The sequence below is a fragment of the Carassius carassius genome, chromosome 43 (assembly GCF_963082965.1).
Source record: "Carassius carassius chromosome 43, fCarCar2.1, whole genome shotgun sequence".
NCBI classification, from domain to species: domain Eukaryota; kingdom Metazoa; phylum Chordata; class Actinopteri; order Cypriniformes; family Cyprinidae; genus Carassius; species Carassius carassius.
The window spans coordinates 19,637,245-19,778,812 of NC_081797.1; the positions used below are offsets into that span (position 1 = coordinate 19,637,245).

The window sequence follows — 141,568 nt, forward strand, 5'->3', positions numbered from 1 at the left end:
TGTAGCCAATTATTTGGTGAAAGTGAAAGTTGTGACATTTGCCAAGTGTGGTAACCCAAATCAGAATTGGTGCTCTGCATTTAACCCATCCAAGTGCACACACACAGCAGAGAACACACACACACACACACAGTGAACACACACCTGGAGCAGCTATATGTCCAGCGCCCGGAGAGCAACTGGGGGTTCAGTGCCTTGCTCCAGGTCTCTAACCATTAAGCCACAGCTGCCCCACAGTTGTTGTTGTTGAGCCAGCTCTTTATATTTGAGAATGCATGCTGCTCCTTGTCAGTGTTTTTACAGCAGAGAGATGAACACAGTCGACGTGGAAGTGCTTGCTGACTAAAGTTTGTTCACTGAGGTAAATTAAATCCCTCAATCTTTAACCACTGAGTCTTTAAAATGATTCCAAAAGGATTCAAAAGAACAGAGATGCCTTATATGTTACCAGTATAACTGAGTTCAGATGACCATCACTCATGCTGGAGCTGTGATGGGATGCTCTGTGTCAGGTCAGATGTGCAGACATTAGAAGTAGACTGATTAGATGATAGATGACAGACAGTAGTCATTTTGACACATATGTTATACACTGAGGTAAGTTTGGTCTAGAAAAAGCTGGTCTACATAAGTGTGTTCCCCTTGTGCTGGTCACCAGCTGGATGATAGTGTTTTTGTCTCTTCAACACTTAAGCTTACGGTGACATATTCTACAAACGGTGTTTTGACAGTTGTTCATTGAACACTTTTCGTTTTTCATGATGATGCATCCACACCAATAGATGTCAGTAGAGACTAATATAAACAGCATTTCTTCTTGTAGCATTTCATTCCATGCTGTGTTGTGGTTACAAACAGGTGTATACAGGAAATTCACATACTGTGTACAATTTACATACTGCAGAAATGCTACAATTAATATGCTATTCCAAACATAGCCTTGAGGTTGTGTTATTTTTTCAGTTGTTTCAACAGGTATACAGATGAACAGGAGTTTTGAGTGAGGGCAAAATATTTTGCAGTGAGTTCATTTGGTCATGCAAAGTCATCATGACAGACAAGTGACTTGCTTCATACATCGCTACACTGACAATAGACAATGCGAAATTTTGCTGAAATTATGCTAATGTGAGTGCATCTTTAAAGGAAGAGTTCATCCAAAAATTAAAGTTTCCTGAAATTGTACTCCACCCTCAGGCCATCCAAGATGTAGATGAGTTTGTTTCTTCATCAGATTTGAAGAAATGTAGCATTGCATCACTTGCTCACCAATGCATCCTCTGCAGTGAATGGGTGACGTCAGAATGAGAGTCCAAACAGCTGATAAAAACATCCCAATAATACACAAATAAACCACAGCACTCCAGTCAATCAACATCCTGTGAAGCAAAAAGCTGCATGTTTGTAGGAAACAAATTTATCATTATGATGTTTTAACTTCAAACCATTGCTTCTGGCTAAAATACGAAGCTGTAATCCATAGTACTGCTTTCTTTAGTTAAAAGTAATCTAATCTGAATCAGGAGAGAAATATGCACAGATCAAGCACCATTTACAAGCCAAAACATCTCTAAACTACAGAGCCCTGCACATGACATGCAAGATCTCATGTGCTCATGATTTACTAATTTCTTACTAATTCGTTCCTTCAATGTACTAAATAAAGCACATGATTACTATTTTGTTTCTTCTATTTGATAAATTGTGCACGCAATTTAGAAATCGAGGGAACAGAATAGTAACTCGTGCACACGATTTAGCTAACTTTTTTTCGCTGCATGCCATGTGCGGGGCTCCATACTAAACAAATATGTTGGTGGATTTTAATGCGAGAAGACAACAGGAGATGGACTTTTTCACTGGAGGAAGCATTATTATGGATTATGGACTTGTATTTTAGTAGTGAGATTTTTCAGGACTTGACCCGGTCAGACCAGTGGTTCAAATTTTTACTTGCCTTGCAAAACAAATGTAATAAATGAGCTTGACACCAAACTTTTACATACCAATTAAACTTTCAATTCTCCAATTTCGATACTACAGCAAAACCTACTAGCTTAACAAATATAATGTTTAAATATTATTAAAGACAAGTGAACAGTCAGCAAATAAGAACAAATGTATAAATTACAAACAACAGCATAACTGAATATATAGCACAAAAATACAAATGAAACCATATAGGAAAAACATCAGACAGGCTGAATGAAAATGCAAATTCATTGTCTGCCAGCAGGTGGCGCTTATGGAGCAGCAGTAATGTTCCTTGGTTACCACTATAAACAAAACAGCGCTTAAAAACACTACTTTAAATACATTATGGAGAGGCATGATGAAAAGAAAATGTATTTTTTCGTAATTTTTCACATAAAAATTTGAAAAATTATTGCAATGCAGTTTGTGTGTGCCCCGAATAGCAATCAGTTGAAATAAAACAAAAACGTCCAGTCGACCTGTAGGTGCATTTGCACTACGTTAAATTAAATATAGATTAATAATTGTTAAAACTACAAAGTTACTCGCCAAAATTGGTATTTTTGACATACTTTTGCACATAGAACATAGCGTGCCAATACTGAATGTATTTATCTTTCACGACTTCTTTGAATGCTTTTAAATTGCTTTGAATTATTTTAATTAGCAAGGCTTAAAAACTTGTGCAAATGAAAAACTTAGTAACGACGCAGCAAATTCGTCAACTGTTCCCGGGCCATCGGACAGTCCTTATTGACGAGCCATTGGAAACACATTGATGATGGATTTGTTCCTTACAAAAACACAGCTTTTCTCTTCACAAATCATTAACTGATGGACTGGAGTGCTGTGGACTGCTTGTGTATTATTGTGATGTTTTTATCAGCTGTTTGGACTCTCATTATGACAGCACCCATTCACTGCAGAGGATCTATTAGTGAACAGGTGATGCAATGCTACATTTCTCCAAATCTCTGTAAGTCATTTATAAAGTATCACTGCAATTCCATTCATAACAGTGTTTCGTAATTTCCATGATGAATTCCTCGTACTCCCTCGTCCCCAAACGTGATTGACCGTGTTCTTTCTGGATGATGTGGGCTAGTTTTTGGCCGTCGTGGGAATCAAATAGCGTCAGGCCTCTCCCTCTTGCAAAAGCTCTTCACAGTGACTCATCTGTCCAGCTGCTGGATGGATCGAGAACAAAACGTGCTTATGTACCATCTGGAGATATCGCATACTCCTTCACAGACACCGCTTCAAATCACACACACCCACACACACACACACACACACACACACACACACACACACACACACACACACACACACACAGGCTTATTCCTCCCAAGTTATGCTTCCACTTTATATTTACCATGAGAGCAATATGTTGGGATCTACCCTTTAAATTAATAAAACATAATCTTTGATTACTGCATTAAAAAGGACAGTTTAGAAGGAAATACAAAAATGTTTTCTGTGTGAAAGACCCCTAAGTAGTTTTAGAATGTATCATAATTTAAGAAAATAAGCCATGAAGCAGGTTTGTTGTTGTTTAGTTTGTCAAATTACAGTCATGTGGTGTGCAGAAACATTATCTACCTTTTTCTTCCAGTAAACACAATTTAACAAGAGCAGTTTAATGGTTGTAGGGAATGTTTTTACATCTTTATGATCCTAAAGTGCATTTTTAATCTCAATAGAGAAGGAATGTGTTTTTACAGATTCTCAGTGATTGTTAAAGGTCACTGGATTTGCTTGCTGAACGAGCGGCCCCGTAAACAAGCATAAAGTTGGGGCTTCACCATGGAGGCATCGCTTGCCATTTGATTTCTTTTGTGACTCTTTCAAGCGTCCATTCCTCCCCCAAACGTCCCAACCACTCCTGCCCACCCCAGCCCCATGCACTCATTTTGTGTGCTGCTCAAACCCTGGTCATGTGACTTCTGTCCCAGCACAATCGAGGTGCCTCGCCATTGGTCGGCTGCTTTGAAAGAGCATCGGTTTCCTGGGTAACATAATGGTGGCTACACTTCAGATCGTCTCCTAATGTTTCACACGGACTCTCACGTACAGAATCAGGTGCCATCGACTGTCTCTCGCGCTCAGGCGAGTCTTGCCCTTTCTAAAGATAGCATTTCAGGTGAGTAACCTGTATTATTGGCATACAGGGCTTGGTTTTTTTTTTGGAGTTCATGCAAACTTGTGGGGTGTAAAAAAAAAGTTGGATTTGCAAGACAGTTTGAAAAAAAAATTTAGCTTGATTTTTAATTGTTCTGTTCCATTAATTTACTCATCTTGAGGTGTGCTTGTTCATGGTAATTAGTGCATTTTTGTGATACCATTGTAATGTGAGTCAGGTGCTCTTCAGGGAGAATAGGTGAATTGAAGAAATGTGCTGTAAAGCAATTGAATGTGCTTCTCTGAAGAGTTTTTGTGTTTATTGGAGCTTTGAATGAGAAATTATGGTAGTTTAGCGTTTTTACAAGGTTTTTTTCTCAGTTTTTTTAGTTCATGTTCAATTGTTGCCTCCAAAATTGATGAATTTCAATGCATTAGATACAGAATATCAAACCAAGTGGAATATGAAAATAAATTCTGCTAACACAATCTCACTACAATTTCCACAGTGATGTGAAAGACTCATTGGCAGTTACCACAAACACTTGATTGCAGTTGTTGCTGCAAAGTGTGGCACAACCAATTATTAGATTTAGGGGAAATTACCTTTTCACAAAGTGCCAGGCAGGTGTGTGTGTGTATATATAATTTTAAAGGAAGTGCATATATATACATTTTTAAAGGGTTAGTTCACCCAAACATGAAAATTAGCCCATAAATTACTCACCTTGAAGTAAGTGTATATGACTTTCTTCTTTCATGTGAATCCAGTCAAGAGTTATATTAAAAATTGTCTTTGATCTTTCAAGCTGTTTGATGTCACTCAGCAGAAGTTGCTCTGCATCGGTCCATCAGACGTTTAATAAAAAGCGCATCCAATAAAAAAGAAATGATTGTACATTGTACATGTACAGTATATTATAATCGCTCTTTTGTATATTGCGGAGGATGTAAGTGCTTGTTGAATGACAGTGTGTCATTAATAGTTGCTTGAACAGTCCTGAAATTCGTCTTGACCTGCTGCCCTCAGGAATGATTCCCTACTGTTATTTACACAAACCTGCTTTATTATCGTCGTCTCTGCACCACCTACCACGCTCCTGAAGCCTAACAAAGCCTCATTCATACTGAAGATCTGCTGGCTCTCATCCATTAACATCTGTAGGATGTTCTGCAATTGTTATGACATTTGGTTATCAGGCTCCACAAATGAATTAACAAGACTAATTCCTGTGAAATGGAACAAGAAGATCTTTCTGTGCGTCTGCGATGAAGGATGAAAGTGATGAATGTTTTGAAAGTGTCATTGTTCTCTGTGTTTGGATGTCTGTCAGACGGAGGTGCCGGGGGCCTTTGAAGGATGAGTTCACATGGCTGTTGTTTCTCGTGCCCCGTGACCCTCAGGTGGTTTTCTTCATACCCCTCCTCCTGTGCTTTTGAAAGCCTTTCTGACCGAGAGAAAAACACCCGTCCCACCCAGAACCGCCCCTCTGAATTTGTTCACTTCTCTCTTGAGATGAGATCTTGATATATTGTGTGCTGTCTTACGCAGATCTCCAGCTAGTTAGTTGTGTTATCATTGCTCTTAGGGGAGTTGACCTGGATCACATTTATTAGGGGTAGGCTACAGTTAGGTAATTTTGTCTCCTTTCTCACTCCCACTTTGTTTCCTGTTAGCAATCATTGTTTTTAGAAAAACAGTCATCAGCAATTAAATTAGCTGAGCAGAACAGAATCACAAAACTCCTGCCCATGTATTTCTTTCCAGAGAGAATGAATCAACATTTTCTCATTTTGAATAGACACTTTTTCTAGAAAATCATCAGAATTATAAATAATGTGTAACAGTTTTGTCAACTTTGCTTTGAGAAAATGACCTAAATAGTGGCATGTAAGATCACATTCAGATCTTTATTGCTTTTCTGAGTCTGCTTTCTTCTGGCTATTATAAACCTTTGTGTTTTTGGCACAAGCTAATCTTTTATTGAGCGCTGAATGTTTATTTAAAATCTTAGATGCTGCTGAATATATTTCGCTTCACCTGAAACTCAAGCTGTACTGAATTGTCTCGAGCCTAAGAAGAAAGAAGAAAACTTTCATTGTTGACAATGTGATTTGCGGCTGTGCTATATTGAGTTATGGGAGTTTAACAGCAAAATGAGCAGTGTAAGTTGCACTGCACACAAATCCCAGCAAACGACAAAGAGTTCTGTCATCACGTGTTGACCCTAATGACAGAGTCTGGCTATATTTAACTGCGCTGCCTATAAACAACAATCAAGCAGCGCTACCTTGTTTTGTTCCTTCTTTCACTTCATCCTGCACTTGATGGCAAAGCGGAGCATCTTATGGGCAGGCTTTGTGAGTAAATCAGTCTGTTTCAAACCTAGTCAACTCTACCCATACATGCATTTTCACTGGAGTGTCACTGGATTCTTTAAAGTGCACCTGCGCTTTGAAAACTTCTCCTGCACGAATCAGGAACTCTGTTTGGGGAGACTAATGAGTCGCATCTGTTCACTGTTCGTTTTATGTTGAAACAAGTTTAACTGCTGGGTGTCCTTTCTTTATGATTGAGTATTTATTCTTTTACAATACGCCGAATGGCTTTGTTTGCCAATGGAAATACAATGACTAGGTAAATGAGGTAAGGAAGCAGTCACGTTCCTATTCAGGCCAATCCCTTCAAGGTTCATTTGTGTTCCCTCATAAAGTAGGTCATGCGGTTATCAGGCATGCTTTCTGATGTCTATAAAAGTGGATGACTTTGAAGTTGTTGGGTTTTTTGCCTTTAAAGGTGCGTTTATTTTTCCCACTTTAAGTCTTACAGCAAAACTTTGGCTAATCTGTTTAAAATGATAAATTGTAAACTGGAAAATCACTGAATCAATTATGAAAACTCAACTATGGAGACAATAGTAGTTTAAATTCTGCTGTGAAGCAGCTCTCAAGGACAATAATGCCATTATTTAGCCAGTTCAGGTAGCACTCCACGATGACTTCATCATCAGCGATATTTAACTGCTGGTTATTTATCCTGAAGAGTTCAATTTAATTTGTCATTTGTATTTTCTTGCATTAGTAACAGCCCTCTACATGCTTGGTTACGGTTGCCAGAGTACAAGAGTTTAAATCCCCCAATCTGATCTTTTTTCTTAAATTTACACACTTTCTGCCCAGTGGTTTACTTGGTCTTCGCAACCTGCCTCTCTACATTACGAAAAAATCAAGGGGGGCTGAAAAGACCGTCAAATATGTCATAGTATATTGGTTCACAGCAGTTTAATGTTTCTGTTGCTTTCTGTGTCAGGAATGTTAATCAAACAACAAGAGTTGTAGCTTTAACACAGATTTATGAGATTTAATTTATATATTGTAGACTAAGCAGTGTTATTTTACATTTAATTATTCAAATTCTGTAGGCTTACCTGAATACTGTTAGACTTACCAGAAAAATATAAAGCACTGTTTATTTAATTTCTAAGTATGTTCTATTATATTTATATATGCTTGTAGTTTACTTATCTTCTATGTTGATTTACTCACCTACAAAATCACCCCCATCATTAGGCGCTTCTCCATTACAAATTTGCACAAAACTTTCGCGATATTTATTAAATGTCTATCAAAAAGTATTGCGAATTGACTGTGTTTTCATTAACTGATGTTATACGACTAGATATTAATTTTTACCTCTCGTAATAAGTCATGGCAATGGATTTTGGCTACACTAGCCATTATATTAAAGGGGTCATATGATGCGATTAAAATTTTTCCTTTGTCTTTGCCGTATTACAAGCTCTTGGTGCATGAAGAAGATCTGTACATTTGCAAGGACTAAAGTCTCAAATCCAAAGAGATATTCTTTATCAAATTTAAGAGTCAACAACACCCTCCTAAAGTGTCTACATCACAATGTGGTAAGATTTGCACAACGCCACCCAAATGTTCACACAAGAAAGAAGGCACAACTTTTATGCTCGCTGTTGCCCCCAGCCCCATGTTGTGGAGACGCTGTATGTTTCATGCGATACGCAACATGTAAAAAGACAGTATAAGTCATTAAAATCAGTAATTATGTCCCCACTGGATGCAACAAATGCCTAGTTTGTAATGGGTTTTTATTGTTTTTGTCCCGTCATGCTGGGACACGACACCACAGTATGGTGAGGGGCAGGGTTGCCAGGTTTTCTCAGCACAACCCGCCCAACTGCTACTCAAAACTACCCAAAACTAGCCCAGTCACTTTTCAGGGGTAGAACTTTTCCGGTAGAAACCACATTCTGGCGGGTAACATACACATTTATTGGTGGGGTTCCCCTGATAAAAGTCGCATTCCAGGGTTTAAATATCACATTATTGGGGTCGCTTCAACCACGGGCCGCCGACATGAAAAACAACCCGTGGCAACAGTGTTAAAGTAGCCCACTGGTGAGGGACATAACATTTCCATCACATGCATGACGTATTCAGCCAATCACAACACATTGGATAGCTGGCCAATCAGAGTACACCTCACTTTTCAGACTGATGAGCTTTGTAAAAACTCTGGTGGGGTTTCAGAGCCGCTACATGCTGCAGACATGTGCAGTGTAAATAGTCTAGGCATTAATGGCAGGAAAAGCCCCTAACACTTGAGAGCAGCCAAATATAAAGTGTTTCTTGGTGGTTATTGTACATTGAGGAATGATCATATGACTTTTTACGTATGCCATGTGACCTATTAATGGGATAAAAAAATAAATTAAAACATTTCCCTTGCAGTTTTGCTGATTATTCCTTTTCCGTATTGCCTGAAAAACCACCTCAAGCAAGCGTAAATTTATTTTTGCGATATATGTACGTTTTAGCGAAATTGACGCATTTCCATTAGGCTTATTTTCAATTCGCAATTTCAGTTTGCGCAATTTAAAGGTTAATGGAAATGCGCCTATATTTTACCTATCGCCTATTTTTGTTCATATTGCAATATATCGCAGAAAATCTAAAAATCCAATATCATGCTGCCTTATTACTGAGATTATAGAACATATTTTAACATCAAATTAAATTAAATTCAGTAATATAGCTACTAAAATCCATTTATGTTATGAAAGGCAAAAGGTGTTTCCATCATGCGAAACGACCGCTGCGGACGCAGCTAACTGACATTGCATTCTTAAGTTGCGTTGCGTAAAATAATAATAATTTACACCACATTAAAGACTTTATAAATTAAATAAAATGTATACAAACCTTTATTTTGCTTTATTTTGCTTCCTCTCCTGTAGAGGATGCAAAAAGCCTTGACTTTAACTCTGTAACTGCTGGGTTGTTTCGTCAGAGACCGGCTCTACTCAACGGTTAGGTCGAAAAAAAATGACCCAGTGTTCAAATTTAGCCAGCACCTGGGTAAAAATATAAAACAATAACCCATTATAATGATCCAATAGGCTCAACCCAGCATTTCTTAGTGTAGCTTGTAAATTTCTCCAATAATGCATCATACTATGGAAGTCAAGTAGCGAGTAATGCCATTGTTTGATAAACACCAGGGTGGTACTAAATCCACACCAGTAGGTGGCAATATAGAGTCCAATACCACTCATGTATTGTGTAGCATTTATACACACAAACACACAAATTGCTGTGCATTAAATTTACATTTTGAAAGTGGATTGTAACCTGATACTGAGAGAATGTAAACTTGCCCCGGGGGGGGGCTGTAAAGAGCGTGGGGGGATCTGAGGTCCCGCGGGGGAAGGGCTGAGATTTTCAGGTTTAGGGAGTCTCCCTCAGGAATGCTAGTGTCAGTGGAACGTAAAACAGACAAAAACAAGACTTGTAATCACCTCAATCCCCTACTGTTGGCCAGTCGGAGATCAAACCTGCCTCATTCACTCTTCACTAAATTACAGAAGGTATTATTTATGGCGTGAACTGAGCGTGTTGTTCATGGGCCGCTGCTGTTATGTAATAAATCATTGGTGCAGAAGGTGATTGTTTTGCGCTTGATGGCATTCGAAGTGAGAGGACGCATTAATAATTGACTGCTGGTTTTGCTGTGTGTACATGTTTGTGTGTGTTGTGTGGACCACAATCTGACAGAAATCAGGCCATTACTCACTCACTCATTATGTAGTCATCGTGATAGTGCTGTGTAGAGATATAGATAACAGATGTTCACATCTACTTTAATAGCTGTTGGTTGAATTTCACAACCATGTCTATATATAGGTTACATTGAAAAGACACACAACAGGACATTGTTTTTTTTTTATGAATAATGCATATTTATGTACTTGTTTGCTTACCTTTTGAAGTAAGTTTTTCTGAAAGTAAATCACATTTCCCAAATTTCCATTAACACAATGTACAAAACTGATTATACACTAAACTTTATATATGGTGCTTTCATCATGCTATATTTATATATCAGTATTTGGAACTGCCTTTAATTTTATGAATAACCAAATATGTAAATACAAACATACAGAAAATTATATATAAAAATTGTTTATTATTTTTTTATTAGATTTTTGATGATGTAAACAAGCATGTAATTGTTTGTTTGCCTCGTATTATTTTTTTGTATTCATTTTAAACAATATATTTGTATTTAAAAAATAAATCTTTACGCTTACTTTGGTTTTCTTTATGCACAATTTAATTAATTTTTCTTTTGTTTGTTTTTGTGTTGAAATATGACACAGGCATGTTTTCAATAGATTCACCCACATAACCATCATGCTTTGTGATGGAGCTGTTTGTCCATTTGAGTTTTTGCTGTGATGTTTGGTTTCTATGGGAAGCTGATGGTCCGGTTTCAGTGTTTCAACAACAGCACATCATTACCAACAGAAAAAAAGCATCACAGATGAGATCTCAGCTGATTCTCCTAGACACCAGTGAGATTAAATCCAGATCAAATGCAGATGTAAGTCTCTTTTTATTGCTTCTAAAGTATTTTAGTGGAAACATCCGAAACAAAACCGAGACATTCATGAAATTTCCCGATCTGTGGGCAATAAAACTTTCCTCCGAGCCCCTGAAAGAGACGCAGATCTGTTTGAAGGGCTGAACATGTGACTTCTGTCGCAAGCATCTGGTTACACACACACTCACACCAAACACACATCAAGATCAGTTCTTCAGAATCAGAACAATATTATCTCAACAAGAATACAAACATTTTGTATCTGTAAATGCATTTGTAAATTGTATTTAAAAACTCACGCATTTATTTATTTATTTTATTGTTTTTGCAATTTTTTTTGTGTGTGTTTTGAAGGGGCTTTGAATGCAATGCTAGTTAAATTCCATGAAAGCATGTCCAAGTCAACAAAAGTTCAGAAAACTTAATAGTTTAAGGCAACCAGCTTCAGGAGGTTTTTGAGTTTTCTCAACTTTTTATTTTTTACAGTATAGATAGATGGATAGATAGATAGATAGATAGATAGATGGATAGATAGATAGATAGATAGATAGATGGATAGATAGATAGATAGCTTTAAAATTGACATATTTTGTATAATTAATTAATTAATGGAGAATATTTATTTATTTGCATATTGACATTATTTTATGCTAGAAGTCAGATTATTAAATATGAAATCAAAATTTTCAACAATTATGTTAAAAAGGGAAAAAAATACAGTATATATATATAAAGTAACTAAGGAATGTTTCGAATGAAGTTTAGTTTACAACAAGATGTTTGATGTTTTAAACTGGTGTCCAGAAAAATCTGATGTTGTGATGATGATAAGACTCATATGATTGTATTTATTAAGTAGGTTGTGTTTATTTGCAAAAATATTTTGCGCAGATAATGTATTTTCAATAGTAAATCATATTTTTTTTTCTGTTAGAATTAGGTTTGTGTTAGCAAAGTTAACAATTCTAATTAGCTCTGTATAAAAACAATCTAAAACTGGTCTGGAACCCTTCTACATGGGTGTTGATGGTGAGGGACAGAAACTGCAGAAAACAAAACAAGACACTCCTCCTACCTGGAGATGTGGGCGGGGCCTCGCTATGTCATCAGACTTCAGAGAGAGAGAGAGAGAGAGAGAGAGAGAGAGAGCTGTTCACGCTTACACAGGACCCACACATCTGTGTCTCATTCACTGCAGAGCTGAGACCGTCTCGGAGGAACTACAGGGTGTTTCTGCTCTGTGTGGAGCTACAGTCGAAGTCTGGAGGAGCTGTGTGTTTAATGAGGTAAGACATGTTCTCTCGCAGCTGGAAATCAACCTGTTAGCGTCTGTTAGTGCGCGGGTCAAAGTCATTTTCATCTACAGGAAGACTTTACTGCTCACAGGGGGATCTTTAATCGCCGAGGAAACTCAGTGAAGGTTTAACCTTGTAGTTTGTTTAAACATCTCCCAAAATTTCTAGAAACAAACTCAGATTGGAGATATGAAATGAATGAGGATAGACTTGTTAGGTCTTTATAAGAAATACGAGTTTGTAATGAGATGTTTGTTTGCAGATTTGGTCTGAGCACAATTTGAGATTTCTTCTGGAAGTCTAGAAACATTTGAGATTGGGTAATTTTCTCTGAAGTAACACCTGAGCAGTTCACACACGCGCACACACACACACACACACACACAAAGGATTTCTTTCATCTCCATTTAATGTCATTTTGGTCTAGAGAAACCGCTGAGATAATTAAACATCTTCGTTTTGTTCTCAACTTCTTTAGGAGAAATAACCAAATTGACTAGAGTAAGCATATAAAGGAGCTATATAAGTGATTTTAAGGCATAAAACAAGAATCTGAAGAGAAATCGTAACGAGACTTTGGTGTTTTAGAACATCTGAGCTCAGTTTGAGGCACTGATGAGATTTCCTTTGAAACTCTGAGATTATTGAAGTCTTTTTCTCAGGAGCAAAATCTGAACAGTTAATTTGAGCAAAAATCTCCCTTTGCTCTCCATTTAATCTCATTTCGATCTAGAGAAACAGCTGAGAAATTCAACATCTCCTTTATGTTACAACTTCATTAAAAAGCAAGCATGTAGGCTAAAGCAGCCGTAAAAGGAATGAGAACATAGAAAATTCGAGTTTACAATGATACTTTTAATGGCAACATTTCTTGTCTTGTTAAATAATTGCGATTTCTTCTAAAACTCCAGAGGTGAAATGCACAGGTTTTTCCTCAGACTTAATTCTCCATTTAATCTCCATTTAGTCCCATTGCACTCCAGTTTTGATTATTTAAAGGTTTAAATATGTAACCTAGAGTTTTCCTTTTTGGTATTTCTTTAAGAATTTCTTAAGTCACTTTTGACTCCAAACATCTCTTGTGGAAAATGGGACATGGTCTGTATTTGTGGAGGTGCATGGAGCTTGGATTTGATTATGCACCCATGTGTTTAGATCACCATTAATCATGCTTCCTCAACAGGCTGCTTCCCGCTAAGTCCTTTCTGAAGTCGCTTTTTGCCTTTAATCTAACCAGATTCCCCTGTCAGTGTGTTTAACCACACTCGGCCTGCTAATGACCAGACTGCATGCTTGAAAGTCCAGCACGGCCACCAGATCTGGTCAGCATATTCCTAGGAGTTGTGTAATATCATTATCTTATTCCAAACATAACATTTCCCAAGCATTTATGACTCCAGGCGAATGGACACTTGTGGAATATGGGTCACGTGATGTTTATTGATGACTAATCAGAGTAAATCTGGTGGCGTGGAGTCAAAGACAGCACGGCATCTGGTGAAGCGCTTGGCTCAGCTCTGGTTAAAGTGAGCGGTCAGACAGCTCCGTTTAGCCTTCGTCCTGTTACTGATGAGAAACAGCAGGTCTGTCCATTACAGATGCAGACGCACTGCGGTGCATTGATCGAGAGAGAGAGACGGGACACGGGAAGGGTCTGTGTAGCCACTGTATAAGAGAGTGAGTGTCAGGGATGCTTAGTTTAGACTATAAGGGTACTTTTATAAGACAACAGAGTACCAAAAAATGGAAACTTCCCTTTGCGTTAGTCAAAAAAAGTGTTTCGTTCATTCAGATATGCGAAAACTGCTAAAAGCACTGTATTTTGCACAATTTCATTTTATGCACAATAATGATATCAATTTGAGCCCCCCCCCCCCCCCAAAACATTGTTGTCATGAACACGAATGGCCAAAATGCTCAAGGTTTTTTTTTTTTGTTGTTGTTTTAAAGTAAATTTTTGCGTATTGTAACCTTTTTATGCATAACGTGAAGATATGTCTCCTTCGTAACTTTTTTTTTTGTATGGATATTGAGCTATTAGAGTCATTTAAAGAGCTTAGAACATTAGATTTTAGAGTATTATAATTTGCTGAAAATATTTGAGTTTGTAATGGGAACAGACTTCCAAGCTAGTGTCTTGGAAAATCAAAGCATAGTTTAAGATACTGTTGAGAATGATATCTAATGAAATTATAGATGAGATACTGTACAGTTAAACAAAAGCTCACTTTGCGGTCCTTTTTATCTATCAAGACATCATGGTCTTTTACTGGAAAGTGATGCACAGAGTGAGTTGCAATGCCTCTTGTGCTGACCACTAAAGCTCCTCTGAGTTCTCTAGATCAAGCTTTCATTAGCGTTTGTGAACGCTCCTGTGCTTTAAGATGGACAGTTTCACCTTCTATGCAAATCCTTCCCTCGTCAGCATCTCTGTTTCTCTCTGTCGTTATCTCGGGATCTTTCTAGATCTCTGCGTCTCTGTAGCCTCTCATGACGTGTGAGCTTCTGCCTCTCACACCCCACTGACACTCAGGAAAGTGTAAAGATGTGTGTTCAAAAGTGTGAAGATTCCCGGATAACACGATAAAAAGCCTCTGATTTGCCGTCAAGGTCAGAGTTTCTAACATTTCCAAACATTACATTTTAGAAATGGCAGCAGAAACTTCAATATGGAAAGCTTTCTTAATGGAAGGAGGATGTTGGCATAATGTGTCGGACAAAGTTGCAGTCCTAGAAAGAATTAGCATGAGATTGAAATGCTTGTTAGATACGCATCATCTCCGCCGTACTCGATGGAGGAAGTGAAAGGTGTTTGTTTGACATTGACTCGTACGGCAGCTCCTGTCTGATGTGAGCCAGAAATGGAAAAAGCATAACAATCATAAACGGACTGCTTACCCAACACAAAACTCCCTCAAAGCAGCTATCATCTGGGAAAATCTGCAAGGACACGCAAGAATTTGGTCTTTTTTGAGTTGAAATGTGTGCAAGTCAAAGACATGGCATGGTTTTTTTTTGGATGGCTCTTTAAATTTATATTTATTTTAAAAAGACAATTTATACACCTCTTATGATGTTTTTTTCATATCAGTTCTGAATCAAAATTCATTTTGATAATTTTGGGAAGCATAAAAAAAATGGTACAAAGGTGGTACAAAACTTGTCTGCCAAAGTCATTTGGTGCAACCATCATGCAGAAACTAAAACAGAAAAACAGCAGACTATATAATAGGATCCCTGTACACATTCAGGTGTCAAATCTTAAAGTAGAAGATAGTTTTAACTTTGAATGACAAAGTAAGGTTAGTTCAGGTTGTAATTGTACAACCCCTCCCAATCAACTGAAAACCATAAAGTGATATTTATGAATTAATAATTTATGACATCCGTAAGAGTATTTTTTATTGTGTGTGTGTGTGTGTGTGTGTGTGTGTGTGTGTGTGTGTGTATATATATATATATATATATATATACACATGTATTACTTTTTTTGAAAGTCAATATTTAATGTGTACAATATTCAAGATGAGCGGAAAATATGTCATTAGATTAATTTGTAGGCTAAATTTAAATGATATAAAACTCAACTTAGAACACAAAAATTTGAGAAAGAACTTGTCGCATGCATTTTAAACTAGAATTTGAATAGATTTTATTGTACGTGTTGGATGTTAGATCTCTTCAGATCCAGCTGTCTGGTTCCTCGCTCCAGTCTGAAGCATTTTTAAATCTCACAAAGTGTCAATTTGCGAGACAAATGTTATTTTTAGCAAAGCACAGCCTTACTGTTTTTGCAGGCGGCGATGCTCCGGTTTTCTTCCTCATCTCAGCATCTGCTGTTAATTTTATTTCTGCACAATCACAGTTCAGGGAAAGGTTTAGTCTGTCTCATCCTGACACCCTTTACAGCTTTTCTCACAAAGCTCAGTTGTTTGATAATCTTTGATAATCTAAAAGAGCTTAGATTTCAATCCTCTGAGTTGTAACTTTGTTTCATCCTCGGTTCCCACGTCTTGACTGAAAAATCAATCTCCTGTGGTACTCTGATTCATGTGCATACTAATTGAAATGCTTGTCTGGCCCGGGACGCTGGCATAGACATGGTCTTTCTGCAAGATGCACCAAGGAGACTGGCAATCATGTGAAAACTCAGTGTTGACGCTTTCCATGTCCCAAGGCTGTCTAAGTAATTATTTAGCAAAGCTCACATAATGAGAGTGAGTTCGCTATGCTTTGGTGGCCTTTACCCATATAAATATCCTCCCTTTGAAACCACAAGCTGTTTGCCACTGTTGCTTAGAGCCGTTGCCTCAAAGTTCCCATCTGTGCCGCTACTTGACTGCATAAGTAGACCAGCCATTGACTGGCAGTTTAATGCGTTACCAACAATGCCACGACCTTCTTAAAGACTTCTGCACAAACGCACTGTATACCATGACTTTAACTCTAACTTAGGCCAAGTCTTGTATTGGATCTGTATTGAATTATTTATTCTAGGACTGGGTATTGAATTAAATTTCAGTTTAATTTGACTTAAAGTTTTTTAGCAGAATTTAAGAGCTGAGTAGATCTTTATTGAAAGTTATATTGTGCTGCGCAGTGACACAAATTTCACAATTCAGTTTGGTTTCAATAAGGTGATCTGTCTTCAATACCACTCATGTATTGTGTAGCATTTATACACACAAACACACAAATTGCTGTGCATTAAATTTACATTTTGAAAGTGGATTGTAACCTGATACTGAGAGAATGTAAACTTGCCCCGGGGGGGGCTGTAAAGAGCGTGGGGGGATCTGAGGTCCCGCGGGGGAAGGGCTGAGATTTTCAGGTTTAGGGAGTCTCCCTCAGGAATGCTAGTGTCAGTGGAACGTAAAACAGACAAAAACAAGACTTGTAATCACCTCAATCCCCTACTGTTGGCCAGTCGGGGATCAAACCTGCCTCATTCACTCTTCACTAAATTACAGAAGGTATTATTTATGGCGTGAACTGAGCGTGTTGTTCATGGGCCGCTGCTGTTATGTAATAAATCATTGGTGCAGAAGGTGATTGTTTTGCGCTTGATGGCATTCGAAGTGAGAGGACGCATTAATAATTGACTGCTGGTTTTGCTGTGTGTACATGTTTGTGTGTGTTGTGTGGACCACAATCTGACAGAAATCAGGCCATTACTCACTCACTCATTATGTAGTCATCGTGATAGTGCTGTGTAGAGATATAGATAACAGATGTTCACATCTACTTTAATAGCTGTTGGTTGAATTTCACAACCATGTCTATATATAGGTTACATTGAAAAGACACACAACAGGACATTGTTTTTTTTTTATGAATAATGCATATTTATGTACTTGTTTGCTTACCTTTTGAAGTAAGTTTTTCTGAAAGTAAATCACATTTCCCAAATTTCCATTAACACAATGTACAAAACTGATTATACACTAAACTTTATATATGGTGCTTTCATCATGCTATATTTATATATCAGTATTTGGAACTGCCTTTAATTTTATGAATAACCAAATATGTAAATACAAACATACAGAAAATTATATATAAAAATTGTTTATTATTTTTTTATTAGATTTTTGATGATGTAAACAAGCATGTAATTGTTTGTTTGCCTCGTATTATTTTTTTGTATTCATTTTAAACAATATATTTGTATTTAAAAAATAAATCTTTACGCTTACTTTGGTTTTCTTTATGCACAATTTAATTAATTTTTCTTTTGTTTGTTTTTGTGTTGAAATATGACACAGGCATGTTTTCAATAGATTCACCCACATAACCATCATGCTTTGTGATGGAGCTGTTTGTCCATTTGAGTTTTTGCTGTGATGTTTGGTTTCTATGGGAAGCTGATGGTCCGGTTTCAGTGTTTCAACAACAGCACATCATTACCAACAGAAAAAAAGCATCACAGATGAGATCTCAGCTGATTCTCCTAGACACCAGTGAGATTAAATCCAGATCAAATGCAGATGTAAGTCTCTTTTTATTGCTTCTAAAGTATTTTAGTGGAAACATCCGAAACAAAACCGAGACATTCATGAAATTTCCCGATCTGTGGGCAATAAAACTTTCCTCCGAGCCCCTGAAAGAGACGCAGATCTGTTTGAAGGGCTGAACATGTGACTTCTGTCGCAAGCATCTGGTTACACACACACTCACACCAAACACACATCAAGATCAGTTCTTCAGAATCAGAACAATATTATCTCAACAAGAATACAAACATTTTGTATCTGTAAATGCATTTGTAAATTGTATTTAAAAACTCACGCATTTATTTATTTATTTTATTGTTTTTGCAATTTTTTTTGTGTGTGTTTTGAAGGGGCTTTGAATGCAATGCTAGTTAAATTCCATGAAAGCATGTCCAAGTCAACAAAAGTTCAGAAAACTTAATAGTTTAAGGCAACCAGCTTCAGGAGGTTTTTGAGTTTTCTCAACTTTTTATTTTTTACAGTATAGATAGATGGATAGATAGATAGATAGATAGATAGATGGATAGATAGATAGATAGATGGATAGATAGATAGATAGATAGATAGATAGATAGATAGCTTTAAAATTGACATATTTTGTATAATTAATTAATTAATGTAGAATATTTATTTATTTGCATATTGACATTATTTTATGCTAGAAGTCAGATTATTAAATATGAAATCAAAATTTTCAACAATTATGTTAAAAAGGGAAAAAAATACAGTATATATATATAAAGTAACTAAGGAATGTTTCGAATGAAGTTCAGTTTACAACAAGATGTTTGATGTTTTAAACTGGTGTCCAGAAAAATCTGATGTTGTGATGATGATAAGACTCATATGATTGTATTTATTAAGTAGGTTGTGTTTATTTGCAAAAATATTTTGCGCAGATAATGTATTTTCAATAGTAAATCATATTTTTTTTTCTGTTAGAATTAGGTTTGTGTTAGCAAAGTTAACAATTCTAATTAGCTCTGTATAAAAACAATCTAAAACTGGTCTGGAACCCTTCTACATGGGTGTTGATGGTGAGGGACAGAAACTGCAGAAAACAAAACAAGACACTCCTCCTACCTGGAGATGTGGGCGGGGCCTCGCCATGTCATCAGACTTCAGAGAGAGAGAGAGAGAGAGAGAGCGAGCTGTTCACGCTTACACAGGACCCACACATCTGTGTCTCATTCACTGCAGAGCTGAGACCGTCTCGGAGGAACTACAGGGTGTTTCTGCTCTGTGTGGAGCTACAGTCGAAGTCTGGAGGAGCTGTGTGTTTAATGAGGTAAGACATGTTCTCTCGCAGCTGGAAATCAACCTGTTAGCGTCTGTTAGTGCGCGGGTCAAAGTCATTTTCATCTACAGGAAGACTTTACTGCTCACAGGGGGATCTTTAATCGCCGAGGAAACTCAGTGAAGGTTTAACCTTGTAGTTTGTTTAAACATCTCCCAAAATTTCTAGAAACAAACTCAGATTGGAGATATGAAATGAATGAGGATAGACTTGTTAGGTCTTTATAAGAAATACGAGTTTGTAATGAGATGTTTGTTTGCAGATTTGGTCTGAGCACAATTTGAGATTTCTTCTGGAAGTCTAGAAACATTTGAGATTGGGTAATTTTCTCTGAAGTAACACCTGAGCAGTTCACACACGCACACACACACACACACACACACACACACACACACACACACACACACACACAAAGGATTTCTTTCATCTCCATTTAATGTCATTTTGGTCTAGAGAAACCGCTGAGATAATTAAACATCTTCGTTTTGTTCTCAACTTCTTTAGGAGAAATAACCAAATTGACTAGAGTAAGCATATAAAGGAGCTATATAAGTGATTTTAATGCATAAAACAAGAATCTGAAGAGAAATCGTAACGAGACTTTGGTGTTTTAGAACATCTGAGCTCAGTTTGAGGCACTGATGAGATTTCCTTTGAAACTCTGAGATTATTGAAGTCTTTTTCTCAGGAGCAAAATCTGAACAGTTAATTTGAGCAAAAATCTCCCTTTGCTCTCCATTTAATCTCATTTCGATCTAGAGAAACAGCTGAGAAATTCAACATCTCCTTTATGTTACAACTTCATTAAAAAGCAAGCATGTAGGCTAAAGCAGCCGTAAAAGGAATGAGAACATAGAAAATTCGAGTTTACAATGATACTTTTAATGGCAACATTTCTTGTCTTGTTAAATAATTGCGATTTCTTCTAAAACTCCAGAGGTGAAATGCACAGGTTTTTCCTCAGACTTAATTCTCCATTTAATCTCCATTTAGTCCCATTGCACTCCAGTTTTGATTATTTAAAGGTTTAAATATGTAACCTAGAGTTTTCCTTTTTGGTATTTCTTTAAGAATTTCTTAAGTCACTTTTGACTCCAAACATCTCTTGTGGAAAATGGGACATGGTCTGTATTTGTGGAGGTGCATGGAGCTTGGATTTGATTATGCACCCATGTGTTTAGATCACCATTAATCATGCTTCCTCAACAGGCTGCTTCCCGCTAAGTCCTTTCTGAAGTCGCTTTTTGCCTTTAATCTAACCAGATTCCCCTGTCAGTGTGTTTAACCACACTCGGCCTGCTAATGACCAGACTGCATGCTTGAAAGTCCAGCACGGCCACCAGATCTGGTCAGCATATTCCTAGGAGTTGTGTAATATCATTATCTTATTCCAAACATAACATTTCCCAAGCATTTATGACTCCAGGCGAATGGACACTTGTGGAATATGGGTCACGTGATGTTTATTGATGACTAATCAGAGTAAATCTGGTGGCGTGGAGTCAAAGACAGCACGGCATCTGGTGAAGCGCTTGGCTCAGCTCTGGTTAAAGTGAGCGGTCAGACAGCTCCGTTTAGCCTTCGTCCTGTTACTGATGAGAAACAGCAGGTCTGTCCATTACAGATGCAGACGCACTGCGGTGCATTGATCGAGAGAGAGAGACGGGACACGGGAAGGGTCTGTGTAGCCACTGTATAAGAGAGTGAGTGTCAGGGATGCTTAGTTTAGACTATAAGGGTACTTTTATAAGACAACAGAGTACCAAAAAATGGAAACTTCCCTTTGCGTTAGTCAAAAAAAGTGTTGCGTTCATTCAGATATGCGAAAACTGCTAAAAGCACTGTATTTTGCACAATTTCATTTTATGCACAATAATGATATCAATTTGAGCCCCCCCCCCAAAACATTGTTGTCATGAACACGAATGGCCAAAATGCACAAGGTTTTTTTTTTTTGTTGCTGTCATTAGACCAAATGTTTCGTCAAGTTGTGGTTTGATCAAAACTGTTGCTGTAATATGTAATATAACTCCAAAAAATAATAGGAAAAAAAATTGCTGAATGAATGGAAAATTATTTTAAAGTAAATTTTTGCGTATTGTAACCTTTTTATGCATAACGTGAAGATATGTCTCCTTCGTAACTTTTTTTTTTGTATGGATATTGAGCTATTAGAGTCATTTAAAGAGCTTAGAACATTAGATTTTAGAGTATTATAATTTGCTGAAAATATTTGAGTTTGTAATGGGAACAGACTTCCAAGCTAGTGTCTTGGAAAATCAAAGCATAGTTTAAGATACTGTTGAGAATGATATCTAATGAAATTATAGATGAGATACTGTACAGTTAAACAAAAGCTCACTTTGCGGTCCTTTTTATCTATCAAGACATCATGGTCTTTTACTGGAAAGTGATGCACAGAGTGAGTTGCAATGCCTCTTGTGCTGACCACTAAAGCTCCTCTGAGTTCTCTAGATCAAGCTTTCATTAGCGTTTGTGAACGCTCCTGTGCTTTAAGATGGACAGTTTCACCTTCTATGCAAATCCTTCCCTCGTCAGCATCTCTGTTTCTCTCTGTCGTTATCTCGGGATCTTTCTAGATCTCTGCGTCTCTGTAGCCTCTCATGACGTGTGAGCTTCTGCCTCTCACACCCCACTGACACTCAGGAAAGTGTAAAGATGTGTGTTCAAAAGTGTGAAGATTCCCGGATAACACGATAAAAAGCCTCTGATTTGCCGTCAAGGTCAGAGTTTCTAACATTTCCAAACATTACATTTTAGAAATGGCAGCAGAAACTTCAATATGGAAAGCTTTCTTAATGGAAGGAGGATGTTGGCATAATGTGTCGGACAAAGTTGCAGTCCTAGAAAGAATTAGCATGAGATTGAAATGCTTGTTAGATACGCATCATCTCCGCCGTACTCGATGGAGGAAGTGAAAGGTGTTTGTTTGACATTGACTCGTACGGCAGCTCCTGTCTGATGTGAGCCAGAAATGGAAAAAGCATAACAATCATAAACCGACTGCTTACCCAACACAAAACTCCCTCAAAGCAGCTATCATCTGGGAAAATCTGCAAGGACACGCAAGAATTTGGTCTTTTTTGAGTTGAAATGTGTGCAAGTCAAAGACATGGCATGTTTTTTTTTGGATGGCTCTTTAAATTTATATTTATTTTAAAAAGACAATTTATACACCTCTTATGATGTTTTTTTCATATCAGTTCTGAATCAAAATTCATTTTGATAATTTTGGGAAGCATAAAAAAAATGGTACAAAGGTGGTACAAAACTTGTCTGCCAAAGTCATTTGGTGCAACCATCATGCAGAAACTAAAACAGAAAAACAGCAGACTATATAATAGGATCCCTGTACACATTCAGGTGTCAAATCTTAAAGTAGAAGATAGTTTTAACTTTGAATGACAAAGTAAGGTTAGTTCAGGTTGTAATTGTACAACCCCTCCCAATCAACTGAAAACCATAAAGTGATATTTATGAATTAATAATTTATGACATCCGTAAGAGTATTTTTTATTGTGTGTGTGTGTGTGTGTGTGTGTGTGTGTGTGTGTATATATATATATATATATATATATACACATGTATTACTTTTTTTGAAAGTCAATATTTAATGTGTACAATATTCAAGATGAGCGGAAAATATGTCATTAGATTAATTTGTAGGCTAAATTTAAATGATATAAAACTCAACTTAGAACACAAAAATTTGAGAAAGAACTTGTCGCATGCATTTTAAACTAGAATTTGAATAGATTTTATTGTACGTGTTGGATGTTAGATCTCTTCAGATCCAGCTGTCTGGTTCCTCGCTCCAGTCTGAAGCATTTTTAAATCTCACAAAGTGTCAATTTGCGAGACAAATGTTATTTTTAGCAAAGCACAGCCTTACTGTTTTTGCAGGCGGCGATGCTCCGGTTTTCTTCCTCATCTCAGCATCTGCTGTTAATTTTATTTCTGCACAATCACAGTTCAGGGAAAGGTTTAGTCTGTCTCATCCTGACACCCTTTACAGCTTTTCTCACAAAGCTCAGTTGTTTGATAATCTTTGATAATCTAAAAGAGCTTAGATTTCAATCCTCTGAGTTGTAACTTTGTTTCATCCTCGGTTCCCACGTCTTGACTGAAAAATCAATCTCCTGTGGTACTCTGATTCATGTGCATACTAATTGAAATGCTTGTCTGGCCCGGGACGCTGGCATAGACATGGTCTTTCTGCAAGATGCACCAAGGAGACTGGCAATCATGTGAAAACTCAGTGTTGACGCTTTCCATGTCCCAAGGCTGTCTAAGTAATTATTTAGCAAAGCTCACATAATGAGAGTGAGTTCGCTATGCTTTGGTGGCCTTTACCCATATAAATATCCTCCCTTTGAAACCACAAGCTGTTTGCCACTGTTGCTTAGAGACGTTGCCTCAAAGTTCCCATCTGTGCCGCTTCTGCCGGGGAAGTCGTGGCCTAATGGTTAGAGAGTCGGACTCCCAATCGAAAGATTGTGAGTTCGAGTCCCGGGCCGGCAGGAATTGTGGGTGGGGGGAGTGCATGTACAGTTCTCTCTCCACCTTCAATACCACGACTTAGGTGCCCTTGAGCAAGGCATCGAACCCCCAACTGCTCCCTGGGCGCCGCAGCATAAATGGCTGCCCACTGCTCCGGGTGTGTGCTCACAGTGTGTGTGTGTTCACTGCTCTGTGTGTGTGCATTTCGGATGGGTTAAATGCAGAGCACAAATTCTGAGTATGGGTCACCATACTTGGCTGAATGTCACTTCACTTCACTCACTACTTGACTGCATAAGTAGACCAGCCATTGACTGGCAGTTTAATGCGTTACCAACAATGCCACGACCTTCTTAAAGACTTCTGCACAAACGCACTGTATACCATGACTTTAACTCTAACTTAGGCCAAGTCTTGTATTGGATCTGTATTGAATTATTTATTCTAGGACTGGGTATTGAATTAAATTTCAGTTTAATTTGACTTAAAGTTTTTTAGCAGAATTTAAGAGCTGAGTAGATCTTTATTGAAAGTTATATTGTGCTGCGCAGTGACACAAATTTCACAATTCAGTTTGGTTTCAATAAGGTGATCTGTCACAACACATTAAAGTGACAAAATGGTATTTGTTTACATTCTGTTATAAAATTTATGATTTAAAATGATTGCTTCTGTATTGAAAGGTTTATACTAGAGCTGGGTATTGATGCAAATGTCAGGATTCACTTCGATTTTGATTTCAATTCACAAACTTTTGGTTTTATTTCAGTCTAATCTTAATTTGATTCGATATCGATTCATTTGGGTTCCGGAACCAATTAAGTATAAACTACAGAGGGAACCCTATCAGTTGGAACAGTACTACAATATTAAAGGTTAAAATTAACAGCCGATTTTTCTACTTTTAACTCTACTCCAGTTAGTTGGAGCTGATTACTTCATCACCTTATGATGTTTACTTTGCGTAGTAACTAGTAGTAAAGTTAAAGAGATGATCAGTTCACATGCCTTTTAAACCAAAGAGGCTACATTGATCTGCCACGCCACATTAAAAAGCACAAAAATAGTATTGATTCTCTTAATTTGTATAAAATATTGACAAAATGTATAAACTGAGAATTATTTTCATATGCAGTAAAAAGTAACAAGCTCAAAGTGTGAAGCTCATTGCAATTTATTGGATGGGAGGTACAGTACTCTACAAATGTTTAGTGAAGTTTGGTTTATGCATCTACTCAAAACAACACATACCATAAGATTTTTGCATTTAAGAATGATGGTTCATCAAAATAAGAATTGGTAAAAGAAAAAAAAATCTATATTTTCAGTCGCGCCCTATTTTACACATGATTACAAAAATTAATACATTTTACAATGGTGAATATGAATAGGATTTTTATTTCTGTATCCCAACTGTTGTTCTTTTGGTGACAGAAACTGGTGTCGCCTCATCCACTCTTTTGGTGGGATGAAAGCCTTCACGGTGGATTTTCAGCTTCATTACACTTGCTGGAATAGTGATCTGGGATAGAGCTGGCAGGGAGATGTCAAGAATGCACACACTTTTCAATGCTCCCACACCAGGAATGTGATGTTTTGTAACCCAAGCATTCCACTAACGCTCTAACTGCGAATCAACACTGAGGTTTCCCGCCACAGGGACTGTATGCGTCACCTTAAAATTGCACATTCCAGACCTTTTCCAAACATTCGCTGAAACTTGAAAGGGCCTAATACAGACCCCTGACCTTCACCGGTGGAGGAATGTGGAAAAGTGATGAACGATCATGTTCCGGTATTGGTAGGGGTTGAATTTAACACAGTTTTTGAACCAATCTTACTCATACAGAGTAGCATTTGTCACCATTTAAATGAGCATGGACATTTGGTTGTTTGAATGAATGTTCAGCCCTCTTTAAACCACCACAATAAATCAGTTAGTAAAGACTCCTTGCCAAATCAAGTTTTTCTGCTGTGTAATATTGTGAAAAATGCTTCATTGAATCATGCCCATTTAAACCACAATATTTTAAAATAAACTGGGTCAACTTTGAATTCATGTTGACTTCAAGACGTTTCTCTTCAAAAGGAGTTTGATGGTGGATGTACAGTTTGTGCACCTGCTTTTATTTTAATATAGCCATTCGCAGTAGGTGCACCTGTTCTGTCTTACATTTGAAAATAGGGCAATGCCTCAGGACTTCCTTTGTTGGCGATCTGTCTTTTACACCACAGGCTTTGAGATTCATAATTTTGATAAATTTGGAACAGAATTCAACATTATAAAAAGTGTGGAACGCGGTTTTAAATATTTAGTGCAGCAGACATTTGAGTATTAAATAACTCATGAACCTGAAGTCTCATGCTGTACGCAAGCAAATTTGGAGAACGGAGTCTGGCTGTAAAGATGATGCATACAGTACACGGGCTAAATTTGGCACGGCTGTTTAGTAATGTCAGAAAACAGATACTCCTTATTTCATTTCCTCAGTGGAAAAACACATTTAATTGGTTATGATGAGCAGCAAAGCTCCACACAAGAGAAAATGATGTTTCTCTCTTCTAGGGCTTGTTGTACACGGCTAATGTTATTTTCTCTGCAGATTCCCTTAAGGTCCACTTATACCTGGACGGTTTCTCTCATGAGAAATGAAAACCGCCCACCTGTCTAAAAGACTGGAATTACAACCCATGCATTATACTTAATGTCTAACAGATTCTTGCGGTTGCACTCAGAATTGGTTTTCCAGATTATGACTCAGGATTGGCCTTAATTTGTGATCTTTATTTGCAAATTTCATTTAGCAGCCCAAAATGCTACTTCCCATTGGAGGCTTGACAAAAATGCTTGCCCACACACTTGCAGTCTCTCTCGCTCGGTGTTTATCCCACTTGTTGAAGCCGAGATAGGGATTTCTAGGCAGCGAGTGGAGACAGCCTCTTTTGTTTTCCCAGGCTGCCTTTGTTTCGGTTAGCGGTGAAGCCTGGTCACTTTTGGTGCCCTCAACATTCCTCTGTCTAAAGGCAAAGGGTCCGCACTCATAGCATTCATGCGGTCGGAGAAGGATAAAGCTGTATTGATCTCGTGTTTTGAAAAATCTGAATTTGTGCATTGGAAAAGCAAAGATGGCAATAAACTTTTAGATAGTCTGAGCTTAATTCCGTTTGAACAACCTACAGTTAGATTAATGAACAGTATTTTTTTATGACATACGAATTCTTAAGAAGTTGAGTCATTCTCAACAAGGGCGCCTCAGGATGACTTCAATTATCTAAAATATGATAAAACAACAAAAAATAAAGATGGAGAAATTATGTACAGTACTTGTACAGTAAACACAAACAAACTAAAACATGGTGATGTAGAATATTGTTGTGGACAATGGGGGATTTGAACAATAAATAAATAAACAAATATATTTGGCACTGTCATAAGCCGGTGTTCTGTCGATTTGTCCTACCCTGTCAGATTTTCCTACCTCCCACTAAAACGGTGGGTAGTACAATTCGACAATGAAAAATGCTACCTGTATTAACATTTACACCTACCACAACCCTAAACCCACCCTTACAGTACTGCAAATACAGTAATTATGTGTTATATTCCTGGTTGTAGATAGAAGGGATACAGCTACAGGAAACCAACAATAAATATTCTTTTTTACTAATTAGATTGTTTTTATTAAAGTCTACACCTACCCCAACCCTAAACCAACCCTTACAGTAATGCAGATACATGAGATATCGTTGTTTAGCATGAGAAAAAGGATGCAATATTGATGTGTGCATGCGCAGTAAACCCGGGTAGGAAAATCTGACGGGTAGGATAAAATGTCAGGACTCCGGGTCTCCCTCCAAAGTTGCGAATTTAACTTATGCACAAAATTGGAATATTGCAGGTGAAGGTGGATGCTGCTGTTTGGGAATGCAGTCGTTTAACAGTTATGGGTGGCAATTATACAGAAATACTTTGTCAGACTTTGCTCAGGCATTTCCGAATGACCATAACAACATTTCAGATGTTGTGGAGTGAGATCTGTCCACTGATTAGTCAGGATTTACCGTCCCATAGCGCAAATCCTCTTTTTGATGCGCTTGGTATGTAAATGTATTTCTATGAAATGTATTTCTATTTCCCATTATTCACATTAACCCTTTTTTGCACGAGTCAAAATCACCTCAAACGAGCGTAAAAACTTTTTTGTGAATGAAGGCATTTTTATTATAAATTGTGTTTCCATCACTCGATTCTGATGCGATACTTCAAAATGCACATAAAAGCCGGGGCATGGGAACCCAGCTATAGACTCAGTCCAGTTTTTGCATTTGTTGCTGGCAACAAGGCCATTATGAAAGAGTATCTGCTCAGGTTATGGGTGGAAGCACTCAATTGTATGTGGATCCGGCTGTAATTCATGCATGAAAGCAGTGACCCATTCACTTTTAGGTGCATGCTTGTTCAAAGAAGGCTAATCAGTCAATCAGAGAGGAAATGTGTACAAAAATGTGAACCACCAGCTGACTCACCTGTGATGTTGTTTGTGGGGGGCATGTTCAGGACTTGCCTGGAGTTGTTTGATGGTTATTTTGATGCAAGAGTGAGCCTACTGTAAATGGATGGGAGGTACAGTTGTTATCAGCTCTTTTGTTATTTCTAGTTTGTTATTTCCCTTCACAGTGGATGAGATTGGATTGGTGTTTCCAAGTGAAATGGGACAACATACTAAGCTAATCCATGCTTTATCACTAATAATAATACAACACATTGTGAACCAAACACAGGGAGCTAGCTAAGTTCAAAAAACATGTGTACAAAGAAGTCCAAAGGATATGTGTCCAGTGCATGTGACTTAAACTTTATCTTCAGCATAGTACGCATATATACAGATTATTGTACTGCGCATACTCTTTAGGACAGCGCTCACATGTGCCTTGATTTTTTGTTTTGTTTTTGCACAAATTAGGCAGCACTGAAACTAAACAAATGAAACATTTTATCATGCGTGTATTGTGTGCATGTTATCAAATGAAGTATACTTTGATATACTGTACTCAACTATATGCATATGCTAAGTAGACTTGTGCCGGTATTCGGTAATGCGATATATTGCGGTGATTAAAATGCACGATATTGTTATCTTGGGCACTTCTAAATACCGTGAATAAATATACATTACAAATTATTCAGAATTTGGGATGCAGTTTAAGAATATTATTCCCATCAGCTGCTTAAAATGCACAACATCGCTGTATGCTGCTTCAAAGAGCGCATGTGCTCTGATGTAAACAAGCGCGCATGAGAAGCACATGGAGGAACACATGAGACACGAGCTGATAAAAGCACATTCATTCTCTGACAGCAGATGGCGCTAAATGCAGCCCATACCCTGTAAACACAGTAAATAAAGCAGCTGTTACTTTCTAAATCATATTTAAATAATTTTAAATAACCATTCAGTTTTGGGTTTTCCCTATGGTGTTTATTACAGAGCCAACTACTAAAATATTTAGACTTAATCTTCAAACATTAATTTTTATCTTCAAACATTCATTTTTTGTATTTTTTTTTTATCTGGACTACAAATGTCCTAGATATTGTTTGAAAGTGTTCTGATATTTTATTGTTCATTCACACTTGACATTATGGTTTCATTAGTTAACATAAACTGCCAATGAAAAAATTATTCTGAACATTCATTAATCTTAGGTATTCCAATATTTAATAACACATTGTTAAAATTGAAAGTTGCAACCGTGTTATTCAATGAGCTAACTTGAACTAAAACTTGTATTTTTTAACAAAGATTAATAACTTCTATAGTAAATGTAGCTATTGCTCATTGTTTAGCTGTGCGTTTATTGAATGAGCATTATGCGATGTCCAAACTGATTACACTATATTTTGTAAAATCATTTTCTATTTTTAAGTAAATTTTAAGTCAATTTTTAAATCATTTTCATTTTCAAGTTGTTAAATTGTTTGTTTTATTTGTGATTATTTTTCTTCATTTTTTTTTTTTACTTTTATGTAAAGCACTTTGAATTACCATTGTGTACGAAATGTGCTATAAATAAACTTGCCTTGCCTTGAATGTTAATGCATTAACTAAGGTTAGCTAATGAGGTCTTCTTGTAAAGTGATACTTATTGTTTTTATAGTTCTTTTTCACTTTAATGTATAAAACATTTAACTTTTATATATTTTTCTGTATTGCTTTATTGTTTTAAATGTTAAGTTATTTTTGTTTATAAGAAAAAGTTATTTAACCTGTTATACTGTATTATGACCACTTTTTTTAAAACAAAATTCCAATACCGTGATAATACCGTATACTGTGATTAAAAGTATTATCAATTAACCGCAACAGGAAAATTTGATACCGGCATATCCCTAATGCTAAGTAATCATGTCAAAACTGAAGTATAATCTAGGCATTACATTAAAGATCCATTTTAAATGGCTTGACGAGAAAAGTTTTCCTTTAAATGTTGATAAATTTCCTATTGAAACAACTTCACACATGGGCCTGTAAAAATGTATTAGTTTGTCCCCAAGGTTTCACAGTCAAAAATAATCTGATGAGACAGAACTGCAACAAATTTCTTAGATGCAACAATAAATGTGCCAGCATTAGAAAACGATTGTGTGAGGGGGTTAAGAAAAACACACGCAACTCTAAAAATGTGTACAAAGAAATGTATTGGTTATAATGTCTGCCGATAAATATTTGGACAAGGATGAAACGTTGTCGTGTTAATTGCGTTAATTAGTTTTTCCACAAGGTGGCAGCACTAGCGGCACAATTTTTTCAGTCGAAACAGTAACTGATGAGACTGAACAATAACAAACTACTTAGATGCAACAATAAATGCGCCAGCATTGGAGAACGATCGTGTGATGGCATTAAGAGTTAGATGCAACTCTTAAAAACTCAAACAAATACATTTATCTGTCATAATATCTGGAGAAAAATGGCACAAACACTGGACGAGGATAAAACTTTGTAGTGTGCATGTTTTGAGCACCAGTTTGCACATATTATCAAATTAAATCTATCTGTTCAGCTATGCATATGCTAAGCATTTGCATCAAAAATATATGTACTACATGCTTTATTGTAAAGACCCAATTAAATGGCTTGATAATCAGTTTTCCTTTCATTGTTGATATAATGTCCTAATTTAGCAACCCTGTATTCTTTGCTCGCACATGCACCTTGAATTGTTTTGTGTTAATTCATTTGTCCACAAGATGGTAGCACTGGTGCCACCATCGTTTCACATGTGAAAAAGAAACGAATGAAACAACAACAAACTACTAAAGATGCAATAACAATAAAAGCGCTCGCATTGACAAGTGATTGTGTAAAGGGGTAACGAGATATGTACAACTCTAATTTTAATGAGTACAAATAAATGTTTTTTTTGTTGTGACATCTGGAGAGAAATAGCGCAAAGACTAGCAAGGATGAATTTCTTGCGTGCATGTGTTGTGCACAATATCAAATTAAGTATACATTGAAAGACTATGCATTCAATTGTACAACATATGTTAAGCTTTTGTATCAAAACTTAAGTATACTTAAGGTTTTACAATGAAAACCCAATTAAAACCCCAATTATATGGTTTATCAAGCACAGTTCTCCTTTCATCGTCGACATATTTCCCTGACACAGGAATTTGGCCATTAGCCATTTAGTTTACATCACATCTATGAAATATTAGCTACTTGTTATTGCTAGTCAGTTACAGTTGGTGTTGAGGGAGTAACATACTCTAGAGAGCATTGTCGTGGGTCAAATGTTTGGAACATGCCCATGAGTGCCCATTTTCATGACATGGCCAGATTCCTGGTTTGACCCTTTATTTGTGTTATTTTACACATGAAACATCCTTAGCCAGAAATCTTGCTGATGCATTGCTGCTGTGGGGTAGAGATGCCATCCTAATAAATCACCATTTGATTCATAATGTGTAGAGACAGTAATAATTCTCTCCGGACACTCCACGACACAATCCCTCTGGTTTCTCAGCACCGCATTCATTTAGTGATCATCTGCTGAGGAAACATTAAATCAAAGCCACACTACAGCTGACGGAGAGCTCTGTCCCACCCTGCCCTTGGATTTTACAATGTTTTTATTTGTTAAAGCTGCCGAAAATTAGACCTGTTAGGCCATGTGTTTGTGGCAGAGTAGGACAAATGTGTTCTCACTAAGGTATTTTTTAAGAAAGAGCTGTTGTTGTGTCTATATGGGGGCTGAAGATGACATGCACCATGGGAAATGTACACCTCAACAGCTGCAGCAGAAACAGTGTCTGTACTGCATGTGATGGGGAACAATGGCCTATTGTATGGGTTAGTATTGTATTGAACATGTGTAAGTTTGCTATGGCAAGTGATCTGTAAAATGTCTCAGACTGACATTTGACAAGATATGCCATTGCTTACTCTTTAAAAAATGTTGGGCTAAATACAACCCAGCTCTGGGTAAAATACGAACAAACCCAGCAATTGGGTTGTTTTCAACTAACAGTTGGGTTAAATGTTTAACCCAACCGCTGGGTCAAAATATCCCAAGTGCTGGATTTGTCCATATTTTACCAAGCGCTGGGTTGTATTTAGCCCAACATTTTTTTAGAGTGATGCCAAAATGTTTGCTAATAGAAATGTATTCGATTTAGCCCATATTGTGAAGACAAAACAAAAACTATCATTAATGAGCTTTACACACATTAGGAGTTTTTTTTCATCTTCTGAATTGTAATCATCCAAATAATATCTGGATGATTACTAGGCTAGGCGTTTGTTAGTTTTGCTAAGGAGTTATGTCTTGATAGGCAGTTGTAAGTTGTACATTGCTAAGGTTGTTGTTCTTGTTATTAGTGTTGCTATGTGGTTTTGAGTTTCAGTTAATGTGGCTGATAGGGTGTTCTGGATAGTTGCTAGGTGGTTGCTGGGATGTTTCGTCTTCGTCTAACTAGTATTAGTTTTTTGTGATATTGACACTGGTGACAAGAACTGATGTCAAGCATTTTTATATCATAAAAACTTTTATTTAAAGCAAAAGCAACTATATCAAGATATATATTGTTAGCGTGAAATAAAATCACTCATCCTGATTTAAAGGGACTGTAAGTAGGAATTACTCCCATCTAGTGGTGAAATTGTATTTTGCATTCAAACTAATTTTGCTCTCCAGCGCCTCGCTTTTTCAAATGCGTGTTGCATCTACGGTAGGTGATATGTACCAAAAAGCTTTGACAGGATGTCTTCTAATAGCACTTAGTTTTGGCGACGATGTTTTCTTCTCCTGTGGCGCGGCATATGTATGGTCCATAATAAGAATGCAATCCAGACTTTTAAACTTGCCGGTGCAGTTTCAAGCGCCTCTCACTGCTCTGCACCTGCGTTTCTGGCTCTGACCGAAAACGCGTTGTGGAAACGCGTTGGCTTAGTACTTTTTGTCCCTCTCTGCTATTATAGTTTTGCAAGATGGCGGAACTACATGGGAGGGCGGGAGAGGGGGAGGGAGGGGGGGGGGGGGGGAGGGAGGACTGCTGGAGCAGAGAAGCAGAACGCCTGTTCAGTGTTTCAGGTCAGTTTCATCTGTAAAGATGCTTTTTTGTCTTTGTTTTTTTTATTTAATTAATCAAGCAGCAGCACGTTGCTCATCAGTCATCACTCAAAATACTATATAAAGGACATCATTATTATCTTTTGCAATGTTACAGTAGTAATTTAGCTGAAAAAAAAATTCAGATTTTTTTTATAGGTTTAGGGGGAGCTACGACAGACAACAACACAACCCTTACGAAAATTAACATTTTAATATTTAACTATAAATCCAGAGAAAATGGTTACTATTGTTTAACTGTGATAACCAAAAATGTAAAATTATTTTACAAATGTATTTATTTAAAAATAAATACAAATCCATTTGCAAAAAACAAAACAAAACAAGGTTATTGTATAGGCTAATAAAAGCATGTTTAACTTTTGTAAGGGAAAAACATGACTCGTGTACAGTATTAGGATTTTTCTATAAAGATATTGTAGTATTGTAGAGTATTGTATTGTAAAGTATAGTTTTGTTCAATCTTGAGTATTAAAGTCATGAGAGAGATGGATAACAGGGCAAAATAAAGAGACTGAAGAGAAAAATGGAAGTGAAGGTGCAGTTCAGGAGAGAACTTTAAATTATTTTGCATGTCCCCAAATTAAAGATTTAAACCTTTTTTATGTCAGGTCCATACAAAAAATAGTTTTGTCCATGAATTTGTTTGTATGAGTTTGAATTTTTTTTTCCCAGTCTGCCCCTCCTGTTAATTAATGGCAAAGACATGGTTTCATTTACTACACATAAGCCTACTGAAGCTCGCAGTGTTTTCAACCTCTGCCATCTCAATATACTGTAGGAGTACACGAGCACATAAACAATTTCTAGAACTGCTCTGTGTCACTTCATGTGCATTTTACTTATTTTGAGAAAACTATCATCATATACAGAGACAGCTATTTCAAAAAAACACCAATGTTTCAGGAGTTTATTACACAGAATACGTCACATGCTTATTAGATAACTGTATTTAAGTTGATGTATATGCTTTTATTTATTATTCTTTAATTTTCACAAATTTAGAAAAGTAATCAAAAAGTACTCAAAAGTAATTAGTTACATTACTTTAATAAAGTAATTGAAAAAGTTACACTACTATTACATTTTAAACAGGATAACTTGTAATCTGTAACCTATTACATTTCCAAAGTAACCTTCCCAACACTGCTGACGACACAGACGTTGGCGGGACTCACAACGGTGTGCTAAGCGAATACGTTTTGTGAAGCGCTTCGTGTTTTCGTTTCACCACTGAATGGGATCCTCATCTGGTGGAATACATGGCTCCAGCAAGAACTGTTCCCACTCGTCTCGGCTGGACTCTCTGTAATCATCGCTGGAGAACTGGCTCAGCCTTTTCGGACGAGTGGGCATTGCATCTTCTTCATCGTGGCGACTGCATCCGCACCCCTCGCATCAAGGAAAATGTTCTGATAATGTTCAAAAAAGGTTTTTTTTCTTACTTCTCTCATGTTTTCATCGAGAAACCTGAGATGTTTGTGCCGAGGGTCTAGGGCAGACGCGAGAAGAGGAGTTTTCATTGTATTCTCCAAGTTAGCGGTGTTTATTCGTTGCTTGAGAGATGCCGCAACAATGTTCTTGAATTTGGTCACTTTCTGTGATTCTCCACTGCATATTTGAAGTACTAGAAGACCGCAGTTCTTTTAGGGGGCGTTCACATATCGCGTCTTTTGCATGCTCAAGTTCGTTATTTCCAATGTAGGCGCGCGGTATGCGCGCTCATAATGGAAGCGACGCGGTCGCGATGCGCACGCGGTGTGACGCGGTCCCGTTTTTTCCAGGCGCGTCCGAACAGCATCGTTAAAAACATCTCAACTTTCAGAATGCCGCGAGCGCACCGCAGGTCATGTGACAAGAACTAAACATTCAGCTTCATCCTTTCCCTTAACAACGTTGAAAGCTCATCCAAGATGAAGGAACAGCTGATCATAGCTGTATATGGATTGCCATTTTGAAATAAATTTAGTAGCAGAGCTACTGAAAGCGATTTTTTTTGTGCTGCAAATCCATTTATCCTTTGCTGAAATTTCCGCGTCTTCATGGAGAGAACGCGTCGCCTCAGGAGCGCTTCTGCCCGAGCGCTTTGGAAAGAAGAAGAAAGCGCCGCGCATAGCCTTTTCCACACCTTATTAGGCGCGATATGTGAATGGCCCCTTAATCATTCATTAATTATTTTTTGCTTGCATACACCTTCAAATATGCCGTGGAGAATCACAAAAAGTGACCAAATTAGGTTTTATTGTGAACTATTTTTTTTTTTTTTTTGCGAAATTCGAATATCATTTTTATTTATCGAATAATTAGAGCAGAACGAATATTCGAATGTTCGACTATCCGTGCACATCCCTAGAACGATAATAGAGCGCACAGCATTGGTTTCAATAAGAACAGCTGGCTAAAAGCATCTGATAATACTGTTAAGAGAGCGCACCATGCCTGCACAGTGTGCTTGCTCCTCAGGACGTTTTTCTCAACAGCCCGCAAAACATAAAGAGGATGATGAGAGAGAGGAATGGGATAATTCCAGTAATCATAGCTTTTGGAGGACGCACTCAGAAGGGAGGAGACAGGGAAGTTACAGATGTGTCTGACTCTGGGGTGGGTCTGCATATCTGAAGCAGTGGGTCTGGACATGTGCAACTGATTGTATGTGAGAGATGGAAGTTAACGGATATCAACGGATCCATTATCCAACTTATAAAGGAAACGAATGCTATTGTGGCATTATTCCTATGAAAATGCATTCCTTAAATGACTCTGGCGTGTTCTTGGTTCTTGCTCCTTTGACTTAAATTTTCTTCATTTTCTTTTACGCACGACTTTAAGGCCTGAAGATAGGACATCCATCACTGGGTTTTTGGCAGCTGCTAAATGGTCCGCTTAGTAGCTTAGTGCTGCGATTAAATGTTTTCATTAGTTAATGCGGTAGACTTTACCATAGAATTTCCTCACAAAGGGTGTAATATACAGCAGTCAAAGTGCACAGAACCAACGTGTTTCATTGATATTAATCTCACAAACAGCGGTTCATTGAGTATCTGCATGGCTGAAACGTACGGATATTACATCTTACCTTAGCAGTGCCATCTGTTCCTGCTGGAGTCAGACACACACGCAAGAACATGCCGTCTCTGAACAACTACATTCTGCCTGTCTGTTCCCCTAAGCATTCATCTGCCAAGATGCCTTTGAAGAGAGCCAGCAGTGCATTTAATTGGCACAGAGCATTGAGTCCATCAACCGTTCTGCTAATAATAACTCTTGAAATTTGCTTTCCCACTGGTGCTGATGTTCAGTCACAATTTCATGTCTCATGGCTGGAAATCCTGCAGGGTTTGAGCAATCAGGTAAAAACAACTCCAGTACAATATGGCAGTTTTCTTCATGGATGTATTTTGGACCTTATATGATGTGTTCAGATGGGCAGTTTGATCATTTTTTTTCTACTCAAGTTCTCAAATCAACTCCATAGGTGAATTTAACTAAGTACTTGAGTACATAGGGGAGGGTGAACCAACACTAGGGTAAGGCTAATAGCAGCCAAATCTATAAACATCATAAATCTGTCTTTTTATGCAAGAACCAGACACAGGGATCATGTAGGCAAAAAAAAAGTTTAATGGGAATGAGTTTTTATTTAATGTGATTACAATTTAATTAAAACATTAGAAATCAATAATTATATAATGTTTCCTTCCGACGTTTATTCAAACTGTGAATATATTATGTACAGAAATCACATTATCACTATTTTTGATCTATCGCACTCTTCAAAAGCACAACCACCGTTATAATCACTGAAGCTGTTTACACTGAAATGAATCCCTTACTTACATTGTATGTGCATCTGCGCTTTGTTTATGATGAGAGAATTCCTGGAATTCAGTCATCGAACGTGTGTGCATTCAACAAAGCTGATGAGTTTCAGCGGTGACTCATCAGAACACCTCTGATTGGCCACTGCATTCCTAAACTCAGCAGAATTGTGTGTGATTGGTTAAAATGCGCAACACTATAAAAACACCTAAAATTAAATATGGCCGAACATGAGCAAATCTTAATTTAATGCACAGTCAACACTTTCTATTTATTTACACATTTTCTTTGCAACGGACATAATAGATTTAATTTGTTTGTGCAGGGGCACAATTTTAGTGGCATTTTTACCCCAAGACACAGTGGCCAAGCCTTACACACACACCGCCTATTCTTAAGTATAGGGCTGTGCGATATGGACAAAAAAAAAAAAAGATCGCGATTTCTTTTATCAATTTACCGATTTCAATTTTAATCACGATTTTGACACACATAGACCTGCTTTACAGTCATAAATGAATTCAATATGAATTTGAAACCTATTTCCAAAAGAAAACCAATGAGAGCTTTATCAAAAAAGTTTTAAGTTTTAACATATCTCTAGAACCGACATAAGTCAAAATAAAAAAAACTTTATTTTATGACGATTTCGATTAATCCCACAGCCCTACTTGAGTATTTAAAGTTGGGACTGGGGATTCCTGCGAAATGTTTGGTTAACAATTGTCTGTCATGGATGTCTTCAGCCACTATATTGCATCTTGTAGACTTGTATGATCACATTTAGAATCAGACATGTTAGTATAACTGAAAATGATGGTGAGTTTTTGATTGTTCTCAGACATATTTGCATTAACTTGTCACCACTGCTGCTTTTTCTTTTCAGAATCCAGACGTTACCATGCATTGCTGATGTGAGCTGATCTGTGTTCAGTGTCTCTGATGGAGCTGAAAGTTTGGGTGGATGGAGTTGTACGAGTGGTTTGCGGCTTGTCAGAAGAGACATCATGTCAGGATGTAGTCATTGCACTCGCCCAAGCCATTGGTAAGAACCTCTGAGAAGGAACTTTAGGGGGTGAGGTTAAACAAGGGTTTTTCAAATCCGATCCTGGAGGGACACCACTTTGCAGAGTATAAAGTGCCCCTATTATGCAATTTTTAAGGTTTCTAATAAGAGTCTCCAAATATAGGTTTGCATGCAAGATTAAAGAACACGTTTGTTTTATCAAAATATGCATTTAATTTCACATAATTCTCCAATGATTCTCAAATGATTCATTTGAAGCAGTTCTAAGATTCAGTCGTTCTAAACCTCTTCTTTCTGTGAGCCAGCTCTTCTCTGATTGGTCAGATGGCCCTGTCTGTTGTGATTGGTCTACTGTGTACACCGCGTGAACGCTCAAAATGCTCAAAATAAAATATAAACATCTATTATTTTTCATACAGATTGCGATTCAGTTGGTTCAAATAAACTGGGTTCTGAGCCATTTTTCAAGTGAATCTCGCAATAAACTCCCCAAGATTAGAGAAGCAGTCATTATTTAAATTATGAGATCGAGGTTGGGTCAAGTTTTTTTTTGTGGCCGGCCAGCGTAGAACATAGGCACACATTATGACTTGTAGTCATCACAGAAATGGGATTCGAATTACTAATGACTCATTTACGCTTTTTGGAGTTGATTCTTTCTTTTGTGAGACTAAGTTGATTTCCCTTTTAACTTTGCAGATCGTTTGCTTTCACATACAGCTACATTACACACTGCATGAAAGGCAGTATTCAAAATGGCATAATACTTAATTCTAAACCTAAATAAAAACCAAGCAGTCTTATGTTCTTCACAGTTACTAATAAATTACAGGTACGTAAGCTTGATAAGGGTTCAAAGTTAAACTCTGCAAGGCAGTGGCCCTCAAACCTCAGACTTTAGGAACCTTGGGTTAGATGTTTAAAGAGCTGGGCTAGTAACCAGTAGGTTGTAGTTTAGAGGCCCACAAAGTGGTGGTCCATGATCCCTTGCCATAATGGCCTTCAGTAAGACACTTGAAGTAACCCTAGGACAGTTCCCCTAGATCCAAGGGGATTGTCCATGTAATAAGAATACAAATAATGTTCAACACATTTTTGACTTTAACTACCCCTGTGTTCTCTTCAGGCCAGACGGGTCGTTATGTTCTCATTCAGAAACTGAGGGACACCGAGCGCCAATTACTGGCCAATGAGCGCCCACTGGAGTCCCTGGCCAAACTGGGCCAACACAGCAGCGAGGTGCAGTTCTTCCTGCGGCGGACCGGTCCCAGTAGCAGTGAAGAGCAAAGTCTGCACAACCACACCCTCCCTCACTCCAAGCCGTCCACATCAGAACTCAAACGGGGTTTGCCGAAGAAATCTTTTACCTTCAACTTGGGCCCCTCCAGTTCTCCCCATGTGAAAACTAAGGACTCTCGTAAAAAACCCTCTCCTGAACGGAGGGCGTTCCCAGATCCACACACCCAGTATCTTCAGGGGCCATCTAAAGAGGAGGTGCTCCAGCATGTTCTCCAGCAGCGGGAGCAGCTACGTGCCCTCGAGTCCCATTTGTTGGCTGTGGACAAGGAATGCAAGACTTGGGAAGAGTCGTCTGCTGAAGAGTCATCCCTGCAGGCAGAGATGGAAGTTTTGGAGAAGACCCTGTGGAGGAACCAGCAGGAGTTGGTGGACGAGGAGTTCTGGGAGGAGGAACTAAGGATAGAGACCGAAAGGGAGCGTGGGATGAAGCGGTGGATAGGAGAGCTACATGCTAAACTGGATGATTGCGGACAAAAGTTGCACGAATTCAGCACTCGCGCCATGCAGCTTGAGGAGGACATTCAGAGAGAAATGCTACAGGTGGACTTGCCCGCCCAGTCCGATTCAAAAGACTCTTTAGGGGCAGTTGAGGCAGATCTTCAAAGTCGACAAAAGCAAGGGGAGGAATTGAAGGCGGAGCTTTTAGAGCTTGAGAAGGCTTTGGGGAGGGCGGAGACTCTGCTGAAGGTAAGCAGAGAGGGCGTGGCCCTGGAGAGAGGCTTGTAGCTGTTGGCTGCAAATGCAGGAGGGTATTACGGTCCCCTCTGTGGAGGTGCATGATCAATGAACTAAAAAATTTGGAAGCAAACAAAGGAACCCATCTTTTAAAATTATTTCACACTCAGAACTGTGAATTCTGCCTTCTCTGTGCACAGAAACAAATATTTTTATTTGCAAAGATTTATTTTATTTCCTGTGCATTTTATGCCTTGAAAGGACAAAATAAAGATGTATACCCATTGACCGAGTTTCTTTTCCTGCTGGGCATGCATGAATTTCAAACGGTACATAATTATGCACCAGCCTTAGTTTATACGAGCATTTCAATATTTCAGATTTCCAGTGACTTAAATCAAAGACTTGCAAGTCTGTGAAATTGTTCTATACTATTTTATACCACAGTGCCACTCAAAAGTCTTCCTTTATGTGTTCTTCCAGCTAGCAAGGAAATCAACCATGACTAATCGGGTCTTACATAATCATAATCTACTCCGTTTAGACAAGTCATGCATGCAAATTAGGTTGATCTTCATTCTTCAGCAGAGCATTGTGAATTATCGTAGTTTTCAAATGGTGATTACTTGAGTCACATTCCTTGTGGTTACCATTGACTTGTCTTGTTAAAACAAATGAAACCTACAACCAGAAAAGTGTCAAAGGTACCCATATCATAGAACAAATCCTAAGATTACTGTAATCAGTGCCGCAGGGCAGACTTGCTGCCTTGGCTGTTGTTGTAGTTGTTAAAACATGACCACCTTGTGACGACTGATAGAATTACAACAAAGAAGAAAACAAAGATAAATAGTTGAAGAAGAAATAGTTGGTTATTTTGTATTCAGACAACACACACAATTCAAGGGCTTACAGGGAGTGTTTAAAGGTACTAATCACAGCATTGTGGCTAAAATGTATAAATAAAAATATATTCTAAAATGTATACAACAGTAAGTTGTCGGCCATATACTACAATATAAAAAATATGATAATGTTTAATCATTCGTATTCATAATATAAAAATAGTATTTTATTGTAGTAAGCAGGCTGTTTGTGAGTGTCTGTTCTCTCTGTGTGTAGGCTAAGCAGGAGGAAGTGGAGGAGTTGAATAAAGAGCTGAGACAGTGCAATTTACAACAGTTTATCAAGCAGGCTGGAGCCCTGCCGACTCATACTCAAGCCCACACAGACCTCAGTGAACACCCAGAACAACTGGACCTGACTCAACAACAGCACGACACACACAAATACAGTGGTATGGCCTACACACACACACACACACACACACACAAAATCTACTGCAGGTACATATACCTAACGGAGTAGAGAAAAATAAATTAATAATGGAATACTAGCATACTGTGTACTGCATACTAGTTTCATTTTGTGTAGTACCATAGTGTTTATGCACACATACGCACACATTTTCAGTACACTTCAAATAACCAAATTATTTACTACAGTTGTTATAATATGCATTATACAGAATGCACTCAGTGGAATACTGTATCCCATAATGCAATCTGCTAGACTTGACCCTCCATTTTTGATGTACAAAAATGAACTGCAAACATATGATCATGCAGGTTTACAATGGTAGACTTTAAAAAGCATGCTACCTTACTCTTACTATTTCTAGTATTACAGTATAACCTGCACAATATTAAAATACTAAAAATGAAACCATAATCACCTGATAACTGGATGATGCTTGAAACATTTAACGTTAAGAGATGAAGTGACATTGTAGCATACTACGGTTTTAAATGTTTATACTCTCATAACACACAATGTTTCACATGCTATTTTTAAGTAGTAGTCAGTACTCTGTATATACTGCCAGTATCCATACAATGATAGATTGTCGCATTTTTTTGTTTTTTTTTGTTTATGCATATTTATTTAGAAAACATCATCCAGTCGTCGTGAATTTGTTTACATTTCAATTTAGTGTCAAAGGGATAGTTCACCCAAAAATGAAAATTCTGTCATTAATTATTAATCCTCATGTTGTTCCAAACCCTTAATACCTACTACGTTTATAGTAGTAAAATATCTTAATGTGTGTTTGGAGATGAACGAAAGTGTCTTACAGGTTCGGAACGACACGAGTGTTCGTAATTAATGATATAATTGTAATTTTTGCGTGAACTATCCCTTTAATACTGTATGTCTTATGTAAAAAAAGAGATGCTAAACATCTCAGCTCATTTCTTACACTGGAAATAGAAAGTGCATTGCATTGTGGGATACAATATACCTTGTAGTGATTTCTGGTGTATACTGCATTTTATTTCATGCATACACATTGCATACTGAAAAATACTGTAAGCTTATTATATGGCTAGTACAGATATTTGTGTTTACATGAACTTATGTTGTTTCCCACAGATTCGCCCCCATGGCCCTCTGTCAAGCAGTTCCTGGGTCACCCGCGCAGCCTGCAGCGCCCCCTGGTGTCCGGCCTGAACCCTGAGGGTGTGTATGTGTGACAGATGCTTCCCCGCAGCCCTTTCTGGGTGAAGGTGCCTGCATGGGGGCCCTCTTCTGAACAACATGCCTGATTATTGTAGCACTTTAGCTGAAAGGCATTGCGTCAACTGATCTACGCAACTTAACCATATAGTTCAATTCAAAACTATATTTTCAGTCGCTGTATATTAGTGCTATTAATGTACAGTGTATGCTAATTTTGTCTGTAAATGTTGATGTTACATGAGGTCAGTATGTAGTGCCTTTCAAAAAGAAGTGTTACCACAAGCTGTGCTCTTCAACACTTTAGTTTAAGGGGTGTGGGCTGGTCACAAATCACATCTTGACAAGCTGCTAAAAACTTTTGTTGGAGTCGAGATATTCTCTTTTTCTTTTTCTTCTTTACGCTCTTCTGTCCCAGTTTGGTGTCCTTACTGTTTTGCTGATTGATAGTGCAGCTGTGTGTGTGTGTGTGTGTGTGTGTGTGTCATCAAAGGGATAGCCCCCCCCCCCCAAAAAAAAAACAACATTTCTGTTATGATTTTCTTGGTGTTCCTAACCTGTGTGACTCTTCAGTTCTTGAAATGTGAATTAAGACATTTTGAAGAATGTTCAATTTTTGTCAATCACTTACCCGTAAAAGCTTTGTTCATCTTCAGATCATGGTTTAAGATATTTTGGATGAAAACCGGGAGGCATTCTTTTCTTGACCGTGTAACTTACTTGGCAGTCAATGGGACAGTCTCAAGCCTCCCGGTTTTCATCCAAAATGTCTTCAATTGTGTTTGAAGATGGACGACATGGGGGTAAGTGATTAATGACAACATTTTCATTTTGGGGTGGAGTAACCCCAAATAAATTTTAAGAATATTGTTTTGAGGAACTGAGACCGAAACGTCTTTAAAACAATCTTAAGAAAAAAGATAAAAACGTTCTCAAATGTTCGAATAACCAATGTTTTATTTAGAAACTATCAGGATTTTAATTGAAAGAATGTGTTGTAATTCCAGCTGCTGTCTATCATATGCATTCGAATGGGGGGGAAAGCAGCAGCTTGAACATTCTGCTAAATATCTCCTTTTGTGTTTTACTAAATAAAGGCAGTCATATGGGTTAGGACATCATGAGAGTGAGTAAATGATGACAAATCTTCATTTCTGGGTGATCTATCCCTTCAACAGTGACGGGATGGCTTTGCTGTGTGATAGTACCGCTTCTCTTCTTAGATAACACCAATTTAGCTCAACCAATTACCAAACAAAGCTTCATTTTGTTCAGTCTGTGGTGTAAAAAGGTTGCATTAGCAATTAAAGAAAAACACTTCAGCAAAACACGGTCAGGTCAAAGTTTCCTAATAATTTTGGTTCCCAAATTTTGATCGGTTTATCTGATAGTCCACTGCATGAAGAATATTTGGGTATAATATCTTACACAGTCTATGTATAATATGCATCATAGTTCACTGTATTTTGCTATCATCACTAACAGAAATAAACTATAGTGTCTTACACTTACTAGTATAAAAATAAATAAAAATTATGTCTGGTGTCTGCTTAATTTTTGGTTTGACTGTACTTTCAGACAATTACAAAACTGGACTGAACTGGAAAGTTGGAGCAGTTGCTAACTACATTATGCTGACGGGAAATTTTCCCATGATTACATTTTCTTTGCATAAATAACATATAAATGACCAAGCCTCATATTTTACTAGATGTTTATCCAGTGATCGATTGCTCTTCTATTTCGAGACACACTCTAATTGTGAACCTGCAAAGTAAAACTGCTGGAACGTCTTTTTCTGTATTTGTTATTTCCAAAGAACAAATAGCATCAAATTGATGACTCCCACATGTTATCAATGCCTTATATATTCATTATACGACTGAGAGCTAAAGCTCAGGGTTCATACACCGTAGAGTGAGACGTTTGGTTCTGTTTTCTCTCGGCTGTGTGTGCATGGGAATGTGTCTGACGTAGTTTTGTTCTTATCATGCTTTTCTATGTGTCTTGCAGTCCTGACTTCACGAGAATCGTCTTGGCGGTAATAAAGCTGACGCACAGGGCTAAGGATTTATAATGACTTTCTGCTTCTATTCAACTGCCTATATAACCGTTTATGTTATATATTCACTGTATTTATGAATTATATATTCACTACTTTTTGGTACATTTCAAAATGTGTAAAATATGTGCATATTTTACCTCGAGAACTTTTACTTTTGTCTATGTATTTAAGTACAATAAAGACTGTGTCTCTGATGTCTCGTTCCTCTTTTGCTGTTTAATATTACTGATTCAGATTTGAAATGATACTTAAACTGGATTAATAATAATATAAATGTTAGGGCTACGATGAGTATTGATTTCACACACCTGCCGCATGCCAGGGTTAATACCTAATAATATCAAAATGAATCTCCTTCCGGATTAAAATGCAAATTTGAGTAAAAAAATAAATGAAATAAATAGTCAATTATCAGATTTTCATACTCGAGCTGACCTATAACCTCTACAAATAAGTTATATATATTATTAAACAAATATTTTAAAATTTAAATAAAATTTTATGCATTTAGCAGACGCTTTTATCCAAAGTGACTTACAGTGCATTCAGGCTATCAATTTTAACCTATCATGTGTTCCCAGGGAATCGAACCCACAACCTTGCGCTTAATAGTGCAATGCTCTACCAATTGAGCTACAGGAACACTTTATTATACTTATATAAGTATTAATTAATCTTAACATGCATATTAGTTCATATACTTCTATATTACGTTAAAGTTATTTAATATGTATAATATAATATATAATTTTTTTTATCTGCAAAAATGTGCATATTATAATTGTCATGTACATTTTATTTACTGGACTTTTATTAGAACACATTATTTATTCAAGTGACCAGAAATAAAGAAACTCAAACTGGCCTAAAGTCAATAAAAATACACGTTTGATCACACGATCTCTCTCTCTTCATATAACTCCCGTCATGTTTTTCTGAAAGTCTTCTTTAAACGTGTCTGAGATCTTTGATACAGTAGAAGCCCAGTGAATCAGGCAGAAGTGGTTGTCTGTTCAGATCTCATGATGAACTATAGCAGAGTGGATTATGAGGATCAGATCCAGTAAGTGGGCCAAAGCCACTAACAGCAGCTCTTCACACACACACGATGATCACGGTTTCCTAATATCCTCCATACATTACAAATCCAGAACTGATTTATAAGCTATTTAATATCTATTAAGAGGCAGGATTATACACTTCATGGAACTCAAAACCCAAAATGTAACTATAAACCACTTAAATCATCTGAGATTTACATTGTATGAAGTGTTGTTTGTTCGCCTTTTCAAAAAAAGAGCTTGGATTAAAGAAATTATCAACACTTATTTTGCACAATCACACCATATTTTGTTAATAAATGTATGTTTGTATTATGAAACATCAGATTTGTAACTGATTGTTTTGTTATAATGTATTACAATATAATGTATTCTGCCACATTAGGATTTGTTTTTTATTATCTACAGCGATATCGTTGACTTGATTGCAAATAAATGCACAGACACTATTTAACTGAACAGAGATGACATAACTGAATCCAATGATGAACTGCCTTTAACTCTCATTTTGCATTATTGACACACTGTTTTCCTAATGAATGTTGTTCAGTTGCTTTGACCCAATGTATTTTGTTTAAAGCGCTATATAAATAAAGGTGACTTGACATTGACATTAATATAATATGTAACATTTTCTTTTTTTAGATTTTATTTGATATATTATAATGTAATACGATATAGTGTGTACTGCCACATTAGGATTTAATTTTTTTATAAATGAAAACCATTTCTTTCTTTTTAATATTTTATAACCTTTAATATTTTGTCTCTAAAATCAAGTTTGTGCAAACATTGAGATTTATATAATATAAAGTATACTGTAACATCAGGGTTTATTTTAAATAATATAAAATAATATTGAAAACATAAACATTTATTAATTAATATTTTAAATGGAATATATATGTATATATATATATATTTTTTTTTTTTCTTTACCAAATGAAACATTTTAGATTGTTAATAATTTTATAATTTAGTGTTGCGCCATTTCACCCAAAATTGCACAACTATGTTTAATATTTTGTTGCTAAAAGTGCGTTTTATAGATTTATTTTCTATCTTTTTAGATTTTATATATTTCCTATTATATAATGTAAGGAATAGAGAAACAATTACAATCTATTTGATATATTTTATTCAATAAATATTTTCATACTATAATGCAATATAATACAATTGGGTGCCACATCATGAAATCACCAACACACTGAAAAAGTAAAACATCCACTAAAACACTTTTACTGTATATATATCTATGATACCTGTGATCAGATCAGAACGAACGTTGAATTATTACCATGATCAATTAAAGCGCAGCTAACAGGCCGAGGGCATTTCACGTGACGCGTCAATATGAGTCAGAGCTGTTTACACAGTCACCGTTTCTGGATTTGCATAACTGTACAAGTTCAAAAGTTCAGAGCTGCTGATTACGTGCACTTTAACGCTTCATTTCTTAGCACATGTTGCATGGGATTCGAACCCACAACCTCTGGGTTCGAAGCGCAGTGCTTTACCATCTGAGCTACAGGAACAAAAAAATTAAGGATGGGATGAGGCCCAGAAGAGTCCCTCTGGGGGCCGTGTCCGCCTCGGGACGCTCCGGTGAGACGCTGAGGACAGCCACTCATCCAAAAGCTGGTTAGCCGCTGTCACACGCACAGTGGAGTGGAAAACAGGCGCAATGTGCGTTAGTCAGTGGCTTACCTGCTCTCAGAAATCACAGGATCTGAAGAAGTCCGGGATGTACCTGTAAACATAAGAAAGTTCACTTCACAGCTCCTGCACCTGGTGTCTTCTTTATCATCATTTATTAATGTATGCTAATTATATGCTAATTATATGAAAATTATATGAGGTACAATACAAACCGATATCACCTATTTCTCGACCATGAGGCCTCGGTGAAACGGTTGAATGTGCTTTTAAATACAAATAAAGCTTTTATAAATCACATTTTGTTAATATAGGTCTCCATTTTTATTTTTTATTTATTTATCACTGATGGTGAAATATTAATGGTAATGTAATCACTGTATTCGTCTCAAATACAAGGAAAACAGAGCAGAAATGTTAAAGGATTAAATTATGAAAGCATGTCAGCTCATCTTGTTCAAATAAATGCAGTAATATTATTTTGACAGACAACTGAAGCAAAAAGCCACACTTACTCACCTCAACTTCCCAATAAACCCGTTAGTTACTGGGAGAAGAGAAAAATCTGACTGTCCTTAGTTGGTGTTAATTAAAGCACACGAGGCTAGAGCTGTTTTCGTCAAAGAAAATAATTTCTCAAGTATTATATTGAGGATAGTGCGCTCCAGCAGCACAAGTTCAGCTCACTTGCGCTATCTCTCCCAACCCTGTCCACTCCCCTGCAACTGCAACCTGACCTGCTTATGCAAATCAGTGCTTGATTGACATGGCAGTCGGCCAATAGCTGGCCGAGCTCCTCGCTGAAAGCCCGCCTATTAAATTGAACTATCGAATTACAGCGTCGCAGGGGCTTGACTGTGCGCGTCAACGGTTCGGTGGGTTTTTCGGAGTTATAGCGGGGAGCGGCGCGTTCGGTTTTGCACGTCGTACTTTAGGAATGAACCATTTTCGGCGCACTTATTTGCCGCTTTTCTGACGTGTTTCTAGACATTTACGCGTCATGCTTTGCACTTTGATTTTCGAAAGTGGAATCTGGTGTAAAAATTGCTCTGTTGATACAACTGGGCATTGTTTTGAAGTGTTTTAGAAAAAAAAGAGCTCCCCCCGCTCGTCCTGAAGGTGGTTGGGCTCTGTATAGTAAAGCCATGAAGCTAGTGTGGATGTGCACGTACGAAGCATGACCAGAGACAGAGAGAGAGAGAGAGAGAGAGAGAGAGAGAGAGAGAGAGAGAGAGAGAGAGAGAGAGAGAGAGAGAAGGCATTTTGAAAATTAGAATGGCTTTTTATTCATTATTTTTTATGTAAGCTATAACATAAGGTTGAGAATTTTGAATAAAAATATAAAGATATTTACAGTTATTGTGCAGTTTTCCAGTACAGGGAGGGCATGTGTGGCACTTTTCAAAATAAATGTTTAATTTAGATGTAATAAATATACATACATGAAAAAATATATAATAAATATAATTAGCTTTACAAATAATTAAAGAAAGTAGTAAAAAGCTGATTAGGGAATGGCGACTATGGAGCCCCTAAAGAGACATGAAGATGGGGGAAAATGAGACTTGACCTATCGCGCTATTTGTGCGTAGTTGGACGCTTGAACATTTTGAATTTATTCGCTTCATTTGCGCGTCAAGTTCACTTCACAACAGATGTGAATTCGCGTCATGGGAGGCCCTTCTGCCAGTTGAGTTCACACAGCATTGTGATTTTAACCACCATTTATTCAGATAATTTTCAAAATATTACTGTTATCGTGTCATGAAATTTAGTTTTAAAAGTATTTCAGGCGAGAATGTAGTGGTTTAAAACTCAGATCTGCTGTTTATTTATAAAGACAGCGCCTATTTAAAAATGCGCAAAATTTCGCCAAAGTTCTGATTTTTCAACTTGCACGATTTGCGCGAATCACGCGTTTCGTGCGTCAAAACCAGGAGGGAAGGAAGTCGACCGGAAGTTGAAGTCAGCCGCATGCCGCCATCTTGTAGCAGAACTTCACTTGCGTTAGCATGCCATTGACTCCCATTCATTTTGGCGTCACTTTGACAGCGAATAACTTTACATCTGAGGCGTTTAAAGACTCCATTTGTCCATTATTTATTTCTAAAGATACACGACAATGTATAAAGGGCTCCATTACCTTCTATGTTACATTATGGCCCCGTAGAAACAGTTTTTTATAAAAATAGGCTAACTATTGCGTCATAACCACTCGACTCTCTGTCGCACAGTAGAGAAATTACCGTACAGACAGGAGGAGAAGCTCGCAGGCAATCGGGGAGATGTCAAGAAAGAAGCCCATTTTAAAATACTATACAAAATAATTAATCAGAATACTTACTCCTGCTCACTCACGCCAAAGAACTCCCCGCTCAAGCTCGCCGTCTCTGCAAGATTAACGATGGCAGTTTGCACGCACAGCTACTAGAAGATTTACATCTGTCAGACAGGTTGCTGACTTCATCAAGCTTAGTTTGAGTCTGCGCGTCAGAAACGGAAGTGCTAAAAATCGCTAAAAATGGGCTTCACTTGTCTCAATTGAGTTCCAATGGGGTCGCTGTGTCCATTTCTTTTACTGTCTATGGTCAAAACGGCAGAAATGCTCAGTTCGCGCCGCAGGTTGTCTAATTGCATCTTTGCATTGACTTAACATGTAAATCACTCCCACTAAACGCTTCATTCACGTCTGGTGTGAAAGCACGATTACTGTTCTCTATTAAAGATCAGTGGACTAGAAGATAAAATTATTAGTGCTTCTGTGTTCACTAGCAAGACTTTTACATTCTCTTTTTACATTCAATTTTGCATTCCCCAATACCTTTGCATTCGCTCGCATGTGGAAGAAAAAAAATTACATTCGATCTCAAATTTTTTTTGTGTGAGTTTTTTTTTGCATGTATTGCGTTCTCTCAAGAAACTTTGCATTATTTTTTTTCTCTCATACCTTATTACTTTTATAACAAAGCTTGAGTGAATGTAACACTTGTCAAGGAATTAAAATTTGAGGGAACAACTGTTTCGAGAAAGAATGTGAAGGTTTTGTGCGAGAATGGAAAAGTTTTGTGAGTGAAAACAAAATTTATCCGAAGTATGCAAACTTTTGCTGGAGAATTCAATTGTTTTGTGAGAAAGCTTAAGTTTTATGAGTATATTTTTTCTTCCCATCTTATTTTCATCTCACCATGTCCCATTAGGGCCTGGACCAGTCAATGTTGTGAATTAGGTTCATTTAGATAATTTTTCATGCTTACACTGATAAATAAACAGTTTAATACTAAAATGAATGCATAATTTAATAGGGACAAAAACCCTTTCAGAATTTACCAGTCAATTTAGAAAATGGCGAAAAAAAATATATATAGTATAAATATATACAAATAAAAATAAAATTATAACCAAAATGTAAACAGAATACCTGAAGAATGGCGGAAGGACTGTGTTTGTGTCACTATGGTCTTCAACAGCTGAAAGTTTAGTTCATGAATATTAATCTCGTATTTGCTTGGTAACCTTGCTCATTAATATTCATAAGCCCAAACCTTTACCCAAACAGGATTCATTCGTGAAATCTGTCCGTTGACTAGCGCCCACTGTCGGCCAATCGCAGACAGGGCGGAGCTCCCGTCATCTTATTAATATTCATGAGTATGATTCGTAGTTTTTCAGCCGGCCGCGTCAAAGACAAACGCCGTGTGGACTTCAAAACACAAATAATGTCTTACACAACCTTGCAGGGTAGGTACAAATACTCTAAATTATAACATCCCCGGTGATTTCAATAAATGAGACAATTACCGCCTTTAAAAGCTGTTTTGTACGGCCTGGTTATGAAATTGAACCAAAATAGCCGATGAGTTATATTTAGACTGAGGGCGAGAAGCACAGCTAGCTTGTTAGCTTTAGCCCTAGCTTTAGTGCAAATGCTCAGTGCTCAGTTTCACAAAATAAACTGACTTTCGGCTTTTTGCAATGACTATTTTTCACGTTTGCAATCCAGCTCGTTATAAACTCCCTGGAGTGTGTAGTTTAAATGCAGCATGTGAGTGTTTTTATCAGCTGGCTTGGTGTTAGCCGTTAGCATCAAGTCAATAACATTGTTTCGTATAAATAAAGCATTGAGAGTTATGCACATTGAGCCAAACCGTACAAAATTAAGACATTTATGAGGACATCTTAACGTGGCGTGCAAAAAAAATGCAGTTTGATGTAGCAGGTGTTTTGCTCTATTATTTATATGATGGTAAAGATAAAGCTTTGATTATTATGTGATTCTGGTGTGTTAATGCTGTCAGACATTGGTCTCACGTGGAGTGGATGTTGACAGTGTATGATGTTTTTGTGTCCCACAGGTGGTTCAGTGCTGAGATACATCTAGATCAGACCAGAGCGTGACCATGGATGAGGAGGACAGCCAGGATGAGATGATCAACAGGAACGTGTCCCACGGGAAAGGGAAGAGACCTGCCATGTCCATCATCTCTGACGACGGTTCGTAATCACAGGAAGTGTTGCATGCCCTGAATGATCTCTGTCCATCCTGGAAAGGATGATGCATGAGATAATAGTCAGAAATAATCTTGTTCTTATCAAACTATCAAGTTTTAGACATAAAATAAATACAAAATAAAGTTTGCATATGTTTTTGGATCATATTTGATACACAAGGCTTTTATGGCTCATATAATACAGTATCAATAATAATGTCAGAGTTAAGATTTCACAGCGAAAATATATAAATGCTGAACTTTAGTTTTTTTAAATGTTGTCTTTTTGATACTGATGAGTGGTCTTAGAAATCTGTGTATCAGTCAGATATGATCAATACATTGAATAAATACATATTTTTATTCTGTTTCCTGTTGTATTTTGAATGACTTCTCTTCCTGCACGTCACTGAACCTCAGAGGACGACTCGGCAGATGAGAGGGAATCAGAAGACGGAGAAACAGGCAGCGAGGAAGAGGATGATGACCAAGAGGAAGTCCTTGATGAAGAGGAGGAGGAGGAGGAGGAAGAGGATGAAAGTGAAGGTGAGATTTAACTTCAGCATGACTTCTTTATCGTTGTTAATGTAAGTTGATTAAATGAACGAATATCAAACCATCCTCAAAGAGACCTGGAGGGAAAACACTTGTTGTGTGTGTGCGTACCTGTGTACCTGTGTGTGCTCAGATGAGGACTCTGCTAAGGTGCTGGGAGGAGCTGTAGGGGGTGTTGCTGTGGATGCGGCGGGTCTGAGCTCAGACGAGGACTCGGAGAAATGCCCCGTCTGTCTGAACTCATTCCACGAGCAGCCCGTGGCCACGCCGGAGTCCTGCAACCACTACTTCTGTCTGGACTGCATCCTGGAGTGGTCAAACGTAAGACCGATTTAACCGATCACATCACTCCTGCGCTAACGTCTTGTCCATATTTGGTCACTGATTCTACACCGATATTCAGTATTATTCATAATATGCAGCTACAGGTAGCTGATGCAATAGTGTTCGAACATGTTGTATCGAAACAATACTATTATAGTTTAGATATTTGGATTTTTATTGTCGTAAAATTTGTGTATTTTAATTTTTTTTTAAAGTTGTATTTCAGTTTAAGGTAAATTTAGTGCTGTCAAACAATTAAACACATCCAAAATAAAAGTTTTGTGTGTGTGTGTACTGTATATATTTATTGTGAATATATAAATACACACACATGCATGTATAGATTTAAGAAAAATTTATATTTGTATATTAATAGGTATTTATATAAATATAAATATATACATGTAAATATTTTCAAAAACAATACTGTGTGTGTCTTTATTTTTATATACATAATAAATACACACAGCACACACATTATATCAACAAAAACGTTTATTTTGGATGCGATTGATCGTGATTAATCGTTTGAAAGCACTAGTTGGCTAGTGACTAGTTATTTTAGTATGTGAAGTTAAACTAAATGAATATGAGAAATGTGTCCTTGATAGGGCTGAAATCGACATTATCGACAATGTCGACAATAAAAAATTGTCGACAATAAAAAAATTGTTTAATTTGACCTAATTTAGAGCCTGCAATAATGCGGTTTGACCAGTAATTCAGCCCTCCTCGATGCAATTCAAGAGAAGAAGAGACACAGCGCTCAGCGCTGCTTCAGAGAAACGCACCCAAGCCGATTACCGAATGGCGTTTGGATATGAAAATATGATGCGCGTTTTCCTCTCAATAATGAAATAAACAACAACAACAAAAAAATCACAGCAGTGTGAAAGCACGACTTAAAATGCATCTTATTACACCAATGTAGATGTGTGCACGAGCTCAGTAAAGCATTTACGTCACGTCTATAGTATTTTATGCAATACCTTAAATCATGCAGCTTTATGGTATTAAAGATTATTATTAAATATTTGATTAATGTGATAGTTTGGTTTGCAGAGATCAAAGCTTAATATAGCTCAGGACTGTTCTGATTATCATAACCCAGTAAGGTATTTTAGGAGAGATTACTCTACAGTTAAAAGTTTTTGAATGGTAACGCTAAGATTTTTAATGTTTTTTTTTTTTCTTCTGCTCACCAAGCCTGCATATATTTGATCCAAAATACAGCAAAAGCAGTAATATTGTGCAATATTTTTACGATTTAAAATAACTGCTTTCTATTTGTATATTTTTTTTAAAATGTAATTTTATTCTTGTGATCAAAGCTGTATTTTCTCCAGTCTTCAGTGTAACATGATCCTTCAGAAATCCTTCTAATATGATGATTTGCTGCTCAAGAAACATTTATTATTATCAATATTTAAAACAGTTGAGTACATTTTTTTCAGGATTCTTAGATGAATATAAAGATCCAGAGATCAGAATTTATCTGAAATAAAAAGCTTTTGTAACATTATACGCAATACCATTCAAAAGCTTGGAGTCAATATCATTTTTTATTTTAATATTTTTTTGGGGGGGTTAATACTTCTATTTAGCAAGGATGCTTTAAATTGACAAAGACATTTATAATGTTACAAAAGATTTCTATTTCAGATAAATGCTGCTCTTCTGAACTTTCTATTCATCAAAGAAACCTGAAAAAAAATTATATTCAGCTGTTTTTAACATAATAATAACAATGATAATAATGAATGTTTTTTGGAGCAGCAAATCAGTATATTAGAATGATGTCTGAAGGATCATGTGACTGGAGGAATGATGGAAAAAATTCATCCTTGAAATCACAGGAATAAATTAAATTTTAAAATATATTCAAATAAAAATAAACAGTTAATTTAAATAGTAAAGAAATCTTTCAAAATGTTACTGTTTCTGCTGTACTTTGGATCAAATACATGCAGGCTTGATGAGCAGAAGATACTTCTTTAAAAACAATGTTACTGTTCAAAAATGTTTGACTGGTAGTGTATATTGTGAATAAAACAGTTTTTCCAAAAATAAAATATCACTTACCTTTATTTTGTTTCTTATCCATATTATATACTTACGAAAGGAGATGTTAGGCAGAATGATGTGTCCTTCAGGTAATTTTCATATAGTAATTGATGGGTTTCTCTGCCATCTCATTTTGTGTCTCAAATATTTATTTGTAAAAATTAATTGTATAATAATTGTACTTACATAATATTATTTTCTAAAGCTGAAGTGATTAGACTATCTTTTATTTATTTATGTAGAACAGTATTTTAACTAATTGCAAAAGCTGAATAATCAATCAAATTCTGTTGATTAATCAGTGAAATAATCGACGATTAGTCGATCCAATAATCGTTAGATTAATCGACTATCAAAAAAATCGTTTGTCGCAGCCCTAGTCCGTGGCAACTTGCTGAAAAAAAAACAAAGAAATAAGTGGTTTTTTTGTTGTTTTCTTTTATTTCAAGTGTTTTAGTTACACTGCACTGTCATGTTCTTTTTTTTCCCAGAATGCCAACTCTTGTCCTGTGGACCGGATAGTCTTCAATAACATTCTCCTGAGAAAGTGCTACGGTGGGAAAGTTCAGAAAACAGTGAGTCACATAAAGCATCATTTTAAAGGAGTTGAACACACAGGAACAACACAATACCAGAATTGAAAAAGAGTGGAAAAACTCAAGTTGTTTTTGTGATTGGTTGTGAAAACATGCCTTAGTTGACAATATGATTGTTGAAATGTATGAAATTACCTTTTTAAATCTACTATAAAAAGTGTTGCAATTACGATAAAATCATTTTATCAATTATAATAAAACATAATTTTTTTACATCACCTTCAATAAATTAATACGAACAAAACTGCACACACCTGATGCAGATGACATCCTGTAAGTCACACATTCAAGTCAGAAACAACACTGAAGTAGTCTAAACAAAACAAAAGTAATATTGTGAACAATGAACTCAAATAATTACGTCTGAATGTGAAGACATTTATATCTGAGAAACATCTGTCACTTCTACATTGTGTCAACAACTAAATTTCTAAGATGAGTAATTATTAGTAGTAGACCTTTCGCTACAGACTTGCTCTCTCGCTGATCTCTATAGCATATATATATAGATACTAGTTATATATATATACTAGTGATACTATTTAGTATTTTCACTATATATATAGCTTGAAGAACCCATTGAACGCACCTTACTATCAGCTTTGTGTTTGTGTAGATTGCGGTGAAGAAGCCTGTAAGACCTGGGGAGGAGCAGGAGGATGTGGACTTGGATCAGACCAGCTGTGAGATTTGCGGGGGTCGAGACCGTGAAGATCGTCTCCTGCTCTGCGATGGATGTGACGCTGGGTAAGAATCGAATCATTGATGTCCAGTCCTGCTCCTGGAGGGTCTTCCTAGAGTTCAGCGTCCAGTGAGTCTGAAAACACTGATTAGCTGCTTCGGCTGTGTTTAATTGGGTCTGGACTGAGGAGCCAAACTCTGCTGGAAAGATCAGCTACCTTGTGGGGTAGTTCATCAATGATTTCATAAGAATTAGACATTTAGCTCCTTTAAAATCAGACTGGACATGAAATGTGTGTGTATATATATATATATATTTCCGTTTAGACTATGAATAATATATGCAGCTAACATATTTGTTTTAATGCAAGCGCTAGCTAGCGCTAACGTTAGCATTAGGTCAGTAAAGTTGACTTATATCTGTTAAAAGAGGAGCTGTGTTGCTAAAAATGGTCATAATGGTCGAAATGCAACACTTTCGAACCATATTTAGTGTGTATGTGTACAAAGAAAGGTTTCCTATTGAGTAAAATGTTGCTTTGATTGGTTCTGCAATCATTTTTGTGTGTTTAAGCATTATATATGCATTATATACTCAAGTTTTTCAGCCTGGTTCTCATAAGAGTGCCTGGAGATTTGGTTTATGTCCTTACACTGCTCATAGTGTGACCCAATAAATATAATTATAAAAAAGTTAATTAATAGTGATGATGATATCATTGCACTTTATTTATTTATTAAAAAATTGTGTTAATACTGTTATATTGTAAAATAAAATGGAATATTAAATAAAAATAGAATTATTTTATTGTAAACCTTCAAATAAAATGCCAATATTTACTTTATGAATTTTCATAATTTTCAAACTTAAAATCAGCGAGCTTTTTATTTTTGGTGAGTTGCCGGTATGTAAGTGCTGCCGATTGAAGAGTGTCAGTGAATGAAATGTCACAGTTTTTTCTTTCTTCATTTATCACGTATGCGCTCCTGTGTACCGATATGTGCACCCCTGATTATGTATCATTTTGTGACTTTGTAATGGCAGGTATCACATGGAGTGCCTCACACCGCCGCTGGACGCTGTGCCTGTAGAGGAATGGTTCTGCCCAGAGTGCATCGCCAACAACCGCACATCAGGTCACCTTTCATTTCTCAAACCAGCCATTACATTAACCACTTATGTATTAGGGCTGTCAAATAATAATTTGAATTTCAAATATTTGTCGAATTAAAATTAAAAATCCACGCAATTGAATTTTAGGTGTGTATCAGACAGCTTTATCAGTGGCACTCATGATCTGTTGACGATGTAGGTGTCATTGCATTTGAACGTTTTTGTTAGCCTATCTGGTTGAGCATTCGAAATATTACGGAAAAACAACATCACTGTGGAGAAGTTCTATGGAAAAACAGAAACCAAGCCGATCACACAGAACACATAGGCTATTTATCATGTTTTCTATAGTGGCTTCTATCACCGTTGTACTCGCATTGTCTCGCACAAGACAGTCACATGTTTAGAAAGCCATGCAAAATTAAGTTCAACTTAAAAAAAAAATGTATGGCCTTTTTCCCCATCCCACTTAATCTCATGTTTTTAAATGAAAAACCGTACTCTTTGTGATTGGTTTTCGGTACTTATTATTAAACTATACATACATGCATCCAACTTAACTTGTATTTGGTTAATAAACATAATTTAAAACATGCAGGTTTTTTTTTTTTTTTTACAGAGATAGCTGTTATTTTATTGCTTTGAATAAACATGCATTAGTAATATTTTGCTCGGTGCGCCCTTGTGTCCTCATAAAAGAAGCCAAAAGCTTTTATATCCCTAACTGAAATTATGCCTTTTAAACCTCTAATATAATTTGAATATTGATCATATTTAAGTACACATTTCGAATTGAGTTTTTTCCTTCCATTTTGACAGCCCTGTTATGTATTGCTCTAATAACCATGTTTTTCCTGCTAATATCTTGTTTTAGGTTCTGAACAAATCAGTGAGGAGGAGAGCAGCTCTGTCCCCACCACCAGCCATCCCCGGTCCAGACCCACCCGTGCCATCGCACGCACCCAGCACAGCGAACGAGTTCGGGCCAACGTCAACAGACGGCGCATCACACAGGCACGCACTGCAGCGCAGGTTTGCATGATGCTTTGCTGTCTAACCACAAGTGTGTAACAGTGTCTTCACTGATGTCCTGCTGGGCTGAGATTGGTGTGTCACCGAGACGATGAATCCGCTCTAACCCATGTACAGGCGCTGGTCATATAATTAGAATATCATCAAAAAGTTGATTTATTTCACTAATTCCTTTCAAAAAGTGAAACTCATTATATTCATTCATTACACACAGACCGATATATTTCAAACATTTATTTCTTTTCATTTTAATGATTAGAATTGACAACTAAGGAAAATCCCAAATTCAGTATCTCAGAAAATTAGAATATTGTGAAAAGGTTCAATATTGAAGACACCTGGTGCCAGACTCTATTCAGCTAATTAACTCAAAACACCTGCAAAGCATTTAAATGGTCTCTCAGTCTAGTTCTGTAGGCTACACAATCATGGGGAAGACTGCTGACTTGACAGTTGTCCAAAAGACGACCATTGGCACCTTGCACATGGAGGACAAGACACAAAAGGTCATTGCAAAAGAGACTGGCTGTTCACAGAGATCTGTGTCCAAGCACATTAATAGAGAGGCAAAGGGAAGGAAAACATGTGGTAGAAAAATGTGTACAAGCAATAGGGATAACCGCACCCTGGAGAGGATTGTGAAACAAAACCCATTCAAAAATGTGGGGGAGAGAAAGAGTTGACCACAGCTGGAGTCAGTGCTTCAAGAACCACTACACACAGACATATGCAAGACATGGGTTTCAGCTGTCGCTTTCCTTGTGTCAAGCCACTCTTGAACAACAGACAGCATCAGAAGCGTCTTGCTTCAAAAAGGACTGGACTGCTGCTGAGTGGTCCACAGTTAAGTTCTCTGATGAAAGTAAATTTAGCATTTCTTTTGGAAATCAGGGTCCCAGAATCTGGAGGAAGAGAGGAGAGGCACACAATCCACGTTGCTTGAGGTCCAGTGTAAAGTTTCCACAGTCAGTGATGGTTTGCGGTTCCATGTCATCTGCTGGTGTTGGTCCACTGTGTTTTCTGAGGTCCAAGGTCAACACAGCCATATACCAGGAAATTTTAGAGCAACTTTATGGAGATGCAGATTAAATTTTTCAACAGGACCTGGCACCTGCACACGGTGCCAAAGCTACCAGTACCTGGTTTAAGGACCATGGTATCCCTGTTCTTAATTGGCCAGCAAACTCACCTGACCTTAACCTCATAGAAAATCTATGGAGTTTTGTGAAGAGGAAGATGCGATATGCCAGAAGGCCACTATCAGAGCAACCTGGGCTCTCATAACACCTGAGCAGTGCCACAGACTGATCGACTCCATGCCACGCCGCATTAATGCCGTAATTCAGGCAAAAGGAGACCCAACTAAGTATTGAGTGCTGTATATGCTCATACTTTTCATGTTCATACTTTTCAGTAGGTCAAGATTTCTAAAAATCCTTTCCTTGTATTGGTCTTAAGTAATATTCTAATTTTCTGAGATACTGAATTTGGGATTTTCCTCAGTTGTCAGTTATAATCATCAAAATTAAAAGAAATAAACATTTAAAATATATCAGTCTCTGTGTAATGATGCATGAATATAATATATAAGTTTCACTTTTTGAATGGAATTAAATCAACTTTTTGATGATATTCTAATTATATGACCAGCACCTTTGTTTTGTTCAAATACAAGTAAATGGGATAACAAAATGCTAGAACAAGTATGAATTCAAATATTGTAACTTTTAAGGTCTTTGCACACCGATTATGAAATCTCATCTATAATTTTTGAATGTTCAAAGAAAATAAGACACACTGCCGACCATATGGAAATGTCAGACTCTGTGTGCAAGGAGCTTTACTTTGCTCATACTTGGGCTTAGTGAGTGAACTTTGTGAATGTTTTGTGCAGTACTGCTTCAGATATGAGCTGATGTGGGTTTGATTCTGTGTGGTTTTGTGTTTTAGCTCGCTCCCAGATATATGATGCAGTCCACATGGTTGGACGAGACCATCAATGCTGTAGTGGCCGGACTCAACACGGCTGTTTATGTGCGAGACTTGACCCCTCGCTCCAAACCCCACCGGAGGAGAAAGACCGGTGAGACAGACTTGTTCTTGCTCATCTTATCACACATGGTCTGAATGTATGAAATCTGAAAAATACTTCAGAATCTGAAAAAATGGGGTTTTAAATGGTTTTTAATTGGACAATTTTCTATTCTGCTATATTCTGAAATGTAATTTATTTCTGTGATGTGCAGCTGTATTTTCAGCATCATTACTCCAGTCTTCAGTGTCACATGATCCTTCAGAAATCATTCTGATGTGCTGATTTCTGATTATCAATGTTAAAAACGCTAAAGTGCTGCTTCCCTGATAGTCTTTGATCAATCAAAATTTCAAAAGAAACCTTTATTTTTATTTTTTTTTTCAATTACAAATGTTTTTACCATTGCTTATGATTGATTTAATGTGTCCTTGTTGATTAAAAGTCTAAACTAATGTTAGGGCCTTCAAACCGTTTCTCCGGATTGGGTAACCTAAGATGGATCATAACCATAACATGGTTCTGTCTGTTGTTTCTGTCTGATCTGAATGGGATTCTCTTACGTGTTCATGCAGTTAAAAGAAGGAAAACCAAAAGCAAATCCTCAGCAACCTCAGGGGGAAAAACAAACATGGGAGTCAAGAGACGGAAACGCAAAGTGAGGAAGTCAAAATCCAGAAGAAAACTGGTGAGCTCTCAGCAGATGTGTAACCACTTGAAGTTGAAGTTTCTCTAGCCTGTTTTTCTTTTCTTTACCGTGTCCATGCAAGAGGACGTGACAGTTTGTAGTTATATGTCTGTCATAAAAGTGTGTTTTCTATCTTTTTGCCCTTTCAGGTCCTAAAGAAGGGAACCAATTCCCGAGGTCGTATTGCACGGAGTTTAGGCATTAAGAAGCCCAAGTCTGGCTCCATGATTCCTTCAGTTTATCGGCCTTCAGAGTACAGTTTAGGAAGCATGCGTGCAGAAATTGGAGCAGCCTCGCTCTCAGTGTATGGAGATCCCTTTGACCTGGACCCCTTTGACGATAGGTTAGGTTTTTATTACACGTACAATAACGGTCATCTCATTAACAGTTTATATTTCTAAACTTAGTTTTTGGATTTATGTTTTTTTAGGGAAGATGAGATTCAAGTCCCAACACCAGCCTCTGTTTTGGATGCTAAACGCCGTGGCCTTTCCCGTTCTGCCTTGCGTTCCCATCAGCCTGTGGCCAGACCCATATCTGCAGGACTCTCCAGGTAGCTACTAAAGGGGGGCGGGGGATAATTTCTACTTAAATGTGATTGAAATCACATTGGAAATAAGTTTGAGTTTGGGATGGGTGATCCTAGTCGTGTGCTGGTTTCCAGGGGAGGTGTGAGTGTCCCAGAGGAAGCCCCTGTATCAGATCTGCTGGGAAGCATCCTCAGTGGTCAAAGCATGCTCCTCATGGACAGTTCAGATGTGGTCATCAACAGAGATGGTTCCCTCAAAGCAACCAAAGGTGGTAAGTCATGCTTTGGAGATTTTAATATCAACTCTTTGCTACTGGTAAGCAGGAGAGGTTTTTTTTGTCTTTCTCAATTAGGGTTGTGTGCTATACAGGTACTAAAATGATATACTAAATGAAAATGGCAACAGAAAAACAATAAAAACAGTAAGTGAGTTTGGTAAATCATTGAATTGGGTGTCATCATCAAAGCTCATGCAGCCAGCGATGACCGTAAACCTCAACTGCTTTGATTTTACCATTACATTTTTAAATAAGCATAAAAAAATCTTTGTCTCTGCGTTTTCAAGCAAGTGTTGGCTCTGTTATATTAAAAGGACTGTCTTTTTTTTTTTTATAAAGTATTTTAATGTACAGGGGGCTTAAATGCATTTTATCAGAGATCATTCAGTGTAACAGGAACCAGTTATTCTGAAAACAAAAAAAAACTGACGGTCATTCGACATTATCAGATGGCTCCAGAGAAGTGAGTTTATTGCTCTTAAACACTTGATTTCATCTTTTCATGGTGTGGTAACAGGTTACAAAAACACTGGTCTTTCGGTGAATTGCCAAAAAAAAACTCTTTCTGTTCGATTTTTTTGAAAAATAAGATGTTTTGAATAGTTGTGATTATCTTTACTGCTCAAGCTCAGTGTTTGAAATGGATGGCCAGTTGATTGAATGAAGAAACGTCTATTTTAGCTGATATTGCAGGCAGTGTAATGCAAATTCTCTCTTACACTGTAACACTGTAGAAATAACAATTTATCTTATTGATATTACAGATAAATGAGGAATGAGTAATATGTGTTAAACTTGTGTAAAAAGCCAAAAAGCTTTATGAAGTGTGGACCCAGTAGCTCAGGTGTCACTCTTAAAGCCTGTTCTCACCAATACCAAACCCTATGACAGTAACCATCTTTGCCTCCACACCGATACACAATAGCACTGTTCATTCTGAGCATGTGCTGCAGGTTTGTTGTCTAACACTTTAAATGCTGGAGCTCTTTAAAGTTTAATGGATTCTGATTGGCTGTCAATGCTTTTATCGTTCATCAGCTGGAATAAAAATCCAACAATATAAGAGATTACAACAATATTGTTTCTCTGTGCAGTTAGCGTTAGTTGTGCTGTGTTTTTCTGAAATGTCACGATTTTATCATAATTATTTTTCATGTTGGTTTTACTATTTTGCAAGTTGTCTGAGCATTACAGTCAAACTAATTTCCCAAATTATAAAGACAAAGCCTTTCAGGATAAAAAAAAAAGAATGGCAGATATTTAGGCCAAAGTGGGCGAGGATAAAAAATCTTTGTTCTTATTTTTTAATAACAAAGGTAAAAGAATGACAAAGATACACATTACAGCTACACATACATATAAAACAAACGGTGCTTTATTTTCAGGTACAACAGGTTTATTTAGCAGAGCATTCAAGAAATTGAATGAACAAATATAAAAATTAAAACACTATATAAACTAATTCCTTAAGCAACTGTATTAAATTTCTTCAGTCAAGAGCAGTGAGTGATTTTTCACTTTCACTCTCATTAACGTTAAAGGAATAGTCCACCTAAAAATAAAAATTCTGTCAGCTGTCTGTCAATTCTGTCATAGTGTTTTATTTTTATTCCATTTACTCACTCAAAAGTGGTTTTAAACCTGAATGAGTTTCTTTCTTGTTCTGAACATAAATGCTGTTTTGAGGAACGAGGATAACCAAACAGTTGCTGGTCCACAGTGACTTCCAGAGTATTTTTTGCTACGATCAAATTCAATGTGGACCAACAACTGTTTGGTTACCCACATTCTTCAAAATATCTTATTTTGTGTTCAGCACAAGAAAGAAATTAATAGAGGTTTGGGACAATGTGACAGTGAGTAAATAATGACAGAAATGAAATTTTAGGGTGATCTATCACTTGACAGAAATGACAGTAGGCTGCATGTTAATAGGCCTACTGTCCCTTTAAGACCTGCATGCATCTGATATACAGAAAACGCAAAAGATAACTTGGTTCAATAATCAGGTGCTGTTTGACAGGCTTTTGCTCGGGCGCTTCGGGTGAATGCGGCACTCAGAAATAGCACAGGTCAGACCAGCGTGCAAATGAAACATTTAAAAGCACATACAAATAATGTGAGTGTAACTCTACTGCTGAGTTAACACTGCTGTGAATGCATGTGGTGTTGTTCAGTATATGACAAAGCGCCACGGCAGCTGACAGAATGTGCGCTGTAGCACCATACTATATTTCTTCAAAAGTAGATCGTGGAGACATTATCGTCCACAATCAAAAATCGTCATTTTGCGCACCCCTTATTGTGCTGTTGAATCCGGTATTCTTTTATAGGTTTATTACTATTATTATTTTTTTTAATCGTTATCATACTTGGTGTGAATGGGCATTTAGCCAGGGAAAAGATATTGAGAATTGCAATTGTTGGAATAAAAGCTTGCCAATATTTTTGGGTAGAGAGTCCCTCCTCACTACAGTGTCACAAGTTCAAGAGAGATCACTGAGAGAGATCTCCACCCAAATATTCATCCTGATAATGTTATTTGGCAGACAAAGTATTGAGATGTATGGCTGCAAGCAGCAATTTTCAGTCCGAACAAGATCGAAACGAAGTGACAAGCTGAGCAAGCATAGCAGGGGAGCGTCAGTAAAATGCTTATTATATTTCAACATTTGCTTTTGCAGTCATTTAGTCAGGAATATTATTAAAACTAATGTAATGACATTAATACTAAAAATATATTTTAATTATGGGAACAATGGTGATAATTTTGCTCTTTTTTGCAAATCGTCATTCAGAGTAACAAACCATGGTCATTCAGCATAACTTATGCTAATAAATGATATATTTATGTAAAAATTAAACAATATAGTTATTCTGACCTGTACGTATTAAAACTAGTGGTGGGCCGTTATCCGCCTTTTTTTTTTTTTTAAAGAAGCTTCCCAATGGAAACCTTGACAAGACGCACGCCTGTTTCACACATACTCCGTCTGCAGTGCGTATGCAGTCCGTGTGCGTTACATATTTGGTGCTGAAGCAGCATGGACTCATACTCATTGTGTTTTCACACAGGACTCGTTTGCAGTCCGCTACTCGGTACATGAACGATCGCTGCACTGCTGCAGCCGCACCGCTCCTGGAACACACTGACGGACCGCAACCGCGGGAACGCTGGAATCCGTTAACATGGGTGCATAAAAAAAACACGCAACGCATACACACTGCAGACGGATTATGTGTGAAACAGGCGTAAGGTTGTTTGCACCTTGTACAATGTGGAATTTGTTTACAGCTTTCTCAAGCAGTTTGTGATGCATTTTGGAAACAGGAGATGAACCCCTGGTCTAAAGCACCACATGGCTTGAGAAACCCATTCTCAAAGACCTAACGTTACTTTTAGTCTTTATTTTATTTGGGTAGCACACCTATTCTAAATGCCTTAGGCAGAATTCAAATAAGCCATTTTAATCTAGATTAATTCCAAGATTACAGTGAGATTAATCTAGATTAAAAAAAGTATGTATGCCCACCACTAATTAAAATACAAAAAAGAATATGTGTTCATACTAAATTGTATTATATTTGAAATGACTAACTTCCTTACAAAAACTTTTTGCTGGCAAATGGAAAAACTTAGTGGTTTGAATGACATTAGCAAAGTATAAAGATAAAAAAATTAAAGTTGATTGATATATTTGAGGGCTGCGCTGTGATGCTTAAATAGGGTGTTTTAATATGTCATCAAATAATTCATGTTTTAAATATGCCTAACAAGATTTTCTGGTACATATTGTTACACCGGCTATATATATATATATATATATATATATATATATATATAGCCGGTGTATATATATATAGCCGGTGTATATAATTATATAATTGTTATCTTTAAATAGCGTGATGTCATCTTTATATTTGATATCGTTTTTCTGAAATATTGGCATTCTTGGCCATCATAAAATCCATATTGGTTGACCTCTGAATAACAGTTATATATGACACTGTTAGGTGGTGGTTAATTGACATTTTGACTGAGCACAATGAATCGCAAACTTTGAAGTATTCCGTAGTGCTGTCAAATGACCGCATACAAAATAGTTTTTGTTAACATAATATATGTATGTGTACTGTGTATATTTAAATACACACACATACATGTATATATTTCAGAACTATGCAAATTTTATATATTAAATATATTTATTTATAATATAAATTATGAATATAAATATAGACCTGTAAATACATGTAGATATTTTCTAAATATACCATATGTTTGTGTATTTATATTTACATAATATACACCTAAAACACACATTATGCAAACAGAAACTTTTATTTTGGATGTCATTAATTGCAATTAACCGTTTGACAGCACTAGTATTCCCATATTTATTTGCATGAGATGAGTGTCAATCTTATTATCCCAAAACAGCAAATAAACCTGGAAAGAGTATTGAACAAACATACAAATCCAAGACTAACAACTCTATAATCCTAGAGTATATAACAGTCATGCACAATGTTTCAGTGATTCATATTTGATCTATAATGGATGCAGCATTAGTATTTTGTTTTTATTTTGCAGCCACACACATAAGCCAGATCTTTTTGATTGTTTTAGCAATAGTAACTTGATGATGTATGTACGTCCTTTCAAAAGGAAAATGTTTCTTTGTTCCTTTCAGTGTCCCTGTCCTTGCCAAGAAACACTTCCCCTAGAGGTTCAAGCTTAGAGGAAACAGGGAACACCCCAAACTCAGAAACAAGTCTCATTCAACCCTCTGGAGGGGCTGGTCCTTCCTCCAGCCCATTGAGGAGGCCCCCACCAGCACACAGCTCTCCTGGGTCCTGTTCCACACCACAGAATCCTATGTCTCCACTCTCCCCTCATCTTCCTCACTCTCACCTGTCTCCCTTGGGACATCCCCGATTGCATCAGGGAGCTCCTCATAGGCCTGTCACCCTACACCCACCTAGACCTGGGAATAGCCACTTGAGCACCAATGGGATTAGAAGTCAACCCCTCTCAAGGATGCCAAATGGCCCTTCTGATTCTCCCCATCAAGACAAGGATGGTCCTGTCAGACAACCACCTGTCAAAAAGCCCCCTCCTAAGCCTGTATGGGTGGATGTTTCTGTATTGCCAAGAATACCAAAAATTAAAAGGGACAGTATCTCCAGTGCAAATAGTAGCAGTAGCAGTACTTTGCCTGGGTCTTCAGCAAACAGCTTAGCAGGCAATACAGGTAGAGAACATACCATTGACCAACAAGGTACAGGTGCGAGTCAGCAAAACAGGACGGTGGATTCTCAGAGGCAAAGAGCAGATCGAACTGGTACTTCATCATCATCATTTTCCAGCTCTTTCACCTCTTCTACATCATCTTTTAGTGCCTCTTCAAACTCGTGTCCCTCTTCTTCTTCTGTCAGTTTCCGTATAAATGCTAGCGGAAACCCCTGGCAAGCACGGCGACTTCCTGCATCAGGAGGGACTCTGCCTGGAGGTGATGAGGAATCAATAAAGAGGAATAATAAAAGCAAACAGATGCTGTTGTCTTTAAAAGCAAAAGCCAAAGAGGAGAAAAGTGAGATCTATGATCCCTTTAACCCTACGGGGTCTGATTCCTCTGATAATGAATCAGAAAATGAGGGTCCTGATGTTGGCGTCCAACATGGTGGACCTCGGGTGCCAATTGAAGCCAGTGAGGATGCCTGTCATCCAATCAAATCTGAGCCTCTGGATGTACACTCTGATACAGAGAGAGGCTTGGAAATGTGTGCAGAAGTTAAAACAGAGCCAGAATATTTGTGGGACAGACCATGCAATGAATCTCCACATCATTCAGACACAATGCATAGTCCATATCCCTCAGGAGGTCCTGCTTTGGATTCAACTAGATGCGAAGCAGGCATGGATACTGGAAGTGGTGGATCTCCAGGAAGCCCTTTTAAGAAAACTGAAGAGCACTCCAGATCAAGCTCGTCATGCAGTGAAATAAATGTTAAAGTGGAGGTGAAGTCTGAACCGGAGACTGGACCTCCACCCATCAGGCCCCAATCAAAGTCACTGCAAGAGTCTCAAGCCAATCTAAAACAAGCTTATAAAGGAAATGGGGTGTGTAAAGAGCTACCTTCAGTCAGTGGTGCTTTTAATTCTTCTAACACAGCTAAAGAAAAGGAGGAAAGCCCTCAGAAGGCCCAGTCCAAGGATAGGAAGTGGCCACCATTAAACTCGCAAAGCCTTTCATCTAAAGACTCCCATAAAAAGAAACACTCAAAGTTAAAAGAAAAGAGAAGGTCACGCTCAAGGTCAAGGGATCGGCGGAGATCGAAAGAGAGACCGCGTTCCCGCTCAAGATCAAAAGAAAGGCGACGTCCGCGATCAAGAGACCGGAGGTGTTCCTCGAGTTCCAGCAGCAGAGAAAGGAAGACCGGTGGGAGAAGAGTGAGTCGCGAGAGGAATGATAGCCGAGGGAGAGAAAGACATCATAAGAAGAGGTCTAAAGAAAGAAGGCACTCCCGATCTCGTTCATTTTCTAAATCAAGATCCAGAGAAAGGAGGAGAACATCAAAGGATCAAGGTGAGACTAGGCTTAAGAGGCAGAAGTCAAGATCAACATCTAGGGAGCGTAAACGGCGGGAGGATCGATCCGAGATCTCTCTGCATACAGAAAGGAGTTCCCATAAGTCTACAGAGTCCATGTCCACTGAATTACATGAGCCTGCTCTTCGTGCAAAAAAGACCACAACGCCTGGGAAGACACAGAGAGATGCGAGACCACATGAGTGTGAGACAACTGTTGCGTTACCATCAGTTAAAGTTGAGATCAAGGCTCATGGACTTGTGTCATCAAGTCATGATGACCACACCAGAACACTTGAAGAAAGCATGGATGATGTTTCACTTGAGCTGCTTAATCCTAATGAAATTAAACAGGAGGAACCTTGGCTCTCGGGTTCTTGCAAGGAGTTGAAAGACATCAAAAAGGAGGAGGAAATCTGTCTCAACTTGCATGGAAAATTAGATGGCATTAAAGAGATTGAGAAAGAAGAGGTGACATCTTTAGCCGTCTTCAGCATGGAATCACCAAATGTTAATGAAATTAAATCCGACAGTGCTGATTTAGAGAAGAGCCATTCTTGTTTACAGGATGAGATGAAAGGGCAAGAAATGGTTGTTGAGACAAAAACAATAAAAATTGAAAAAATATGGCCTGATGAAGATGATTCACCAAGCTGCAGTGAAAACCCTCTCGTCATCAGTTTTGAAGTGCCTGACATAGATTCAGTGAACTGTAAAAAGAAACCCACTGAGTCTTATCATACACCACCTTTGGTGGAGGACATGGAGATGTCACCTCTTCGGCCGCCCGACCTGCCAATTAAGCAAGAACCTGTTCTTTCCTCTGATGAAGATATCAGTGTTGATTACTTGATTGATAATTTAGACTTCATTAAGAAGGAAATGAGTGAGAGCTCTGTGGCCGACTCAACAGAAGCTGTCGATCCACAGTCTGCCATCCCAGAGGCTCCAGCAGAGAAAAAACAAATTACTGAAACAGTTACACCTGGTGCAAAGTCTAAATCGCAGGGAAAACGAGTTACCTGGAATTTGCAGGAACCAGTAGAACCCCAGTCTGAGAAATTAAGCAGTGAGTAAAAATGTTTTTACTTCTTGATTTGCCCTAATTAGTTTTGCTCCCTATTCACGCCAAGTCTGAATTTTAGATGGTTTCAATAGTTGCATTACAGTTGTTCATCAATGACCAGTGGTGTCCAATCCTTCTCCTGAAGGACCAATGTCCTGCACAGTTTTACTCCAACCAGATCCAACACACTTTCCTAGATGTTTTTTGTGAATCTGAGGACCTTCATCAGCTGCTTCAGGTGAGCTACGTTAGGGTTGTAGTGCAGTGGCCCTCTAGGAACAGGTTAGGACACCCTTACTTAAGCTCCAGCCTAACCCACCATACTTGTGTGGGAAGTTTAGTCTCCGGACAGATCCAGCCTTCGAAATGAGACCCAGCATTTGACATTTTAATACTGGTTCAGGTCTGTTTAATTAAGGTTGGACCTGAACTCAATGTCATTGGCCCTTCAGGAGAATGATTGGATACCCCTGGTCTGTAACGAACTCTGCAACTATTGAGATGATGACTAAGGGTGTGTTCACACTTGTATTTTGGTTCATTTGGTCCAGACCAAAAAGGAAAATTATACATTTGGTCCTGGTCCGCTTAGCGTTCACATTGGCATTTTTGACATCAAACCTAAAGGCATATTGACAAGTTCACAAACTGATTGGTCGACTTGAATGACACATGCATAACAGAACTAACTGAACACCCCAAACAAAAGGTACGTTAGATTTAAAGCAGCACTGCTGGTGAATGATATCTAAGCATGATATCTAAGCTCCCGATCAGTCTGCACAGCGCTGCTTTAAGTTGAACACACCTAATGCCGTCTGTTGGATGAAGCTCACTCATTCTTGCGTGTACATATTATTTTAATTTCACCACCTGCAAACTCACAAGGAGCTCATAAAATGCACTTTACCTCATCGTTCCTCCACGTTTTCCCTCTGCTCATTTTGTTTTGGTTACACCGTGCTGTCAAATCATGTCGCATAGCATCGTATCTTGTCATTTCATCCTGTTTTTGGTTTCTTTAGAAGTATTTGGTCCAAGTTGCTTCATATTTCATTCGAACTGCATCAGAGTTTGTTTGGAAGGGGACCGAGACCCATCTTTTTAGCGGTCTCGGCCCGCTTGTTTGGAGTGTACCAGGGTTTTGATGGCAGTTCACACTTACTGAAATGAACCTCACTAACAGAGCAATCGCACCAGGGTTCATTTTAATTGAAACAAACATGACAAGTGTGAATACATCCTAATTGTCTTCAGTCACAGCAGATTTAGTGTGAATCTTTCAGGTAACCTAAAACTAAAACGTTTTTGAAAACTAGTTAAAATATTCTGAATGTTTTTACATGCCTCTTTTAGAACTTGCACTCTTCAAATTAAAACTCAAGCAAGAAGGATCGCGAAGGTCTGCTACAATCCCACATAACCAGGTACAGAGAGAAATGTTCCCCTGACACCCTCATTTAACATTTCAATTTAAAGGGTTACTCCGCCCAAACATTTACATTTGGACATTAATCATTTACCTCCATGTCATTCAAACCCTTAAAAGCTTTGTTCGTCTTCGTAACACAGTTTAAGTTATTTTGGATGAAAACTGGGAGTCTTGAGACTGTCCCATAGACTGCTAAGTAACTTACACTGTCAAGGCCCAGAAAAGTATGAAAAACATTGTCAGAATTGTCCATTTGCCATCAGTAGTTCAGTCTGAATTTCATGAAGACAAAAAACAAAAATAATGACTTCATTCAACAATTTGTCTCCTGAGTGATAAAGGGGGTAAGTGATTAATGACAAAATTTTTGTTTTGGGGTGGAGGAGTATACCTTAAGCTGGCTGATTTCATGTTTTCTAACTCGAGATTCACTATTGCATGACTTCTTCAGAAGACAACAGATATTTTGAAGACATTTGATTTCAAATGTAACCCACATTGACTTTGAGATTATCATAACCAGTGTCCATCACATATGTGGATTGATATCAAAAAGTTTTTTTATCTCAAAATTCCAGATCACCATAAGTTCATACTGCTGTTACTGTGTACAATTTCTCTGCCAAGCGAAATATGGTGAGACCCGTTTTCTGGGTTTGGTCAGGTGACATTCAACATATGCCCCATTATAGTACATAATTGCAGAATTATTATAACACTTTCTAACTGAAAAGGAACTCTAAAATTTTGCCTCTTGAACAAGCTTTTGAATTTTAATAGCACAAAAATGTAAACGAGACTGTCACTTGAAAAATTTCTCCACTCTTAATAGAAATGATTTTGGATACCAGTGCATATCATGATTATTGCCCGTCAAATGTAGTTGCTTCGAGCATCCAGAGGGTGTCATCGTGTCACTATTTGCATTCATAATTTGCAGCTTGCTGCTGGAGGCGTTGAAAACAATGTTGATCCCATTTATATTGTACCCATGTGATCGAAACTGAAAGCAGCCATACAAGGATTCACTTCAGAAGAAATGAAAGTTAACATTACTCGTGGAAATTGCATCCTCCTTTCACAAGGAGTGTACCAGACAAAAACGAGTTTATCATGATTTATGAGGGTTATTATTATGTCTTGTTTTTTTTTTTTCAGCAGTTGATGCTGATTGTTTCTGTGATGTTTAGCAATCATCAGCTACATAATATAATGAATAAAAATAAAAATAAGAATCATTCACATTACTTGACATTCCCTTCAGCAAAGGGAAATCCCAGAGCACAGAAAGTTGAGACACCTCACAAATCTTATGAACATTTGATGGGAATGTTCATTATCTGAGACAGTTGGAGTGCTGTTATGGGCACCTCAATACTACCATATTGTTTCGTATTAAAGGATAAAGCTTCATCTCAGGCTGAACCAAAACTTATGGCATCAGCCTCCAGCCTTCCTTCCCAAGATGAATCCATCAAACCAAAATCCCGCAAAGACGTTATACACGACCCCAATCAGACCGAGAAGGTGACTAGAGCACAATTACATTGCATCTCATTTTTCATTGCATTGTCTTGATGTCATGAATTTTTAAACAGTGTTTGTCTTTCTGTAGTACATGAAGAAACTTCATATGCAAGAGCGAGCAATAGAGGAGGTCAAACTGGCCATAAAACCCTTCTACCAGAAAAGAGACATCACGAAGGAAGAGTACAAAGAGATTTTGCGCAAAGCCGTCCAGAAGGTAATTGCGTGACGTCAGATGTTTTCTTTTGAGGTTGTTTTTCCATATCCACTTCCTTGTATGGTGTATTAAGACTATTAAGTAAACTCCTGTAATGAACACAGTTGCATATACAAATGCTATTTTGTTTCCCTCCGTTCCAGTGGTCCATCGCTTAACTGAATTATGAAAGCATACTCATGTTGCCATGCGAAAATAACCCCATTCATATCATCTTTGTCTCATTTTCAAGGTGTGTCATAGCAAGAGTGGGGAGATCAACCCGGTGAAAGTAGCCAACTTGGTCAAAGCCTATGTGGATAAGTATAAACATGCAAGAAAACACAAGAAAGAGGAATGTGGGCAAATCCAGCATGCAGACGTCCCAAAAGACACCCAATCCCCAATGTGAGGCCGAGGGTAACGGCTACATATTTTTCAGATGGTATCTTACACTTAATGGTGATCAACAGTAGATTTCGATGATTTTTTGTTTTAATTCTGTGCATTTCTAAGACATGGGAAACTCTTAAGGGCTCAAAATCTTGTCATCAGTTATCAAATTAACCTGTTTGAATGTTTGTATGTTTTCTTTTGAATCTAAAGATCATCTGGAAATGTCCAGATCCAGAATGGGTTACAAATCTTTGTTTGCCACTGTTCAAACCTGCTATTTTAAGATGATACGATGAAGTTGTCAGACAGGCTCTTGCATTGTCAGACGTGTGTGTGCATGTATACGTCATATACACACACACAATACTCTTGATCCTGTAGTTCCACCATGAATAATTGACACTGGAGAGAATAGTAATTGTTTTGTGGTTAATGAGAATAAAAGCATTTAGTTGAGGAACAAGGTGCAGAAGATGCTCTGCGTAAATACTCGAGTATTTATTTGAATTAAAATATCTTTCTGATATCCAGTTTTTATGAGACTCTGGAATCAATTTGGTTGTTTAAAATCTTTTTGTGTACTAATATAGGTAAACCAGGAAAACTTGCAGCAGACCTCACCCTCATTAAAATGCTTTTGTTGTAAATAGAAAAATAATAAGGTTCTCTCATGACACACGTGAATGGCTGTAATTTGCCTTTTCTTTTCAGTTGAAATGTGGCTGTTTTCATTTAAAAAAAATTCTGATTGCTATTGTTTTCTTTTTTTCTGTTTGTGGATGACATGCTAACAAATGACATTCAGCCTATAAAATAATGAACCATTTCTTTATGCACTTCTAGGATTTAAATGAAAAGTATTAATTAGAAAAACTGATCGCTAAAAGTGTATTTCAAAAGCTGTTTTTCTGAACCCTTTTCACTAATTATGTCGTTTTATTTGCTTGAGAAATGTTTGTCTGAATTGATCATGTAACTTGAGTTGCATCTCGCGGTGAGGCGTGCAGAACGTTTGGCCTGTTTCCTGTGGCAAATCACATCGAGTCTATTCATTTCCAGACTTGAGAGAGATTATTCTGATCTTATCATATGAATCCAAGCAGTCACAGAATGCATAATTAGTGATGTGAGTTGAGCCATCCATATTGCTGTCTTTGTAAATAATTTTATTAAACACTTTATTTAATAAAAATAAAATAAAAAAATACTTTGGCATGTTTCTTAAGGGGGTATGTTTGCGTTACGGTCCAAAAATGGGTGAATATTGAATGATTAATATACAACAGGTAATACATACTGGAAATAATGTTTAGTTAGCAGGAATTTTTTTTGTATGTTTTTTAATGAAATGTGCTGTATAATTGTATTTTATTCACTGTCTTGAAATTTAAATACACTAGTGTGTCTGTGTGTGTATTTAAAAGTATTACATTGTATATTATTAACAAAATATTTCATATTGTATATGTTTATTACGTTTTATATGAATAACATTTTTATACATAGTCCATCTTTAGGTATTGGCTTCAGCATCATTTAATAAGATGGCGCCCATAACAAACAAACAGTAGTTTTTAAATAATAGTACAATTAATGATACCAGATATCACATTCAGAAAGCGATAGACAAGAAGCGATACAAGTGCAGCCCTTTGGGCGAAAGGTGAAAGATTCTTCACTAGAAGACAGGGTATTAAAATGAGGCTCTAGCTCTCATTAGAAAATAAAAAGACAATGTTTCAGGTCATTTGAACAATACAGTTTCAGTGAGATCGCTATTAAACTAGAGTGACCAGCAATGAATTCAGAGCAATTACAAGACTTTTGAATGCCCCACGGAAATCACCTCGGGACAATTCTCTCAGTTTGCATTGTGCTTAAGTATAACAGTAACAAAATTTAACTCTCTCTCTCTCTCTCTCTCTCTCTCTATATATATATGTGTGTGTGTGTGTGTGTGTGATAAGGAATGTAAGCTGGCTGATTTCATGTTGAAAAAAGCTGCATTAGGCTACTGAAGGAAAACCCAAAGAATTTATAAGGTCATAAAGGCTGTTGTGGGAGATCTGCAAGCTAATGTTTTCACTGTGAAGTGAGGATGCTCCATCCATTTGAGCTTTCTCATGAAATACACGGCAGATCAGAGGTACAACCTGTGGAGATGGAAAAGATATGTTACAACACTGAAGCACAAACACAACAACAACTCAAAATGTGTTTCTGGTTTTGTTTTTGATATTTACTTTGACAGTAATAAGTTTCTTCTCCAGGGGTCTTCCATCTGGAAGCTTCTCTCCGAAGCACAGGTAGATGGTGTAATCCGGAGATCCCCGTCTGTTCTCTCTAAAATCTATCAGATCTGAAAAAAATATATATCTGAATCAGAATTATATGAAACATGAATTACATTACAGCTTGGGTTGTTCTGGGTTATTTTTAACTGAATGTTAGGATAGCATTTATAACATGCCTTCCATTACAACAGAAAAGTTTATAAAAAAAAAGGAAAAACATTTGCACTTACAGTAGAACTCAATCAGTAAAGTGTCCACAAGGCTTTAAAAGCATGAAGCTTTTGAAGCTTGTTAAACATTTGGTAAACAATTCTGTCACTTTCTGTAAACTAATTAAATTCATGGAAATAAATTAATTCTCACCCCCACAAAACAACTATGGTAACAGGGTTGAAGGCTAAGCACTCAATACTGCAATTTGTGAGAAGAGTGAAAAATTGAAATGGGATAAATGTGTGTGTGTGTGTATTTTTAACTTGTCTTCCAGCCATGCTAGGGTGGAACAATCATGGTAACAGGGTTGAAAATGTAAGTTTTTTTTTCTTTTAATTTATCAGTGAAAGGAGTGACAATAAATTTACATTTATATATTATACATTTATTTTATATAAGGAATATGTTTAATAATTGTAAACTAACAGGGTTGCATACAAGTTTTTTTCCCACATAAATTAATTTTTCCACTCATTAGATTTTAGCTACTTTGGGACCAAAGTCTGGTTTTGTGGTTCGTGATAAACGTTATAAACATCCATATATTAAAGAAAAATATGTATTTTTCCTCAAAATATCTAGGATAACAGTGTGGAAGGCTAATTAGTCAATTCTGCAATCTGAAAAGGTTTGGGGGTAGAACAGAATGACATTTGTTTACTTGTCTTCTTTCTATGCTGTAGAAAGGGCCCAATGATATCACCTCCTAAATATCACAATTTTAACAAATATTCTGTTTTTGTAATGGGGAACAATCATGGTAACAGGGTTGAAAATGCTTTTTTCTTGACAAATTGACAGTGAAAGGCATTGTTTAACAGTTATTCTAAATGACTGTATCATACATTCTATATTTTATAATATAAAATTAATTTCAAAATAATGCCAAATTGAGTAACAGGGTAGCTTACAGTGCTTTCCCATGAATAAATCTGCCACTCAGAAGGTGTACGCTAGTTTGGGACCAAATGCTTTTTTAATTAGTGATTTATGTATTTTCCATAAATTAATTTACTATGGTAACAGGGTTGAAAGATGCTGCAATTTATGAAAATTTGAAGAAAACAATGTTGTTTTTTACTGGCTTTGCATGGTTGTTGAGAAGTGCCTAATGATGTCACTTGTTGAAAATGATACTTTTCTCATCATTCATACCTCTTAAGTACTGATCAAAGCTGAGTAGAAGCTCTCTGGTGTTCTGATGCAGTTTTCTGGGCTCTGGGTTCTGGATCTCAGACGGGTCACTTGTGCTGACAAAGACATTACACTGGTCCTGACGGAAGCCGAAGATGCCACATTGGTTTACCTCCAGCTGCAGGCCTCTCTGAATGCTGTCCAGGATGCGGTTAGTTAACTGGATCTGTCTTTGATCGATCAGACCCTCAGTGGATGGGAAGCAGATTGGCTCTCCTCTCAGCTCAGATGGGTTGCACTGGTAGTGAAAATTAATGAGTGGCGAAGACAGGCGAGTTTTAAAAACTTCTGTTCTTCTGTAGTTGATCGAGATCTCCAGGTCCCAGAGAGCTGTAAGGTTACTTTGCTGCACTAGAAGTAACATTATAGGCCATAGTTTTAGAAATCATTCAAAGTTTAAAAGATAGGCACAGTCCACGTTACAACTATAAAAGGTAACAGCACAGAGGAACAATACCGTTGGAATCACTTTTCACAGCTTTTCCAGCTGATGAACAATATAAACACTGACAGTCAAATGTGTAGCCTTTTAAAGTACTGGAAGCAATTTGATAGCATGCGCTACGCACTCTGGAAAGCTTCATTGTGTCTGCGCTATTTCGCTTCCATAAGTTATGACTGAAAAAACAACTAACAAGTTACCTGTAGTGTAGAGTTGTGGGTCTGGGAGAGGGGTGTTATTCTGAAAGGGCTGAACATCTGAGTAGGGAGTCTCAAAGTAGTTGCTTGAGGTGGTCGGAATGATTTGTTGGGAAGTGGTTTCCCATGGTTGGGTTTCTAAAAATAGAAATGATGTTGTATTTTGGTATATTCCGAATATGCCAAAACATGAGCCAATCCATCTATCTCTCTTTCTGCTGTCAAACAAAACTTGTTAATATAATGTTGTGTAATTTGAGTGGTGTTTGCATGTGCAGAGTGTTATGGTGTTGCTAAAGTTTTCTGGTTGGTTTTTAGAGTACTGCCATATGGGTACTTTGGTTCCTTTGATGATTTGAAAGGTGTGGTCACTTAAAAAAAAAAAAAGCAAAAAAGGTTTGTTGTCAATGCATGAAGCACCATTCACAAAAAAATACACTTTTAAAGCAAGCAGCTTTTTGTTGGTCAACGAATCCACGTGAACTTCAACACAAGTGACCGCACAGATTCTTAATGAGAAAAAAGGGTTTGCCCTGCAATTGTGTAAAAAATATTAGCACTATTACAAAAAAGTGATATCATTTTAAAATGTATTCTAAATTTTAAACAATAGTAGAGGTGACACCACAACTATAACAATATTGTCACTGAGAAACGGTATTATTGCAATAACTTAATGTTTTTTTTTCAGCTAATGACGCTAGACATTTTTTTGAAAATTCCAGATGTGTGTGGATTCATAGCGAAATCACTGGATTTCAACCATGAAAAAATGTAATATTACGATAACGAAATGGTTTTAAAAGTTATTCTTAATGTAAAAGAATAGTAGGTGACACCACAACCATAAAAATACCGTCCGTCACAGAGAACCGATATTATTGGAATATTTTTCAGAACAAGTTTTTTTTTCAGCTGATGAAGCTTAGGAATTCTTTCACCTTTGCGTAAAATTTTTGATTGTGGGGATTGAGTGATGCAAATATTTTAAATGGTGTTACTATAATAATACATATTTAAGTTCTGTTTTTTATTTTTTTTTAAATCCGAAATTCTCAATTGTGTGGATTTCTACTTTAATTGATTGTACGGATTCCAAAATGACTGGATTTCCCCACCCAAATTTTTTTAAGTATTAATACTATAATGATAAAGATATAATAAAGTTATAGTCTTATAAATCAATAAAAAAAATCTTTTTACAATTTTAAATGTAAAAGAATAGTTAAGGTGACACCACAACTATACAAATATCGTCACAAATGTATTATATTATTGAAATATTATTTATGTTTTTAGCTGACGATGCGTAGGATAGTGCAGATTCTTAGTGAAACGACTGGATTTAACCTACGAAAATTCACAGGGCTACAATAAATGTGACCACACCTTAAGATGTTAGTTGCAAAACCATGGTTTGTTTGAAACGCTAACCCTTAATATAGCCATCATAGTAATTTTACCTGCGTGTTGATGATTTAGATCCATTGTCTCCACCTGGCTGAGCAATTCTTGCTGCATTAGACATAATATATAGATTTATTATATTTAAAAAAAAAAACATTTTTGTATTATTTTAATATTATAACAACATTTAAAAATATTTCCATATTTTACAAAAATTATAATTCATTATATACATATGATCATGTCAACAGCCAATCATAAATCTTGGCCTTACCTCAATTTCATCAGACACACTGTAGAGATGATGAATGAATGGAAGTTGATCTGGCTCTACACTCTGAATCTCTTGGTGATCTGAAGAACAAGATTAGATTTGGGTTTCTAATCAACTCATTTTCCCATGACAAGTGCAGATTGAGCAGTTTAACTCACTTTGAGGACGGATGATGCGATAGACCTTGTGTTGGTCGACCGGATCTTTGGAGTGATCCTCTAAGATCTCAAATTTTTTTAGACTAGAAAGCGCACAGCGGAAATTTGTCTTCCATTTCGCTTTGTCGTTAGGGTGCTCTTTGATCTTCCCACTGACCACAGCCCATGCCTGTAAAAACACCAAAATTGCAACAAAGCCCATGAATATTTTAAGTCAGTATAATTAAAATGCATTGATGCATCAGGTGTGAATGGCATGCAACATCAAACATTAAGGTCAAAAGGGGCGGGGTTCTACTCAATAGGCACTCCTTTTGGGAATCCCGCCCTCTTTGGAGATCTCTTCCAGCTTTACCGGCATGAATCATTGATACAGAAGTGAAACCATGCCAAAGGTGATTATGACGCAAGTTACCTTAAATATTTTAACATCGTCGTCCCCAAGGTCTCTTCGTGAGTTGTGTTTCCAGGGGATCCGAAATATGTCATTGCCTATCATGCACAATCCCTCATATTTCCCACTTTCCACCTGCGCTATGAGCCATGGGCCAAACTGAGGTTTGACAATTGCACTTCTTGAGAAAAAAACAAAACAATGGGTTTCAAATAGAGCCATAGCTTAGACAGAAAGCAACTTAATGACGTCATCATATGCTGTTATTATGCACTAGAAAAAGAAAGTGAGAAAGTGAAAGAGAAAGTGAAGTGACATTCAGCCAAGTATGGTGACCCATACTCAGAATTTGTGCTCTGCATTTAACCCATCCGAAGTGCACACACACAGAGCAGTGAACACACACACACACTGTGAGCACACACCCGGAGCAGTGGGCAGCCATTTATGCTGCGGCACCCGGGGAGCAGTTGGGGGTTCGATGCCTTGCTCAAGGGCACCTAAGTCGTGGTATTGAAGGTGGAGAGAGAACTGTACATGCAGTCCCCCCAACCTCAATTCCTGCCAGCCCGGGACTCGAACTCACAACCTTTCGATTGGGAGTCCGACTCTCTAACCATTAGGCCACGACTTTCCCATCCTATACATTTTACATTCATGACGTTTTTTAAGATATACAAGTTTTTTTAAAATATATATATATATATATAGGCCTATATATTAAATTGCCTCATATGTAGCACCACAATTGAATCTAAAAACCTAGTGAGCTATATGCATAGTAGTGCATTATAAGCAGGACTTCCAAATTAACTCTGTATTATTAATTAACTATGTACACATGCAGCAAACGGACGTTTATGCTTTGTTTGTTTTTTAGTGACCCTGCACGACGCGTTTTTATTGCGGCGCGTCAGGTTCAAACTCTACTTCTTGCGCCTCGCCCAGCGTCTTGTGAAAACGCGTCTTGGTTTTTAGACACAGCCTATATTTTATAATAATGACAATAATGTAATCATCTTACCCCTGCATCGCTGCCATGATTTCAGGTCCTGAAGCTGTTCCACTGCTTGGTAGTTTCCAGCGGTTTGGTGTTTCTCTTGTGTTTTATACACACTGAGGCGTCACAGATGCGTCACACAGTAGGAGGCGTGTTTCATCATGTTCAGTGAATTCCGAGAGTAAGCGAGTATACGAAAATAAAAGTGACATATTCCATTAATTCGTCTTCTTGCATCATCGCATCCGGTTTAAGGTAAAGTCTGGTGATGCAAAATCTTTTAAAATAATAGTCTACTGTCCTTAAAATACATTTATTGCGCAAATCAGAATGATTTTTGAAGGATAGCGTGACACTGGAGTAATGATGCTGACAATTCAGCTTTACATCGCAGGAATAAATCACATTGTAAAATATACTATTTAAATCATACTATTTCATAATAGGCTATTGCTGTGAAAATTTACCCAATTTAAAAAACACTCCACAGCATTAATAGCCTAATAAGAGTTCTGCAAATGTGAAAGTAAAAAAAAGAAGAAGAAGAAAGTTAAAAAAATTAAATCATAGACAGTTAAGACCGTGTTTATATAGCCATTTAACATTCAAAACAATTTTTTTGTTACAGGTCCATCCCAGCTAACACAATTAGCCTACATGACTCTTGCATCGTGTGTCAGCTGGGAAGTTTATTGTGATCGTAATATCTTATCAAAAGGTTTAGGGCATACGTCAGCTGTTGTGCACATTGTACCATAAAGGTAAAGAGGAAAGCCCTTGAACTACATAGCCTACAGCATGTGTTGTATAATCAGGGTACTACTATAAAGGTGCGTTCACATTTACAGTTGTTTGACGAAATCCAGTCATTCAGAGAGAAAAGGGCGCGAAAACCTTTCCCACGCAGATTTCGCGTATTCATCGCAGTAAACAACAGAAATCTGCTTTTTTTTAAAAGTGTGAAATGTGCTTCATCACAATGTTTACAGTTGACAGTGGAAGTGTTTTTGCACGGTAAGTTTCGCTAAAATGACCGCACCTTAACACTACTAATAGAATGGAATTACTTTAGTTATGACTTAAGTTATGACTTATGTGTAATCATGAGCTGTAAATCCGTTGAACCACAGTGATTTACCTCAAGGCATGCACACTAATATGCTTTAAGCCTTGACTCATGTTAGTTTTACTCTGCTTAGTTTTCTTCTTCTTCTTCTTCCAAGTAGGCAATTAAACCTACTCAATTTAGACTGTACTGTTAAAAATAATAGTTGGCTTAATTTCAATTAAATCGTTATGTTCACTCTGTTTGGGGCCTATTTCACCACAAAACCAACGTGGCTCAAAACACTCCATTTGGACCCCACTGGCTTTAACTGTATTAAGAAAAAGACAACAATTGTTTTTGCATTCTACTGAAGGTCATAAAGATTTGGATGCATGTCATGATAATGAATACATTATATTTTTATTTTATTTTTTTGGGGGGGGGGGGGGGGGGGCTATGCTGTTACACAGAGACAGGCGCTATATGTTAGTGATTGTAAATGCTTAGTAAAAAATAAGTTAAAGTGTAATCAAGTCTATACTCATTCAGTATACATCTAAATACAAATTTCAGCTTTATTTTATAGCAACACTATGATTAAATTGGAATCATGACACATTGTGGTTATGAGACCGCAGTTTCAGTGATATCAGTTTTTTTTGAACAGGTGTTTGAGTTTCTGCCCTCAATCTGTCCTTTATTTCTCACGACAGCTGTAAGAGAGGAACCTGAGGGAACGGTGACAGTGCTGTTATAAATATTACACGTTCACTGCACTTTTCCCCTGAAGCTCGAGGAGCATGTGTCTGTTATTAGGGGTGGAAAAAGGAAGTGAATCTGAGGGTAACTGGAGCACTTCTCTCTGCAAACTCCTCGGAAGAGCCTTCCTCCGCCGTGAGGTTGTTCCCCAATACCAAAGTCTCTTGACTCGATTCCGCTGACACGGGCCCTTGCCTAAAATCGAGCAATAATGTGTGTTTTCATTTCCCTTTTTTACGATTTCATGAAAAACTGAGAAAGTTTAAGACACCTGTGGCTGCATGGAAATAAAAACCCACAGTAGGCCTATTCAGCACACCATTACTGGAATGACATCTGGACAAAACTACAGCCAAACTATCCCAAAACTACACTACTAGTCCTGTGAATTACCATTTTAACGGATTAAAATGTGTCGTATGATGTCAGCGCTGCATAAAACGAATGTGGGCTGTAGTTAGAGGTGCATCTCAGTAAATTAGAATGTTGTGGAAAAGTTCATTTATTTCAGTAATTCAGCTCAAATTGTGAAACTCGTGTATTAAATAAACTCAATGCACACAGACTGAGTTTAAGTCTTTGGTTCTTTTAATTGTGATAATTTTGGCTCACATTTAACAAAAACCCACCAATTCACTATCTCAACAAATTAGAATATGGTGACATGCCAATCAGCTAATCAACTCAAAACACCTGCAGAAGTTTCCTGAGCCTTCAAAATGGTCTCTCAGTCTGGTTCACTAGGCTACACAATCATGGGCAAGACTGCTGATCTGACAGTTGTCCAGAAGACAATCATTGACTCCCTTCACAAGGAGCCACAAATATTAATTGCCAAGGAAGCTGGCTGTTCACAGAGTGCTGTATCCAAGCATGTTAACAGAAAGTTGAGTGGAAGGAAAAAGTTTGGAAGAAAAAGATGCACAACAAGCTGAGAGAACAACAGCCTTATGAGGATTGTCAAGCAAAATTGATTCAAGAATTTAAGTGAACTTCAGAAGGAATGGAATGAGGCTGGGGTCAGGGCATTAAGAGCCACCTCACAAAGACGTGTCAAGGAATTTGCTGAACCACAGACAACGTCAGAGGCATCTTACCTGGGCTTAAGAGAAGAAGAACAGTGGTCTATAGTCCTCTTTTGAGATGAGAGAAAGTTTTGTATTTCATCTGGAAACCAAGGTCCTAAAGTCTGGAGGACTCGTAGCCCAAGTTGCTTGAAGGCCAGTGTTAAGTTTCCACAGTCTGTGATGATTTGGGGTGCAATGTCATCTGCTGGTGTTGGTCCATTGTGTTTTTTGAAAACCAAAGTCACTGCCCCCGTTTACCAAGAAATTTTGGAGCACTTCATGCTTCCTTCTGCTGACCAGCTTTTTGAAGATGACGATTTCATTTTACAGCAGGATTTGGCACCTGCCCACATTGCCAAAAGCACCAAAAGTTGGTTAAATGACCATGGTTTTGGTGTGCTTGACTGGCCAGTAAACTCACCAGATAATCTTTGGCATATTGTCAAGAGGAAAAGGAGAATCAAGAGACCAAAAAATGCAGATGAGCCGAAGGCAACTGTCAAAGAAACCTGGGCTTCCATACCACCTCAGCAGTGCCACAAACTGATCACCTCCATGCCACGCTGAATTGAGGCAGTAATTAAAGCAAAAGGAGTCTCTACCAAATATTGAGTACATTGACAGAAGGCCAACAATACACAAAAAATGTTTTTTTTCTTTTTGGTTTTATGAAGTATTCTAATTGGTTGAGATATTGAATTGGTGGGTTTTTTGTTAAATGTGATCCAAAATCATCACAATTAAAAGACCCAAAGACTTAAACCACTTCAGTCTGTGTGCATTGAGTTCATTTAATAGACAAGTTTCACAATTTTAGTTGAATTACTGAAATTAATGTTAACTTTTCCGCAACATTCTAGTTTATTGAGATGCAGCTGTTTTTGTTGAATCATTGAAGAGTTAGTAATGATCAGTGGTTGCTGCCCTCTACTGGAGATTAAACCACTCTACACAATAACAGCTTTAACGCTTCAAGCACTTATATATCAAGTAACCATGTAGTAAACTTAAAAAAGCATTTCATCTTTTATAACATAGGATTTTGACCAAATACATTCAAAATTGATTTTTTTTCTATTTTGCTTAGATTACAGGTCCTTCTCAAAAAATTAGCATATTGTGATAAAGTTCATTATTTTCCATAATGTAATGATAAAAATTAAACTTTCATATATTTTAGATTCATTGCACACCAACTGAAATATTTCAGGTCTTTTATTGTTTTAATACTGATGATTTTGGCATACAGCTCGTGAAAACCCAAAACTCCTATCTAAAAAAATTAGCATATTTCATCCGACCAATAAAAGAAAAGTGTTTTTAATACAAAAAAAAGTCAACCTTCAAATAATTATGTTCAGTTATGCACTCAATACTTGGTCGGGAATCCTTTTGCAGAAATGACTGCTTCAATGCGGCGTGGCATGGAGGCAATCAGCCTGTGGCACTGCTGAGGTGTTATGGGCCTTAAGCTCATCCAGAGTGTTGGGTCTTGCATCTCTCAACTTTCTCTTCACAATATCCCACAGATTCTCTATGGGGTTCCGGTCAGGAGAGTTGGCAGGCCAATTGAGCACAGTAATACCGTGGTCAGTAAACCATTTACCAGTGGTTTTGGCACTGTGAGCAGGTGCCAGGTCGTGCTGAAAAATGAAATCTTCATCTCCATAAAGCTTTTCAGCAGATGGAAGCATGAAGTGCTCCAAAATCTCCTGATAGCTAGCTGCATTGACCCTGCCCTTGATAAAACACAGTGGACCAACACCAGCAGCTGACATGGCACCCCAGACCATCACTGACTGTGGGTACTTGACACTGGACTTCAGGCATTTTGGCATTTCCTTCTCCCCAGTCTTACTACAGACTCTGGCACCTTGATTTCCGAATGACATGCAAAATTTGCTTTCATCCGAAAAAAGTACTTTGGACCACTGAGCAACAGTCCAGTGCCGCTGTTTCTGGTTCAAAAGTGGCTTGACCTGGGGAATGCGGCACCTGTAGCCCATTTCCTGCACACGCCTGTGCACGGTGGCTCTGGATGTTTCTACTCCAGACTCAGTCCACTGCTTCCGCAGGTCCCCCAAGGTCTGGAATCGGTCCTTCTCCACAATCTTCCTCAGGGTCCGGTCACCTCTTCTCATTGTGCAGCGTTTTTTGCCACACTTTTTCCTTCCCATAGACTTCCCACTGAGGTGCATTGATACAGCACTCTGGGAACAGCCTATTCGTTCAGAAATTTCTTTCTGTGTCTTACCCTCTCGCTTGAGGGTGTCAATGATGGCCTTCTGGACAGCAGTCAGGTCGGCAGTCTTACCCATGATTGCGGTTTTGAGGAATGAACCAGGCTGGGAGTTTTTAAAAGCCTCAGGAATCTTTTGCAGGTGTTTAGAGTTAATTAGTTGATTCAGATGATTAGGTTAATAGCTTGTTTAGAGAACCTTTTCATGATATGCTAATTTTTTGAGATAGGAGTTTTGGGTTTTCATGAGCTGTATGCCAAAATCATCAGTATTAAAACAATAAAAGACCTGAAATATTTCAGTTGGTGTGCAATGAATCTAAAATATATGAAAGTTTAATTTTTATCATTACATTATGGAAAATAATGAAATTTATCATAATATGCTAATTTTTTGAGAAGGACCTGTATATATATATATATATATATATATATATATATATATATATATATATATATTAAAGTAACTATAAATGAGCATGCACATATCTTTCAGATAAATTCCGTATGGAGCATACCCCGGTCTGCGCAGTTTTCGTCTTTTTTCCTCTTTCCTGTTTGCATCTCTGAATAAATAAACATCAAATTAAACTCTGTAAACATTGTGTTGTCCATTGTTAGTTTATCTAATTCATTAACAAGCCGATCCTTATGATAATGTGTTAGCGATTTCTTTGTTGATGAAGTACCAGGAGCAAAAGGCCTTTCTAAAGAGACTTTAAAAAATGTTTTGGAAAGTATAGTGCCACTCTTCACCCCTAGAGGGAGCAGGATTCCGCCAATACACCTGTTCTTATAGTTCTACTGCTCCAGCTATTATGAAGCAATAAATACAGCTAGACAGTCAAACTAAACAACAGACTGTCTTGATTTGTTTTGACTGAATATGTACTCTGTTCACTTTCAGTGAGTTTGTATTTAACAAAAATATAAAATATAGCGAGACCTGGGCTAAATAAATAGATAAAATATTCAGAGGTGGCTTTTTATTTATAGTGACACACTAATTGCAGGGCAGCTGGCTGCGTCTTTCCGAAGCGTTCAGTTGTGATTAGAGCAAATGGCCGTTTGTAAGTCACAAACAAAGATTTCATCACGTGACTTTTATTTTATCTTTTAAATAAGCGAAACACAGACCGCGCTGATTTTTAAAATAATAATAAGATTTTTTTTTTATTATGTAAAATTAATAAGAAATATTAGTAGGCTAATACTTTAGTATCCTATAGCGACCGATTCTCACGATTAATAAGTTGCTTATTGCTAACTCACTAATCAATTGTAAGCAAAATAGTGAACTCATCAGGCTTTCTCGCTCCTCTTAGCTCGTGCAGCTGCAATCATCAGGTTTAGTCCAGTTTGACTACTGATGCCATATTCATGCATTTTCTTCCATATTTTTAATATAATAAAGTCAGCAACAGCATTCATTAGACTTTTGGATTACACTTTATTTTAAGATGTCTTGGTTACAGTGTAATTATACATTTAAGTAGGCTACTGCTAAATATTAACTACTTAGGGTTAGCACTAGGTTTAGGGTTACTTGCATGTAATTATGCATATAATGTCGGCTATTGTTTTTATAATAGTAAGTGCAAGGTGTAAAAAGGACACCTTAAAATGAAGTGTTACCGACTTTTGGATGCCACGGTATTAGCAGTAATCAGTCCATGCTTATCACATGCATTTAATACATGTCTTATATCACATTTCTGTACGTTGGTATTTTTGTTAGCCCAAAAGAGAACAAATCTAAACCGAACCCCCTTTAAAGACTCATTGTTATTTTCAAAAGCATCTATAAAGCCATTCGCCTTTTATTTCGCACATTTTGTGGTTTCTCATTCAGTTTAAATCCACCAATGGGCTTTGAGGCTGCGGATATTGGGATGTAAATGAGCACACCGCGCGTGCTGGCGCAGTGAAAGCGTCCGATTGTTTATTGAGCTCGCGGAGCCACGCGCCCGGCTCGCGGAGCGTCACCCGGCGGGCGGAGTCCCGCGCGAGAAGCGTGCGTCTTCAGAGGGGGTGGGGTGTCCGACGCGTGTTGAAAAAGCCGAGAGCTGCCAAAGTTTGTAGCAGAAGCGAGGGACCACAACACCACCAAAGGGCGCGAGAGTCGTGCGTCGCTAGTTTTGTGACACTGACACTGGATTTGTCGTGCGAGAAGATTTGCCAAAAACCATGGATGCTGCGCAAAGTGCATGCGACGCGTCCGTCATCCTGCAAGACTGCGCGCAAACCAAGTCGAAGGTGCTGAAGAGACAGCGCTCGCGCTCGCCGGAGCTGTTGCGCTGCAAGCGGAGGCTCGCGTTTAACGGGCTGGGATACAGCATCCCGCAGCAGCAGCCCGTCGCGGTGGCGCGACGCAACGAGCGCGAGAGGAACCGCGTCAAACAGGTCAATATGGGATTCCAGACGCTGCGCCAGCACGTACCGAACGGCGCGGCCAATAAGAAGATGAGCAAAGTGGAGACGCTCCGCTCCGCGGTGGAGTACATCCGCGCGTTGCAGCATCTGTTGGACGAGCACGACGCGATTTCTGCCGCGTTCCAGTGCGGCGTTCCGTCACCGACGCTCTCCAACGCGTACTCGGCCGATCCCGAGTCGCCACACTCCTCGTATTCATCCGATGAAGGGAGTTACGAGCACCTGAGCTCCGAAGACCAAGAGCTGCTGGACTTCACAACCTGGTTTGATCGCTACTGATGAGATCTTACGATCCTCACCCAAACGCTCTTTCACGTGACTGCTGGGAAACCCAGATTATGGAAGTGGTTGCTGGTTTATTGCTGGTTTGTTACTGGTCCGAGATGATCTAGAAACCAGCTACTGTGTTCCAAACAAACCTGGACTCATGTAAACTTCACAGATTCAGCTGTTGACTCGCAGGCAGCAGTCTGGGACGCTGTGGCTTAGTGGTTAAGCTTGAAAAGGTTGTAGGTTCGAGCCCCAGTGGGGCTGATGAGCTTTACAATTGCAAAACAAGTCTGACTGGATGAATACATTTCATAAGTGCAATTCTGGGCATGATATGTTGACACAACTGATGCTGTTTAGATGAGACCAACTTCCCTAAGAATTTAATGGGAATATTGATTATTATTACCTACAACCAACTACCAGGTCTGCTTAAGGACCTACGTTGAAATTTGTACAATAAATGTTTGTATTGTTAAAGATGAAGATATATTTTTTTAAGTGGAGCACAACAGCCTCTTTGTGATGATGAACGCTGTTAGATTGTTTGTAATGATAATAATAACTGTTCCGTTTAGATCAAAGTTGTTTTTAACACTGGAGAAGAGTTGATCTGTCGATCTGTATTTATCAAAATTGTATTGTAGATGTAGTTCTTCCTGTGAAACCATACATGGTGGACTTTTTCAATGCACTTGTCCATTTTTAGTAGTGTACATAGATGATTTTAACAAATATATTTTGTCCAAATGTTTTATAAATAAATCTGTTCTATTTATATGTACGTCAGTGTTTCTGGTTGATTTTCAAACTCATTCAAACTAAAAATAAAGGTTCTTCAATGGCATCGATGGATCCATTAAGGACCTTCAACATCCATAGAACCTTCTAAAAGTGGAAAACTGTTCCCTGGAAGGTTCTTTTTGAAACCAAAAAATGTTCTTCTATGGCTTTGCTGCAAGAAAACCCTTCTTTATTTTTAAGAGTTAGGTGATTAAATGTCCCTGTGGTTGTGGAAGAACCACAAAACGCCCCTTTTGTCTCTTTACAAAGACACACTACATAGATGGGCTATTTCCACCATTTCTAGGGGCAATTTTGCGATGACAAAGATGGGTCAGAATTCTCATCCGAGGGGGATTGGTCTTTTTTATTGTCAGTGTATAACCCCAACTGAGTTTTTCAGCCCTGTCAAACCAAACCAAAGACGCCATTGTGCCTCCCAACAGGTGCCTTTATGCATTTCTATATGTGTAATGACACTGCTTATTGTTAATAATTACAATAATGACTGAATTTCTCCTGCAGGCTTTTACATTTCAAATGGGCCCAATAAAAACTCAAAGATCTCATTTAATGATCCCTCAGTAGGCGGCCCATCAAGAGTTATAATGGATGCAGTTCATGCATAAAAACTTTGATTAGATTTAGTGGTTGTAAAATCTATTAAGCTCCTCCAAAAAACAGGCACATGAAGCCACCCCCCACCCCCATCCCATGTGAGGGGGGCACCTATGGCCCCTTGGCCCCCATGAAGTGTTTTTCTAAGCAGGTGTGAGCCACGTGCCTATGTTTGGTGGGACACATCTGCTCCACCCCATTGGTTAGCTGATGAACCCTCTCGGTTGGAGTTTAAAAAAAATAAGGGAGTGATTTATGACAGTAATTATTCATCTCTTTATGGATTCTTCTATATCTTTTAGGGCACCAAAAAAAAATATACTCAGCATAAATCACCTACTAGTGGGCTATTGTTTAATTTTGAAATATAGTTCATCTTTGCTGACCTTCACGGGGTCTGAAATGACGCGTCACTGTGTTTAACGCTGGGCCAACTCTAGTTTCTAAGAGAAAGAACACTTGAAGTGTGATTTATGTCATGATATTTAGTGCAAATTGACTGGATATTCGAGTGCCCCCCCAGAAAATTAGATAACATGCTTGGGGTTTTAAAAGAAAATCTTTTCATCAAGATTAAAGAGGAATAACCTGTAAAAGTACATTTCTCACAAACATAATTTACATAATTAAGTCTTATTAACCAATTATTTGAATGCATGCACAACTTTCAGCAAAGAAATAAGCCCACAAATATCTATGCAGTATAATATGATGCAATATATTAATTTTCATAGTTAAATAAAAATATTAAAATATCTATCTATCTATCTATCTATCTATCTATCTATCTATCTATCTATCTATCTATCTATCTATCTATCTATCTATGTGTTTTTATTTATCTACTGTATTTATCACTATAGTAATTATGCTCACCAAGGCTGCATTTATTTGATTAAAAACACAGTAAAAACAGTAATATTATGAAATATCATCACTATATAAAATAACTATTTGCTGTGTGAGTATATTATGTGACCATAAACTAAACTAAGGGCCCTATCATACACCCGGCGCAGTGTGTTTGCTAGTTTCAGTCCGGCGCCATTCACATTTTCCCATCCAGCGCCACGCCGTTTAATTAGCAAATGCATTTTGCCCATTTGTGCGCCCATGGGCGTGCTGGTCTAAAAAATAGGTGTGTTCAGGCGCATTGCTGGCGCATTGCTATTTTAAGGAGCTGAAAATAGACTGCGCCATAGACCAACTCAAACCTGGTCTAAAGTCTAAAGTCAATGGGCAATATTTTTTTGTTATTTAAGGAGCCCATTGGTAGAAAATGCGCCTCTATATATATTAAAGGCGGGCATATACGGTGTGAATTCAGATGGTCGGAAGATCGTATGTCCACGCATACGTCACGAGTGAGTTTATCTGAAAATCGTACGGACGAGGTGATATACGACACGATTCATTGGACACTTTTCTACAACATGGCAGGAAGAAACTAAAACATTTAAATCCATTCCATTTTCTTATTTTTTTGCAAATTGTGGCTTTCACTGCCTTTGCTTTTAACCCCGTTACTAAAGTACATTTTTTAGTATTAGTATTAGCTCATCAATATCTACAAACTAGTATCTGATTGCAAACTAGTTAACTTTTGCAGAGTTAGCCTAAATTTGCAATCCTGTTACTAGCAACCCTGTTGCCAATGCATGTTATACATTTGTTCTGTTTAATTGTGACAGTAAATTTAATGTTTACTGCTCAATTAGTCCCACAAATCAGGCTTTGAAACTATATTCAGATGTGTCCCAATTTTTAGTAACAGTGTTGAAAATTCTAGAACAAAAAAAGAATAGAATTGTTAACTTTTTAAAAATAAATATATAATTAAAATGACAATTATAATCTTGGCTACATTAAGTTTCACAATTTTCATTTTGGCATTTATCAATGTTTTTTGTTGTTGTTGTTGTTGTTTTAGTATTTGTTACCATAGATCCACAGATAGCACATTTTTTTGTCAGAAGCTTTTGTTTTCTTGTCTTTTCTTGCATGTTAACATCAGGGGCTCACAGCAGCGTCTCGCCATTCTATCCACAGATAAAACTCCTCTGCTTTCTGCAAAAGCCTCAGGATGCCTATAAATCCCAACAAAAACTCACAAGACTTCTGTCTTTAAGCAGGAGAGAGATAAAACATGCTTTTCACTTAGAAAAAAAGTTTGAATACGCCAAGCCTAACACTTTGACAGCGCTAAGCCGTCTAAACTTCAGACGACCTAACCGTGTCTCACAGAGCTGTGGACAGGGGGTTTGCTGTCATTTGCATGGACCATTGTACCGCACAAGTTTGGCTTCTCTCTCTTTTTTTCTGATGAGAGCCTTTTGGCCATTTACTTCCACCCTGGCTGGCTGTTTGGAGCAGTGAATGGCCTTCACTCCAGGCCCACACAAAGAAGCCTTTGTGCCACAGCCGCACCATATTCATCATGTAATGCCTGTTAGACAAATCTGATTGGACGCTCCTGTCACTTTGATGCGTGTCCAGCGGTTTGGTAGTGGTGAATCTCACTCTGTCACCCGCTCTCTCTCGACCTTTTGGTCTAATATAGATGGGAGGTTCGGGTAGGGGAGCCCCTCATTATGTGCCAGACCAATTTCATAACAATTTCTTAAAAAATATACAAAAAAACAGTTGAGATGATTGACGTTACTTTACTCCGGCTCGAACAAAACCCAGATTTGAGCCGAATAACGGATGAATGTGCCAAGCATTGACTCAATTCAAACTATTTTAACCCCCCCCACCCCACCCACACACACACACACTCTTTATTCACCCCTTTCCACTCTTTATGGCTCTCTCGCTCCTTTCAGCTTTCCATCCAGTTTTTTCCACCCAGCATTCCTGATTTTGGGGGTAATTCCACAACGATGGAGCTGCTAATTAAAGTTCATTAAAGCAGGGGGCTGCTAGACTTCTGATAGTGAGCTTATATCTGTCTAATGACCGCTGGAACTGGACCCTCGTTGGGTTTGTTGTTCGCTAGATAAAGGAAGAACCAGGGGGTCTGGTTGTCAGTTTTTGCACTGTGTTGCTTTCAAGTGGAATTTTTATGCCACAGACTTCAAACTAAGTTTTCAGATGGCCTTCACATAAAAAGTATAATTGCTGTACACTAATCTAGTGGCATTAGTATAGTAATAGTACTAGTTTTCTGGGAATGATACCATGGTGGCCCAAATCAAAAGAAAGTGTGCGGATCTATTAATTCATTCAAAAGTACATTTAAAATGCACATTATGGATAGTTGTTTCACTCTCCTATGACGCATTTAGACTTATCAGTTAATAATTTTTTCAAATAATACATAGCAATTTTTTCTAAATGTAAAATATAAAAACTAAAAATTTAATCACAAATTATATATATATATATATATATATATATACATATATATATATATATATATATATTAAATGTTCATTTACACAGACATGATGTATTCAAGCTGTAATGAAAATATTGTATTACATTTTACTTAATGGTTATACCACATGACATATACATTTAAACTTTCATTTGAAAGTTTTAAATTGTTCTCAAAAGTACATTTCTGGATATGTGTTTCAAAGTAAAATTTTAAAAGATTTTTTATTTTTCTTTACTCTCTTGTATATCATAGTGGCCCATTCCACAATATAAGGGGAAAAATCGTGCTTTTGTCATGATTATGACATAAAAAAAAATAAAAAAAGTTAGGAGGTACTTAGTAATAAATATGACACAAAAAGTTGACATTGTGAGATAAAATTCTAAATTATGACAAAAAATAACATCCGTATTTTGACTTTCTCATGATTATGACCTTTTATCTCAAACTTTTGACCTTGTCATAACTTTTTAATCTCATAATTATGGCTAAGTATCTCATAATTTTGACCTTTTATCTCAGTCACGACAAATAATTTCTACTTTATCTCATAATTCTGATCCTCATCATTTAGATTTCATCTCATAATTGACAATTTTGACTTTTACGGTCTTAATTTTCATTTAAGAACTTTGAATAGTATCTCGAATCGAAACTCTGACTTTTTGTTGTAATTATCACTTTTTGATCTCATAATTATGGCTTAATATCTCAAAATGTTGTCCTTTTATCTCTAATTATTACAAAGAACTTTTACTTTTAATGTCTTCATTTTGAGTTTTTATCTTATAAGTTTGACATAATTTAGATATTATATAACAATTAGTTATGTTTTCATTTAATAATTATGACACTTTCGACTTTTAATGTCTTTTTCATTTTTGTCTTATAATTTTGACTTAGTATCTTAAAATTGTAGAATTTTAACAGAATCATATTTTAATGTAAAATTAGAATATTAGAGTTAAAATTAAAAATTAGACTTATTCCCCTCGGTTTCACAGACAAGGCTTAAGCCTAGTCCCAGACTAAAATGTAAATCTGCGCTGTTTCAACTGAAAGAAAATGCACTGACTGATCTTAAAATATCTCAGTGCCTTTGTTTTGTCTCAAGATGCACACCAGTAATGTTTTATTTATTTATTTCCCTTTTCTAAGACATGTTTATAAAAAATTACTTTAATGTCCTAATTTAACTGTAGAGCCAGGCCTTAGTTATAACTATGACTTTTTATGCTAATTCACAAGTCAACCTGCTTATTAGCATGGCTTCTTTACAAACCACTGTTCACCAGTCACACTGACCATCAGTAAAGTTTGTATCTGTCTATAGCCAATGAAACAAATTTGTATTCTCCATTGTGCTTATGCACAGAAGCATATACACATGCTACTTTTAATCATTTATCTGTAAGAATTAAAAAGCTGTTTTTGAGATCGTTTCACATGATAAATTCTTAAAATACCATTCCTTCTTACTAATACTCCACATTGCTCTTTTTTTACTTTTCCATTCTTAGCTTTTTGAATAATGTCTCAGCAAATAGGATTAGTGAGCACCATTTTGAGGGACTCTTTTCATTTCATTAGTTTGTGACCCCTCCAGTTAATTATCTTGATCTGGCCAAAGAGCAGGCTTACTTTAACTGCCCTGAGTGACACACTGGCCAGAAACACAACAAACACACACAATAGTTAACACACCGAGGGTGAATGAATGAAAAGGCAGAGAATGAGAGAGAGAGAGATTGAGTGTGCCGCTGATCGCTATAAGAACCAGGTTGAATTGATGTGGAATCTTTTTTTGGGAAGGAAGTGAAATGCCTTAATAAGCCTTTTGTTGAAATATGCGATTGTTGCAGATTGATGGAGTGCTCTTATTGACCAGGCAAAATGGCATTAAGCTGGTTTCTGTGGAAAGAAAGAGAAAGGAATTAATGGCACCTTCCTTTAAAAAGGTAGAAAATTAGATTAAGCCACAAGTTATACCTGAATAGAAAGCCGTTTTTTGACTTTCACAACTTTTCTGGTTTAACTGAATTTTAACAAAACTAGTCTGCAATTTTATGGTGGACCCATTATATGTATTTTTGTTGTGGCTTTAGTTTTTAGCTTTAAATTAAATTTTAACCTACCTTTTTGTTGATTAACTTTTTCTTTTCATTTTTAAGTGAAAAAGCATAATAGGACCCTTTTAATATACTTTAGTATTAGAGAAGTAGGTATATTTGGACCAAATTCAAACTAATTGTGCATCCTTGGTATTTTTGAATTAGTGTTAAAAAGATAAGCTTTAGCTAAAGTTAAGCTTTAGTTTTACCTTTAACTTAGCTTTAGACTAGCTTTAGTGGTAGTTTTAGCTTTAGGTAGCTTTAGTGGTAGTTTTAGCTTTAGGTAGCTTTAGTTTTAGCTTTAGTTTAGCTTTAGTGGTAGTTTTAACTTTTACTTAGATTTAGCTTTAGATTAGCATTAGTGGTAGTTTTAACTTTTACTTAGATTTAGCTTTAGATTAGCATTAGTGGTAGTTTTAACTTTATCATAGCTTTAGTTTTAGCTTTAGTGGTAGTTTTAACTTTTACTTAGATTTAGCTTTAGTGATAGTTTTAGCTTTAGGTTAGCATCAGTGGTAGTTTTAGCTTTACCACAGCTTTAGTTTTAGCTTTAGGTTAGCTTTAATTTTAGCTTTGGGTTATCTTTAGCTTTAGGTTAGCTTTAGTGTTAGTTTTAACTTTAACTTAGCTTTAGCTTTAGACTAGCTTTAGGTTAGCTTTGGTGGTAATTTTAGCTTTATCATAGCTTTAGTTTTAGCTTAGGGTTAGCATTAGTGCTAGTTTTAGCTTTACCACAGCTTTAGTTTTAGCTTTAGGTTATCTTTAGTAGTAGTTTAGCTTTACCTTAGCTTTAGTGTTGCTTTTAATTTTTTCAAATTAAAACAATTAAGCAAAAAACAAAACAAAACAAAAAAAGATTTTAAATGTTGTAGTCAGTTGAGAAATAATCTATTCTACATGTAGGTACATTTATGGAGTAAATGTAATGGAGTATACTTAAATTATTATATCACATAATAACAGTAAATTACTATTTCAGGTTCAAATTTCACATTACTTGCTAAATATTTAAATATTTAAATATTTGTTAAAAATTGCTAGTAATTTCAATAGTTACTAATTTTTAAATCCTATGCCATTTTTCCGTATACTAAAACCTGGCTGTAATTTTTTTTACTTTCTGTCTGATGTACAACTCAAAAGGTGTCATCATTTGTAACCGCCGAGACACAGCACTGAACGAACGACGGTCTAGAGCGTCTCATCTGAACGGTTCCTCTCTTTCTCTTCTGCACCTGTCTCTTCAATACTTAGCTATACAAATCTTCTCTTATTTGTTCACTCTGTTGATGTTTGCAGAGAGGTGACTTGAAGTTTGCTCTCTGCTTCATATGCAATATTGAAAACAAATGCAATCAAATCCAGTCCATTTGCATACCGTGACCTCCATTGTGGCCAATAAACATTTTGTATGCAAAGAGGAGTGAAAATCTCTTTAAATGGTTTGGGTGGAAATACTCAAATGGTCCGTTTTTAGACTTTTTTTTTCTTTTCTTTTTTCTTCTGGAATCCAGAATAGTCTAGTAGTCTGTCTGGCTATGCATGTAAAGAGAGTCGGCTTTTTGTTCTAACTGTGGCTGAGAGCCAAAGTCTTCAAACATACCCACTCCGTCCCCTCCACCCCTCGCCCCATCCAGCCCAGACCACCTCACTGGAAAAGTGCTTCAACACAGGAGACGGCCATCATTGAAAAAGCAGGTGTTTTGAGTGCTAAAGACATTTCCAAATGGACATCCTTTCACCCGTGAGCTGCCGCTGGTTGAAGTAGCCAGTCGGCCAATCGGTGCATTGAACTATGGCACAGTAGCTCTCAGAATAATGCTGGCCATTCGGATTGATTGTGTCTCATTTGGGTCTGAAGTGTGGCTAAGCCTTCTTTCAGACTATGGTCAGGCCACATAATTGTTAATCTGTGAAAAGTGTTCATTAAATAGGACAGTGAGAGGCTACAAAGACAGAATTATGCCTATTAGTACCTCAAGTATTGAAGAAAATGTGCACTCAGCACTTTTTTTTACTAATTCAAATGTTATATGAAGTAATAACATGTTTTCTGTGTCAAACCCATTTCCAGGGGTTTATGAGTAATAAAAGGTAACCATTTTCCCTCTTATTTCATTCACCATTGCTCAGTTATTACTGGCCATACTCCAAAATCTCAGACAATTTTGCTAATCTTAGCCGTTAACTTCAATTCAGTATGGTGATATAAACAGAATCATGTTACCATCTGTTTGGATATAATGATTATTTGGTTAAGCAGTAGATGAGTGTTTTAGCTGATATTACTGTCCATTTAGTTTCCAGGATGGATATAGATCTATCTAACAATCAACATTAAAGGGAATTATCTGTTGTAATTCCAGGACCCCTTCCCATAACATCCTTGACAATGTTATTCATAAAGCACATTTCAATCACAATGATAATTCAAAGTGTGTTAAAAGAAACACTTCACCCAAAAATGAAAAATGAGCTGAAAACATGCTCATCCTCAGCTCAACCAAGATGTAGATGATTTTCTTTCTTCATCAGATTTGGAGAAATGCTGCATTATATCACTTGCTCACCAATGAATACTCTGCAGTGGATGGGTGCCGTCAGAATGAGAGTCCAAAAAACATCACAATAATTCACAAGCAATCCACACCAACTTTTCTTATATGACTAGGTACTAGAACATCCTGGGCTCTTCTCTGTACCTCCTTAAGGATGTGACCATTGCGTCATGGTCAACCAGAACAGATCTACTCGAAATACTTGATCTCAAATTCTTTTTTCTAACAATTATGGATAGAGGACTATAGTTTTGGCCAGAAGCAACAGCTTAAAGATAAAAATTGCTTGTTTTCAACTTGTTTCACTTGAGAATACTATCTCAACAGCCATTTATGAGCACTGTTTATTTATATTGAACATTTAAGCTAAATGTTTTCAAACTTGCGGTATACAGTCTCAGTGCTCACAGCATCCCAAAATTATTTAGATTTAGATTTTTGTTTTATGGCTATCTTGGATTTCCAACCCAGGCTCATTCGAAATACCTGCCTTCTAAATGCATTTCTGCAGCACTGTTATTACGTACCTTTATTGCATGTTTAGCATCAGTTTCAAAGTGAAACGTTCAGTGAGTGGTGCTAAAACGCAGGTTCAATACGTGACCCTGGCACGTTTTTGTTATGTTGATATAGGCACCAACAATCTGCAAAATATCTTCTTTTATGTTACACAGAATAAAGAAATTCATAAAGGTTTGAAACGACATGATGGTGAGTAAATGATGACAGAATTCATATTTTTGGGTGAACTACATCTTGAAATAGGCCTATTAGATTTTGAACTAGAAAAAAATAATGAAGGAAAAACAAAGTTTTTTTTTTTTTTTTTAGGATGAAGTCAAATAGTGATGCTTGAATATTGTCAAAAATAATTAGCATTTAATAAGTATATATATATATATATATATATTTGTGTAATATTTAAAGGGGTCATATGATGCTGCTAAAAAGAACATTATTTTGTATATTTGGTGTAATGAATTGTATTTATGCAATTTAAGGTAAAAAAAAACACATTATTTTCTTCATACTGTACATTATTGTTTCTCCTCTCTGCCCCGACTTTCTGAAACGCGTCGATTTTTACAAAGCTCATCGCTCTGAGAAGCGAGGTGTGCTCTGATTGGCCAGCTCTACAGTGTGTTGTGATTGGTCGAATATCTCAAATGTGTGATGGAAATGTTACGCCCCTTACCATACTGTGATGCCCTGTCCGGCAGGAGCAACGAGACATAAACATAAAACCCATTATAAACGTGATATAAACATGATTTCTAGTCGTGTCCTCTTTATGTTAAATATACTTATACTATATTAAATATTATCATCAGTTTAATTCAGGATTATTTGTATTCCCATGTTGAGACTGTGAGCGCCGTGTGCTCTGTGTAAGAGTTGGTCTGTCTGAGGTCTGAGGAATGATAGATTCATCCCTCGGTTCTTCCAGAAGTTCCTCAGTCAGATTCCTGAGTGTCCGATCTCAGATACGTTCACAGCGTGAGACTGTACTCAGTCAACGCTGTCACAGCAGTTCAATCTTATTACTGTCACCGTGCTGGACTGAGGTTAGTGTGATCCATCAGATCAGAGTCAGGCCTGAGCTGCTCACTGTAGTCGAAGACTGAGCCATTACACTGGACTCTAGTTTACTAGAGGCTTTATAAACATTACTACCACTGACACCTGTCTGGCAAGAAAATAAATGATCAAATAATTAATATTTGTATATAAAATAAATTAACAACAACAACCACAGTTTAAGAATTGTTTTTGTTTTTATTGTTAATAATAACACTATAATTATTATTAACTGTTTATTTATTTATTTGATCATAAAATCATAGTTATATTTTTATTATGGTCATCATTATTAGTATTAGTATTTATTATTCAATATTATTGTAACGAATAACATTTATAACATTTTGAACAGCTTGTAGGTTAAGATTAAATCATTTAATTGAGACATGGCCATACACTTTAAAATTAAGTGTATAAACCTTCAGTTAGTACAGCTCTGAAATGAATTTGTTACTAGGATGAAATAAACAAGCCTGTCAGTTTTAATGGAGGAAAAACTCTACCCTATCTCTCTTCTTCTTCTTCTTCTTCTTCTTCTTCTTCTTCTTTGTACTTGCAGATAATATGATATTAATAAAAGTAAAGGCCAGTTTAAAATACTTAAAGAAAGTAGCCTACTTTAATGACTGTTTATTAAAGCACTTAAGTTCACTTTTATAAAACTGCACTTTGTATAATTTAAAATTAAGTCTTGAGATACTAGAGCTTGTGTAAATTAACTGATTATAAGTTTATTCAGCATACCATTTAAAGTTAATATATTTTAAATGCAATAAAGTGCAGCTTCATTATTACCAAAAAATAAAGAAAGAAAGAAAGTGTATTTTTTGATGACCATAAATGATTGTCAGTACATTCAGCAGTACGTATATGTGAACTTTCTTTTTTCAGAAAAAGTAGTTATGAAATTGAATATAAAGATGTGCTTAAGTCCATCTTAAGTAGGTGAGAAGTTCTACTAGTTGCTTTTAATAAAAATGATAAACTATAATACATATATAATACATTTAATTGAACTACTTTCAGTTTGCACTTATGTTCTTTTTTATATTTAAATATATTATTTTTGTAATAATAACTATTTTAAAAAGTATGCTAAAGTCGACTCATTTACAAAAGATATGTTTTGCCACTAATATATTTTTTTATTGCATACTTTTATATATACTGTACTAACAGTTTTATCTAGACTGTGATTGGTTGGAAACAGAGGTAGCCCCGCCCCAAACTCACACGATTGGTTGAGCCAAAGTTGACAGTTAGGCTGCTTAAACAAACTATGAATGTTTTTCTTATAGTTGTCTCAACACATTAAACTGGGATAGAAACAAATGTATGTTTAAACGCACAAAACCCGAACTTTACCTCTAAATGTAAGCCAGCGAGAAGAATTGACTTATTATTTTGCTATCAGAACAATCACAAGGCCATTGAACAAATATATTTGCATATTCTTATGTGGATCATGCAAATGCATATAACAGCAATCAGCAAATCCTTCTGTACGCTAATATTGACTGACTTTTCTCTCTTGCGTGGACTTTCTGGCTTTATGTTCACACAAACGCGGTTATCCAAACTCTGGACCCATGCGTAAAATGACAAATAGAGAAATTAATTCCAGACCTGCAGATAAAATCAAACAGCGTGTTTGTTTCTTGCCGTATTCAATTACCCGGGGTTTAGTTTATTTAGGTTTTCATAATTGAAATCACATTCTTGGACGCTCACGAGCAAAGCATATTATGCTAATGACTTGACTGCATTGAATGTGGATCGTGGCCCAGAATTCATTAGAAAGCCATATTGTTTGTGTGCGTCTGTGTTTGTGAAAGAGAGATCGCACTGATGCTGTGTGTGTGTGTGTGTGTGTGTGTGTGTGTGAAAGGCACCATCTGCTTGCTGTGACAGTAATGAAGTGAGGGAGATTGCGGGACAATGACTGAGTCTCTCTGAGTGAAGCGGTGGGCGGCTCAGACGTATTTCTCCTGCTCTGCTCGGGATGACTTCACTCTGTCTCTCTGTGCTGGCATCTCTCAAACACAGCCAGCTACAGGTAACACACACACACACACACACACACACACGCAGTGTATGGGGATATACCATAGACTTCTATTGTTTTATATAAACTAACTATAATTGCTTTTTAAATTATATTTACCTCTAAAATACATTATTTAATTTATTTATAACTCATATAATTAGCACAATAATTCATATAATGAATACATAAGTTATTTTTGTATATATTTCTATATAAAAGAAAAATTAGCATTTTTAATAATAATAAAAAGCATGTTTACTTCACAAATCCTGTTTACAATCATTTATAAAAATTAAAAATTAAATAAAAATCATTTCATGAATAAAATGAAAAGAGTAAGATTAATACACAAATGTAATAATATAATTAAAAAATACATTTAACATATTTTATAATATAAAATAAAAGGGAAAGTATGTATTGCAATTTTCAATAATTAGTTAATTATTATATAATAAAAAATGTTTTAATTTGTATATTTATATCCAAAGCTCATCACTAAAAGGGTTTGCGTTGTAAATAATAATAATAAAACATTTTTTTTACAAATCATATTTACAAATATATATTTTTTAAAATATGCATCAATACTAATAACACAAATAGTTATGTACAAAACAAATATATAATATAATATAATATAATAATGTAAAATAATATGTATTTATTTATGATTAAAGTATATAGTTTGGTCATAAAATTGCATATGCAATTCTCAATATTTATTATGTAAGAAACATTTGGATTAATTAAATTGTTTGTTTATATATTTATATACAACCAAAACCTTACCATTAAATGGTTTTGAGTTTTTGTAAAATAATAACAAAACAAAAAAAATGTACTTTATGAACCATGCTTAAAAAGATAAAAAAAAAAAAAAAAAAACTGTAAAAAGGAAACAAATTAAATAATTTAAAAATTATCATAATGAAGTACAAACATAACCCACAAATCAACAAACAAACGAATACATATAAATATAATTTATACATCAATCTTATTATAATACAATTATTTTATGTACATATAATATAATATAATATAATATAATATAATATAATATAATATAATATAATATAATATGTAAAAGGAAAAGCATCACTCAATATATATAATTGAGTCATTAAAAGGTCATTAAAATGCATGTGTCATTACATTCTTTTAAGAAAATGTAAACAGCATGTGCTTCCAGTCCCTCCTTCAATATCTCGATCTTTAGAAACATTTTATCTTCCACCACAGGAGAAAATTATGAGTCTGATCATTTAGGAAAAATGACAAAACTTCTCTCCTCATCAAGCTTCACGATTTGTGAAATCAGGTCATGTAAAGTCAACAGCACATTTGCATTTCTCATTGAGAGCTGGAGTGAAGCGCGACGCCAAACAGCAGCAAACACAACGTTCAGGAGATCATTTCTGATCAAGAGAGCTGCTGAGTGACAGCTGGAACAACTGTCTGGAGCAAAACAAACATATAATAACAGCCCAGAAGAGCCAAACCCACACTGAACAATTTACACAGAGATCTCACCCGCTTCAGGGGGAATGTCATCCTGTTAGTTCATGAAAAAAAGGGGAACAATGACTTTTGGCCATAGTTAGACAGAACGAGCGGTTTGCATTAGTCAGCAGTTCAGTTAAATGATGAAGACATTTGCAAATATTGCTCATAAATATGCAAAGTGCCTTGAGTATCAGTTATTTTCACATGTAGAGGACTGTTTATAAGTTATTGAGGGTTCCTATCTATCTATCTATCTATCTATCTATCTATCTATCTATCTATCTATCTATCTATCTATCTATCTATCTATCTATCTATCTGCATGTATGAAGGGCCTAAAACTAACTTTTTGCCACACCTGCCAATTTTTTTACAGGCTATGAAACTCTTTTTTCAAAAACAGGCAGTCCTTGCTACTACAATGTAGTATGTACAGTACATGTGTATATGTATATTTGTGTATATATATATATATATATATATATATATATATATATATATATATATATATATATATATATATGTGTGTGTGTGTTTGTTTGTGTATACATTCATATTTAAATATTTGTTGTTAGTAAGACCTTTAATACTTAAAGTACATAAATTAATAAATTATTAAGCAAGAATGCATTAAATTGATCAAAAGTGACAGTAAAGACATTTTTTATATTACAAAATATTTTTTCATTTAAAATATTTTGAAATAATCCTGAAAAAAATATTACTATTCATTAACTTAACATTATTGATAAAATATATTGTAATTTAATTATTATGAATTAATATTTATATTATTGTTAATATTAATTAGTATTAAGCACAATATTACATAAGTATTATTCCACAAAAAAGCTAAAATATTAATACAAACTGCTTTCAACAATAATAAATAAATAAATATTTAAATATATTTATCTAAAATAAAAATGAAAATTAATTCAGACGTTTCTTTAGCAGTAAGTCATGTTTGAATAATTTCTGAAGGTGTAATGCTGAAAATTCAGCGTTTTCCACAGGAATAAATTACATTTTACAATATATTCACATAGAAAACAGTTATTTAAAATTATAATAATATTTAACAATATTACTGTTTTAACATTATTTATGATCACATGAATGCATTCTGAAAATTTGTAAAAACATTAAAATGTTCAAAAACCTGAAAACAGTAAAACACAGTTCTTAGAAATGCGTATTTTTTAATTAAGTTTTGATATATTTACAGTAGGGAATGAACAAAATATCTTCATGGAACATGATCTTTACTTAATATCCTAATGATTTTTGGCATTTAATAATTGATAATATGTTATTGTTATTGCTACAAATATACCCCAGCGACTAAAGACAAAAAATAAAAAACAATTAATTAAACATATATATAATCTCATTTACCCAGAAGTCTATCCAAATCTGTGGTTTGAGTCTTTAATGATTGTTTAACTTTAACTCAAAGTTAAGTTGCTCTTAATCTCTAGTCTCTGTACACAAGCATGGGTCAGCGCTTGACAACCTCATGCCTCCGGATCGCTCCGCTGTCGTGCCGTTTGTTCATGCCTCCATCCTCACACAGACAGCCACGCTATCCTCCCAAGAAAAGCTCGTTTGCATTTTCCCTCTGCTTATTAGCTCTCCTCGCCTCCAAAAGGCCTTTTCTCTGGGAGATTTGAGGCAGCGTCGCTCTCTTATGAGCTGAAGGATAAGCCTACTGTCATGCAAATGACGAGTCCTGCTACTAATAGGGTCCTTACACCAAAGATTTTAATTCCCTTTTTCAGTAAATGGGTGCAAGTAGAAGTTTTCTCTTTTTTTCAATGGCCAAACAGGATAAATACATCAGTCTTATGCGCCGAGGGAGAGGTTTGAAGGTGGCAGGGCTTGCGTACTGTAGAGTGCAAATCTGGACTCCTTTGAGTTTGTTTAGGGGACGTTTAGGGGGGCATCGGCGTTTTGTGAAAAAGACACAATGAATGTATTCATTCAAGGCTGTTTTCAACAAGAGAAACAGCGTAGATGTCTAATATGATACAAGAAACATCTTGTATAGGTTCTTGGTCTATTACGAGTAATACGTGCAGAATATAAAGAGCAAAATGAGGATTTAAGGGAGCCGCCTTTTGAGTAGTGTAAATACTGCGGTGGTACCATACAGGAGTTAATATGACGATATTTACATGACTTATTACAGAAACAATGTACTTTAAAAGAATATATTTAACTGTGAACTGAATCTAATGTTTTTAGACGCTTAACTCCAATTAAATGAAATTGTATTATAGTTTAAATTGATGCTCAATGCAGTTAATTGAACTTAAAAGTGTTTTTTTTAATGCATCTTTATTTGTAATTTCATAATTCCTTTTATTGTCTTTGAAAATATGGTTAAAGTGTTAGTACTGACAAGCATCTATGATAAACTAAATTATGCTTTAATGTCATTTCTATTGAAACTTTTATGTCATGTATTTAAATAACCATGTACAACGCAATTTAGTGCATTTAACTTTAAAAATAATAACACACATTGCAGTTCAAATTATAATCCAGTACTTTGCGTGTGACACATAAATATAAGTGGACTTATTTAAAGCCTAATAAAAGCTGAAACGGCATCTTTAACCTTCAATGCGTGGATCCCCATAGAAATCCAGTATATGGAGCAAAATCCTAGAATGTTTTCCTCCAAAACATTAATTTCTTTGCAGCTGAAGAACGAAAGACATGAAGATCTTGGATGACATTGGGGTGAGTAAATTATGTGGAAGTTTTTACTTGGAGTGAACTAATCCTTTATAGGCCATTGTAGGTGATGTTGGTGACTTTTTTTCCTTCAGTTGAACAGTAAAGATAAAACCACAGTTTTCCATGAACTGGTTCTTTTTGGGCAGTAAATTTAAATCGGCTGGCTCAGTTTAGAGCCAATTTCAATTTAGAAAAATGCAATGATGTAACGTATATGCAATTCTGTTATTAAATCACCCAATAATGATGTGAAACATAGATGTTTTACATGTCATAATAAGTGAATAAACTTGTGTTCATCAGTTCACATTTTTACCATAAAAATGCTAATTTTGCCCTTTTTTTTGACACATACTCATATCCGCGACTCTTCGGATCGAGTCGATATATGTGCCGATATTTTGGCTCATTTTGAATCCGAGTGACTGTCAGGAGTCTGAAAGTGAGTTTTGATTGAGTTGTTTTATTTTGTGTTCTTTGATATGCTTTGTGACTTGCATTATATGAATCCCCAAGGAGAACGCTTTCAGCTAAAAATCACCTTTACTATCCTACGGAAGAAAGAGCCTGAAGGTGAGTTAATGAGTTTTGGGTGAAGTATCCCTTTATGTCCAAAAGAAAATCTGCTTCTAATCAAAGGACGAGAGCTGTAGCTTTAACCACACAAGTGTATGATGCTGTTTACGAATGAACTTGTGAAACAACAAATTTCTGAACTGTATTGGTAACGACAGAACTTGCGACCAATAAAACACACCCCTGGATGTACACAGAGTCACAGAAATGGAATTTTTGTATAAATTAACCTTTCATTGTAGGTAAGCATTTAAACATCTTGTGTAGTAAGAATAACTGGGCCAAACAAACATTTGCAGGCTTAAGTAATTAGCACAGTTCTCCTCTCTGGAGTCTGCTAACGTGGATGTGGCAGGCAGGTTGGCTCATGCCTCATGTGAAGCGTTACGGATGGAGGTTTCTGGGTGGAGAAGGTTCCCGGGGTCCTGCTTTCGTGACTCCAGGTAACTTTGTTTTGCATAAATTCCTCTGTGCAGTCTCGCTGGAGGGAGGAATCTAGTTAACCATAAATAATTCTGATTAAAGCCAAGTAAAGGGCTTTACTGAACTTGTTATAATGTAAAGAAATATTATTACATAAAGAGCAAGACATAACAAGCAAGTGTATCGATTCTTGGATGATGCTGGTTAGTTGTTTGTATGCTGGTTTGCCCAGAGCTGTGTTTAAGCGTGACTAATTTGAAGAATAGTTCACTGCTCTTTTAATCAAATGACAGCCTTTCTGAAGTGCAGCGTAGCTGTCCCATCTTTCCTTGAGGTAGGAATTTGCTCCCTGTGTCCCTACTAAGGATTCCTGGATGATGGATTCTGACAGCTTTGTCAAGCAAAAGAAAGCTCCCGGCTAGCCTGACTAGCTGCTTTCAAGGTGACAAAACAGTTAGCAAGGAAAAGAAAGGGATTTGAAAAAAGAAAGAAAGAAAGAAAGAAAAGAAAGAAATACCATAAGGCATTAAACTTCGAGACATGAATCTTCCTATTTTTCAAGGCAACACACACACACACACACACACACACACACACACACACACACACACACACACACACACACAAGCATACACATTATTAACATATTATCAATTATTATACTTTTATATCATCAAACATTGTCAATTTACACATATTACAAATGTAATGTATTAATTCAAGTTTTTGAGTTTTTTTCCCTCTAAGAAATAATACTAAAACGTTATACCATACTAAACATGTTTTTATGAGCCTTTAATGATGTTTTTTTTGTTTGTTTTATTTTTACTTCATGGCACCCAAAAATAAATCAATCAGTAATGAAAAACATACTCATCATAGATGAAAGTGAAAGTGACGTGACATTCGGCCAAGTATGGTGACCCATACTCAGAATTTGTGCTCTGATTTTAACCCATCCGAAGTGCACACACACAGAGCAGTGAACACACACACACACTGTGACACACACCCGGAGCAGTGGGCAGCCATTTATGCCACGGCGCCCGGGGAGCAGTTGGGTGTTCAGTGCCTTGCTCAAGGGCACCTAAGTCGTGGTATTGAAGGTGGAGAGAGAACTGTACATGCACTCCCCCCACCCACAATTCCTGCCGGCCTTTCGATTGCGAGTCCAACTCTCTAACCATTAGAGCAACCTAGAAAATCATTACACATATTTAATGTATTTCGTATTGCTTGGCGGGAAAGTAACCTATCCTACAGAAAAGCATTAAAAACTGCTAGATGCGATTACTTTTCTTCTCTTTTAGAAGAAAACAAACATAACCCCAGGTATTTATTCAATACAGTGGCTAAATTAACGAAAAATAAAGCCTCAACAAGTGTTGACATTTCCCAACATCACAGCAGTAATGACTTTATGAACTACTTTACTTCTAAAATCGATACTATTAGAGATAAAATTGTAACAGTTCAGCCGTCAGCTACAGTATTGCATCAGACTGTGCACTATAGACCCCCTGAGGAACAGTTCCACTCATTCTCTACCATAGGAGAGGAAGAATTGTATAAACTTGTTAAATCATCTAAACCAACAACATGTATGTTAGACCCTATACCATCTAAGCTCCTAAAAGAGGTGCTTCCAGAAGTCATAGATCCTCTTCTGACTATTATTAATTCCTGGCTGTTATTAAGCCTCTCATCAAAAAACCACAACTTGACCCCAAAGAACTAGTTAATTATAGACCGATCTCGAATCTCCCTTTTCTGTCCAAGATACTAGAAAAGGTGGTATCCACACAATTATATTCCTTCTTAGAGAAAAATGGTATATGTCAGGATTTCCAGTCAGGATTTAGACCGTATCATAGTACTGAGACTGCTCTCCTTAGAGTTACAAATGATCTGCTCTTATCATCTGATCGTGGGTGTATCTCTCTATTAGTTTTATTTGATCTCAGTGCTGCGTTTGACACGATTGACCACAACATTCTTTTGCATAGACTTGAATACTTTGTTGGCATCAGTGGAAGTGCATTAGCATGGTTTAAATCATACTTATATGACCGCCATCAATTCGTAGCAGTGAATGAAGATGTATCCTATCGATCACAAGTGCAGTATGGAGTATCTCAAGGCTCAGTACTAGGGCCGCTACTCTTCACGCTTTATATGTTACCCTTGGGAGATATCGTCAGGAAACATGGTGTTAGCTTTCACTGTTATGCTGATGATACTCAGCTCTATATTTCTTCGCGGCCCGGTGAAACACACCAATTTGAAAAACTAATGGAATGCATTGTCAATATAAAAAACTGGATAACAAGTAATTTCTTACTACTAAATTCAGAAAAAAACAGAGGTGTTAATTATAGGACCTAAAAACTCTGCATGTATTAACATAGAACACTGTCTAAGACTTGATGGCTGCTCTGTCAATTCTTCATCACCAGTTAGGAACCTAGGTGTGCTATTTGATCGCAATCTTTCCTTAGAAAGCCACGTTTCTAACATTTGTAAAACTGCATTTTTCCATCTCAAAAATATGTCTAAATACGGCCTATGCTCTCAATGTCAAATGCAGAAATGTTAATCCATGCATTTATGACCTCAAGGTTAGATTATTGTAATGCTTTATTGGGTGGTTGTTCTGCACGCTTAGTAAACAAACTACAGCTAGTCCAAAATGCAGCAGCAAGAGTTCTTACTAGAACCAGGAAGTATGACCATATTAGCCCGGTCCTGCCAACACTGCACTGGCTCCCTATCAAACATCTTATAGATTTTAAAATATTGCTTATTACTTATAAAGCCCTGAATGGTTTAGCACCTCATATTGAATGAGCTCCTTTTACATTATAATCCTCTACGTCCGCTGCATTCTCAAAACTCAGGCAATTTGATAATACCTAGAATATCAAAATCAACTGCGTGCGGCAGATCCTTTTCCTATTCTCTGGAATAACCTACCTAACATTGTTCGGGAGGCAGACACACTCTTGCAGTTTAAATCTAGATTAAAGAACCATCTCTTTAACCTGGCTTACACATAACATACTAATATGCTTTTAAAATCCAAATTAAATAAAAGCATTAATTAGGTAAACCGGAACTGGGAACACTTCCCATAACACCCTATGTACTTGCTACATCATTAGAAAAATGGCATCTACGCTAATATTTGTCTGTTTCTCTCTTATTCCGAGGTCACCGTAGCCACCAGATCCAGTCTGTATCCAGATCAGAGGGTCACTGCAGTCACCCGGATCCAGTACGTATCCAGACCAGATGGTGGATCAGCACCTAGAAAGGACCTCTACTGCCCTGAAACACAGCCGAGACCAGGACAACTAGAGCCCCAGATACAGATCCCCTGTAAAGACCTTGTCTCAGAGGAGCACCAGGACAAGACCACAGGAAACAGATGATTCTTCTACACAATCTGACTTTGCTGCAGCCTGGAATTGAACTACTGGTTTCGTCTGGTCAGAGGAGAACTGGCCCCCCAACTGAGCCTGGTTTCTCCCAAGGTTTTTTTCTCCATTCTGTCACCGATGGAGTTTCAGTTCCTTGCCGCTGTCGCCTCTGGCTTGCTTAGTTGGGGTCACTTCATCTACAGCGATATCATTGACTTGATTGCAAATGATTGTACAGATACTATTTAAACTGAACAGAGATGACATCACTGAAATCAATGTTCAACTGTCATTTTGCATTATTGACACACTGTTTTCCTAATGAATGTTGTTCAGTTGCTTTGACTTTTTGATGTATTTTGTTTAAAGCGCTATATAAATAAAAGTGACTTGACTTGATTCTCCATTTGTGATGTGGTGCCAAACACACTATTGTTCTATACTTATGTTTTAATGTGCTCTAGAAATTGACTTTAAATAAAATATTAAAGTTGCTGCCCTAACTATTTCTGAACAGGATGTCTACTTCATAAATATTTTGAAATTATAGAAATATATTGTTCAGAACACTTAAACAATAAATGTAAATCAAGAGTCCCTATATATCATCTAGTGGAAAAGTTTGGCACTGAATCCACAAAATCTTACTTAAAGAAAGACTTCAAATTTTAAGAAGTGTAATAATGTAACAAACTTTTCCTATAAAGTACATTTTAAATGATTTTTTATAGTATTTAAAAACGTTAACTTATTGTTCTATTGACTAACATACTAAAGTACATTTAAAGTACTTTATAATATTATAATATTTTAACTGTAGTGTGTTATTCAACATTACATTTAAAGTTTATATATTTAAAGGGTTAGTTCACTGAAAAATTAAAATTAAGTGTGTTCACTGCGGTTTAGTGATATCCGGTTTGCGAACGAATCACTTGATGTAACCGGATCTTCTTGAACCAGTTCACCCAATCAAACTGAATCGTTTGAAACAGTTCGCGTCTCCAATACGCATTAATCCACAAATGACTTAAGCTGTTAACTTTTGAAGATGTTTTTCTTACCTTTCTTTAACAACTCTATGCGTGTTTTTTGAAGCGCTGTGTCAGAAGCATCATCAATCCATTTCGAGGGATATCCTCTATCCAAAACTTTATTTTTCATAATCCCCTGAGCCATTGGTATCTATTACGTATGTGTTTGTAATTAGTCAATTAGTCACATGTGAATGTCAGTTATACTCAGTGGTTGCGAAACTATATGAATATGGCTTGTTTTTAATTTAATACATTTGCCTGATGAAGGTCAGTAGACCGAAACGTTACGTTTAATAAAGTTTAAGAATTAGCAAGTATTTATAGGGTTCATTACTTATTCTTGATATTATTTCCTTAAAAAGTGATCTTTTTAAGCATGCCAAGGTGTATTTCTCTTTCACAAAGAAATTCAGGAGTGTGTTTCTGGCAATCAACGGTTCACTGACTCTCCTTGCTGACAGCCAGGGCTCCTACAGTTAGCAGTTTCCACAGAAGCGTAAGAGCACAATCCATCCCAGAGTTAAGTTTGCTGAGAATAAAACCAGCGCTGCAGGATAAACTCCTCGTCTCCACCACTTCCAGTCTACAACTGTACTCCATCCCCAAACCACGGTGAACCTCACTGTCTGTCACTTCATCACACGGCCGTAAGTCAGGCAACATGAAATATCAACATCCTGAATCATTCTGCCCATTTTAAATAGTTATTGGGAGAATTATTTGCTTAATGCATAATATACAGTGAATAATTACATGATGATATGTGTACTTGCATCAAAGTCACTTTGATTAAAAAGGGTCCCCACATATAAAATAAAATGAATGTCTGAATCTCCAGTCATACCTGTATCTCCTGATTTCATCATGAAGTCAACGCTTATTTCTCAAACATAGCCGAGGGCTGACGGCTGTTTAACGCTGACAGCAACTCTGCCATCCTGTATTTATTACTACACCACAAACTCTGCAGTGCTGCATTGTGTGTGTGTTGTGTTGTGTTGTTGTAGTTTCAGGTCTAGAGCTACAGTTATATATGGACTCAACAGTCTTTTCCTGACTGCATTCTGTTTCTTTCAACAAACTGTCAGCTTTTACTCACTAGATTACACAAGTACAACACAAGTTTAAAATGTTTTTGCAATCACTCTAAGTCTCTAAGATATTATAAGCTCTATGACCTGAAGTTTCAGTTTTATTGTGAAAAACATAGAAATGTAATATTACACCTCTTTTCAGCAAGCCTCACAATCTGATGTACCAGTTACATGGTGCATTTAGTAAGTTTAAGTTTAGAGGTTTGTTCAAAACAGCAAAGAATGTTCCTATTGACTGCAGATGCTTTTCTATCTTAAATACATTGATAATATGTCTTTTTAATAATTGAGCATATCGTATCTCTACAGTAGCTCATTGCTGTCAAGAGTGACATGACAGTGAATGACCTCAAAACAATTTTGCCATGGTGCGTGATTTGTAAACTAATACATTTTCAAGTTTTCATTACATAACCAGCTGTATATGTACAGCTTTTCCGAATTAATAAACTGGCTTGGTAGTGCACCTGGTACAGCAGCACTTGCGATGCGAAAAGGTTCAGATTTGATTGTTGTGAAACACAAAACAAGATAAAAGAGCTGTAAAACTTACATAAGCTAATATGGCATCTTTAGTTAAAAAAAATGCATTTGTGTCTCTTTTGTTAACACTGTCGGTTAGTTTTAGGGTGCATTATTTTCAAATGCTACAAAGTGTAATCTTTTAGGGCCACTCACTGCCATTACATAACATATATATAATATAATTTTGTTGAAATGTTACGACTTGTACATATTTCCTATGAGCCTAGGTTGGAAATAAAATCATGTTGTTTATTTACTGTAAATGTGAAGGATTTATTTATTTCCTCCCATATACCTTCAAGTTATTTTGGAGGGGTGAGGTGTCCAAGTTGCAACATCTAGCTACTGGGGTGCCTCAGGGCTCAGTTCCTTGACCACTTCTCTTCTCTGTCTACATGGCATCACTAGGTTCTGTCATTCAGAAACATGGCTCTTTATATCACTGCTATGCTGATGACACTCAACTCAACTCTACCTCTCATTCCATCCTGATGATCTGACGATGTCTGTTCATATCTCAGCATGCCTAACAGACATTTCTTGTTCAATGAATGACCGTCAGCTTCAACTAGCAAAGACAGAGCTGCTTGTGGTTTCAGCAAACCCATCACTTCATCACAATTTCATCATCCAGTAGAGGCATCAACCATAACTCTGTCAAAGACAGCCAGGAACCTTGGAGCTGTGATAGATGATCCACTGAATTTCTCAGACCACATTGCTAAAACTGCCCAGTCCTATAATTTTGCTTTATACAACATTAGGAAAACCAAGCCCTTTCTTTCGGAACATACTATACAATAAATTTTTTTTATTTTTTATGAAAATAAATGAAAATTCACATGTGTTGTGAGTAATGAATGAGCATTAAGGATGCCAAGCTCCCAAAATGACGAAAAAGCAACAAAAAAGTATCACAGTGGTCTGTACAAGTTCACACTTCTGTCACTGGTTCTCACTTCATCACCAATTAACACTGATGTAAAAACGGTCATGAATGAGAACTGAGAGCTACGTTGAATAACAGCAAATAACAATGAAACTGTCAGGTCTGTTTGTCACGTAATCCTTTAGAAGACTTGGAATACAGCCAAACCAGGCTTATTTGGAAAAATGCACAAACGATAAGACTCTGCAAAATGCAAATGTGAGATGAAAGCACATTTGCTGAATCATCTGTGCCATTTTAGCTTACTTCTACAAGTCCCTTCAATTTTTAATCGAATTGTGACCCGATAATTGATTTGAATCAAATCATGAGATTCCAAAATATCCCCACCCCAAATGTGCAAGGAACCGTACAAAAGCAAATCTTAAGAATCTCTTATTTTTACGATACTTTTTAGTCTTTTTCGTATATCGGCAGCCAGGAAGTTCTGAAATAGAATCTTTTTACTCTTGTTGTCACTGAAGAAAAAAGGTTTTAGCACTTTGGAACAACACGGGGTGAGTAAATGACAGTATTTAATTTCTTGTGAAATATACTGTACTTTTCAAACATATCTGTTTTACATTTACTTATTGGCAAGTGCAATTCAGTCTCAATCAGATGCACTGATAACATATCTGTGAATCTAAATGACTGTAATGGGGCACGCATAGATCTGGGGTCAAATGATGATCTCTGTTACCCTAGAGATGTGCCAAATTCCTTGTTAGAGTAAAGATCAAACACGCTAGTTTTAGTTATGACTCCTCCAGGCATCTACTTAACTGTAGTTATCAATCAATGAGAGCATGTCAAATAGAAATGACAGTTGACGGATGGCTTTCTACTCTTCGCATACATTAATACTTCTGTGAGAACTCGGATTCGGTTGATTTGTGTTGTGGTCAGGAAGTGCAGGTTGTATATGTGAATAATATTATTATGTTTATAGTAATTTAGGCAGGTATATACATGTGATCTGAATCCAATAGTCTTCATGATCATAATAAAGATAAAATTGTTCAAAGCAGTTTCAACAGGTGGAACCCATGTCATATATTTAAACTTATATTATGTCAGCTATTTCCCAGTGTACCCAGGCAATGTTTATCATTTCATTTTTAGGTTGATGTACTAAGGTTAAAGTTGATATATTAAAATAACTTAAACTAAAACTTAATTAAAATCTATGTAGACCAAAAAAACAAAACAAAAAAAACAACAACATTACTAAAACATAAAATAAAAATATAACAATAAAATGTAATTAGTAACTGTATAATGACTTTGACCATTGGATTTCGATGACATTTTAGAACTTTTCATTGATTTTCCATGACTTTTACAAACCAATGTTGTCTAATGTCACAGCTTACTGTAAATGCACGACTAAAAATAAAATTTCCAAATGGTGATTTCTCCAAAATCAGTTTATTCATTTCAACTTGTGGGCCAGCTTGGCATAGCAACATCTGTTCAACCTATTGTATGCGTTTTGGGCGTGGTCATTTGTTTGCCAGCCAATGGCAGATGAGGGGAGTGTTCAAGAAACATGTTTGGTAACAGTCATTCTCTTGTTGACTGAACTCTTCATAAATTGTGTCCAGGACACACTGGAAAATGATTTATTATGAATATGCACAAGTTGAGAGCGCTCATGAAAACGCTCTTGTAGAGTTGTTGTTGCACTTGGGCTACTTTTGTGCACCACTGCTCATAACATTCAACCCCCTGGCCATCTTCTGTAAGACATGCAGTTGGGTGGAGACGGAACTGTTAATGTGTCTGAGTGTTTAAAATTGCACTGCCCATTAAAAAGAATGGTTTTTAATAGGTGTCTATTTTACTGAATGAATAACTGGGGGCAAATACCTCAGAAAAAAAAGAAAAGAAAAATTGCATTTTTTTTTTCAGGGATGCACAGGATGACCTTTGTGAAAATCAGCCCAAGGCCAGTATCTGTCATGAGGTGTAATGTATTTCAACTTTTAAATGATTTCTCAGCTTGACTGTGCTGCGTTTAATGGCTATGTTTAGCTGGTGTGTTTGCTGTGAGTTTAGAGCTAATTGTCGGGGAAATCAATCACAAAACAAAAGTAGAGTTGACCTGCAAAACTTCCAAAAATGTTGATGCCCTTTCCATGAATATGGCATGTTTAGCAAAGCATTAGGGGTGCACAAGTCTGATGTTTTTCCTCTTTCTGACATAAAATAATGATGCAGTTGCTCATCAATGGATGCTCTGCAGTGAATGGGTGCCATCAGAATGAGAGTCCAAACATAAACATAAAAACATCACAATAATCCACACCAATCCAGTGCATCCGTTAACATTTTGTGAAGTAAAAATCTGTGTGTTTGTAACACATATGTTTGAAAATTAATCATGGGCTAATCTTTCTAGTCTGTAAAGACTAGGAAATAGTTTACAGTGCTTTTGTTGAACCTTTGGCATCAATTTTCAACTCAAGCCACTCATATAGGCCTGGTTTCACACACAGGGCTTAGCTTAAGCCAGGACTAGACCTTAGTTAAATTAAGATATTAAAGCGACTATTACAAAAATGCCTTAGAAGAAAACATTACAGGTGTGCATCTTGACACAGAACAATGACACTGACATTTGTTAAGATATGTCAGAGCAAGATATTTTCATCTGAGACAGTTCAAACATGCATTTTAGTCTGGGACTAGCTTAAGCCTTGTCTGTGAAACCGGGGGATAAAGTACTTAGCAAACACTACAATGGGAACTTTTTAAATATATAACTATCTGTAGTCATATTAGCATAAAAGTGTGAATTCAACATGAGAAACAGTATTTAGCTATTTTTTTTCTTTAATTAGTAGACGAAAAAGATTAAATGAAATCAATCACATAAGAGAGAGAAACCTGTTTAGATTCACTTAAATTACTTGATCCACTTTTCTAAACTGTTTAGGATGAATAGATTCGCTGGAATAAGTGAGACTTCCCAGAACTTTAAAATGAACTGATTCGCTAGAATTAATGAGATTTTCCAGACTGTTTTAAACGAACTGATTCACAAGAATAAATGGGCCTTTCAGACCGTTTTGGATAAACCGATTCACTAGAATGAATGAGACTTTAAAAACCATTTAAAATTAACTGATTCACTGGAATGAATAAGACTTTCCAGACCATTATGGATGAACTGATTCACTAGAAAGAATCAGACCTTCCCAACCATTTAGGATGAACTGATTTGTTGGAATGAATGAGACTTTCCTGACAGTTCAGGACAAACTGATTCACTAAAATGTACGAGACTTTCCAGATTGTTTAGAATTAAACGATTTACAAGAATGAATGTGCTTTTAAGACCGTTTAGAATGAACTGATTCACTTGAATATATGCGAGAATCAGAGGACTGTTTAGTTCGAATGAATGCGACTTTCCTGATGGTTTAGGATGAAATGATTTGTCAAAATGTACGAGACTTTCCTGACATTCTCAAGAATTAATGGGCCTTTAAGACCGTTTAGAATGAACTGATTCATTACAATGTATACAAACATCAACTGTTTAGGACTGTTTAGGATGAACCAAGTCACTAGAATGTTTTGGAAAGAGAGTGAAGAGACCAAGCAATGACCAATCTGCCTTTCCAGTGTCATATTAGAGAATTATTTAGGCGAACAGATTCACTTGAATGAATCAGTATTACCTACGCTATACAAGAGAAACAGTGATTTTGAGATATAAACAAAACTTTCTATGTAATATGATGCCGTTAGGAACACTTAGTTGTTATTTTCTTCTCTTCTATTTTTTCCTGCTGATGAATGATAAAAATGTTGACAACCAATCAGAATCCTCAGGGCTATTTAAAGCAACAGTGCGTTTATATAAAAAAAGTACGTCATTGTCCATTGGCTTGTATGTTAAAATAATTAGTCATCTTGGTATTTATCATTCATGGTGTGGACAGGCCTTTAGGCTTCTTTGTTATTTTGTTTTGTTATATTGCTTGCATCCGCCAAGCACAGAAACCTACCCACAATCCCAGAATTTCTTCAGTATGCACGGAACCATTTGTTTTGCATCATGTCACAGGAGGAACACATTGTGCATGTCAGTGAGCGCTTTGTCGGCGATGGGCGTTTGAGCACAGTCAAAGCTAGAGAAGGTCACGCAGTCAGCAGGGGGCGGAGCTGATCATTGCTCCTCCCCCTTGGCTGTGGGTGGATGGATGATGGTCCTGATGTGGAATGTTGGACAGATGGGCTTGGCAGAAAAGACATGTGACCTCTCTCCACTCCCCCTCTGGCCCTGAGCTGTGCCTGGGAAGAACAGATCTAAAGTTTTCCTCCATTAAATGTCGATTATGGGAGACAGACTGCACGGATGGCAGCTTGTAACAAATGCTCGCTTGACCTCTAAAAGTCAAGCTCAAGAGAGGAAAAAACAAAGCCATTGAAAATACTACGACATAAGAAGAGTCTGTTATTATTAAAAAGATACAATACCGGTAAAAAGTGTGGAATAATGACGAGTTTTTAAAGTTATTTGAAGCAGTCTGGTATGTTCATATTATTGGATCAAATATACAGTAAAAATAGTAATACTGTGAAATATTATTAAAATTTAAAATACTTTTATATATATGAACTTATTTTAAAATGACACTGATTCTTGTGAAGTCTTCAGTGTCACATGATGCTTCAGAATTCATTCTAATATGCTGATTTGCCGCTCAAGAAACTTTTCTGATTATTTGCATTGTTGAAAACAGTTGTTTTTAAAAAAATTTTAAATGAAATGTATACTTATACTAAGTATACATGTATACTAAGATATATTTTTAAACTGATTAAAATAGTATTTTGATTAAATAAGTGCATAAGTGCATAAAACAACAATAATACAAATTTCAAACATTTGACCAATAAAGAACTATATTCCAACATACACACTGTAAGATTTACAGGGCAGCGATTACATTTAAACAGTTTATATTTAGAAGTGAATTCACTATTATTCTATGTGTGAACGGAGAACAGGAGCGACTCTAGAATGTGTGATGATTGAAAGTGATATTTAATGTGAATTGTTTTGGAAATATGGATGCAAGCAGTTTAGCTGCTTGAATTTATACAAAATTGACTTTGAGAAGGCTTCTGATTTTCTGAAAAGTTAATACTAATGTAAAACATAACCAAGACCTCCATTACATCACTTGAGCTCTCAAAGAGCAGCCTCTATACAAGTAGTGTTAGTCAACAGAGATGTATTGATATCCAGCAGTTGTTAGTAAACCTGTTGTTTTGTTCGTATGTGTGAGAGTTGAGCGTGTGTGTGTGTGTGTGTGTGTGTGTGTGTGTATAACACAGGCTTGTTTTATTGTGTGTGGAATGGCTGTGTTGGTTCTGGACTCAACAGATGGTCCAGACACATAAAGGAATCACCTCCTGGTGTATCTCTGCTGATGCTTATGGAATATTAACATTCTCCACTCATCTGTAGAGAAATGCAACAGGAAATAGTGGGATGGCCAATTAATATATGCTTTTTCTTCAAGAATGCCTTTGTAAAAAAAAAAAAAAAAAAAAAAAAAAAAAAAAAGGAAAATAAAATTGAATTTTTTGCTCAATTGTTTGACTTGTTAAGGCTAATTTATAAGTAGCATTTTATGTGTTCTACTGTCGATATGTAAAAAATGAATGCAGGTCTGAAGCAGTTTCTATATGTGTGAACCTTAGGTAAATGCTGATGACGCTCAACTCTTCCTCTCATTCCATCCTGATGATCTGACAGTAGCTATTCGCATCTCAGCTTGTCTAGCAGACATTTCGTCCTGGATGATGGACCATCACCTTCAACTCAATCTTGCCAAGACAGAACTGCTTGTGATTCCAGCAAACCCATCGTTTCATCACAATTTCACCATCAAGTTAGGCACATCAACCATAACTCCTTCAAAAACAGCTAGAAGCCTTGGAGTTATGATTGATGATCAGCTGACTTTCTCAGACCACATTGCTAAAACTGTCCGATCCTGCAGATTTGCTTTATTCAACATCAAGAAGATCAGGCCTTTTCTTTAGGAACATGCTGCACAACTCCTTGTTCAAGCTCTTGTTCTGTCCAGGCTGGACTATTGCAATGCCCTCTTGGCAGGTCTTCCAGCCAATTCTATCGAACCTTTACAATTAATTCAGAACGCGGCAGCAAGATTAATTTTTAATGAGCCAATGAGAATACATGTCACACTTCTGTTTATCAATTTGCACTGGCTTCCAATAGCTGCTCGCATAAAATTCAAGGCATTAATGTTTGCCTACAAAACTACCACTGGCTCTGCACCCATTTACCTAAATTTGTTACTTCAGACTTATGTGCCCCTCTAGAAGCTTGCGTTCTGCAAGTGAACGTCGCTTGATTGTTCATCCCAAAGAAGCACAAAGTCACTTTTACGGACTTTTAAATTAAATGTTCCCTCCTGGTGGAATGACCTCCCCAACTCAATCCGGACAGCTGAGTCCTTAGCAATCTTCAAGAATCGGCTTAAAACACATCTCTTCCATCTTTATTTGACCCTCTAACTTTAACACTCACTATTCTAATTCTATTCTTAAAAAAAATCTAACTACCTTTCTAATCTTTTTATATTCTATTTTCTTTTCATTAATTATGTAATTGTATGTGTGTGTGTGTAAATGATCTCTAACACTAGCTTGCTCTATTCTTTTTTTATTCTATCCGTTTTATTTAAATTATATTATTTAAAATCCCATGCTAGGTGTACTGTGTTAACCTAACTGAGACTTGTTATAGCACTTATATATCATTGCTCTTTTTGTTGTTTTTGATTGCTTCCACTGTCCTCATCTGTAAGTCGCTTTTGGATAAAAGCATCTGCTAAATGAATAAATGTAAATGTAAATGCTAAAGCAAACGCTAACAGTTTGCAGTAGAGGAGTCTGTGGTTTCACTTACTAATTTTATGACATTGTGGTATGTTCCAACATTGTCAGTAATCTCACATCCACAGTATCTTCTCTCCAGTTCAGACAAGTTCTCAGCAACGGCTAAAACCTTGCCCAGATTTGCCAAGACGCTAAAATCTGCCAGCAAAGATCAGAAATTTCCAATATAGTAGAAACCTCTAGGCAAGACTGATTCTTAAATTATTGTGGGCTCTGAAAGAACAACCTCCAAGCAATAATAGCTTCCTCTGGGCTATTGTTGTATGGATGTTATAAGCAGCCGTAAGTTTGAAAGTATTTCCCACTCACCCATCTGTTGGCTACATATGGCCCATAGATAGTGTGTGTGTAGGTGCATTATCTAAACTCCAGAAATCAAGTTCAGCATGTAGACATGCATTCAGCCCATCCACCCATGCCTGCTGGCCCCCATCCCCTGGAAGAGACCTTCGAAGGGCCGGCCGTCTCATGCTCCTCTGCCAAGACATTGAGAGAACGTGCAGTCTAGATGGTACCCAGCCAGGCATGGCCCCCGAGGGCCCTCCCAGTGGAGCCCTTGGGGTTAAATCAATTGTTTGGCCCCATTGATCGCTGGCTGGCCATATTGTGGCTCACACGCACAAAAGCAGCAGGCTGCATTGTGTCACACTCCAAACGAAGAAGTTCACTGGAAAGCCAAAAAAAAAAAAAAAAAAAATCTGAGCTTGAGGATGTCAGAGTACAGCCTGAGGATGTGTGTGTGTGTGAGTGTGTGTGTATTTCTGGCCTAGCAATACTTTTGAGGATATAATTGCTGAAAAATGTCTCCAAAATTATTTTTTAAGGATGTCCTCAAGGCAAATATTCATAACGAGACTAAACAATGTCTTTAATCACTACATAAAATATCTGGATTAGCCATATTGAAAGCTGTTGTTAAGTGACTAATAGTTTTTAACAACCTGTAATTGGAATAATGATCTACAGAATTTGGTGGATGAAATGTTCAGTCGAATTATTATTGTTCAATTAATGTTTATTTATTAAACTATAATATAGATTTTTGTCATTTTATAAGGTTAAGTTTAAGAAGTGACTATGTAATTGTTACAATGTAATTACATACATAAGTAATGAGTAATATAAATTCACAAACTGTATTAAAGGGTTAAGTTTAGGGTTAGTATTTGGTCTAGGGATTATTACTTGAAACTTTGCTTCGCTGTTGTTACTGTATTAAGTACATGTGTGTGTAATGACGTCACCTTAAAATAACGTGTTACCTTTTATAAAAGCAAAGAACTGAAACCCTTGTGTTAAAGAGATTTTAATTTAAACAGGGTTTGGTTTAGGGTTAGTTAATTGTAATTATGGAAATGTTAATGTAATGACTAGTATATGTAACGTGTGTAACAGTGAGTACATTTACATGGACAACAATACTCCAATTTTAACATGATTTAGACAATACTCTGATTAAGAATCTACTATGTTAACATTCCAGCTAAAGTCATGCTCGAAGTAACACTAATCAAATTAAGACGTGAAGTATTCCTATTTTAGTCGCATTATTGAAGTGCATTATAGACAAGTACACACCTTAATCACATTATTACCATCATGTAGGACTTTTTGTTGCATTTTGCGACAGGATACACACACAGCAGTGGTCAACCATTTTGACAGAACATGGCTTCAACAATGCCTTCATCTGTTTGCATGTATAGCATGACAAATAAATAACTGCACTAGAAGCTTTCAGTAAATTAAAAAAGAAACACTCAAAACTATAAATGTCATCATATCGCAGACAAACTATATGTTTATAATTGAATTTTCTGGGTTGGATGTCGGGTGACATCATGTGGGGACGTTATGACGTGCCATTAATCGATCTATGTACTATAATGTGAAACGGGAACATGAAAGGTATATTTTCAAAGCAGCTCATGTAAACACCTTAATCATAATTTTGTCTTATTCAGAATAAGGTAAATAATTGGATTACAAATTTTTATGTAAACATAGTCAGTGTCAACTTAAAATAAAGTGTTACCTTTTATAAATGAAAAGTACTCAAGGCCATTTGTTTCACTGATTTAACAAAAAGTTAGAGTGTGGTTTAGGATTAGTTACTTGTTACTATGAAGAATTTGTTGATTTAATAAATGCACAATTTACTTATTACTAAAGTAAATTCTGTGCATGTAACATGTGACTATGTCACCTTGAAATAAAGTGTTACCTTTTATAACACTTGGGCACTCCAAGCCATGTGCTACACTGATTTTACACTTTGGTTCTGAGATTTGGATAGTCTATAAAAAGTCAATGGGAAGTGACCATTCAAATAAGCTGGTAAACTTACGTGTGTGTTTGCTAGGAAGAGTTTAGATTGTTTAATTAAGTAATTAAGTCACTTCTTTAAGGTTTTAGTGAGTAAATATAAATGCATATTTGTTGACAGTTCCTTTATTGGAGATTAGCGCATTTAGCTTGAATCTGCATTGATAATTCAGTAAACATTGCTTTACAAACAACTTTCCCAAATTCTTCACTGCATAAGGATCTGGGAAATGTGCATTTGCACACAGGATCACTTTATGTCTTTTGTACTTCTTCCACAAATCCATAATCTCTACACCAAACTACCCCACAATGCAAACCACTATCCAAGCCTTGTTTTCACTCAACAAAACAAGTGTCCTTTGGAGTCACTTCACCTGTTGAGTTTCTTTAGGAATTCCACGACATAACTTTAATTTACTTTAGCTTTTATTGTGCAAGCTGGACAACTGAAACCTTTCTAAAATAAATTCAGATTAATATTGCAAGTCTCATTAAAGTGTTAGTACAAAAACAGGATTCTCAGTTTCATAAATTCCATGGAACAAATCTAAAATTTGCATGCATAGTTTGACTTACAAATAGTACTACTTTACATATTTGATCTCACCGACTCTTACAAAAATCCAAGTTTATCCAAGTGTGCTGTTATTAAACTAAAAATAACTCTACTTGTTTATATAGTTGTATGTTATTTCTGTATGAGAAACAATACTACTAATAAAGTCTACACTTAATGTTTTGATTAAGAAAAGTTTAATTATTTAGCAATTTAAGTGTAATTGGCATGTAGTTGTCTACAAGTTAACTTGAAGTATAGTTCACAGTATTGTTACAATACAAAATAACCTAGATGTTGTTATGTGCTTTTATAGTTTACTAATATTACATTTAAACTACACTTAAAAGTGTATTTTATAAACTAAAAAGTGGGCCAGTTTAGTCCCAAGTAAAATAATATAGCCTACTACAAGTACACTACTATTAAATTAGTATACTTTAATATACTAAATAAATAAAGTTTATTTGGACATACTTGAATGTTACTTAAATTTACTTAACTGAAAGAACTTAAAGCTTACTTGTTTTTTTAAAGGGAAGCTTATGGACAGTTTTTGTTTTGTTAACATTATATAACACAGTAGAACAGTATGATCTGCTCAAATATTCATAAATTAATGTCATCTGTTTTTAAATGAAACATTCCCAACTGTATGGATGTCTCCATTAAATCACAATATATCTAGTGGAATCCTGCAGTTTATTTGATAGGAAACTACAGTAACGGGTAGCGACTAGAGCCACATATTAGGATTTGAGCCCTTGCATAATCATTATGAATCTTATAAACAGTGTTTGGGTAATGCACTAAAAGTAACACGTTATGTAATCAGATTACTTTTCAAGTAACTAGTAAGATAACACATTACTATTCAATTTCCAACAAAATATCTGAGTAATTATATTTAGATAAGTAATGCAATTTACATTGTTTTTCCATTTATTCACTGCCAGCTCTCCTGTGGCCGTGTTGATTGGGTTGCAGAGGCACTTCCTTCAGCCTGAGGCTTATTAATTTCACTTTTGGTTTACAGTTGGAAAAAATATCACTTTTGGGGTTTTTGCCCATCCCAGATTGCAAAAAATAACGCAAAAGTAACATTATGCATTACACTGTAAGCAGTGTTGGGGGAAGTTACTTTTTAATTTTAACATAGCAACATAATAAAACAGACATAACAATGACCAAAGTTACAATCTTCAAGTGCATACCAAATTAAACAACATCTTAAAAAGATTAAGAGAAAATAAATAAAAAAGGTTCACGTTGACCTGTCAAGGTTTTCCAAAAAAGTATGTGAAATCCTTGAACCTACCTGCTTAAAGAAATGAGTCCATATATGATAAAACACATCAATTTTCCTTTTGGACCAGTAGGTAACATAATCCAGTTGTCACAGATCGGTCAGGCTCACCAATCAGCCAATCCCAACGCACTCCCTCACCTGAATTCTAATCACCGGCACCTGTGCACCATTCCCTCATCAGCTCACCTCCACATAAAAGCACACATCTCTGTCACACTCACCGTCCGATCTCGTAGCTGCATAACGGAACCTACCCAGTTGTAAGACTACTTGTACTGACTCTATACCAACCTTGCTACTTACCTGTCATTGATTCCTCTCCTAGATCCCAGTGTCTCTCCAGTGTTTCTCCAGCATCTCTCCCGAGTGTCTCTAGCGCTCCCTCCTCCAAGATTCCCCTCATGTGTGAACCCTGAGGTGTGTGCAACGTGTCTATTCCCCCTGGTCACCCCACCGATAGCTCTGGACTGCCCCATTCCATTTGTCCTGCCGGAAACAGCTTTAATGGTTCACCTCAATCTCTGCATCTCTCCTGTACTCTCCATTACAACATCAAATAAACTAACACGCTCTTACCTTCTGTCCTAGTGTCCGTTTGTTACAGAATATCAGACCTATACAGAAGATGAGCAAGCTGGACCCTTTTCAAGAGCTGGCCGAGACCATTTGGTCCCAAGCTGGTCCCGCAACCCAAACCTATGAGAATTTCATTACTCATTTCCAAGAAGTGTTTAGCACCACGAAAGGCGATTTGTCCATCGGTGTGCAATTATACCACTTGAAACGAGGCAAAATGACAATGCATGAGTATACTCTACAGTTTAAAACCCTCGCCTCGCAGTGCTTATAATCTCATCTGCATTCGTAAGGGAGATGATGAGTGGAAGACGGCATTTCTGACCCCGACTGACCACTACGAATACCGGGTCATGCCGTACGGCCTTGTCAATGCCCCTACCATCTTTCAAGACCTCATGCACGCAGTGCTCAGGGAGTATCTCAACCGCTTTGTGATTGTATATATTGATGACATCCTTATTTACTCCCAGAGCCTCACCAAACATTGCGTGCATATAAGATCCATCCTCTCAAGACTCCTCTCAAAATTCCACCTCTTCCTCAAGGCAGAGAAATGTACATTCCATTAGTCCTCCGTTCATTTCCTGGGTTACATCATTAATGAAACTGGTATCCACATGGACAAGGGGAAGATTGAAGCTATCACCAACTGGCCACAACCCTCTACCATTAAAGAGCTCCAGCGCTTCCTAGGATTCGCAGACTTCTACCGTCGATTCATCAAAGATTACAGTACCATCACCAGCCCTATAACCAACCTCTTCCGTGACAAGCCCAAGTCTCTGTCCTGGACACCAGCCACCACCGAAGCTTTCACCACCCTAAAACGGGCTTTCACTAGTGCTCACCTCCTGGTACATTCGGGACCCTGAACTCCCATTCGTAGTTGAAGTGGATGCCTCCACCACCGGAGTGGGAGCAGTTCTCTCCCAGCGGCAAGGCTCTCCTCCTCGACTCCATCCATGTGCCTTTTTCTCCAGGAAGCTCAGCCCGGCGGAGAAAAATTATGACATCGGAAACCGAGAGTTACTGGCCATTAAACTAGCACTGGAGGAATGGCGATACTGGCTTGAGGGTGCGGCTCATCCATTTACCGTCCTCACAGACCATAAGAACTTACAGTATCTCAGAAAGGCTAAACAGCTGAACCCCCACCAAGCTCGATGGGCACTCTTCTTCACCAGATTAAATTTCTCTATCTCGTACAGACCGGGATCTCGAAACATCTAGGCAGATGCCCTGTCCCATCTCCATGGTCCCGAGGAAGGTACAGAAGAACCCGAGATGATAATACCCACTCACCTTATTTCCAGCCACATTCAGTGGTCCTCACCACCAGTCGCTGCGGAAGTCCCTCCTGCTGCTCCGCCGGGCTGCCCACCAGGATGTCGGTATGTCCCACGTAACCAATGCACTGCTCTCATTCTAACCACCCATACATCCGTAGGTACTTGCCACCTTGGGGCTGACACAACTTTCTCGCTGCTTAAAGACTGCTTGTGGTGGCCCAACATGGCAGCAGATGTCAGAATGTTTGTCCATGGATGCACCGAGTGCACCATCTCCAAGAGTCCCCGTCATCTCCCTGCCGGTAAAGTCCACCCACTTCCCATTCCCAACCATCCTTGGTCACACCTAGGAGTGGATTTTATCACGAACTTACTTCCATCTGACGGTAACACCTGTATCCTATTAATAGTGGATAGATTCTCTAAGTTCTTCTGCCTCATTCCCCTACAGGGTCTGACCATAGCCCTAGAAAATGCTGAACTCCTTTTCAATTGGGTATTCTGCCTGTTTGGTCTCCCTGAAGACATAGTGTTAGACCGTGGCCCCAGTTCATCTCCCGTGTATGGAAAGCTTTCTTTTCTCTCCTAGGTGTGACCGTCAGCCTCTCATCTGGTTACCACCACCAATCAAATACAGGAGATAGGAAGGTTTCTTTGGACTTTCTGCCATGGCCACCAGGACTCCTGGAACCAGTTCCTAGGCTGGGCCGAGTACGCCCAGAACTCCATCCGCCAACCAACCACTGGGCTAACACCTTTCCAATACGTACTCGGTTACCAGCCTCCTCTCTTACCCTGGTCTTACCTTCCGACGTTCCCGTGGTAGATTACTGGTTCCGGGAGAGCAAGAGAGTCTGGGATGAGGCCCATCACCACCTCCAATGGGCAGTGCGCAGGCATAAGATGGCAGATGACCTTCATAGGACACCTACTCCGACCTACCAACCCAGACAGAAGGTTTGGCTGTCCACTCGAGACATCAGACTGTGCCTGCCCTGCCATAAACTCAGTCCCAGATTTGTCAGCCCCTTCACCATCTTGGATCAGATCAACCCTTTCACATATAAGCTCCAGCTCCCACCACAATATAAAATTCACCCTACCTTCCATGTGTCCCTACTAAAACCCTTTCACTCTCCTGTTTCCACAGAGCCTGACCAGACTTACTCCTGCAGGAAGGAACCATCTATAAGGTCAAGGAAATCCTGGAATCCCGGCGACGTGGTGGTTAGCTCGAGTACCTTGTCGACTGGGAAGGATACGGCCTGGTGGAATGATCCAGGGTCCCGAGAAATGATATTCTTGACCCAACACTCCTGGAGGAATTCCAAACGGCCCATCCGGATTTTCCAGCCCCTCGGGGCAGAGGGAGACCACCATGCCATCGGGGTGTTTGGCCCTCGGGAGTGGGCCCTGGAGGAGGGGTTACTGTCACAGATTGGTCAGTCTCACCAGTCAGCCAATCCCAACGCACTCCCTCACTTGAATTCTAATCACCGGCACATGTGCACAATTCCCTCATCAGCTCACCTCCACATAAAAGCACACAACTCTGTCACACTCACAGTCCGATCTCGTATCTGCATAACGGAACCTACCCAGTTGTAAGGCTACTTGTACCGACTCTATACCAACCTTGCTACTTACTAGAGGTCGACCGATATAATCGCTCGGCCGATTGAGGTCTACGTTACTCCGCCGCTCACAGAACGCAGCGTGCTCGGAGAGACAGCTGTCCTGGAGCTGCCCAGAACGGTGAATCACATTTGTTCGGAAGCATGGTTTGACGCAGACAATAGCCAGGTTTCCATCCAACTCATTTGCATTTAGGGATGTCAATATTCGATCATTTCCATGATCGATCAACGCTTAAATTAACGATCAATTAATAACCTTAATGCTGCAAAATGCGTCTACAGTGGTATTATTATTATGTGCAAAGCCACTTGAAAAAAAAGCTTTCTCACCCGAATTAAAGGGGTTTTAGTCTGAATAAAATGCTAGTAGCAGGACTGTAAAATGAATAGATGTGATTATGATCATTTGATAAAATGAAGAGAGTGCGCCATACGTTTTAGATCATGTTACTTTGTTGACTGTTTCCCATCAAGGAGACTGACCGCTGAATGAGCCTCTTTAAATGGTTTCGTGGTGCTCGTTGTTGTATTTTAAAACGCAATTGCAATGTTTTCAAATGACACTATATTATTAAAAATAAAATGATCCCAAACGTAACTGTGGCACTTGTGGCTGTGCTGCGCAGTCAGTGAACCGCTTTTTCACATCAAACATTTTATGCAAGTATTATGACCAGTACTTTTTTGATTGATCCTGTTCTGCAAAATATTCGATTTAGAATTTTTGCGTTCCGCTAGGCCTATTTGTTTTTTAAAAAATCCTGCATTTACAGAGCATTAGATCGAGACACATGAGTACATGAATGCATGCATGCGTGCGTGCATACGAGGACGAACGAGCACGGATTTGACTAGATGTATTTGGAGGTTATTGCTCAGGTCTCGTTCTGCGCATATCCAAATGTTTCCACATTCACAATGTATCTGAATGTTAAACTATAATATTTGTTTATTGTTTTAATGTAAACTAGACGGAAAAAATCATCCTCTTCACAACAGCAGAGTGGACCGGTATACTACGGTCTATTTAAACTGACCAGCATAACCTTTTAAATGTTTGGTTGACTGTACTTTATTTTAATAATGAACAGACTGCGATTTAAGTTTGAAATTAGAATGCACTTCAGATGTTCTGTGTCATTTATACCAAACACAAATGTTGCTGGTTGCTAGTGTTTGCAGCACTACTATAATTATTATTATTTTTATATATTTAATTTTTTTATATTTTTCAGTTTAATTGATTTTTATTCATAACATTTTATTTATTTTATTTAAATGTATGTTTGTTTACATTTATGTTCCAACAAACTTGAAAAATTCTGCTTGATAACTGCTCTAAAACTTTTTTGTAAATGATTGACTTTCTGATTGACTTCTCTCTGTGCTCAATAAATGATGATAAGTTTGGAAATGTTGTGCATCCACTTATTATTAGTGTGACATTTTAGCATGCAAATGAAGGGGAAAACTTCAAGATATCGGCCCTAAAAATGGGCAGCACATATCGGCCATCGGCTGACCCTGAACTCTACAGTAAACATCGGCATCGGCTATAGAAAAACCCATATCGGTTGATCTCTACTACTTACCTGTCATTGATTCCTCTCCTAGATCCCAGTGTCTTTCCAGTGTTTCTCAGGCATCTCTCCCGAGTGTCTCCAGCACTCCATCCTCCAAGTTTCCCCTCCTGTGTGAACCCTGAGGTGTGTTGCAACGTGTCTGTTCCCCCTGGTCACCCCACCGACGGCTCTGGATTCCCCCATCCCGTTTGAATAGTTCACCTCAATCTCTGCATCTCTCCCGTACTCTCCATTACAACATCAAATAAACTAACACGCTCTTACCTTCTGTCCCAGTGTCTGTTTGTTACACCATTGAAGGAAAATCATATATTACTTCGACACTGTCAGCAGTTTATCAGAGATCCATTTAAGTAAAATACTCTTACAAGCAGCATAAGTAAGGAGATTAAACAACTTCCTGTCCGAAATACTCTTTATATTCTTATCAGCGACGCCTAACAACAAAAAAGGGATTGAGGTTGCCATCCTGTATTAAATATAAGACTTAAGCCCCGTTCACACCAAGAACGATAACTATAAAGATAACTATAAAGATAACGATATTAGCGTCCACACCAGCGAACGATATCGTCTGTTTATTCTGAGCGCACGTGCGTCTGCCGCTTTAAATCCTTGAGCTCGTTATAGCAGGATGGATTCTGATTGGATGTCAATGTTTGTATTGTTCATCAGCTGGAAAAAAATCGTTTCCGTTTCTCTATGCATTTATCGTTATAGTTGTAGTGTGGACTCTGCTATTCTTTAATACTGAGAACGATTTTTAGAACTATATCTTTATTGTTATCTTTATAGTTATCGTGCTTGGTGTGAACGGGCCTTTAGTCCCTTTAGTAATCTGTCTCCAGTAAGCTTTTTGGATTAAATTTATGCCTGTGTAACGGACTAATTTGGAGACAATGTTAAAGTTTGAACTGTACCTCTTTATTTCTATTACAAATTAATATATTGCCAGCATGCTGCCAAATTTGTGTCCAAGTATCGACATCAATTGACAGCCCCAAATCTTGCTCCCAAATAGCTAAGGTTGCCCCATTATTAGTCTCAGCCTCAGACGTCATGCCCACGGACCGTTGGCTAAATGTCTGATGCATATGGGACAAAAATTGGAAACACTTCAGGAATGTTGAAGTCGAAGTCGGACTGGTTGAATTATACAGGATTTCCGTGAGACATGTGTTGCAATTTAAAATCAATATTTTAAAAAAATTATCACTTTTCAAAAAAAAAAAAAAAAAATTTAATCAGCTCAGCTATATATATATATATATATATATATATATATATATATATATATATATATATATATATATATATAATTAACTGTAGTATAAGTCAGCATAAAACTTTTTGAATTTAATTGCATTACTTAGTTACTTTTTATGAAGAAACAATATTGTAATGCATTAATTTTAAAAGTAACTTTCTTCAACACTGCTTACAAACTATTAAAAGACCGATTTGGTAAACATAACTGCTCTGAATAAAATTTTAATGCAATAAACAATTACAATACAATGTTAAATTGGCCCTAATAGGTTAAATTAGTCTTTACATTAAGCCAATAAGAAGCTAAACACTAAATTAGGGATTATGTACAGTCAGCCAACCTCTGAGAGGTATATTTTCCATATTTTTATGTTTTGTTTATTTTTTTCTTAAAAACATTGATGTTAATACAAAATGTGTTCTAAAATTTGGACAGATCTCAACCCTGTCCTGTTACTACTTCACAGACATCCCCAAAGGATGCCAATATGGATTAGATGTGAAGAAAGTGTGATTAAATACTAAACTCTTCTCATACACAGTAGCATAACCTACAAACAAGGAGTTAAAATTCATATTTTCTCATCCATCACTCCTCCAAACTACCTTGAGTTCACTTCACACTGGAATTTTCCAAACATACACACACGCACACACGCAGCCTGGAAAAACACAGTCTGATTAATCTTTTTGCCCTTAAATATCCAAGCAATGAGTCTTTTATGATTTATGTTATTACTCTTTGAAAAGAAACCAATTAAACTGTAGTTGGCGAATATCCAGGATTATAATAATAATAAAAAAACTTTGCTGAAGGGGTTCAGGTGGGATATATGGAGCTAATGATATATCTTTAGATCAGTTTATGTTTCAGAGTCGTTGACTAGCCTAGGGTTGAAGTAATTATGTTCATTTTCGAGTACAATATCATGGATATAAAGGAAGAAACTCTTAAGTTTGACATAAATGACAACTGAAAGCTTGTTTGATCTAAAATGAGACCGCAGGAGCCCTTAGGCTACACGTTTGGTTTGACATGTATGTATATTTCACATTCTTGTCCACTCCTTGTTTATTAATGCTGTAAACCTATAATGGTTGTGTAGTCACAGACAAAACAGTGCAAATAGCACAACCGGGGCTCTTTTGGTGGAGTTGCTAGATGGTTGCCAGGGTGGTTGCTAGGTAGTAATTCAAGCCAGAAGAGCCCAACTGCAATATTAGATGGTGAAAATGTTGAAGGAGAATTACTGAAATAGCGTTTTATTTAAAAACGTTTTCTTTTTATGTATATATATATATATATATAAATTAAAATAAAAAATGAAAAATTACTATCAATTTACTAGTAATTTACTAGCAATTTATCAGAAGAAAAAAAAACCCAACATGTTTTAAAATCATCCCTACATCACATTTTCAGTGTATTTTAAGCACCAGAAATAGCATGTCTTAAAATTTCTTATATGGCAAAAAACAACAACAACAACAACAAAAAAACATAAAAATACTGTTAATATATTATAAATAACATAGCTGAAAATATTGTTTAAAGCTTTACATAACAGTATTACTATAATTATTACATGCATATTTTTATTTTAAATATTCATCTATTGAAGTCAATTAGAAAAATGTGTAGTCAATACATTTATCTATTTATTTTTACTAGTTTAAGCCCTATATATTGTATAAGACTAAAAAATTACTGAAAATAATTTAGCAGTTTGCATGCAGTACCAAACGATTGTTATCATTTCATATCGTTTAAAGCTTTACATAACTATCACCATAATGCCAACAAATATTTTATTTATTTTGATTTTAGATCAATTATGTATAGCCAATATGATGTTGTTGTTTTTTTTACTAGTTTTATTGTGGCTTTTTGTATATTGCAAAATACATATTTAATTTTTTTTTTAAATATTTAAAATAAATTTGCACTTTCAGTACAGCACCGCATGACTGTAACAAAACGATCTGGTAACAACAACTGCAACCTCTGTCATATTAAAAATTAAACAAGTAGTGGCAGCTCTTTCCCCTAGGCAAGGCCCTCTGTATTTGGGCTTTTATAAATGACTGATCGTTTCTGCGCTTGTTTATGTGTAAGATCTTGGAGGCTGTGAAAGTCAGACCTTGACCTCCGTGTCTTTGCACAGACGAGCTCAGCTAATGCCTCACATCACAATACACGGCACAAAAAAGAGAGTCTATACCAAAAAGAGTAAGACTTGTCAAACAAAGTGCTGCATTATCATCAGCCTAAACTCTCCAACACATATGCATAATATCGCCGCTCGTCTCTGTAATGCCAAATTCCCTTATCTTGCCCTTTCAGTCGCACGAAGCAGAAAAGAGGTGCCTGTGCTTTTTGTGTGTCCCATAGCGGCCCAGTGTTAGGGTTTTTTGTGGATCACTTGACACCCCTTCTTTCACCCCACGCCAATCCTCCAGTTTTCCACCCACCATTGTCCTCTCCATCTTTTATTCCCTAACCAGATTCGTCATGTATGTTTTTACAGGTTTGGGGGAGGATGTTTGGCATTTGAACAGCGTTTGTTGTGTCCGACCAGCCGTCCACACGAATCTGCCCATGAAAACAACAAACATGGAGTGCCATATGGAGCTGCCGCGCAATCAAATTACTCTCCTTGTTGTTGCTTCATTTCCTCCAAACAAGTTTTCAGTGAGCTTGGAGGAATAATGGTGACCTGTAACGGGGTCTTGGGGTGACCGGATTATGTCATTGCTCTAATTAACTAATGAAATTATGAGCCGAGCTCTTGGCTCATCTATCACCCCGGCGCTACTCCGCGGAAGAATCCTGCAAACCCTCAGCTTTTCTTCCTGCTTCCATTTAATCTAATAAACAAAAAGAATGTGTGAGAACTTCGAAGACCTCCAACCACGCAAAATCACAAAAAAAAGTTGTCATTAAAGCACAATGTTTTGTGTTGGAGGTTTCGAGATGTTCACCTAGATTCTTAGTTTTTCTGAAATAATAAATAAATAAATGAATAAATACTGTTGCCTGCTATTGCAAAACTCACCAATGCTGTTTGCTTTAAGTGGGTTACAGCATGTTTCTATGTGATTTTTAGGGTGTTTGCAAGGATGTTTAGAAAAAAAAGTGTGCTTAATTATACTGAATGTGCACTTCTGTAGTGAACTCCTGTAGCTCCGTGTAGCTGTTTTTATTTTATTTTTTTCTCTAGAATCTTTATCTTACTATCACTCTCTGTTTTTTAAAGTGGTAAAATATAACTTAATTCACACCATATTTCTGATATTATCGATCAATCTTATCAGATTAACTTTGATCGTTCACTTTTATTTTATTTACGTGAGTGCAGTACACCTGCAAAGCGTTAGCACTCGTTAGCTTGTCATTAGCGTTTTCATTCGAACCTATCGCTGTTTTCTTTTCTCCTCTCCCTCGCTCCAGTTTTTCACAAGTTCATCAAACAACCGCAGTAAGAATTTTCATCAAGCACGGTGAGTAATGGCTTCTCCTATCATTGTTTCTTGCACCTCTTGCCACATGTACAGTTTATCTATCTCTGTCGCTGATGAGGGATTCACATGTGATAAATGCAGGGAAATAGTTAGGCTGACAGAGAAGATTTCAGAATTAGAGACACGCATCCAAACTTTAATTGAGGACAGTAAGAATGTTAGGGCTCTAGATACGGCTTTGGATGCGTCTAGCTCAGGGATTCCTGTACATTGTTCGGTTCCGGAAACAGAGCCCCAGCAGCAGGGCAACTGGGTGACGGTGAGGCAGCGTAGTCGTGGGTCAAAACACCGCTCTTCTGTTCCGATCAAAACATTAAACAGGTTCTCCCCACTCAGTGATGCACCCACTGAGAAACCTGATGAAAGTGCTCTAGTTATTGGTGATTCTATTGTACGGAACGTGAATATAGAGACACCAGCCACCATAGTCAAATGTTTACCGGGAGCCAGAGCGCCTGACATCTTGGCAAATTTAAAAGTGCTGGCTAATGCTAAACGTAAATACAGTAAGATTGTTATTCATGCCGGCGCTAATGATGTTCGACTTCGCCAGTCGGAGATCACTAAAAGTAACATTAAAGAGGTGTGTGAACTTGCAAGCACGATGTCAGACACTGTAATATGCTCTGGTCCCCTCCCTGCTTACCGTGGTGATGAGATGCATAGCAGATTGTCATCACTCAATGGCTGGATGTCTAAGTGGTGCCCACAGAATAACATAGGTTTCATAGACAATTGGACGAGCTTTTGGGGCAGACCTGACCTGTTGAAAAGAGATGGTCTTCATCCCTCCTGGGGTGGCGCCACTCTTCTCTCTAGAAATATGGCAAATAGTCTTAGTGTTTATACTTGACTAACTGGGGCCCAGGTCAGGAAGCAGACAGACTGGCTAAACCGACTGTCTGCTAGCTGCCTCCCGTCACAGAGGTCAGTTAATTCTCAGCACATAGAGACTTTTTCACCTAGATATCACACTATAGAGACTGTGTCTGTTCCCCGAACTAGAAAATACAAAAAACGTCCAAACCAAGTTAAGATTAACAATTTAATTGAGGTTCAACAAATAAAAAACAGAAGCAATATGGATAAACAAATGATAAAGCTTGGCTTATTGAATATCAGATCCCTTTCTACGAAAACACTTTTTGTAAATAATATGATCACTGATCATAATATAGATGTACTCTGTTTGACAGAAACCTGGCTAAAACCTGATGATTACATTATTTTAAATGAGTCCACCCCCCAAGATTACTGTTATAAACATGAGCCACGTCTAAAAGGCAAAGGTGGAGGTGTTGCTTCAATTTATAACAACGTTTTCAGGATTTCTCAGAGGGCAGGCTTCGAGTATAACTCATTTGAAGTAATGGTACTTCATATAACATTATCCAAAGAAACAAATGTTAATGATAAATCCCCTGTTATGTTTGTACTGGCTACTGTATACAGGCCACCAGGGCACCATACAGACTTTATTAAAGAGTTTGGTGATTTTACATCCGAGTTAGTTCTGGCTGCAGATAAAGTTTTAATAGTTGGTGATTTTAATATCCATGTTGATAATGAAAACGATGCATTGGGATCAGCATTTATAGACATTCTGAACTCTATTGGTGTTAGACAACACGTTTCAGGACCTACTCATTGTCGAAATCATACTCTAGATTTAATACTGTCACATGGAATTGATGTTGATGGTGTTGAAATTATTCAGCCAAGTGATGATATCTCAGATCATTATTTAGTTCTTTGCAAAATTCATATAGCCAAAATTGTAAATTCTACTTCTTGTTACAAGTATGGAAGAACCATCACTTCTAACACAAAAGACTGCTTTTTAAGTTATCTTCCTGATGTATCCAAATTCCTTAGCATATCCAAAACCTCAGAACAACTTGATGATGTAACAGAAACTATGGACTCTCTCTTTTCTAGCACTTTAAATAAAGTTGCTCCTTTACGCTTAAGGAAGGTTAAGGAAAACAGTTTGACACCATGGTATAATGAGCATACTCGCACCCTAAAGAGAGCAGCCCGAAAAATGGAGCGCAGCTGGAGGAAAACAAAACTAGAGGTATTTCGTATTGCTTGGCGGGAAAGTAACATATCCTACAGAAAAGCATTAAAAACTGCTAGATCCGATTACTTTTCTTCTCTTTTAGAAGAAAACAAACATAACCCCAGGTATTTATTCAATACAGTGGCTAAATTAACGAAAAATAAAGCCTCAACAAGTGTTGACATTTCCCAACACCACAGCAGTAATGACTTTATGAACTACTTTACTTCTAAAATCGATACTATTAGAGATAAAATTGCAACCATTCAGCCGTCAGCTACAGTATCACATCAGACAGTGCACTATAGACCCCCTGAGGAACAGTTCCACTCATTCTCTACCATAGGAGAGGAAGAATTGTATAAACTTGTTAAATCATCTAAACCAACAACATGTATGTTAGACCCTATACCATCTAAGCTCCTGAAAGAGGTGCTTCCAGAGGTCATAGATCCTCTTCTGACTATTATTAATTCCTCATTGTCATTAGGACATGTCCCCAAAACCTTCAAACTGGCTGTTATTAAGCCTCTCATCAAAAAACCACAACTTGACCCCAAAGAACTAGTTAATTATAGACCAATCTCGAATCTCCCTTTTCTGTCCAAGATACTGGAAAAGGTGGTATCCACACAATTATATTCCTTCTTAGAGAAAAATGGTATATGTGAGGATTTCCAGTCAGGATTTAGACCGTATCATAGTACTGAGACTGCTCTTCTTAGAGTTACAAATGATCTGCTCTTATCATCTGATCGTGGGTGTATCTCTCTATTAGTTTTATTGGATCTTAGTGCTGCGTTTGACACGATTGACCACAACATTCTTTTGCATAGACTTGAATACTTTGTTGGCATCAGTGGAAGTGCATTAGCATGGTTTAAATCGTACTTATATGACCGCCATCAGTTCGTAGCAGTGAATGAAGATGTATCCTATCGATCACAAGTGCAGTATGGAGTACCTCAAGGCTCAGTACTAGGGCCGCTACTCTTCACGCTTTATATGTTACCCTTGGGAGATATCGTCAGGAAACATGGTGTTAGCTTTCACTGTTATGCTGATGATACTCAGCTCTATATTTCTTCGCAGCCCGGTGAAACACACCAATTTGAAAAACTAATGGATTGCATAGTCGATATAAAAAACTGGATGACGAGTAATTTCTTACTGCTAAATTCTGAAAAAACAGAGGTGTTAATTATAGGACCTAAAAACTCTGCTTGTAATAACCTGGAACACTGTCTAAGACTTGATGGTTGCTCTGTCAATTCTTCATCATCAGTTAGGAACCTAGGTGTGCTACTTGATCGCAATCTTTCCTTAGAAAGCCACGTTTCTAGCATTTGTAAAACTGCATTTTTCCATCTCAAAAATATATCTAAATTACGGCCTATGCTCTCAATGTCAAATGCAGAAATGTTAATCCATGCATTTATGACCTCAAGGTTAGATTATTGTAATGCTTTATTGGGTGGTTGTTCTGCACGCTTAGTAAACAAACTACAGCTAGTCCAAAATGCAGCAGCAAGAGTTCTTACTAGAACCAGGAAGTATGACCATATTAGCCCGGTCCTGTCAACACTGCACTGGCTCCCTATCAAGCATCGCATAGATTTTAAAATATTGCTTATTACTTATAAAGCCCTGAATGGTTTAGCACCTCAGTATTTGAATGAGCTCCTTTTACATTATAATCCTCTACGTCCGCTACGTTCTCAAAACTCAGGCAATTTGATAATACCTAGAATATCAAAATCAACTGCAGGCGGCAGATCCTTTTCCTATTTGGCGCCCAAACTCTGGAATAACCTACCTAACATTGTTCGGGAGGCAGACACACTCTTGCAGTTTAAATCTAGATTAAAGACCCATCTCTTTAACCTGGCATACACATAACATACTAATATGCTTTTATTATCCAAATCCGTTAAAGGATTTTTAGGCTGCATTAATTAGGTAAACCGGAACCGGAAACACTTCCCATAACAACCTATGTACTTGCTACATCATTAGAAGAATGGCATCTACGCTAATATTTGTCTGTTTCTCTCTTGTTCCGAGGTCACCGTGGCCACCAGATCCAGTCTGTGTCCAGATCAGAGGGTCACTGCAGTCACCCGGATCCAGTACGTATCCAGACCAGATGGTGGATCAGCACCTAGAAAGGACCTCTACATCCCTGAAAGACAGCGGAGACCAGGACAACTAGAGCCCCAGATACAGATCCCCTGTAAAGACCTTGTCTCAGAGGAGCACCAGGACAAGACCACAGGAAACAGATGATTCTTCTGCACAATCTGACTTTGCTGCAGCCTGGAATTGAACTACGGGTTTCGTCTGGTCAGAGGAGAACTGGCCCCCCAACTGAGCCTGGTTTCTCCCAAGGTTTTTTTCTCCATTCTGTCACCGATGGAGTTTCGGTTCCTTGCCGCTGTCGCCTCTGGCTTGCTTAGTTGGGGACACTTCATCTACAGCGATATCGTTGACTTGATTGCAAATAAATGCACAGACACTATTTAACTGAACAGAGATGACATAACTGAATCCAATGATGAACTGCCTTTAACTCTCATTTTTGCATTATTGACATACTGTTTTCCTAATGAATGTTGTTCAGTTGCTTTGACGCAATGTATTTTGTTTAAAGCGCTATATAAATAAAGGTGACATTGACATTGACATTGACATTGACTTCTGTGTACTTAACATCTTAAAAGTATTTAAATAATGTACTTGTAGATAATATCAATTAAAAAATGTCTGTCGTCAGTCGTCATCACCCTCCACTTGTTCCAAACCTGTACGAGTTTCTTCGTTGAAGACAAAAGAAAATATTTTGAAGAATATTGATTACGGCAGCCATTGAAAAAATACAATGGAAGTCAATGGCTGCCGTCAGCTGTTTTGGTTATTAACTTTCTTCCAAACATCTTGTTTTTGGTGAACTATCCGGTTAAATAGAGTAAATCTCATGATCGTTTCTTAACACACCTAAGTACAGTTTCATTGAAGTATACTGTGTAAAAGAGTAAAATAACATTTTTACTACAAAAACAAGTGCTAATTATTGTTTTACTAATCTTTTTTCTGCTTTAAAAAGTACGCTTATTAATGTGCTGACTAACATATTAAAGCATATGTAAAGTACTTGATATTCTGTTTAACTGTAGTGTGTTATTTGATATTACATTTATATTTCAATTTAATATAAAAAAATAAAAAAAACTAAATTGCAATTTTATTAGTGACGTGTTAGTACATGGTATACAAGTTTGGATAAAAAAAATTACATATTTAATATATATATTTTAGTTCACCATGAATGATTGTCAGTACATTCAACTGTGCAATTTAACCTTATTTCAGAGACCGTATAAGTAATAATAACATATTATAGTTGGATCTACTTTAAGTTATAATTAACATACATATTAACATATAAAAATATTACATTAAGTTTGCCTTTATGTTCTTTGGAAGTATATTATTTCTGTAATAAGATTAAAGTATGCTAAAGGGTACTTCTTTTTTTCACAAAGGGCTCACAATTAAATTTGTTTTTTTCATTGACTCATTTACTGTTCAACTTCCTTCCTTAGGAGAAATTAGCTATGGGCCATTTAAATAAATGAATTAGTGAAACAATAATTGATTTATTGATTCTTTTTTCATAAAAAAAAATGGTTTTGGTATGCACTTATTTATTTTTAGCATTTTAAATGAATGAAGATGCTGTTTAAATCAGTAGGATCAGAAGCCAATCACAAGAATTCTCTCTGGAAGCCTTGTTTTCGTTCTCTGGGTCTCTGGCGGTTCTCCATGGATACTCTTCTATCTGTTGGTTGGACATGCGAGAGGGAAACACGACATCCACGTGTGAGAAAAAAAACATCCCAATCAAGAGAAAGCCTGGGTGGCCAATTACTTTAAGGGAAAGAAATACCTCTGTGTTGCTAAGGAGAAACTGGGAGATTATTTTTAAAGTCTAGTCTTTCTTTCCTCATCATTTTGCTCTAGCACTGTCTGTCAGCAAGTTGTCAATATATTTATGTTATGTTTTATTTGGACTCTTAGTTTGTCTTCCCAGCTGAATGAAAATTTTATTTTCAAAATGTTATTATAAATATCTTTCCATGCATACCTTTAACGTGATCATTTTGAAAGTCATTCCATTATAGTTTAAATAAAATGCATGTTATAAAGCCAATGCATTCCCTTGATTCTCAGTCTGGTTCAAATGAGGTTGAGACTACTGTGCAGAAGCTGCTTGTCGTTGTACCTCCTGAGG

General features: G+C 37.0%; 4 protein-coding genes across 7 annotated transcripts; 3 read left to right on the forward strand and 1 right to left on the reverse strand.

The window, feature by feature from the left end:
- The first annotated feature begins 3,986 nt into the window (after positions 1-3,986).
- LOC132124995 (ras association domain-containing protein 8-like) lies at positions 3,987-45,352 on the forward strand. Of its 2 annotated transcripts, none has more exons than XM_059536192.1 (6): positions 3,987-4,117; positions 38,462-38,620; positions 39,729-40,588; positions 41,699-41,873; positions 43,010-43,096; positions 45,107-45,352. In XM_059536192.1, the coding sequence occupies exons 2-6, from the start codon at positions 38,518-38,520 to the stop codon at positions 45,136-45,138; spliced, it is 1,257 nt and encodes a 418-aa protein (XP_059392175.1). In that variant the 5' UTR covers positions 3,987-4,117; positions 38,462-38,517; the 3' UTR covers positions 45,139-45,352. The 2 variants fall into 2 exon arrangements, with proteins under 2 accessions (XP_059392175.1, XP_059392173.1); XM_059536190.1 differs by lacking the exon at positions 3,987-4,117 and adding an exon at positions 19,412-19,587.
- Positions 45,353-51,464: 6,112 nt separating this feature from the next.
- Positions 51,465-73,930, forward strand: LOC132125285 (PHD and RING finger domain-containing protein 1-like). Of its 2 annotated transcripts, none has more exons than XM_059536635.1 (18): positions 51,465-51,616; positions 52,231-52,369; positions 52,786-52,911; positions 53,054-53,241; positions 55,800-55,883; positions 56,521-56,651; positions 57,631-57,722; positions 58,574-58,731; positions 60,682-60,814; positions 61,339-61,451; positions 61,601-61,794; positions 61,882-62,004; positions 62,116-62,252; positions 66,953-69,919; positions 71,273-71,343; positions 72,750-72,875; positions 72,964-73,092; positions 73,325-73,930. In XM_059536635.1, exons 2-18 carry the CDS (start codon positions 52,276-52,278, stop codon positions 73,481-73,483), a joined length of 5,025 nt encoding a protein of 1,674 aa, XP_059392618.1. In that variant the 5' UTR covers positions 51,465-51,616; positions 52,231-52,275; the 3' UTR covers positions 73,484-73,930. The 2 variants fall into 2 exon arrangements, with proteins under 2 accessions (XP_059392618.1, XP_059392619.1); XM_059536636.1 differs by lacking the exon at positions 51,465-51,616 and adding an exon at positions 51,714-51,920.
- Positions 73,931-75,408: 1,478 nt separating this feature from the next.
- Positions 75,409-81,193, reverse strand: LOC132125058 (interferon regulatory factor 3-like). Of its 2 annotated transcripts, none has more exons than XM_059536266.1 (9): positions 81,065-81,193; positions 80,062-80,221; positions 79,647-79,815; positions 79,489-79,568; positions 79,271-79,322; positions 77,811-77,945; positions 77,130-77,519; positions 75,711-75,826; positions 75,409-75,620 (listed from the first exon to the last, which is right to left on the reverse strand). In XM_059536266.1, the coding sequence occupies exons 1-9, from the start codon at positions 81,079-81,081 to the stop codon at positions 75,474-75,476; spliced, it is 1,266 nt and encodes a 421-aa protein (XP_059392249.1). In that variant the 5' UTR covers positions 81,082-81,193; the 3' UTR covers positions 75,409-75,473. The 2 variants fall into 2 exon arrangements, with proteins under 2 accessions (XP_059392249.1, XP_059392250.1); XM_059536267.1 differs by having other exon boundaries at positions 80,062-80,218; positions 81,065-81,149.
- Positions 81,194-88,033: 6,840 nt separating this feature from the next.
- On the forward strand, positions 88,034-89,640 carry LOC132124878 (achaete-scute homolog 1b-like). The gene has a single exon (XM_059536023.1). It carries the CDS (start codon positions 88,341-88,343, stop codon positions 88,863-88,865), a length of 525 nt encoding a protein of 174 aa, XP_059392006.1. The 5' UTR covers positions 88,034-88,340; the 3' UTR covers positions 88,866-89,640.
- Positions 89,641-141,568: the final 51,928 nt, after the last annotated feature.

Bases quoted from the DNA above. Each gene is read 5' to 3' on its own strand.
- LOC132124995 (XM_059536192.1), top strand. From the start codon at position 38,518: ATGGAGCTGAAAGTTTGGGTGGATGGAGTTGTACGAGTGGTTTGCGGC. The intron at 40,589-41,698 runs GTAAGCAGAGAG...CTCTGTGTGTAG, and splicing joins GGGCGGAGACTCTGCTGAAG to GCTAAGCAGGAGGAAGTGGA. The intron at 41,874-43,009 runs GTATGGCCTACA...TGTTTCCCACAG, and splicing joins CGACACACACAAATACAGTG to ATTCGCCCCCATGGCCCTCT.
- LOC132125285 (XM_059536635.1), top strand. From the start codon at position 52,276: ATGGATGAGGAGGACAGCCAGGATGAGATGATCAACAGGAACGTGTCC. The intron at 61,452-61,600 runs GTGAGCTCTCAG...TTGCCCTTTCAG, and splicing joins CAAAATCCAGAAGAAAACTG to GTCCTAAAGAAGGGAACCAA. The intron at 62,253-66,952 runs GTAAGTCATGCT...TGTTCCTTTCAG, and splicing joins CCTCAAAGCAACCAAAGGTG to TGTCCCTGTCCTTGCCAAGA.
- LOC132125058 (XM_059536266.1), bottom strand. The intron at 77,946-79,270 runs GTAAAATTACTA...TTCTATTTTTAG, and splicing joins TCTAAATCATCAACACGCAG to AAACCCAACCATGGGAAACC. The intron at 75,621-75,710 runs GTAAATATCAAA...CCATCTCCACAG, and splicing joins AGAAACTTATTACTGTCAAA to GTTGTACCTCTGATCTGCCG.
- LOC132124878 (XM_059536023.1), top strand. From the start codon at position 88,341: ATGGATGCTGCGCAAAGTGCATGCGACGCGTCCGTCATCCTGCAAGAC.